The sequence below is a fragment of the Sander vitreus genome, chromosome 12 (genome assembly GCF_031162955.1).
Source record: "Sander vitreus isolate 19-12246 chromosome 12, sanVit1, whole genome shotgun sequence".
NCBI lineage: Eukaryota > Metazoa > Chordata > Actinopteri > Perciformes > Percidae > Sander > Sander vitreus.
Window position 1 is genome coordinate 16,566,255 of NC_135866.1, and position 133,137 is coordinate 16,699,391.

A 133,137-nucleotide genomic window follows, 5' to 3' on the forward strand; every position below is an offset into this window, starting at 1 on the left:
ATCCTGTTGGCGAAAGGAAAGTGTTGAGTTGTGCAATAGTAGTTCTGATTTTTAAGCATCCAACAACCACTTGGCTCAGGAAGGTATTTATGCCTGGACCGTCTTACACACAAATAGATCTGGCTTTTTTATCATTTATATTTTCATTGATTTTACAATATAAACAAATGTGCTGATTATCTAACAAACACATCCCATAATGACAAACAATAAAATCGGGCTTACGTCTATCTTTTTTTAGCCTCCTGTCTGGAGTAGCCCTCAAGGGGTCAGTATACTCCGTCAGTAGTGCTTCTCTGATCCCACCACACCTTTCTGATGTCGGATTAGGGGGGGACTGTGTCTGTCAATTTCTGTAATTCTCGGAAACATCAATCCGACATTCACACCCATTTTACTGATTTTACTGATTGGGCAGCTGTACTGAAGTGAGAAAGGAGCCAGAGTTTGAACCTCTCTTACTGACTCTCTTTATTTCATTATTGACACAACTTTCACACAACTGACACAACCGAGTGCAAAACTATGAGTGTCATCCAGGAGAGACCGTCTGAAAATGTATCCCTTTATTTAAACAATGTCACATCTACCCCTTTATATGACAGCTGGCTTTTCATGCTGCCTTCGACCATGGCCATTTGGAACAACTATAAACACTTTTGATTTTGGACACGTCTTAACAAACCAGATCTGAACGAGCACAACCCAACCATTAGTCTTATACTCTTATACTCTACTACGTATACTACTCAATTATAAACACACCAATTTCTTTGTCTGTTGGTCAATGTCTTTAAGTGCGTATTTATACAGATTAAATGTATATTGTTAACAAAAAAGGTGGTTTGGCCTCAAAGGGCAATTTAGTTTTTTTTTCAACCTGGAGAAGATAACAACACAAACTTTTAATTCCTGTAGCCTACTCCGAAACAACAGACTCCCAGAACGCCTTGTTCCCGACTCGCGTTCTACTCTCCATACCGCTGTCTTTGGACAAGAAGTCACCTCGTGAGATCGATGTTGTTGTCAAGACACTTTTTAATTACAATCTGAGCCTGTCAGTGGTAAAAGCAATCACTTTTAGTTGACAAAAATCGAGGGTGCACAATTGCCCCATTAGGTTACATTGTCACTGCGAACTTGCTCAATATTGGAACAATTTCAAAGATTTTTGGTCACATCAGTCTATTAGACACAAATGCATGGGGAAATGGGTTACAGGTAAAAAAAACAAAAGAAACCCGAAATTACCCTTAAATACAAATAATAGGTTTAGTTTTTTCACAAACATGTCTAATTTAAACTGTGATTTGATTTGTAGTGGAGGAGTGTCTACAACACAGTTTGTCTGCCTGCCGGAGCAGCCAGCATGCGGTTACTCTGTGTAGTTTGCATTTGTTTCTTTTACGTTCTTCTGAGACAGTTTATGTGTCTTTAATTTTGGCTTGTGTTGTGAGTTGTTACAGGAATTGTAAATATGGCTTTGTCCAACTGAGAGTTAGCTCAATTTGGCAGTGGGACACCTAAGCTGTTTAAAAGCTCTCTCTCATCCTCTCTATCTCATTCTCCTCTTCCCCTCTCCTTGCCTCACAAAGTGACTTGACTCCAGGCTGTGTTTGCTATACACTGCAATATCACTGAGACATTCAATAATGTTTTTCTATAATTAGAAGCTGTAGAAGCGCACTCATTTCCCCTCTTTATTGCTTTCTGGATGCTGTTGGCTGGTGTCCCTGGTTTGATGATATGAGCTAGATTTTTCCACCATATGGCCACCTAACATATAAGTAAACTCTTTAATATCCATGTTTTTATTACAGCATGTTCATTTCCCCCATGATTCTGTTTTTTTTTGCAATGAATCGGAAGTTGCTCAACTCCTGCTGCTAACTTTGTTAGAGTTTGTTGACTTCCACAGGCAACATACAACAAACACTTCATGAATTCAAAAGGAAGCACTTGAACATCCACAGAGAAAATCTTTGTTTGCATTAGCTGTTGTCTTTTAACTCGTAGGATCCTCCCTTTTCCCTCCCTCGGCCACCACTTGCATCATTACACCATTCAGCTATGGTGCTGGTGTGAAGGGAGTAAACCAGTCCCTTTGGAATCCTTCAATGGCTATTATTAGTATTCTATGGGGAAATAAAAGGACCCATCTGTGGAGGTGGTGATGAGGGGGTGACAGGAGGACAGGGGAGGTGAAGGGGGGGTGTCCCTTGAGAGACGGAGGGATTAACCACTGACACATGGAGCCTGCTAATAAGGCGGTTTGGAGAACCCAATCTATAAGATCAGTACATACATGTGTAACACATACCAAACACATACTTGCACAAACACCCATATAGTTTCATATAAGCATAATAGCAGTGTTCCTAACACACACACTCAAGCAGAGTTTCAAAGTCTATCACACTCACAGGCAAACACAGATTTGCATCACTGCATCTTTATTAAATTTGTAGTAGGGCCACATCTGGTCACATACAGCCAGAGAACAAAGGGGAGAGTCAGAGGGAGGGAGAAAAGCCCAGTGTCAGATATGGAGATTTCATTCCCTGCCGCAGAGTATTAATGTGCGTGTGCACGTGCCAAGCATCTGTCACATATAATTGGAGGGTGTCAGCTGCGAACACGGGGCCAGATTCAGTCCACCCACAACATGAATTGTCTGCTCCTGTGACTGGTAGAATCTGTGTGTCAACATCTATATTTATTATGGGGCTGACCCAGAGGTTTGGGAAAGATGACTGGCTGATGGGGGACAAATGACTCTCAAGATTGCCATGAATCATGCAGCATCACCTGGCAGACCAGGAACATTTGCATCACCTTTGACATTGTCAATGTAATCAGAATTCATTGATTGTCCAGAGATTTTCTCCAGAGAGGAGATCCAGCTTTTTGTGGAGTAAACATTCACTTCAGTGTCTGATGTAGGTGAATCGAGTTAATAGAGCATCTTTGTTAAAGCAGGAGTTGTTTTGTTTGCTCTCTTTGAGACCCTTCCTCTCATGAGACTTAACTGTCAGCAGTGCACCACAACCGCACACAAGCCCACAGGAGTCCCCAATCCTGCTTGATAGAAGAAACCACTGACACTTTCTTGCAGTAGTTTTGTTTGTGAAAGCAGTCCAAATTGTCTCAGTGTGCAGTTGCGGTTTCCGCTTTATCAGGCTGCTCATGAATGTCTGCTGACATGAGGAAAAGTATTGCTCATTACCTTCAGGTTTCATTCACGCTAGGCAGGTAATGTGTCACACAGGTTGATGAGACTGCATGGAGTGAGGATTTACCCAAAGGGAGAGGCAATTAATAAGCATGCAGAGCATCCTACACAACAATATGACAAGTGTGTTTTGTCTCCCTCAGTCTCTCTAACCTAAATGTAACTTAAGTGACAATATGGTTTAGAGTGCTTGGATAGAAATAGATCACTGGGACTGGAGGAGAGACAAGGTAATGTATTGTCATTCACCGCAAATCAGGTCTCGTTGGCTTCCTGAGATACAGTGGATCTAGAAATAGAATTGTGCTGACAGAGGAAGTTGTTGCGACCAAAGATCGATACCCTCACTCGCCCCCCAGCTTTACGCATAAGGCAATTTTCTGAGCGCTGCATTTTGTTTTTCCTGTTCCTGTCTGGCCATGTCCTGACTTAAGTTTTGACTCTAACAAAGTTTACTCCTGAAAGACTGTAGTCCCCACAGAGTCAGCATACTTGGGAATTATGCAGACTCAGTCAGGACTTTGCCAAAGAAACATTTGTTTTTTAACATTTACAATAAGGGGTGCAAGTAATGATTATTTTCATTATTGATTAGTCTGCCAATAATTATGGCTTTGGACTATGGATGTATTAGGGAGTAAAGGCTTGGACAGACTTTCCGCGTTCTACAGGTGGTTTCATTCATACCTTATTGAGGGTCTGCGTCAGTCTGGTGTTCCACGCATGTGCATTTCTCGATCCACATCCAACACTCCTATTCCATTGGGTGGCAGTTGGTGGCCTTTGTATTTCTTTAAAGACGAATTATGTGGGTAACAGCGGATTTCCTCACACAACCTCCCTTCAAAACAATCCATTTTGTTATCTTCTTCTTCTTTCCTTCTTCTCCTTCTTCTCCTTGGCAAACCAGCTAGAGGTGCATACCGCTGCATACACCACCAACTGGACTGGAGTGTGTAACAGCTGGAGCATGTGCATCAGGTGCTATTGTTGGGTACTGAACTTGGTACTTTTTAGGGTACCGACCGAATTACGTCGGTACTACCGAGTAGTACGCAATTACAATTACTGAAATTTAAATGAGTTTGTTACTCACGTTACTCTTCCGTTCACGTTACGAAGGAGGCAGTTTATCATTTAGTCTTCTTTACTCTGAACTCCCGATGCAAGTAACAAGTGAGCGGTGACACACGTTTTGGGTGGTACCGTATATATCACAGTATATGCGCAGGCACATTTTAACTACCGTGTATCTCACAGTATATGCGCAGGCGCATTCTAACTACCGTATATGACAGACATTACTTTTGCGCTCGTCGAAATTAAAGACAAAAATGTAGTGGTGAGTTGTCAATTATGTGCAGGTGTAAAGAACCTATCCACATCTAAGAGTAGCAATTCAAATCTTATGAAGCACCTGTTGAAGCAACACGCTTCGACAAAGCTAGTAGCGAAAGACCCCAGCCCTATGAATGCTGAAGGCGCCACTTCATGCAAACAACCAAAGCTAGATTTTACACGGACTGCAGTGCAGCCAATAAGCCAGGCAGAACTGAATAAATTGATTGCTAGGTATACTGTAGGCCAATCTCTTTTATTTCATTGGGCCTAATGTGGTAAAAAAAAAAAGCACTGTTAAATGACTGAGACAGTTGTTATTTCGTTTCAAGAATTAAAAGGGACTTTTGTACTACTGCTTGATTTGAAGGCCTGTTGCCCTGTTGATTACAATAAATAGGTCTAATAATTATGTTTATTGTGTTTGACTGTTCAATACTGTTCATATTTACATTTAAAAAGCAGACATAAAAGTAACTTAAAAGTTACTTTCCCTAGTAACTAATTACTTTTGATATACAGTAATTGGTAAAGTAATTAAATTACTTTTAAAAGAAGTAACTAGTAACTATTTACTAATTGTCAGTAACTTGCCCAACACTGGCTCCGACACATGCCCAGATGGAGCAAAACTACGTTGCCTATGCAGCGTGTTGAATTCACAATGCGTCACCGCAATGCCGGTAAAGCGGTCGCAAGTGTGTTTACAGTTTTCAAAACTCCACGCAGACAGCGTTCGCTGCAATATAATAATGACGAGCCGAAAGCAATCCCAGTGCTGTTACACTTCCTCTGAGAGAGGCACAACAGGGTTTTCTATGACCTGGTGACAGACTGACAGGCTGGAGGTTGTAGGGCAAGACAAGGCAACTTTATTTCTAAAGCACATTTCAGCAACAAGGCAATTCAAAACGCTTTACATAAAACAGAGATAGAAAATAAAAACAGGCTAAAATAACATACAAATACAAGAATAAAAGTTACAGTGCAGTATAAGAAATTCATTATTTGATTTAATAGGTTGTAGGGATGGGTTTGGGAGGGGAGCGAGAGGTAGGGTGGGGTTTTACTTTGTGTATTGTGTAAAATGTTCTAAATAAATAACAAAATGTTTTAAGTAAATAGGTTTAGAATTATCTTTAAACTGAAAATAATGTTTTGCTATTACAGAGGGAAATGACTGAAAAAAGGTCCCGTTGGGTACAGGCACCAAATTGCAGGTACCTATGTCTCTACTAGTAAAAATGTGAAACGGTACCCAACCCATTAGGCTCGCTTGCTATATGTAGGCTACAGTCGGCGCACTCACTTTTTTTGGGATGCACGTGGACACGGAAAGTATAAATCCTGCTTAAGAGAGTTCATGCAGCACCAAAAGTCTGCCTTAATGCCAATATGTCACTGTGGGCAAGGAATTATATGGGCTATAGTTACTTTCATAACTGTCTAATTGTAATAAATTACAAATTGTTTAATTATCAGTTTAAAACAAGTCTCAAATAGGTTGCAGTTTGGCGTCATGAATAATATTTTAACAATAATACCAACCATTTCTGTAATGAAAGAACTGGCAGCAGTTACTTAATTGTTAACTGATTTGAACTAATCAAGCAAAGTGATTCATTTTATTAGTCATGTCAGCAAAACGTACTGGTAGTTTAACTTGTGTGTCCCCTATGATAGGTTCTGAAAGTAACTATTTACTTTACAGCCAGCTAGGGCTACCGTGACTTCGATACCAGTTCCTAAACGATACGTTTTTTTTAATACCAATTTTATAAAACAAAAAAAAATTGCATTACACGTTATGGCACAAATCTTTTTATTTATTTTTCAGCTCCTACTACGTGAGCCCCGTCTCTGTGCGTAACGTAGAGTTTTTCTTGCATACCTCTACAACATGTGACATTAGACAGCCAATCACAAACATTATTAGATCTTGGTAGAAGCATGCTGCATGCTAATTGGCTCACTGACGCTGATGAGATTTTCTCCTTAGGTATTATAATTGGGTATTGAATGATGAGGCATTTTTCAATACTCAATCCATTTCAATCAGGAGAGACTTCGTTGCAGATATGCAAAGGTTTATTGTACATCTGCATAATGAAATGTACAGAGTTTTTGGAGATTAGACTCCATCGTTGTAAAATAATTGTTTGAAGGGGTAGAGAAACAGGACATGTCCCCCTGATGGAGTCTAGACACTGGTGGTGGCGGTGAAGGAGCCCGAAGACCAGACCGAAGGAGTCGACGGAGTGTTCTGCTGGAGGAGATGCCGCGGGAGATGGTGACTGGAGGTGGAAGAGGAGGAGGAGGGTTGCACTCTTTGCCTGAAATGACAGCTGACAGCAGCAGGGGGAGAAACAGATTTAAAGCAGGGATGTAATGCTGTGATTGGCTCGTGAAATTCATGGCCGATTCTGATTAGTTTAACTGAAAAGTGAACACCTCTAAACAGCTGATTTGTTTTAGGAAGAGAGAGCGCTGATTGAAGTTATTTGAAGTCTTCCTGAAAGAATTTACGCTGAGCTCCATTAGAGGCAATTTGGTCGGTGCCTATAAGTATTGAATTCAGTACCCAGCCCTATAACCTTAGCTTGTTTCACAAATAATTGTGTGTATTTTGTCAGATTATTTGAATTAGCAGGCTGATAATAAGCAAAAGGCTAACGCTAGGTTAATTTAAGCTGTGTGCATCACTTTTTAGTTTCCCCTGTGAACAGTTTCCGTTGTCGTCAATGCTTCTTGCATACTTGCAGCATGTTTCTGTATTTGGTTGTGTTTTCTCTATTTGCAGCGTGTTAAGCTATCAGGGCCACCGTACAAAAAAACATTTTCCCCACTATTATAAATGAGGCGCCTGTAGAACTGGTGACAGGACACCTTGAACTGCAAACAAGATCAATTATTACTCTTTGGATTATGAATTTTTAAACCATGAATGCTTTATATTTGCAAAAATTTCCTAGAGCCTAGAAAAGCTATTGTTATGTATGTGATGCCAGGGAGAGAAAGAATAATGAGCATGTGCAGTGGGCCAAACAATGCCAGAGGAAACCAGGAATCTTTTGGTTTATGTGGTTGGTGAGCAATTTTCATTCAAATGAATAAGCTCCATCTTGGAGTATGGTATGCAGTTCTTATAATACATCGACGCATTGAGGGTTTTGCAGAATCTCTACATTGTTGTCTGGTGATGGGGTTGTGACAACTTTAAGTTAATTGTGACAGTGAGTCAATCCATACACCTTACATATCTGATTAGTGTATTTCAACACTAGACGAAGGTTGATTTTAAGAAGTTTTGCGTTCAAAGGTGATTTGCCTCTGTAGTGGCTATTTTAAACTATAAATGAAGTTCCTAAATGAACATATACGGTTTCTGTCTGGCGTAGTGCTGTTCTTTACACTCTCAGAATTAAACACTGATGATTTTGCCACTCGCCAGCATGCGGCAGTCAATCTTTTCCCATATGGCTCTGAACATGCTCACAAGCTGCTGTCAGCCAGTGACTAGATACCTCCTACACCAAACAGTGGAAGTGATATGGGCCTACGTTACAAGTCCAGCAAAACAGCAGCAGATGGTGAATATTCTGGATCCACGAGCCTTTGTGCTGGACACCTCTGAGAGTCGACTGAGTGACAGCTGTTTCTCAGTACGTGTCCAGTTACTGTGCAATCAACTGTGGATCGGGAGAAATTACCTGGAGGGTGAATTGGCTGGAGGTTTGGCAAGAACATCTTAATCACAGATGAGATGTCATCAATATGCAGCCTTAGGTGTATCATTAAGTGATAATGGCGTGGTCAGAATCAGCATAGGTAAAGAATTTGGTTGTTTTTAGAGGACTGGATAATAAACATGAACTAATATGGATATGAAAGGTACAATTTCATTTTTAAAAGGAGATTAATTCATATTCAAAGTACAATCACTGAAATAGACTCGTTGGGTTCTGCTGTTTTTCCGCAGCTGAATGAAACCGTGACTTTATGATTGTTTCATAAAAATAGATATATATTGTACAAGGCCTTTCAAAGCAGTCTAATTACAGATTGTAGTCATAGCTACAAAGGTAATGTGCCTGATTTGGTTTCCTATACCGCTGGACCACCCTTAAAGGTGAGACGTACTTATAATGAAATATGGCTGCATGCATCTCACCTGCATGAATAATGATCAGCATGAGGAAATAAAGCATCTGAGCCATCTGAACAGTATGATTTACACTCACTACCACTTACTGTGGGAAGACCTGAAACCATACGAGCTAAACTAGATCATTAAGTAACTTTCACCATTTTTATCATCACATTTTCAGTATTTTTAGCCCTATTTCCTCTATTTGTTTTCTCAAAAGACAGGAATACAGCATGCACTACTTAAGGTGTATGACAGTTTCAGATAGAATACAAGAAATGTGCTGATCTGTTTAAACGCTGATTTTAGTGTGCAAAGTATAATTTTAAGCAAATTCTGTGTTATAAATCACTAAATACATTCTTCTTCTCTTACTGCCTTTTCTTCCTTTCTTCTACTTCTTGATTTTAATCTGTGCCATGTTTGAACTTTGTTTTGTAAACTAAGCCATTAACTTGACATTGAATCTCAAAGGTATCTGGAAAGCTTCTGTAATTCGTTAAATGGCTTCACTAAGTGCAACATTACTATCGATTCTTATCAGTCCATGTGTATCAAATAAACACAACTATGAATCTATGACATGCATTTACAACATGTCTCCGCTGAGCCTAACATCAGTCAATGAAATTACTACTAACAGCGACTGCCAAACCCCTAAACTAACAAGCATGAGCGGAGTCTCTACTCTACTGAGACTACAATTAACAGAACGGCAGAAATTAACACAGTGACCAAAGTGTTTCCCACAGAACTGACATTTTCTTCTGGTATGGTCTACTACATGTGATAAACAACAAATATGTGTTGTAACACATATGTGTAACACAATATTTTTGACTTATTGATTCATATATTCTTATTGATTCATATTCATATTCCACATAATATATTTCACAGCAAGGGTACTTATCTTAAACCATGATCTTTCCCTAAACCTAATTAAGTCCGTTTTGTGCCTAAACCTAACCAAACCTTAACCAGAGCATTGTCGCACCATAAAACAGATGTATTTGTCAACAGTGATTTGTGACAGTTTGGAAAGGACACACTAAATGATTTCGTCCTGTCGGAAGTGGCGTAAGATCAGAAAACTCTTCTGTGTGTTTTTCTGGTCTAGAGGGCATGGACACACAAAGTATTGTGTTGTTTAATTTGGACTGTTAATAGTAAGCTCAACTGTCTTTATATTTATTTTATGTAACTTTTCAACCAACTCTATTTCAACTTTGATACTTCTTTTATTAATGCAATGCAGAATCCACAAAACTCTGCTTCATCTTTAGCAGAGAATTCCACTTCTACAATTGTATACTTTTTAGATTTTTCTTAAGTTAGGTAGTTTGTCTGATTACAATGCTAGTCTAATTATTGATTGGTCAATCAGTGAGTAAGTTAGTCCAAAAAAATAATACTGGCTTGGAGGATGTTACAGCACAGGACTTTTCACATCCATTCTGTGGCTGTATTTCAGCAATATGTCAATCAATGTAACAAAGGATCCCTGCTGGGAAGAGTTGTGTAGGAGGGGAGTCCTCCAACAGAAGGGAAGAGGAAAAAAGGGAAATTGCGGGAGACACAGGCAGAGCCTGTTTCTCAACTATGAGATACAGACGCTGTAACCCAGGAAGCGCAGGATGTCGCTCACAGTTGTGAACGAAGAGCCTGGCTGGTTTTCTCGCCTCCCTATGTTTCCCACTCACACCTCTCTCCTTATCACACAGCCTCACATCGCAGAATATTCCCAAAGAGATGTTGCTCGGTGACAGTCGGTACCTTTTGTTTTGAATATGTGGGAAAAGATGGTAAAACCCTATGCCTGCTTTGTGCATCTGCCACTCAAAGCGAACGCTTACCCTTTGGTGTGAATGGGAGGTGGGAATAAAGCAATCTCTAGGATCTCTGAATGTGATCGCTTGCAAGTGTGATAAGTTTATAAGAACAGAGAAGATGCTGATGAAGGTGATACGAGAATGTTAAAACAAGAAACTGTTTCCATTATGAACATAACATGTTGAGTTAATGTCAATGTTTCTTTTAGGCTTTGTTCCGGAGAAAATTGACTTTTCAGCTTCTCTTTGTTCTCCAGCAACTTTTTCTTCAAACACTTGTGTTTCATTGTCCATAGAACGAATTCTAAAGTTGTGCCCTTAGAAACCGTACTGTTGCATCCCCCTGTATTATACAGTCTTCTCCAATCTTTTGACGACATATTAAAGCATTCCCCCGCCACTAGTACACACAATCACACACACACATCACATACACTCATATCACGTTCATTAAAAGGAAAGATGTAAGATAACGTAACCACAAGCTGTGTGTCAGTGTGTAAATTTGACTCTCATGAGCACATAACCCATGAAGCCTGAACATGACAAGCTTCTCTCTCGACTCTTGAATGTTCTCCATTCATTAACGCTCATCTCATTCAGGCATCTTTAGAGAAGTGAGGGTGAATGATGTGGAAAGGGATGCAACAGTGGATGCCTGCAGGGGGGAAAGAGTAAAAGGGTGTCTTTTTCCTTCCTTTGGAGGTAAATGAGAGAGACAGGGAGGAGAATAAAAATTAGATGAATATGTTTCTTCTCACTAATATCACACTGCTTTTTCACACCTAACTGCTCCAGCAATGCTACATTATTCAGTGTTTGCACAGCCAATCCAGGGCTTTGTGAGTGTATGAGCTGCAGGAAAAATAAAAGACAGAAAGATGGTGGGGCTTCAGCTCACACTGAACTGGATGCTGTAGTGCATCATCTGATTTTTAAAACCATGCATTAAGCAGCCAAAGATTACTTTTGAGAATACAAAAACATAACATAACTTACTATTCAAGTGAAGTCATCACACTGGACTAAGTTCAAAAGCCAGCAGGCCCACCTGCTGTGGCACCCTGCCACTGCCATTGTTCTCCACAGACATTTTGAGAAGCACATCATGGGACACAACAGCTCTCTGTGTGTGTCTGTTGGAGAACCACACTGGGAAAAGACAGCTTTAAAGAAATGTGTTTGATGTTATACAACACAGGGATACAAGCTTTCAGGATTTTTCCAGTTAAGTACCACTGACTGCAAGAAATGGGAGTTCTGAGGTGAAGGGCTTTTAAAAACGTTTGCTGACAAATTGCCTACAAGCCCTCTAATAAGAGCCACATGAGTGTTTTCCGTCCTCATATCTAAACCACGGAACGGTCGCGGTTTTAAGCATGTTAACATTGTTAACATTGGTGGCAGTTTGGTTAGGTTTAGGCACAAAAACTACTTAGTTAAGTTTAGAAAAAGATTGTGGTTTGGGTTAAAATCACCTGTTACTACATTTCTGGTTACGCACCTGACGCAGAACGTGACGTAGTTCCGTTTGTTGTTTTTTTTTAAAACTCATCGTTACTTTATTTACCTGCTTTCTTACACGGCATTTGGTGCTGTTATAGTTTGTCACCTTACTTCCTGCTTAGCTCCCGCCATAATTACTACAGCCGATAGAGGGCACTCTGCTCAACAAACAACTTATGTGGGTGTTTTTCGGGGGTTGGACAGTCTCCAAATTAGAGTTTGTTGCTAGTGGCAAACCTACAAAAAATGGTTACAGACAAAGCTGCGTTTTAGCTTCTTTTTTAGCTCATTATTTTGGTTTTACAGGCCGTAACTTAATTCTTGGTTCAGTCTCACCAGTCTTATCAGCTGTGTTTCCAGCAGCAGCAGCAGCAGCTGTTTTCATCAAGAAAGCTCTGATAACCTCGCTGTACACTACCTGCTCAGCACCAAACAGCAAACAGACACAGTTATACCTCTTTCACACCACCTACCAAGGTTGGCCAAGGGTTGTCTGATCAGGGTTCAACCCTTCTGGTGACTAGCTGGTGAACATGGTGGAGCATTTTGCTAAAAAGACAGATATAAACAAGCTAAAAAGAGGATGGATTTTGGATTTAAATTCATCAGGTAGCCAGAAACATAAGTTCAAATAAATGCTTATGTTGCTCTGGGTCTACTTGCTATGGAAATAGCTTAGTACCTGTAGTTTGTAATATTTGTAATATAGTAATAAAATGCATCTCATTGCCCACATCTCCTATTTTCTTCCTCCCTGTCTCCTCTGTCTCCTCTGTCTCCTCTCTCTCTCTCTCTCTCTCTCTCTCTCTCTCTCTCTCTCTCTCTCTCCCTCTCACTGCTCCCAGAAGGGCTGCTGTTCACCGCAGAGTGCCTCCTGCTTAATGGTTGATGTGACAGAGCCCACCACAAGATGATATGTAAGCTAGAAAGGGACTTCTTCGGGGCCGCCACGGTTGTGGGTTTCATTGCAGCCATGACCAGACTGTCCCCCCAAACCTGACCACTAAATGATTCATGAGGTGAAATGCAAAGGGAGGGGCGTTTGGGCGAAGGGGTGAGATGTGTGTGATTGCATTTTTGGTGTGTCTGGGCCTCTCTTGTGAGTGCTGTATTCCTAATCCTGACACGCAAGAGAGAAGTCAGGGGAGAAGGAGGGGACAGTGTTTGTTTGAAGGAAAAGCAGAAATGTTAATCATACAAGCAATAAATCAGTATTAAGCATGCATACACACTCCTGGCTTCACACGCTCTTCAGACACATGACAAAGAAAGCTGGGTGTGGCTGTGGTGCTTGGGGGGGGGGGGGCAGTATGGGTATCCCCACTGGAAAAGCCCTGAACACAACCTCCCCTTCCCCCTTTAAAACCTTATATATGATTAAGGTGTGTCTTGAGGCATTGTAGGGCAGAGGGACGATTATTAAAAGCTGTGTATGTTTCCAGACTCTGTATCGTGTGACCTGGCTGTTTTTGCAGCTCTAATTACAGGAGATCTTCCCATTTTTCCTTCCAAGAACCTGCCAATAAAACAAGCCAGGGACGCAACTGTATGAAAAATTAAGATCAATTCTAAAACAGCTCGAGGACAGTAATGGAGAGATAAGAAGCGGAGTAATGCATGGCATAAAGGAGCGATGATGCAGGGAGGAGGAGCCATCTTTTATTGATTCAGGCTTTAATGTACATTATGTACAAATTGGCTCAGGATGGCCCCTCATGTGAACTGAACTACTGCTGTGCAAACAGATTGGAGCATTTGTATCAATATCCACTTGTGGGCGTATGCGGGTGTGAATATCAAATCAAATCCAATTTATTTGTGAATACATTTTTGGTTCATTTCACCTGACTCGCTCGCTCCATGCATCTTTTGTTTGTCAATCCAAAAAAATGCCACAGGAGGAATCTAAGACTCTCTGCTTAGCAAGAGGACTAAGCTTCATTTTGTTCTTGACAGCTGAAGAAAAACAAAGTGGGGGAAGGGGGGGAGGGGTGGATGGATACATCAAGAATGGAGTCCTCCTATATATCACACAGGTAGCTCAAACCCTGACAATCAATAATCTGTCAGCCTTTTCATAGCAACAGGGCAACTCCCATGAATCAACGTCCTCAGAGATGAAACAAAGATGTATTTCACAGTATGTGTGGCAGTTTCTTGTGGCTAATTGATTTTGTTGAATTTCATTAATCATATTTACCACCTGTGCTCGACTGTGTCAGTGACTGTTGCTGTTATTACACTACCTGTGAAAGTGTGATAGACATACAGTGTGTATTTGTATGCACAAACATAGAACCCCATCCCAGTACAAAGCCTGCTCAAAGTATGCCTTTGTTGAGCACACACATAGCAAAATACACACATAGACACACACACACACACACACACACACTCACAATCTCTCTACCTCACTCCCTTTCCACACATACAAACACACTTGACACATGCGTATACATCACCGTGTCCCTTTGTGGACCGTTGCCATGCAACATTTTTCTGATTGGGTTAGTTGAGCTCTGGTGCATATGCGCACACAAACACACACACACACACACACACACACACACACACACACACGTTCTGGCTGATGAGGGTTAGATCACACACACACACACACACACATGCTCCTTTGCCATACCCATCCTCCTCTCCCATGGGACACAGCTGCACTTCCGAGGCCAAGGATGGAGTGAGGGGAAAGACGTGGTGCTTTTCCTGGAGGAGGGAAGCTCTCTGAGCTCTGCTGCTCAGCGCAGGGTCGTAGCTTATCTCGACAAGCTCCTTGGATATGTTGGATGGTTCTTCGGTTTGAATTACTGATGCATTTACTTAGATGTATTCAACCTTTTTCCCCGTCTTAGAAACTGTAACATGAAATCCTAAAACCACCTGGAATTGTCATGATGTGGTTAGGATTGACCAATAAAAGACACAAAATATAACTCACTTTGCTTTTTTGTTCATAATTCAGTGTTAATTCCTCTTGCTGAAAGTTTAGACCATTTCTGCACAATGCACCAAGTTTCTCTCCTATTTTCCATTTCATTTCTGTTTGTCTGGCTACAGAAAGATACATTTAACTTGATAGGACCTCAGGTCTACATAACCCACTGGAGAAGAACAGAGTTGTTGCTGTGGTTGCTAGAGGATGTTTCACTTTATTGGCTGTAATGTGACTTGAGGTTTGTGTTTGTTTCAGGAGACGATCTCTGCTCAGACTCAAATGTGGCCTTTGGTGATCATGTAAACTCATCTTTTAAAGGTAGATTTAAGCTTTATTCTGATGCAAACAAAAGACTGTAGTCAAGATGTGTAACAAGGCTACAACTGGTTCTCTACTGTTGCTGTACTTTCTTTGTCTCACAACACATGCATCATCTTAAAAATGACATATTTCAAAGATTAGACAATTATTAGAAAATGTTGTTTACAAAAATTTATTCATACAAATCTTACAACACTTTCATAACATTGAGAAACGTAAAACCCCATATAAGGACTCCTGTGTGTATAACCATGTCACTTGTACTAAGGTTCACTTTTAAAACACATTGTTTTCAGATAGATAAGAGATTAAACATTGAAGTAAGGCGTTTGGCGCTTTCAGAAATATTAACAACAGGCATTTTCTATGATCGGAACAACATCTCTGTCATGTTCTGAAACCCTTTTATTCTGAATAGTGATGCACATAGTTGTAAATAATATGTTGGGGCTATTTTCTGATTAATAAATTACTGACCAATATCAAAATAATCAACAACACCTCATAATCAACAGCAACAAACACCGGTCATTGTTCACAACTCTCACAGGCACTGAACACCCGAAACTCATGCACACACACACACACATTGCCTGCTCCATCAAAATATACATTCTCTTCTTTTTTTCTTTTTATAATCAATAAATCATTGGCCATGCTTTAAAAAGAAAAAGCCTAATTCTACTACTCTTGGGCAGACTAAGCTGAGCGATTAAACAGAGTCAAAGGGAGTTTCAATGTAAGCTAATGGACTGCAGCATTGTAGGGCCACTAAAATTGCCATCTGTCACTTGTGGCGAATTTTTTTATCTCATTTTTTTTTCTCACGTTGAAGCAAGGCACCAAAGCCAAAAGCAGTTTCCAGCTCCACATGCGCGTTCAGTCACTCCTTCACACAAACATTAAATGCACACACACAGACACACACACACACACACACACACACACACACACACACACACACACACACACACACAAAGCCTGTAGGTTAAAGCCAAATTGAAGGAGTGTATTGATAGTTTCTGTGGTGGAATACAGGCCACTGATTGGATTGGAGGGGTGCATAAAGCTGCTTTTGCATAATATTGAATAAATACTTAAGATGTCTCCCCAATAAAAGTCAGTGGGATATCCCTTTCCTGTAGGGTTAAATTTCATTCACCTCCATTCTAATGCCAGAGGGAAAGAGGGAAACTCAGTGTCTAGCTTCACTCACGTACTGTTTATCCTACTGCTGGTACCAATGTGAAGGGAATTCAACATCTGATATTTTCTATCAGACTCATTGACCCTGATGTCACTTTGCCAGGTGAGGAGAGGCAGCGGCGCTCTCGCCTCTCGTTTGTTCCTGTATCCAGGTGTGACAAACTCTTTCAGGCTTGTGGGTGCTGTACTGTAACTTGCCTCTTATGTAACTTTGTTTTCTCTCACTCTCGCTCTCTTTCTCCCTCTCTCTCACACACACACACGCACATTATCTCTTTGTCTCCTGCTCTCTCTTCCTCGCCATGCATACCTCGCTCTCTCGTTCTCTCTCTCTGACCCAACACTCTTCTCATCTCTTTATCACATCCTCACTGCACAAACCTCGGTAGACATCTAACACAGATCAGCTCCGTCTCAACAATGAACCACAGCACTGTCAAGTCAACTATTTAGCACGGCGATCTAGAAGCAAAATAATCTTTAAAAACTGCTACCAGGACAAAGGCAAGGGGGTCCAGTGTATTTATGATATCCACAATGACAGCAGCAGGGGAGGTAAAAATTCAACAAGTCAGTGCAGTACCAGTTTCCACCACCTCTAACCCTCCTTGTTCACATTTCCAACACATCTGAGGGGGGGGGAGTGGTGCTGAAATAGGCTGAGCACAGCCCACCTCCCAAATAGCACAATCCAAAAAAGCATGATGGCATGCAGTTTCTAAGCAAAATTAGCAAGGTGTCAGTTTCCACATGCACCCATAAATAAGAAGTAAGAGTTAAATATCCCTAACTGTAACTAAGATGCTACCTTTTCTCTCCACCTCTTGTAACAAGAATGCTTAATTTCCTGCATCTTTACATGTTCTGGGTCCATTCTGAATATTCGTAGTGCTGCCCAAACACAGTCAACTGTTGAAGCACATTCTTCCAAATAATTCTGTTGACTGAACACAGACAACATTGAGATGAATATGTGCACTGTGTAATTCCTATACTGTACATAATACACACATGGAACATTCTTTACATGGTCCTATCAAGCACGATTTATCGCCCTACAGTAAATGACTTTGAGGCAAGTGAGCAAGCAGTGTTTGCAGCATACTGTTACCAGCCACTTGAGTGCTTCTTTTGTATCTTTAGTAAAGGCAATAATGCCCTCGCAAAAGCCTGCAATTAAATTTCTGCTTAAAAGAGGGTCGGATTTTACCACCAGTTACATGAATGGCCGTGTAAGTCGATCAGTTTTTCTGTCAAATGAGAGGCTATTCAACAAAAGCCATCTGAATTCCCCTGGAGGGGCAGCGAGCTATACAAACCCACAGAGCTCCCATTAAGGTAGCAGGAGGAGGAAGGGGGGGGGGGCAAGGGCAACATCTATCATTTAGGATAAGCCGGATATGCCTCTCATAGCATGCTCACTGCTTCTTTGGGCCTGTTTGGAAAACAAACAACACTAAAAAAAAATAGAACGTTGGTTACAAAAATAAGTATAACATTCAATACTTTGATTGTCTTTTTAAAATCTATTTATTTTCTGCATATGTAGATGACTTTTAAAGATTTCAAGCGCATAATATTGAAGGTGCACAATTATCTTTTTTTTTCTTCAAATTTCTTCTTTTTTTTCATCATTTTGATTTGTTTTCCACATCTTAACATGAAAATAAAATATTGGTCCACAAAGTAGGCTATAACTGTGCGGTTTCAAGTGCTTTTGTACAAAAAGAAAAAAAACGATATTATTATTAAAATATTCATTTTAATGGCTTTACTTCATACATAAATACATGTTGAAAGAACACAGGCGCAATCCACTGGTTGGTCAGATATATCTGAATGACTTTGATTTAACGACTGGATGTATATACACAGGAGGGCAGTTTGGGCGCTATAACAACGCTACAAATAGGCAAGTCGGCGTCCTTTGTTCCTAACTCTCTGTCTGTACCTTCTTCCCAGAACCGCTGCCAGGTATTTCTGCACGGCCATCTGCTTTCTATAGCGACTGTAGCTGTCGGTGAAGATCCCATCTGAATGTCTTTTGGATAAGGGCTCTGACTCTTCCTCCATGCTGTTGTCTTCACTGAAAAAACAAAAAAACAAATAGCATTAGTTTAAAGCTGGAGCCTTCAACTTCTCAATAGATTTCTGCTCTTTTTGGTTTGATATTTTAGCTTTGATAATCTCTTTATCTTGCCGTTATGTAAAGTTGCCTACAATCAGTATTAATGAATTCTCTTTTTTTAATCTTTTTTTTAAGGGGGCGGCAAGCAAGATAGTGTAAAAGAAACAGTGATTTTAATCGTTTTAGAAAAGCCATACATTATTAATTTGCAGCCAATTGCATATTCTGACATGCTTTTTTTCATCAGAGCTTGGGAAAACAAAATCAATGTATAGATTATTAATTACATATAAATCGAAGGGTATTTTAGTCTCAGAAAACTGACCCTCAGTCCTAAGGGAGGACACTAATCATGAACGCAGTGCGGTGCCACGCCACAACAAAAACAGAAACAAAAAGAAAATGTCTAGACGTTTTTAATAGAGAGATTAAAAACAACAACAAATGAAAACAGCATATAAAACGGTAGACAGTGATGCAGCAGCCTGGACTTGTGCAGCGGAGGAACATAAAAAAAATGATGACTGCAGGTGAACGCTTATAAGAAATGCCCTTACCCTGCACGAATTGTCATCAGAGAATGCAGATAATGTCTCGCTGTTAACTGACCCAGGATCTCCCTCAAGGCTCTATCTAATTCTTCCTCAGCATGCCTTTCTGTTCTGAGATGATAAAACGCCAAAACACATACATCATCAGTAACTAAAAAGCGCACACAAAATGATCAAAAGTAGCCTAAAATGTCCCCACCCAACCGCAGGTTCAATATCACATCAGGTGCAATCAGATCGGAGCCTCATAGCCGGTTCACACACAGGCTATCCTCCCGTATCTGCCGAGCTTTTTATTAGCTATTATTTACAGTATTTGGATCCAACATTTTAGGCTACTCGGTATGAAAATAACACTGAACAAATAACATGAGAAACTCTGGGGGAAACAAAGCAAGCAAACAGTATCGCAAACAGCAAAAAAGTCATTAAAATGGAATCCAGCTCAAGCTTAAGCTGCGATCTGAAAGCAAATTTACCTCTTCTCTGGAGGGTAGTATAGAGTGTACGCGTCGTCGTTTAAGGATGGTGGGCTTCGTATAGCAATCTGATCGCTATCAAAACCCATGTCGGATAATGAATTCCCGTCCTCATCGAAGGCGTCGTTTTCAAGTCTGTAAAAGGGAGAGCATTAATCATAAATTTGATCAGTGCACAAGTGGGATGCAACAGTGAAAGAATGCCAAAATGCTTGCATCCGTTTCTAAAATCACTGGGAGTTTAAATGCATTAGAGATAAGAGAAGAAAACGAAGAAAAAAATGCATTATGTTTTAATGTCAGATGTTTTAAAAATAAAACCAGAAAACGAATTATTTAAAATGTAAACCAAAAAATAAATAATGGCTTAAAATGTTACTAGCTTTATTTTTTCTTTCTTTAAATAGATATTTTTTTCATCGGGAAAATCTGTAATTCCAACTTGGTGCTGCTGCTCTCAACACAGGCTACATCCTCATTAATTATTTAAGAATCGAAACAATGGGTGTGAAAATGATCACATTTAGTGTAAGCGTGGAGCCAACATTTTATTAAAAGAATGCCGCAATTGTAAAATAGTAGAATCAATAAGAACCACGCCCAAATTATGGATATGCTTTTCACAGAAAAACAAGAATAAATCTTATATGGATAGAGCTCGCTGATTCGTTTTGCCTCGCCTCTCCTTGGTGAGGCCAGCCCACCGTCATCCCAAGGGCTATCAGTTGCATTGACTGCACTCTCATTTTTAATAAGGGGAGTTCTGTGAACCGTCCCACCGGACAGATACCTCTATGCAATTTCCATTGTCATTTTGCACACAAGATTTACATGTGCGTATGGTAAAATAACTGTATTTCCTTTTGTCATTCCTCTCAATTCTGTGATTTTAAATTGCGGGCATAGTTTGTGCGCAATTACGCACACTTATTAGAAAAAAGTGCCCACCTCCTTAAATAGGATATGATCATTAATCCCAATGGAATGCCATCATTGAACAAAAATGGTGTTAAAAATACTATAATCAGGTTATAAAGACTCATAAAGCAATTACACCTACCTAATTTTAGGGTAACTTAGTCCGATAGGTGTGCAGAAGACGCTGTAGTGCATTAAGATTCCGTAGACGAGCAAGATTAAAGTCGCTTTACTCGAACTGGCCATGCTGTTAGAAAAACAAACAAAAAACAGACGTAACATTTAACAGGTTAGTCACTCCTATAGACACAACATGCTCGCTCTTTGTTCTGTCGAATTCACATGCTGTGCTAATTCTCTTATCACAAGCTACAAAGCTGGACCGAATATAAGCCTGTTTAATATAAACACAGCGTCCGTTTGCTCAAACCAAAGATCTGTTTTCTTAATCCCATTTCGTAAAAGTTTAACTGTGGAATTGACACCGAACCCTTTGCATGCAGTGCCAAAGTTATTTTTAAAAAAAACAAACAGCTCCCCATGCAGTTAAAAAAAGAATAATTTCCATTACTTTATCTTGCTCTCCATCAATGAATTTCTCCGAGATTTAAGACAATCCGCAGATAAAGCACATACCTATAGCAGGAAAGCAGGGAGAACGCTGTGCTGTAGGATGTGATCCGGGCGCGGCTGTGGTAGTGTGTGTGTGTGTGTGTGTGTGTGTGTGTGTGTGAGAGAGAGAAAGACGGTTTCTTTCTCACGGCACTTATTTCCTGGCTGAAGCGCCTCCGTCGTCTCCTTATGTTCCCCTCAGTACAGCCTATCTCACTTTGAGGTACAATTAATAGGACTCAACCAGTCGCACAGGCAAAGTCGGAGAGAAAGTGCGCTGTATGTTCGTCTGCATAGCGTTGCTCTAAACTTTTGTCCTGTGCTGTGATTGTCTTGGATTTTTATCCATGTATCGTAAGCCTTGCCCCCCTTTCCTCCTTCCAATATGTCACATTAAGGATGCTATAGACGTCATCAATTTTGCCTCCCGGAATATAAAAGTACACTTCCTTCCTCATCGATGCATCCGCCACTCTCCCACACACACACACACACACACACACACATACACACACACACCCCCCTCCCCCCCACCATCACCACCACCTCCCTCCTAAAATGAAAGTTTACTCTCAAACTTTCTTCCTTTTGACAAGAAAAGAAAAACAGAAATGTGTGTTTGTGTGTGTGTGTGTGTGTGTGTGTGTGTGTGTGTGTGTGTGTGTGTGTGTGTGTGTGTGTGTGTGTGTGTGTGTGTGTGTGTGTGTGTGTGTGTGTGTGCGTGCGTGCGTGCGTGTGTGCGTGCGTGCGTGCGAATGCATACAACACATGAACTTTACACAGGACAACGTGACGGCCAATACAAATCAATGTGTCCCTCGACCGCGACGGCTTATTTCCCACCGTCATCAAGTCCAATTAGGCTTTTATGATTATGAAAGAGCTGGGAAATGATCACCGTTGTTGTTGGTGGTGCTGCTGGTTGTTTCGTGTGACTTGATGGTTCTGATGAAAGGGTGGTCAGACATCCGCTGACCAAGTTCAAGGCCTCTGAGGAGTCAGGAGCTGTCCAGTGCTGAAACCAATCGTCTCGAATTACGGCTTTCTGTAGGCTATTTAGGCTACGGTTACTTTTTCTTATCATTTATAATAATTGATCACTGGATGCTGAGAGGGTATTTTAATGGCCGTGCAATGACAGCGCGAAGGCATCGGCCTATCTATTAGATTGTTGAAATACAGAGGCACATAATCTGATTTGAAGCTGGTGACGCAGGATGCGGGTTCAGAGAGCTGTCAGGCTACGTGGCTTTAAAAACGATTCACTCATTTTCCCAACATTGTTCTGAAATTGTCTCTATCATCATAATGCGCTGATTGATACGTTAAAACGAAAAAAACTCGAGAAAAGGCTTGTAGCCATACTGTTATATATGTGCTAATTAACCAAGAAGCATTCGGGCCTAATTCTTTACACCCTAATGAAGCCTCATTTGGCACATTTCTGGCAATAAGTCGAACCTTTTTATGCTTGCGCCTGCTCTTTAATATGTTACTTATTATTTGCTAATAATACAGTCAAATACAATCGTATCATATAAGCTTGATACTAATATTCATAGAATTGTTGGCTTACAGAGTGTGTGGAATGCAAGTTATGAGACTTTTCATTTGGAGGGTGGACGCCTATGTGAAAATCTAATTTGGTAGTCCTGTGTGGGGCCTCGTTTTAATCACCAACTCTAGGCCACCGCACCTTTTCATTTAGCTATGTACAACACTGAATCAGACCTATAGCTCAACAACCAATTGAAGAGTTTGGCAAAGAGGCGAGAGATTCACGTCAGCGTTTTCTTTACTCTGACGCAATATGACAAACAGTGCCTGTCACTGCCACAGTGGGCCTATCCACAACTTCTTCTTCGCGGGGCGTAATTCCTATGAAGAGTAGAACTTAAACCCCATATGTATAACTGGAGCAGACACACTTTAGGCCTGTTAGAGCAGGTATCGATGCAGCTCAGTAGCCTAAGCAAACGGCGCCATCACGAGGACAAGAAGAGAAACACGCGAGGTTCATTCATCACCGGTGCACACAGAGGGAACAGATGAGTCAGTAAACAGTACTGTCACATTTGGTCGTCGTGAGGTTAACGACCATAGCCAAAAGACTGTTGTGTTTTCTCAGCTTTCTGCTTCTCTTCACTCACAACGAGATGTTTAGATTGGAATTTCTTTACAAATATTTAAACTTTTTATTATTATAACCTTTATCAGGTCATTTAATTGAGATCAAGATCTCATTAGCATATGTGTAGAATCCACTGTTATTTTATTATCTTTCAAATTATTCTAGGAAAAGAGTTTGTTTGTAGAAAACTTTACCTAGCATAGGGAACTTGGGCTAAATTTCAAATTTCAATTTGTATTTCATTGTTTCATGTGGATTTAGCATAGGTTCATAAGGGCCTTTTTGGGTGTGATCCATGAAAATGAAGCAGGTTGCCATGGTGCAGGTTGGATGCCGAGTTGTGATTTCAGAGTGTTTTATTTAAAGTGCCCATATTATGCTCATTTTCAGGTTCATAATTGTAATTGTATTTTGAGGTTGTACCAGTTTACATGGTTTCATTTTCAAAAAACACCATATGTTTGTTGTACTGCACATTGATGCAGCTCCTCTTTTCACCCTGTGTGTTCAGGTCTCTGTTTTAGCTACAGAATGAGACATCCTACTTCTGTACCATCTTTGTTGGGATTCTCACATGCGCAGTAGCTAGGTAAGGATCACATCATCTAGCTAGCTGTTTCCCTAACTTCAGTCAGTACAAGGCAGGATTAGCCTGGAGACTTCTTCTAAACGAGGTCGCACTTCCAACTTTGTGTGGAATACCTGCAGAACAGGGACATGTATTATGGACGGAGATTATGGTGAACTTGTGTGTGTTGTAGCAGTGTTTTGCCATTGAGAACGAGGGGGCTAGCAGTTAGCCCCCTCATTTTGGCTAGTGACGTAGAAAGCCCTGCAGATTTTGAACAGCTCACCCGGAGACTGAAGGCAGGTTGCATTCAGAAACCTGTATCTCACTCAAAACAGCATGGATGTTTTTTTTTCCAAGTTTGTATACGTGTGGAAGCACCTGAGACACAAAATAACACTCCAAATCCCAGAAAGTGTTTTTTTTCATAATATGAGCACTTTAAGAGGTGACACTGTCAATATTTCACAAGAAAAAAACATTTATTGGAGAAAAATATGGACATAAAATAGTGTAGCAGAACTAGCCTACTTTCTTTCTTTACTATCTTATTTATCATCTTGTATGGAAGATTCAAAACTCCTAAATGAATCCATATTAAACAAAGTAATGAAGTGAAATACAATGCACATTGTAGTATATATTTCCTTTATAATGTATGCTTATATTTTAGACATGTTTTCATTAAATGATGACATACTAAATACATATATCAAGAAAATGCATATAACAACATATATTGTATTTCACGTTATGTCTTTGTTTGATTTTTTTTTTTCATTGTGGCATTTTAAATCTTCCATAATCTTGTGACCCCTCAGATTTATTTTGTGACCTCTTGGAGAGGTCTAAACACTCAGGTTGGGAACCACTGATATAGGTTATGACTCCACTCGCTCACACTGCTCGCTACCACCCCTCAAAGGATCTTAAATAACCTAATTATCCCACCAGTTAGATGTTTTATCAGCCTGTGAGTGAGTGAGTTTGTCCAATAACGCCTTTGGAAATTAATACCTCTTAAGAGTAATTAATACCTCTTAAGTATTTCACCGTTTGTGTTTCTGATTGCTCAATAAATACAGTATAGCCTTTAAGGGGGAGGGGGGGATGTCTGTGAATACTTCACATGTCTGTAATAACAGCAGGACAGTTGTGTGTCTGATATCTAAACTGTTAAAGTCAGTTGAACAGGTAAAGTGAAGATTATGTTGTCGGTAGGCACCTGCGTTTTTCATCATATCAGGATATATCAGGTAAAATCTTATGTGGAATCAGTTTGACTAAAATGACAAAATTGTGACTAGATTAACTGAAATGTTAACTATAATAATATGATTTGGGGAGCTCAAGCAAACAATGTCTTGCTTTACTTTTCACCCTTTCTCTAGTCTCGCATTGCCAGACCTTCTTCCACAGCGCTGCAAAGGAGGGTCTGGCTAGTCCACATAGCATTCCAGGATGGGAGAAAAATGTGCCCTGATTTATTGGCATTTCTTTAAACCAATCACAATCGTCATGGGCGGTGCTAAGCTCTGCACAGAGCCGCTGCAAAATAGCCTTGGGAAGGTGGAATGTGTACGTTCAAAAGTTGTTTTAGTCATGCTACAGAAAACTCAGATTGGACAGATAGTCTAGGTAGCTGTCTGGAGTTACCCTGCAGAGATCTGAGGAGCAGTTAACCATAGTCCTCATAAATCCACCGGAGTTTAAAATTCCACCACAAAGAAAGAGGAAGGAACGGATCTCGACGAAAAGACATGCATCCGGAGTAATTTCCTGCGGCACCGGAGCAATCCTGGAAGTGGAACGTCGAGGATATAGACTAACTGGGAATGTTGGTATTGGCAGTGGTACTCAAAACGTTTTTTTTCTATAGTAAATCTATTAACTATTAAACAAAGTAAGTCAGCAGTATACGGTTAAATTGCTTTGGGTGCGTTCTGGTAGTTTTGGGGTACAATGGTTCTCAAGAAAGCTGCAAGCACAATACAACAGGCCAAGCAATCTACCGTTTCGAACAGGCCCATTTTGAAAGTGTGTGTGTTTAGTACATCTTGTTTCCCACAGGGGCCACTTTATTGGAGGGGTCCCTCAGGGAAAACTTGCAGAGCCGCCTGCGCACAATGCAGTCAAAGTCAGTAGAGGTCAGCAAATCACTTCAAACTAAATCTCAGCCAATGTCCCATACATATAGAACATGCAGAGCTGTAGTATTGAGGTCATGATTTTTGCTCACACAAAGATGCAATCTAAAAATGACCCTCCCCCTCTCAAAATCCTACACCCCTTAGTTTTTGTATTTGTATTATCATATAACTGTCCATAGCAATAATATATATAACAGGCCCACTCTATTTCCCCTTGGGAATGTGTTGCACTTGGGACTGACAGAAAGTTAAATAGGCCAGCATACACTATGTGTAAACTGCAAGACTATATTAATTTAATAGAGGTATAAGTAAATATGAAGCCTAGTCCCATTCATCCTTTTAGACAACCTAGAGGGCGCCAGATGACAAAGATGCACATTGCGAGTAAGGTTCAAAGGTTAAACGCACGATACAACGTCGCTATTTATTTATTTATCTAATATTATAAAATAAAAAATAAAAAAACATTTTTACATGATTTGAGTGTAATATTGATAACAGTTTATCTATTTGGTACTGAGCCAGATGGTGGACTTTGTCCTCATTCTGAGCCAGTGAAGTCGGCCATATTGGGCACAAAGGGAAACAATTCGATAGGAGATGATGTGACGTTAAAGTGTTATCGGAAATAATACAACATGCCGCCATGAACCTATAAAATAAGAAGCCTAAATTTTCTTAGTAACCTAAGTTCTGGAGATGTTATTGGTGAAGTATAACTGAATTATTTTAGACAGATAATAAAAAGAAACATCAATTACAAAGCGTAGTGCTTATGTTCTTTTTACTATGCCACTGCATTTCAAAGTATCCATGCACAAAGTAATGTATAGCCTACTAGAGCTGAATTGATCAGTTGACCAACATTACACTGGTCTACTTCTATCTTCCATTTGCTGCAAAGTTTGGTTAAATTGGTCAACAGGTAAACATATACAACTGGTGACAGGGTTCACAAGTAGAGATTGCTTTGATTGCTTTGTTTTAAGGGATCACAAGCCAAAAAGGTTTGGAGCGTCTGTGTTAATCAGTGTTTCAATTGAACTGGGAAACCCGGATGTACGCGTCTATTCTGAGTACCTGAACGCAGCATTATTGCTTCTTTGGCCTCGTCGGCACTAGTCCCGGCTATTGTTGTGTGTCTTTCAGGGCAACACTGACCCATCAGCAGGCGGTGATTTCTGGATTTTTAACTGTTTTCCTTGGCTCTTACTCCGCCATATTACGCTGCCTTTGTCAACGGGCGGTGTGTTCTCGTTTGAAAGGAATATCAAGGATCCCGGCGGAGGACTTTGGGTTGGTGAAGTAGTTAATCGGTATGGGACAGACTGAAGACTGAGATTTAACGTTAGAGACTGCTTCTCTCGGCTGTTTCCACTTCTTTACATCGTCGACGTGAAACAAAAACGTGGAGGGAAAAAAAGACCACAGGACGCATGTAGCCGAAGTACAACACTGCAAAGGTCGCTTTTAAGGTAAGAAGTGCCCGTCAAAAAAGTCGCATTTTGTCTTGGAAGTGAGTGAGCAGGGCCTGTGACACTTGGGAGAAAGTTGGGAAAAGAGATCAGGAGAGTTTTCTCGGTGTGTTACATTGTTATAAAAGTCTGTTTCATTGTTAATCCTGAACCAGGACTCTTTAGGATTATTTGCTTCTACCATTCGATGGGAGAAGAAAACTGAGAAAAGACTCCCAACCCGTCCTGGACAATGCTAAATTGCTGCATTTGCACCGTTTTAGCCATGAAATAAACATAATAACAATTAAAATATTTTTTTTGTAACTTGTATAGCCTCATTTCAATTGTGTTGTAGAGTTTCTTTCACATAACAAATTGTAACCACTTACTCCATTCGTTCTGCCTCGCCCAATCTCTATTTACTTTCACACAATCAGCTGCTGTAGGCCTCAGCTGTTATAGGCCTTTATTGCAAGATTATGCTGTGTTACAACAGACCTTCCAAAATGTCAAATCCTCTGTAATTTAAGCCTTTTGCAGTACTTTCCAAGTCTGTTCTTGCATGCTTTTATTGTGGTGGTGCAACTGTACTTTTGATTTACACACACCACAAAATTCCAAATTCATGTGTGTAAGAAGATATAATTTACAGGAATGCTGTTGTAATGTAACGTGTGTGTGTGTGTGTGTGTGTGTGTGTGTGTGTGTGTGTGTGTGTGTGTGTGTTCATATCGTCACTGTCCCTGATTGTGCATGTGTCTGTTATGGGTGCTTATATACTCCGGTGCCACAGTAATCCTCCTCCACGGTAATCCCTCTGTTAGTACAGACCCAGTTGGCTGGACAGCCGTGTGTGTCTCTCTCTCACACACACACACACACACACACACACACACACACACACACACACAGCTGGAAAGGAGAGGGCTGTTGGCAGAGGAATGAGGAGCGCTAACAGGTGGTGCTGGCTGGGGTTCAGGAGACTTGAGTTTAACTGCAGTCATGAAGGATCCTTGCATACTCCTGAAGTGTCCTAATGGCACGAATGAGACTCTACAGTATCATCACAGTTTGCTGATTTGAAGCTTCCAAACAATCACATGTTAGAAAACTGAACAAACCTAGATTCCAGATATCCTCATTCACAATGTGGGCACAGAACAAGAAGAGCAATTCTATTTTATAGCTTGAAGATGGCCCTGTCTCTCTCCCAGCTTCACTCCAGCCATTGACCAGCACAGCAGGTGGCCTCAATGGCATGAATGGAGTCGGAAGGAAGTTCCTCTCTGGAGGGGCCAGCCACCTCCACTCACTATGACTGGCAAAGATGGCAGGCTGCCCGAAGATATCGAGCTGCGCCTCAGAGAGTGTGCCAGGGCCATTACTGAGTTACGCTTCAGTAGCGGTTTGCAGACCTTGGAACCTCCTCATCTCTCTGTGATTGTGGCCAGTTTTTACAGAGCAAGTCTGTCAACTTAGCTTTCAGGCTTTTAGTGCAATGGATGTGTCTTTCATAGCATGAGCAAGTTCAGCTTGTGGACTTCAGGTGCTGCTTTTTGTCTAAGACATATTAAAAAAAAAGATGCTCAATAGTAACCTGATGGTCTTCTTGTAGTGCTGAAATGATCAATAGAAAACAACATTGTAGTGAGTGACTATTCAGTGGTTTCAGCTTCTCAAATTTGAGGATTGGCTGATTTTCTCTGGTTAATATCGTTGTACTTTGAAGACTTTTGGACATTGGTTTTGTTTGTCGGACAAAACATTTGAGGATTGTGTTACCTTTTGCTCTGTGAAATTGGGATGCATCTTTCACCAATTTCTTACATTTTACCACCTAAATGATTTATCAGTAAAATGTTTTGTATGAACATTGTTTCAGTCCTGCTTTTCACTACTTTAATGTGTTTTTCTCTAATAGGGCTGAGTATCATTAAAAAAAGCTTTGATACTACTGCTGATACAATACTTCTTAAGATATATATCTGGCCTTCCCTGCCAACATGACTTTTCTTCACCCTGTGGAGCAGTGATGTAGCGTGGCACTGTAGTACCATGCTACATCACAGCTGGGTGTGGTCACAGTACAACAGACCACACCTGACCAAACCCAGCTGGGATGTTGAATGTGGTCAGGGTTCAACATGAGCGGACGTTGAGACCGAAAATAGCCCTGCATTTAAATTAAAAAAAAAATTAAAAAAAAATGCAAGTGGCTGGGTTGGTGGGGGTGTGTTGCTTCAGGTACCAGTCAGACAATGAGTGCAATGCAAAGGCACAGAGAGACACACTTTTATCTTTCGTTAGAAAGATTATGAGGTAAACGGATGGTGTGCTTGCATGTTCTGATTGGTTGAGTTGCTTATTGTGCTTCAGAAAAAGTTGAGCTAGGTTCAGTGTTTTTCTGCACAAGTGGAAAATCGGCAAAATCCTGCCTGTGAGTATTACAAAAATAGTGCAGTGTTTATGAGTCTGAGAAGCCTTTTAAACACATTAATCTATTACTGCCACTGGACTTTCTTGATTGTATATATCAAGGTACCAACAAGGTCCCACCAATGTTTTTGGTCTGGATACTTGCTTACACCTTTCAACCCAAAGAGGCTAGTGCAGCTATGCAGCCATAGAGGAACTTTGTCTAAATAATCTTAGCACAAAAAGTAAGAAAATTTGTGGTTGGTAGATTATTTTTCTGTGGTAACAATGCTTTTTGGCAATAAATCTTATACCGTTGGAAAGCCTGTTTAGTTCCCTTTCAAATGGTGCCCCATTTGTAAGGGACATGCATTTGTAGGATGAGCAGCAGCGCTGAGTATGTGGGTTGCGCCCATGAAAAATTTGCCAAATCTTCTCTGCCAATGCCAAACAGCTTATTCTGCCATTGACTCGTTTGGTGTTTGGTGGATTGGATGTTTGAAGTTTGAAGAAACAAGACATATTGGCAATTGATTCATTTCACAACCAGGAGCCTCAGTAGCGTGTGGAAGAACCATACACAGCCACAACAGCCTGGCACCTCCTCCTCATGCTGGTCACCAGCCTGGTCACACACTGCTGTGGGATGGCATCCCATTCTTCAACCAGCATTTGTCACAAGTCAGCCAACGTGGTTGTGTTGGTCACTCTGGCATGAACAGCACGCCCAAGCTGATCCCACAAGTGTTCAATGGGGTTGAGGTCAGGACTGCTGGCAGGCCATTCCATCCTCTCCACTCCCACATTCTGGAGGTAGTCTCTGATAAACCCCGCCCTGTGGGGGCGAGCGTTGTCATCTTGGAGGATAGAGTTTGGTCCCAGACTGTGGAGATATGGGATTGCCACTGGTTGCAGAATCTCATCTCTATATCTCTCTGCATTGAGATTGCCTCCAATGATGACAAGCCTCGTTTTTCCAGTGAGGGAGATGCCGCCCCAAACCATCACACTGCCTCCACCAAAAGGTGTTACTCTATCGGTGCAGCTGTCAGCATAGCGTTCTCTGCGTCTTCTCCACACTTTGACCCTACGATCCAACTGCCATAGGCAGAATCATCCAATCCCTCAAACACCAGCGAGTCAATGGCATTGGCAGAGAAGATTTGGCAAATTTTTCATGGGCGCAACCCACATACTCAGCGCTGCTGCTCATCCCACAAATGCATGTTCCTTACGAATGGGACACCATTTGAAAGGGAACTAAACAGGCTTTCCAACGGTATAAGATTCATTGCCAAAAAGCATTGTTACCACAGAAATAATCTACCAAACACAAATGTATTTACTTTTGTGCTAAGTTTATAATGATAAAAAAACTAGCAAAGTTTAAATCTAGACCTATCTGATCATAGAATACATAAAGAAGACCTTCACTGTTGGGTTCTTGCCAGTACCAAAAAGTATTGAAGTTTCATACCCATCCTTAGGCATGGGTATGAAAGTCAAACTGGACATTAATAATCGTGAAATATAGTTACTAAATATACAACCTTTTTACAAGTGTGTCAGTTTTGTCCCAAGTGACTGCAAAGGTTACACAGGGCAGTGGCATGAAGGTGTGTATAAACAGGAAATCCAGAGTGTTCTGGGAGAGGCTCTTCCACCTCAAAGGTGGAAGAGCCTCTCCCAGAACACTCTGGATTTGCATCTTATCTGATTAGTTAGAATGGTTAACGAGAGTTCAGAGTTGCGTCATGCTTGATCTGCTTGATGAATACACTACATGAACTGCATGGTAGTCAGCGATATCCTGTTTATACACACCTTCATTATCAGTAATAATATAGAGGGACTCTTGATGGAGTAAGTGTAGATTGGCTCATCAGTGTATAATGTGGGATTTTCCTTTCATTTAGGCCTACACTACTACCACGTTTTTCTATAATATTGACTGTTAATTTTGTTTCTGTTTTGCACCCATTGTTTCCTCTTGGAATTCCAGGATTAAATGCTGAATTTTGTCATAAGAGGGGTGTCAATTCTTTGTACAATGCATGCCTGTAAAACTCTTTGAAAGTCTAGCTGAATAACTAACTGGGTTATACAAATAAATTAGACTCTCTTACAGATGTGAGTTGACCCTTGCCCATTTTGGTATACATTTACCTCAGTGGAAGGGCTGTGTTATACTAGAGGAGAAGTGTTTCTTAAGATGTGTTGGTCGACCTCGTCAGTGTCAATTGTTTATTGTTTTTCCTTTGGATATTATTTAAATAAGAAAGCAAATTTTCAGACAGTCTTACCTGGCAGACATACATAATGTTGCACTTCGTTGTTCATCGGGAAGGAACTTGTTTTGGTGGAAGATCTGTACGTTCAAAAGTTGTTTTAGTCGTGCAACAGAACTTAGATTGGACAGATAGTCTAGCTAGCTGTCTGGATTTACCCTGCAGAGCTCTGAGGAGCAGTTAACCATAGTCCTCATGAATTGACTGGAGTTTAAAATTCCAACATAAAGAAAGCGTAAGGTAACGGACATCTAGCCAAAAAGGACATACGGCGAAATTTCCAGCGGCAATGGAAGTGGAAGGTCGTGGATTTAGACTACCCGGCACAGACGCAGCGGCCGCACACCCAATCTGAGATTCTGCGTTTACAAGACTTTTGCAGTGGACGGGTCCCCTGATATTCTTGCTCATTCCCGGCAGAGATTACCCGCTCAGCGGAGCACACAGAAACCAAAAGCCTAGCAGAGAGAACGCACGGGTGGTGATGCAGAGTTGGGTGTACGGTCTGCTAGCTCCATGGCTAAAGTCTGGGATGGTTTTGTGCAGCCAGGTCTCCGTTATCACCATTCATGTGGTAGTTGGTATCCGGCAGTCTCATGTCGCCCTGCTTGTTGACGAGAGAGTGGCGGTTGGCAAGAAAGATGCTGGGTACAGCAGGTTTATGCAGAGCCGCTCTTGGCCTAGCCTGGATTCCCGCTTACTTGCCTCGCTTCTGCTTCCTCATCCATCGCTGGCTCTTGGGCCCTGTGAGCTCCGCTGAGCGAGTAATCTCCGCCGAGATGGAGCTAGACTGCAGGAAACCCTCCATTGCAACATAGGGCTCCAGACTAACTTTTTTCACTAGGAGTACAGTGGCCCCCAACTGAACATTTTAGGGGTACAACCAGAAACTTTAGGGGCAAACACCGTAAATCAACATGCTAACCAAATAGTCACATTTCTACTAATTTACACTGTATTACTAATAAATACTTTGATAATAGATGCAGAAATTACAATGTGTTGTTTCAAATTCAGTGTCACATTTTATTGTGCACTTTTGAAGATGCAACAACAAGGTAAACCGACAGCACCATCGCTGTCATGACAGTACAAGTATTTAAAAACATATACCATACATTCAGAATAAAAGTGCGTAGTAACAAAGTGCTTAGTAACCTTTCAGTCATTACACAGTTAAAAACAATACTTAAGTTACTTACAGTGGCATTGCTTTTTGATTTATTAACATGTCACGGCATGCTCTATGCTTGAGGCTAAGCGTATTGTGTTTAAACTGCGAAGTGCCTGCACTATCGGCAAACTTCGTGTTCCCTACAGTTCTGGGGTAGCAACTGCAACATTTGCAGTTCATGGAGTTTGTCTCCTTACAGTACCTCAACCAGCTGAATTCTTGCAGCCAGTCTTCACGAAAATGGTGAGTTTGGGGCTTTTTCGCCACACAAACCTCTGACTCTGGATCATCATCCGACTGTGACACTGTAGACTCTGGCACTAGCCGCAGGTCGGAAGAACGAGTCAATAGTTTGCTTGCTCATTGCTCAGACGCACACTTAGCAGGTTGTGTATCTGTCTCCTTCCCACAGACGTTTACGTTCGCTCGATTATCTCTAGGACCCTCCCCCTCCACACATTAGCCACTCACAGTGGCCATTCCCTATCCTTCTCACACTCGTTGGCCTGCCACAGATTCCGGATTCATTGACGCGCCCCTTCGACGTTTAACATGTTAAAAAAAAGATTCAGTCACACACTCTCAAATTTTGGTCGTAAAATGTGACCATTTGGTCGCAGTCTGGAGCCCTGCAACAATCCCTTAAAGGCAGAATCTCAACTACATTTTGGAGGACATTGCAATTGTATTGCGTGTCTAACTGTACCCAATCTTTGAACAGTATCATAATCATGCAATTCTTGCACAATGTGAAATGCTGCCCCCTATTTTTTGGTGTGGCCAGGAATTACACATTTTATTACCTATTTTTTAATTTATTAAGTTTTAATAAATGCTAAAAAGCAATTTACATTTGGTCATTAAATACCTTGACCCTCATCTCTGTATGAGCTTGAAGCGGTATTTACTGTGTTCCCTTGGAGCCACCAAAAGCACAACACATTTCTTCCAGCTAATCTCGTTGCCTATATAACAGGGCATTCATTCAGGAAACCTTCTGAGAGAGGATACAATAATATGCCTGTAATTCGATTTGCTGTGGGGTCGATTTGAGCTGTCATTCGTTTTGGAAAATCTTTCACACAAGAATGATCATTCACTCTTATTTCTCAGTTTTTCATGGACAGTTTTTCTTTCCCAGGACTAAAACATGTAATTTGAAGACATTTAAATCTAAATGAATTACTCAATAAGAGAGGATAGACCAGGACTGGGGGTGGTGGATACAAACTGAGGAATCCCATGCTAAAAATGTGTGTCCTCGACATTCTGTTAGGTTGTTTGCATAAAGTTATCTGTTAATGTCTACAGAGGCATCTGGTTGTTTCGAATATTTAATTGGAGCACTTGGTTTGATTGATTGTTGGGATTTCTGGCTCCACAAATGTAAGAACTGTGTGTCTGTGCCCTGATAAGCATTTGCGCTGCTCAGTGTTAGCATATGTATAGGATTGTATAGTTCAGGGGATTGTGAGTGTGCTGTGCTCTGTGGGGGGAGCACCACAAGGTACTTTCTCTTTGTCCATAACAAAAGGTAGATGAGACTGACAAAAGAATAAATCGAAAGGCTTTCTTTGGAGAGGTGGCCTTTTCTCTTCTTCTCAGAGCACAATTCTCCATGGGTGGTTTTAAAGTGGGAAAGTACATTTGTTATTTAAAATGGGTTCTACTTCAGAAAGAACTTTACTAGAACCTAAAGAATTGAGATAATTTAAAAAGAAGACTTCGCTGATTTAGGGATTTTGGAATCGGGTATGGACTCGATTTTAGAATCAGGAGGACAGTCATTCAATCTCCTTTTTATTTATGCTCCCTAGTTCTTAAAGCATTAGCAGGTCTTTCTAGATACAAGAAAAGTGAGTTATTTAATTAAAAAGCAATAACTTTAGCTTTCTATTGATGGTGTCCTTTTTGAGTTTTTAATAAATCACAATTTTGATATTTGATTTTGATATGATCACTTATATGACACTACTGTTAACTGACGAAAGGTTTTAAAAGCTTCTGCTCATTCACACCTGAAGAGTTTTGAAGTTGTACAGACACTGATCAAAATCAAGTCAAATGCTTTAATTCTCAGCATTTCAGTTGTTGTTCTGGTTGGTTGGCTTCATTTTAAAGCAGATATTCAACATAATATAAAAGTTATGCCCACTCAGTTGCTAGTTGACACAGAATCTGTGTAGTTAAAGTCATCACCATGATGTGTGGTTAAATCATGATTAGCTGGAGTATTTGTTTCCAGGACCAGCAGTGGATTTAAACCATTCATACCCTCTTTAAACTACACTGATACTCTTACACCTTGTTTTTCTTCCAGGTCAGCCATTCTTTTTCTGTAGCATAAACTTTAGGGTCAGGCACTAAGTGTTTTGGACATTTGGAAACGTATTGGTTGACATGTGCGACAGGATAAGGTCAAAAGTGGTGGTCGTGTTTATGTTGGCTTCTGCTCTGATGTCAGTGCTTTCTACTATGACTTTGGTTTAGTTTGGCCTACCTAGAGATATTGTACAATACACTTAACACCTGGACATTCAAAGCACTTGACCTTGGCTGCAACTAGAGAGATACAACTTTGTTAATCCCGAAGGAAATTCTTGTGCCAGAGTTTGCCCAAAAATTAGAACATAAGAATAAAAACAATAGGGTAACTAGAGCTGGGTATCGGCACTTGATACCTTTCTAAGGTATTGACCGAAATAACCCAGTACCAAGTAGTATCAACTTCTCCAGTCAAATAATACCTGCATTTGATGTTCTACATACCCAGATCTAGAAGAAAAAAAAAAGTATTTGTATGGTTTTGCGCGCAGTTTGCACGCAGTCATTGCAAGGGTTCTTTGATTTAATGCAGCGTGTGATTAGCCATACTAATTACTAATCACTGGGTCTGTAAAATGTAAAATGTCAAAACTAGTGAAAAAAAGCTCATTACAATTTATGTAAGTGACATCTTCTAATTGCTTGTTATGTCTAACATTTCAAAACCCTCAAAATATTGAGTTGTTATTATTACATATGACAGCAACAAATCCCCACAATGAACAGCTGGAACTAAGAAATGTTCATTTTATGGCCAAGCTCTACTTGGGAGAACCTTAAAAGATTTGGTAAACTACTTTGACATTTCTTTGAAGGAAAAAGAGTCTTCACTGTTGTCTGCTTCCCATCCAGACACTTTCCTGACATGTTTTCTCAGCTTTTGTATACATTTCCTGTACTAAAATCAGAATGAGCACCTATAAAATCTTAGCTATGCCTTATATATTTTGTTTCTCAAGATATAGAGAAGCCAGAGAACTAAGAAATTTCATCAATCTATATTAGTCATTTTACACAAACTGCATTGCTCTTTCCAGCAGTATGTGTTTCTCTGTCTTACAAAACTGCCGACATGTTTCATGATGCATGAACCAACATTAACAAATTGCCAGGGCAATTCATACTGCCATGCTCACAAGGCTCCCATGCTGTTGAAACCAGCTGTTATTGCTTATCCTGTTTGTGATAACAATCCTATGAAGAGTGTCTGGAAAAAGGCCATCATTTGTCTAAATGGACTAAATAGTTGGCCAATTTATAGAAGTTGGACTGACTGACTGTACTTGTATTTGTTCAAAATAATATAATTTCATATTCACCCACTTCACTTACATTTTGTATCTGGCATGTAAGAAGTGTTTAATGTAAAAGATATTGCTGTCTGCTTATCATGGAGTTAAATAACAAAATACTAATAGTGACTGACTGCGAACTGTTTGCTTTTTAAACGATGAAACGACTGTGCAGCATCAATCTGTCTCTCAATCGGTTTTCTTGAATAATAATTAATCTCCATCCATCCTTCTCACCCCGTCATTCATCATACTGTTTATTTCCACTGCCTCAGCATTGGCTTTCAGTCAATACTGTTTGTTCATGGGAGGAAGTCAATGGACCATCCATCTCAAATAAGTATATCCATACATTAATTGTTGACCCTCATCAGGTTTAGTTGTAGCACTGCCTTTCATAGGCCAAGGCTGTTCTTCCAGCAGAGACTGAAAAAACTTTCTTCACCAGGGGATTATGTCTTAGTTTGAACTGCCAAATCAATACATCCTTTACAATTCATAGAGGGAGGGAGTCTGTATTGGAAATTTCATCCCTTTGGGATGTGAATTAACTTGTCCTATCAGTCTGAGAAGCTAAAGCTGCTCAGTCAGCTAATGTCACTGAAAAACGCATCAAAAAGTAGCTCACACATTGAGCAAGTACAACAAAAAGCTATCTGAAATATGTTTTACTTAGCCAGAATATAAATGCCTGTAACGTGTCCACACAAGTGTAGTCAATTAAAATTAAAATTAAATTAAAAGTAATGACGTTGCCTAAAGATGTCAATGTTCTCAAACCATGTGACAAAATCAAGCAAAAACTAAATATGCAGATGCACTCAAACATCCAACAACGTCCAATATGTGCGCATGGAATATGCATATGTCTCAAGATAACAAATTGAAAATAAAGCTAAAAACCAAAACACAAGGCTTATTAGACTGTGTTGAAACTTTATAATTCACAGAAATATGGACACACACACACATACACACATTTACCTGCATTGTGTAGCCTTTTAAAGCATAGCCACTGTGAGCCACTGCGGCCTAAAGGCTGCCCTCTGTATTCTGCTTGCCTTCCCTTTTTGTCTTCTGTCTTGGGTTTGTTGGCCTTCTATCTGAATGACAGGAGCACACACCACTGCTACTGTTACCAATACCAATATGTGACTTGGATACCATGTCACTGACTGGTTTTACCTGTAACAATTTACAAATGCCAGCATATGAGTCATTGAGAGTGGATCAGTCTTGGGTATCTGTTATACACTGGAAGCTTGTTTTATTGTGTACAGTTGGAAAGACACACATATGCACAGAACCACTTGCCAAAGGTGACAGAGAAATCAATAAACAGAGCAGGCACTCCAGATGATGCTGTCAACTCATGACAACACACAGACATACTTATATAACTCATAAACTGACGTGCATTTGTCTGTCACCAGATACCATTCTTATTTCATAATCAATAAATAATCTCATAAAGATAATTTCTTTCCAATTTAAAGACTAATGCTAACTGAGCCAAAACGTTTTTTTTCTCTCCTTTGTTTATGGAAGTCATTTGGTCTTTGTCCTTGATGTAGTGTGCACACACACACACACACACACACACACGTTTGTTTCACTATCTTTGTGGGGACCCGTCATTGACATAATGCATTCCCTAGCCCCTTACCCTAACCTTAACCATCAAAACTAAATGCCTAACCTTAACCCTTACCCTCACCCTAACCATAACCTAATTATAACCCTAATCCTAAAACCAAGTCTTAACCCTCAAACAGCCCTTTAACCTTGTGGGGTCCAGCATTTTGGTCCCCACAAGGCTGTGCAGACCCCACAAGTATACTGTATTCCCCGAATATAGTAAAACAAACACACACACACACAGAGTCTCATATATCAGTAAGCTCAGGAGAAGAAAGCACCCACTCTTAACACCGATGGGCTTTTTGCCCCTCATAAATCTGTGTCACTGATAGTGTGATCACAGGGGAGAGATGAAATGGCCATAGGCTGTAACAGGATCTAGCTTGACAGGCTTTTGTGGGGACTTGTGAAGTCATGTGAGGTCATTCAATGGCATCCAGTCTTTGTTTTCTGAGAGTTATGTCAAGACCTCCTAAAAATGCTCCAGGCCATTATGTACAATATCATAATTATTTCTCTCCATTTGTGACACAAGCTCAGCCCCCATGACAAAGCATGAGCTCACGACATTTAGGTTCTAGTACTAACCTACACATGAGTTTACACATTTGAACATTTTAAACATGTTTGATTTTTACAAACAGAATCAGCACTGTCAACATCACATAGCAAGATAATTAATGATTTAAACCTACCAGTGAACAAACTGCAAAATAGTTTGGTCACTCTTCTGAAGTTCGTTTTATCCAGATCTTTAAGGGTCCTTGTTGCCCATGGATCTCGATCCACCATCTTTTGTAAACTTACTCCATTTTTTTTGTGCCCTTATAATACCAAATTGCACTATAAAATAGCAAATAACCCATTTTGTTTGGGCTATCTTTCTCTGTATTTGTTCAGCAACATAAAGAAACAAGATATCATTTGTGTTGTTACAGGATTTTGCTGGCTACATAGTGACACCACTAGAATCATAGTCTACCTGGCGTTCATTGTGTTGAAGTCATTGTTCAATACTACAAAAAACTGCGTATGTTGGTGTATGTAGTGTGTGCTGTCTAGTGTCACGTTTCAATCATCTGTTTTAGCCACCTTTTACAAATCTTGTATCAAAATCTCCCAATTAAATCCAGTTCTTCTAACCACCTACAAGAGTCAGCCAGTTGCATTCACAATATTAGCAGTGAGCCCCTCATTGTTTCCCATTCACAAATATTTCTGGCAGATTTTTGCTGTATGAATTATCATCCTGCTTGATTTGTACGCATTTCTTTGCTTGGTTCACCCTGCATTCACAGTTTGTAGTTTTGGTCTTAAATGTGTATCTAATCACTTCCAGAGAAGTTTTGTATGTTAGGTTGCATTTACAGTTGGGTTTTTATACAGTCCATCACAATCCATAACCCAGAACTTGTGTTAAAGTTACATATAATTCATTAACAGCAGCAATAATCTAAGATGTGTGACAGTAGACACTTCACATGGCTTAATCAATGTAAATGCAGCCAAACTCAAACTGTAATATGAAGATCAAACTCCAGTTGATCCAATCTTCCTTTTCCTTCTCCTCTCCGCAGGCTTGACGATGGGTTGCGTCAGGAGTAAAGAGGACAAGGGGCCGGCGCTGAAGTACCGACCCGACAACTCCAATGCCACGCAGATCAATGCCCACCTGGGCCACTACGGGCCTGACCCCACCCTGATGGGTCATTCACCAGCTATGAAGACACACAACAACAGCTACAACAGTCATGCCGCCGCCCTCACGCCCTTCGGTGGGGCGTCTTCAGTCATGACGCCCTTTGGCGGGGCCTCCACCTCCTTCACCTCCGTGGCTGTGAGCAGTCCCTTCCCTGGTGTCATCACAGGTCAGTTTGTGGAGAAGATTTAAGCTTTCAGAGGGAGACAGATGGGACCAGGAACAAGGGAAGAATGAAAAAGTGGATTTTAATAGAACCCAATACTTTTGAAACATTTCCATCTGCCATTACCAACTTTTCATTCTGTTGTCAAGATGTGTAAATCAGTGTACAACTTTAGAATAAACTCACTGAGCATTTGTCATGCACAGGACCTTATGAGCAGCAGATGTTATGCAAATTAGACATTTGAAATGAATCAGCCAAAACATCAAGGCCAAGGAGAAACCCCAAATAGGTCTGTAATATGGGAAACAATGCAGCTGGCATTGCGTCTCTGGAGCCAAAGAAAACAATTAGATGCACTGAATGCAATGGATTTAGTCATGCACACGTTTTTATTTTCAACTATAGTTTGATATATATATATATATATATATATATATATATATATATATATATATATATATATATATATATATATATCCCACGGAGTTTGACAATTGTGAGAGGAATATCCTATTTTCCCTTGTGGGTTCTTAAATAAATCAATTACGAGTGCTGGTCGTATTTTGAATCCAGGCTCTGAGGTGCAGGAAGTGGGATATTTCAAAATGATGATAATATAATGATAATAATAAAGGGGTAGTAGTTGTATTTTTGTTGTATTGTTTTTTGATACAGTCGTGAGTTGTATTAGCGTAGTTGTTTATCATTTTGTTTGTTCAACTCGATGAGACCTTGACTCAAGTATGAAATATTGTAAAAGGAAAACAGTAGGAAAATCAAAATGAGCATTTTGTCTTCTTTATTTGAAGGTCAAAACTTGATGGTGCTGTTTTCATTTGTTGTGCAACATTTTCAGAGTAAAATTAAAAAAAGCTTGATTAAAGAAATCTGACAGCGGCTCTGGGATTAACTAGCTATCGTATATATGCACTCCTCTAACGCTTAGTTTCTCTTGCTTGCAGGTGGTGTTACATTTTTCGTAGCGCTGTACGACTATGAAGCAAGGACGTCGGATGATCTGTCATTCAAAAAAGGGGATCGTTTCCAGATTATCAACAACACGTGAGTACATTTGCTTTTTACACTGGCAAACTCCTTGTGCGTGTGTGCATGCGTGTGTGTAATCCCTCATTGTATTCAGGTCTGATATTAAGGCAGAAATCTGTCTGGGTTAATGGGTTCCTCTAATGGGCCATCTGTTTAGTCCCCATCGCTTTTCTCCCGCCATAGATCATTCCTCTAGTTCAGGGTTTTGCATTTGGGTTGCAGTGTAAAACATACCACTCTTCCCTTATTTAGTAAAATACAAGCAATGCACATCATAAAATAGATTAATGTGTTGCCAACATTTACAGAATTTGACATCAACTGAAAATATGGCTGAAGGTCAAAGTCATTACATTTTTATGGAATCAGTTTTTCTCCATCATTGCTTATTAACTTTAATTCCCCTTTTTAAGAGAATACTGCTGTAAACAACAACAAACAATTTTTTTTTTTTTGGTACTCCTATCCACAAAATACAATAAGTATAGTATGCCATTTATTTCAAGAACAGAAATGAAGGCAATAACAATAAATTATAATGAAAAGGGAAATGTCTTTCCGACAGTGATACTCAACATACAGCCCAAGGGAGCTGCCAGGTGGCTTATTTAACAATAAAAATAAATTCACAATGGGAATTTCTTTTTGTACTTTGAATAAGGTGATAGACTGCATAAAAATAGAGCTTGTTTATTACAAAAAAGTGCCAAGTGAATTTTCCTATTGGCCTTATGTTCCTGAAAGTTTGAAACAGTGGAAATAGAGCCCATATCACAAGAAGTTTGCTTGAGCACCCTTTTTTTTACCACTGTGCCAGATATCTATAAGCATTTATCATCATTTTCTATTTCAATTCATTTACAATTACTTGACATCAGTGGGGGAAAGTAACATTTACTCAAGTACTGTAGTTAAGTACATTTTGAAGTGCTTGTACTTTATGTGACAATTTAAATTTTCCAGCTGTAGTTACTAGATAATTTAAGATGTTGCATTGAGAAGATGTTGTAACGGTGTTTTAACATTGTGGTATTGGTCCTTTTTACTTGAAGGATCTAAATATTTCGTCCTCCACTGCTTATAAACCACTACCCCGATGTGATGACTTAGATTCCTGACGTGGTTGAATGACGCATAATACGACCTTGTTACTTTTCTGTCTTTGTATAATTTTATACCTGCAGTATTCTTTTTAGAGTAGGTGTATTTTTTTTCTTTTTCAATCGTGTCTTTGTGTATTTCTGATTTCTAACTTGCTCTCTATTCAGGGAAGGCGACTGGTGGGAGGCTCGCTCCATCAACACCGGACAGAAAGGTTACATTCCCAGTAACTACGTGGCTCCAGCCGACTCCATACAGGCTGAAGAGTAAGAGCTCACCTATCGTTTTCTTGTTTCACTTTTATTTTCTCCTTTTACATTCCTTTCCCATTTCTCACCCTGTTCAGTTAGTTCTCTTCTGATTATGAAGACATCATGCGGCTGGGCGGTCACACATTGTGACTAACCCATCATACCAACAAGTCTAAACAATGGAGCCCTGTATTGTCGGTGGCCTCCTCATTGCTGTTCATCCGGTGTGACAGGAACGTTAGGGGACTGCGCTGCTTTTAGACAGTTGTGGCCTGGTTTCTCATTGGCTGACAGCCAGTTTACTAATAGTAGATGTTTTAAGCTCCTAAAAACAACGATATAAACCAGCTAGCTATCTATGCCTTTGGTCTAATAGAGTGAGTACAAGTGATCAACAGTGTTCAGAATTTTTGGTTCCTTCTCAGTTTGATCTGGGGAAAAGAAATGTCCCTGTCAGGTGAGACAATTCAACATGTAAGAACTTGTAACGACGTCTTGAAAATGACTACTACTCTAAATTCTTACTACTACTGAAAATAAAAGCAGAAAAGCTGAATTTTAAGATTGTTTACAGCCGCAAGCTAATGTTCCTTTTTATTCATAGTAGTAATAGCCCTTATATGTAATGGAATAAGCTGAAGACGTTTGACTTGGAGCAGAGTTAATAACAAGCTGTAATTATCATAGCATGGTCTAAATTATTTTGACTTAAATGAGACTTTAAGCTATTTAATTGCCTCTGTCTGACTTTGAAGGTAACCACATATGAATCACATATACAGATTCCTGATGTTAACTGACTAACATCAAATATGTTTTATTTTCCTGTTCATCTGATTTATATGATTCATATAAAGCCAGAGAATTTCCAAATAACCAACATCTAAATATATCACACCACCAGTGCCATATTCCTATTACATGAATAAGAAAATCCTATGTTTCCAGTATATCGCATTGAGAGCTCCTCCTGTGTCTGACTATCTGACTGTCTCTCTTCGTGCAGATGGTACTTTGGTAAAATGGGCCGCAAAGACGCCGAGCGTCTCTTATTGCTTCCAGGGAACCAGCGGGGCACTTTCTTAGCACGAGAGAGTGAGACGACCAAAGGTAAAAGCATTTATTTCTTGAAAGCAAGACTGTAATGATAATGACGCTGTTTTGATTCATGAGGAAAATGATGAAAGCTTTTTTCTTTTATTTGTGCTTGTGCGAGCCATGGATTTGGTTTTATTGCAGCCATATATTCATTTTAATGGAAGAAAACTGTTTTAAAATGTAGGTTAGAAGTTCAGTGTATTTTTATATTTATCTGTTGTTATGTAGAATAAAAGCCTGAGATGCATTGCAGATTTTTTTTTAAAGATTTTTTTGGGCTTTTCAACCTTTTAATTGATAAGACAGCTAGGTGAGAAAGGGGAGAGAGGGGGGGAAGACATGCAGGAATTTGTCACAGGTCGGACTCAAACCCTTGACCTCTGCGTCGAGGCATAAGCCTCTCAGTATGTGTGCGCTTCCTCTACCCACTGACCCAACCCGGCCACGGATGCATTGCAGATTTAAGTGAGTTCCGGTTGCTATGAACCACAATCTAACTTACTTTCTGTGGCTCTTAAAGGTGCCTACTCTCTGTCTATCCGGGACTGGGATGAGGTGAAGGGAGACAACGTTAAACACTACAAGATCCGAAAGCTGGATAACGGTGGTTATTACATCACCACTCGGGCCCAGTTTGAGGCACTACAGAAGCTGGTGAAACACTACACAGGTATGAAGCCCGTCCACCAAATTCTCATGTAGGAAGCTTTTAGACAAATTGTTGTTTACAACTGGACAGCTGCTCTCACTTGGAGCAAGTGTTTTTTCTTCTTTTTTTGACTCATGTTTGGAGTGTGTTTTCTGGACAAACATGCCAATGGTAATTATAGTCATTTTGGGATACAGAGGGGCTTTTGTTTTTTTTCTTGATGGTGATTCTGAAGCAGTGCTTTAACTGACACAGTCGCAGCTCAGCAGCAATCATGACAAAGTCCCCAAAAAAGCCAAACCATGTGAGACTTAAGCCAAAAGAGACATGAATATAAAACATGCTGTAATCTCCACAATATTGATAGGCAGGCAGCTGTTCCTAAAAAACCCTCACTGTCACAAGAATGAAATCTGGATGAGGTAAACACATGCAGGACAAACTGTTTGTTGAAAACTTTACAAGAATACAGTTAAACTCCCAAAAGCAAAATCCATAAACAAGAGGATGTGTATGTGAGTCTGTAGCGTTTGATTTTAGGTCTGTTGTTAACCCTGCCCGACTCACTTCCACATAATTCATGCAATTCACTAACTGCAGTGCTCTTTATAATTGACTCATTTGTATTCCTCTAAGTGTAGCAATTTAAACAACCAGACAGATGTCAACAATAACTAAGAAGTCACACAGAAAAAGTTTATAGCATCTTACCTGTTCAGTGGCTTGAATGTAACATGCTGGTTTCCCACTGTGTCGCCCTTTCTGTGTGCAGAATACCGATGCTACATGTTGTCAGCTGCATTAGGCTCTCACTGTGCCTGAAAAGGCTTCAACACCCAAACAGCCCCTTGATCTTTTTGCTTTCTTGCTGCAATTAAAATTAAATTAAGTTCACAAGGTTCATGTCACTATGGTGAAATTACAGATTTGATTATTTCTGGAACGGGGAATAACAAACGATTATTCTGTGAGGAATGACTGTGGAAATGAGGGGTCAAGAGTTCTGGCCGTTTGCTTCATTGTGGTTTGATTGTATGTTGTATGATGATTTTATTCATCGCGTTGCACTCCATTTACTGTAGCATGGCTCTGCTTAATGCTACGACTGTGTATGTACTTAACGCGACACGCAGGCTGATTGCTAACAAGCTCCAATTTAAAGCTCATTCTCTTTCTGTTCCTCCCGCCTCTCGGTGTTTCTTTACATGTCTGTTCCTGTCCAGAACATGCAGATGGTCTGTGCTACAGGCTGACAACTGTGTGCCCCACAGTGAAGCCTCAGACTCAGGGACTAGCTAAGGATGCTTGGGAAATCCCGCGAGAGTCCCTCCGACTGGAGATCAAACTTGGCCAGGGCTGCTTCGGAGAAGTCTGGATGGGTAAGCGAGCGATACGGCAGTATATGTTTCAAAAACACACACGCATGCATATTGTCTTGTGAAGTGGTCTATGAATGAACCGTGGCGCTACAGAACCCACTCCTAACAAATGTTTCTATCATTTAGTCTTTTTTGTGTTTTTTTTGGTGCCCGGTTACACCAGAAAGCAGTATTCATTTGCACAGCCTCTGGAAATAATTGGTGCTGAACGCTTTGTGGCATAGTGACTTGCGCCCTCAGTAGCTAACTGGAAAGTATTTCAATACAGGTAACTTATGGGATAGCACAGTATATGTACCATTCACTCCTGTCTTAAAGGTGCTCTAAGCGATGTTGGCTGATGTCACTTCTTGTTGATGTTCAAAGTATTTTCAAACAAAACGGAGGCTAGCTCGCCCCTCCCTCCTCCTCATCCCGTCCCCTCCCTCTCCCTTCCGCGCACTAACCCCCCAACCCCCACCCCCAAATCATTCTTGTCGGTTATTGGCTGGAACACTGTTTGTTTTGTGGTGCAGGTTAGCCAGTTTGTTTTTGTTGCCGTTGGTGGAGCCTGGGCTGTCTACAGAGACCGCGTTTTTTTACAGTGTGTTCAGGGGACAGGCAGCTCGTGGATAGTGAGGAGATGTTTGCTGTATGTGACAAAAAATGTAGCCTAAAAAACGCGTGACATCGCTTAGAGCACCTTTAACGGCTGACTGCACACTATGCTGCATCTTTGTTGTAGGTCCATTTATACTCTAGCCGAGCAGGATTGGACGATTATTTTCATCAGCGATTAAGCTGCAGAATTCTTTCTTGTTTAATTCACAATTTTTTTTGGTCTATCTAATGCCTTAAAGGTCTTTAGGATTTCTGTTTGAGTTCCTCTGTTAATTCCACAGAAAATGAAAATGAAAGAGTCTCTGCTGTGAAATTCAGTCCTTACAGAGTAAAATCTGCATGAAGAGGATGAATCATATTTGTGTGAAATCTGTCAGCAAAACTTAGTATATGGAAAGCCTTATGTCGTCCTGCCAGGATGCACTGGGATGAGTCCACGGCCTTCCTATGTCAGCATCACACACATGCACGAATACACTGTAGTATTTGTTTGACGCAAACACTGATCATGAATTAGTAAAGAATATAAACAACTTCATTGACATATACTCGCACGGCCATTAGGGCTTACATACAGAGACAAAGCATCCGCTGTACTTTATTTATAACTGATGTAATTTTAAGGTGAAACAACTCAGAAGCAGTAAATGCATAGGTATATATAAACTGAGTTATTTTATAGAATTATGCATTTTTGCTTAAAGTTGAGTGGGACTGACCTTGGTAAAGAGCTTGTCTTGCTGCCTCACTGGCCCAAATACTCATGTAAATGCTGATTGCAGTTGGTTTACACACACACACACACACACACACACACACACACACACACACACACACACACACAGAGCTCTGTAATCACAGGTCACCTCCTACGCTTCAGTTCCCTGGCCTGCATGTGAGACGGGGGCTTTTGAGTGAACACGACTCTCTTCTTTCATCACTCAGTCTTTCATTAAGCCTGGCCTGCAGCAAGCCTCGACCTGCAATCCTCCGCTGTGCGATCCCTCCCTCTCTCTCCCTGCACTGTTCATTCTTGATGGTTTTTCTGCGCAGCTACAACTTTTTACCAAAAATCCCATTCATGTATTTGTTCAACTTTTTTTTTTTTTTTTTTTTTTTAAATGTATTGCTGTTGGCTTGTGCTAGTTGACCTCGGTTCTCCTATGTTCTCGCCACCTCACATTATTATTATTATTATTATTATTATTATTATTATTATTAGATATGATCATTGCCCTACTTTGTCCTCCAGCTTCTGTGTGCGTGTAGTTTGTTCAGTGTGATTCATTTATGAAGGTCAGCCTTATGACGGAAGCAGTAGATCGCCTGCCTCAGCTCATTGAATGCAAGTAGTGCGTGAGTAAGTGGCTCTCAACCAGGAAGTGGCTGATTATTTTAGCTGTCGTGTTCTTTCTCTCCTGAGCTGCTCTTTATACAAGGGAACGCTGCCAGAGATCACTGGCACGGCGGCTGATTTTAGGATTTACTTTTTAATCACTTAAAAGGGGTCAAAAGTCTTTAATGTACCTTCAGTGTTTAGGTATTACAGTATGTGTCACTTAATAAATTGGAATAGATGAATTATTTCTTCAAAAATACCTTACAAGCTGCACAAATGCAACATTGGTTTATTTCAAACCCGAGTGATCATTTTGTTTTTATTATATGTTTTCATTCAGGCACATGGAATGGCACTACTAAGGTGGCTATTAAGACCCTGAAGCCAGGCACCATGTCCCCAGAGGCCTTCCTGCAGGAGGCTCAGATCATGAAGAAACTCCGACACGACAAACTGGTGCCTCTCTATGCCGTTGTGTCTGAGGAGCCCATCTACATTGTAACTGAATTTATGGGAAAAGGTAAGGACCGGTCAAACTCACAAACCAGAAATCAAGAATAAGCACAAGTCATATGTAGACACACTCGGGGGGATTGGTAAATATGCAGTAGCTTTTAATTGTAACCACTCAAAAATGACCAACTGTCCTCTTAAATCATCTGTGGTAAAATATGTACATAGGCCTGTCACGATAGTCAATAAATCAATTAATCGCACGATAAAAAAAATTAGCTCGATAATTTTTCCGGCCGCGATAATTTCCATTTGCATGCTTGTTTGTTTTCCTTGTCTCTCTCTCTCTACCAAAGACACTGGAGGACCACTCTCGTTCCTTAGTGTAACGAGGAGTGAACCCTCTCGTCAGTCGCATGGTCTTTGTGTGGGCGGGACTCCTGGCTGAGAGAGAGAGAGAGAGAGAGAGACAGAGAACGCTAGTTGGGTTGAGAGTTGGAGCAGGGTTTCCCACAGCACTTTGCAGTTAAGGCGCCGTCAAAAAAAAAAAAAAAAAGTATATGAGCGATATCCGCCGTGTTACTCGGCGTCCCGTTTTCTCCCTTTCATTCCAAAGCACACAGTTGACAACCTGCAGGTGGAGACAGGCTCGGACATACACGCCGCTGTGGACTTGTCAGTCTCGCAAGCAGTTTCAGGAAAGTCTTTGTTATCCCCACAAAGATAGTGAAACAAACGTGTGTGTGTGTGTGTGTGTGTGTGTGTGTGTGTGTGTGTGCACTCCCACGAAGCGCCGACCTGCAGAGGAGCAGAAGCGGCACCTTCGCCAAAATGAAGACTGAAAAACAGAACTATTTTGGTACAAACATTTACTCGCCATGTGGCAGATAGCCATATAGACAGATTTAATTTATTAATTATACATTATTTAAATGTAATATTTAGTGTTAAATAATTGTTAAATGTAGTACAGAGTCTGTAGTCTATCACACAAACACTCGAGGAATGCTGCAAACATTTGACAGCCAGTAGGCCATAAATTGCCTGGGAGAACATACGTGTCACAAACGGCAATTCCACAACTGTACAACAGCGTGAAAGACGACATACTAAAGGAGATCAAAGACATATTGTGGATATTTAAAATGTCTTCCAGTTCCAGTGTTAAATATTCTTTAGAAATAAAAGTGTATTGATCTTTGAAAAGGTGTACCTGCATTATTATGCCATTATCATTATATTAGATGAAAATGGTCTCGGAACGACAATATTATCGTTTATCGCAATAATTTCTGGGACAATTTATCGTCCAGCAAAATTTGTTATTGTGACAGGCCTATATGTACATAATAACAGGAAAAGTCTGTTGTTGGGCCATTAATGTAGCAAGAATCTGTAACCTATTGTAATGTAAATGAGTATGACTGACTGATTTTGGCTCTTATTTTGAGTAGAGTAAAACTTTATTGGTCCGTGTGACCAATAGAGACCAACATATAACTGAACTGAACTAATGAAAAAAAGCCTCTTAGGTTCTTTGCAGTCATGTTGCCTTCGAGTGGTTTTGTTTTTTTCTGCATTTTCTCCTACCGAACTCTTGTCTCAACGGATGCTGCATTTATTTTTGCGTTGTGTTTACATAACGTCCAGACAGATGTATTGATTCTGCATGACTCTTCTAAACTCTGACAGGTAGTTTACTGGACTTCCTGAAGGAGGGAGATGGTAGATATCTGAAGCTACCCCAGCTGGTGGACATGGCTGCACAGGTAGGATCAAAACACAGCATGTGAATAGTAACGCAAACATAGACACTCTCTTTACCTCTTACCTGCCCAGCTGATGTTTTAACTCTGTGCGGGGAAAGCATTTTCATACATCAGAAATAAAACCAAAAGAGATCAATGTGAGCAACTTTCCAGCCGTGTGTGTATTAGTCAAATATTCAGTTCAATATTCAAACGGTTTCAGTTTGTTCCTCATCTGGCTGTCATATTTATTTAATATCCTACCTGACATCTCTACCCTCCTCTCTCCTCCCTCTTCTCTTCCTCCTTATCCCACTGTTTGTGCCTCCCCTCGTTCTCCACCACTTAACTGCCACTGTAGCACTTAAACACTGCTCACCAGAGACCACTTAAGCTGGTTCAGTCACCTACAGTGATCTGCTCTTAATTCGCCTCTCCACGCTCACTCAGCAGAGTGGAAAAGTGTTTCAGAATTAGCCTGAGGCGGGTTGGAACCTCGAGATGCCTCTGAGTTGACAGCCAGCATGAGGAGATGCTTGATAGATGTGTCAATTTGTTATTGTAGCAGCTTCATTTAATATAATTATTTTTTTTTCTCATTATCTGGGTCAAATCTTGGATCAATGAACAGGGTTTCCGCGGGGTCTTAAAAAGTCTAAAATTTCAAAATCAAACTTTTTAGGCCTTAAAAAGTCTTAAATTTGATGAAGCATTGTGTTCTATGTCTTAAATAATTTTGAACAGGTCTTAATTTTCCTACGTCCATGTAACACTACCTCTAAGGCTCATTGAAATACTTTATTCTGTGGTGTTGTAGTTCTTCCTTTCGATAGTCCAAATATAATTTGCTGTATATGAACAGATTATTATTACTCTGTGTAGCTTTTATTCAATTTGAATACATTTATTTACTTTGCAAGTACATTTGTGACTGCATTTCGTTGTACTTTAAGGTCGCTATATTGGTCTTAAATTTAATTTATAAAGGTCTTAAAAAGTCTTAAATTTGACTTGTTGAAACCTGCAGAAACCCTGATGAAGTGTATATTTCTTAGAATAACCACTCACCGTAACTCCTCTCAATTAGTATTATTCAGAAGTGATATTTGATCCTAATCTTTTCATTTGCAAAATTCTCACTCCTTGACTGTTTGCTTTGGTTGCATACTGATGCCATTTTTCTCTTTGTTGCTCCCTCCTTCCTCTCTGTCTGTCTGTCCTATCCCGTCCCAGATCGCAGATGGCATGGCCTTCATTGAGAGGATGAACTACATCCACAGGGACCTGAGAGCTGCCAACATCCTGGTGGCTGATAACTTGGTGTGTAAGATCGCCGACTTTGGCCTGGCTCGGCTCATTGAGGACAACGAGTACACCGCCCGACAAGGTGTGTGTGTGTGTGTGTGTGTGTGTGTGTGTGTGTGTGTGTGTGTGAAGAACTAGACACACTTGTGTCTGCATTTGTGAGAACTTGCATTGGCTATAAGTAGACTAGAAATTCATTCTGAACCCTTAACGCCTACTCTAGACCTTCAGTTTATCTCTTACCATGACTACAACACTGGTTTTATAGCTAGAACTGTTTTTTTTTCAAGCAGAAATGCCAAATATTCTTTTGTTCCATTTTCTCACATATTAATCTTTATCTTATGTGATAAAAACTGAATATCTTTGACTTGTGAAGTGTTGGCTGGATAGAAAAAGACATTTAAATATTTCACGTCATGTAGAAATTGCTATTTTCTTACTATTTACTGACCTTCTGTAGACCAAAACTATTGATTGATTAATCAAAACGAGAATCAGCAGATTAATCAATAATGACAATGATTTAACATTTGATACATACTTGTACTGAAGTGTAAGTGCACATGCTGACACATTTATTTTATTATATATTCTGTCTATTTAGGCCACAGTGCTTTACTCATTTATTGATTAATCAATTAGTCAATCATCAGAAGATTCATCATCAATAATGGGTTAATTGTTTTGGTCTTTTCATTAAGCAACAATACCAAACTTTCTCTGTTTTCAGAGATCAAATGTGAGGATTTGCTGCTTTTTTACTATTTTAAAGACTAAACTATTAATTGAGAAAATAGCCAGAAGGTCAAAAATGAAAATAATGGTTTAGCCCAAGTCATATCGATCATTTCAAAGCCTATTCCTCCTGCTTGACTCTTTCTTTCCTTTTTCTAGGAGCTAAATTTCCCATCAAGTGGACGGCCCCTGAAGCGGCTCTGTACGGCCGCTTCACTATCAAATCAGACGTCTGGTCGTTTGGTATACTACTGACTGAACTGGTGACCAAGGGCAGAGTACCATATCCAGGTAATGATGAGAGCTACACAGATATGTGCTTGTCAGAAATGTGTTTTTATGTCTTCCTTCCTTGTGCCGTTTTCATTTTAACTTTGGAGGCTGTCGGTTTCTGGTTTTTCTGGTTCCTCATCATCTTGAATATGTTGCTCATGTTTTCAAGTTTTTGCCTTGGAATAATTCTGATATGCTACTCATCATCATCTATAGCTTTTAATAGTATTTTCTTACACATGTAGATCAGAATACATCACTATATATAGCTGATATGAGTCAACGGCAGATGTCTAATGACTTATCAGTGCATGGGAAAGTACCACTTATTCTTATATATGATCTCCCTATTCCTGTCGTCTGTCACCTCATTTCTGACACCTGCTGGTTGAGAGCAGTACTGCAGTGTGTCTGGGGTTGACAGTGTTCCACTGGCACTGATTACAGAGCGTGCCATATGGCAGACTTAACCACCATCTCTTGTAAAGGTCCATCTGGCTCCCGTGGCCCTCTTGGTTCCAGTGCAAACCGTTCGGTCTAATTATTCACTGCAGAGCTGCAAATCGTGGAGTCTGAACCCCCTCTTTTCCCTTCTTAAAATTTTAGTATGACTCACCAGACATTTGTGGCCCGCTGTGCTGCAATCTTTTTGGGGAGCTCTATTTCTATGCTCGTTTTAATAGTGTACAGTAGAAGCAGTATGAGGCAGGTATACCAAGACCACGTACCAAGCATGGGCTTTTTTCTTATTTAGTCCGTGTCAAGGTTATAATCGTTAACGAAAACGAACAAAAACTAGGTGGGGAAAAAACATTGTCGTTAACTGAAATAAAAATAAAAACAAAGCATTACAAAAAACCGACAACTAACTAAAACTGTAATGTCTGTTTGCAAAACTAACTAAAATAAAATAATCGAGTAAATGTCCTTAGTTTTCGTCTTTGTCAATGTCTTTCATAGAGCAAATAACGTTATATCTTTCAGAGTTGACATTTACAACCATATACCTGTTTTATATTTTATTATAGTTTCCGACTGGGAACCCAGAAATTCCGACATTCCATGTCAAATTGAACACAACATAGTCCATGCCCCTCGCTTGGCATCATGGTGGTAAAATATGTGAACAATGTTTTAGCGCGCACAAGGAGGCTAACCTAGCTTACCTTAACAAGGTAAAGGAGAACGCAAAGCCCCCTTGCCCGAAACAGAAGCTAACCCCGATAACGTTACAGGGCATGGATGTATGGATACTGGGCCAGGCAGCATGACGAAAAGACTAAAACTAAGCATTTTCAACAAATAAAAACTAAACTAAACTAGCAAACCCGCTTTAAAAACTAATTAAAACTAAACTGAATTTGAAAACAAAAAGTCAAAACGAAATAAAAATAAAAACTAATGACAAACGCAAAACTATAATAACCTTCGTGTGTGTGTGTGTATGTATGTTTATAGATACATACACTCACTCAGATGTATGACAAGCTTGTTATTGGAGCTAAGGGTTTGCGATCCAAGACATAAATCACGCAAACACCTCAGCATCCGACATACCACCGCCACCATATCCTGGTCTCAGCAGTCGCTCTGGGCCTTTCCTCTCCCCAAGTGTGCGAGATAATCTGATCCCCACTCTCCCACCGAGAGATGGAGGGGGGGGCGATGGAGTGGCGAGGCGGAGGATGCGGTTGTGACCATACCACTGACTCTGTGTCATAACCTCTTTTGAGCTGCAGTTCAGCTCCCCCGTGGAGCTGTTTTTAACGCTGTGTCACAGGGTTCAGGATCACGGTCTTCCTCTTTTGGGAAGGAATCCACAACTCTGGTGCTCTAGTAGGGCTGGATAAGGCCAGAAGATGAAGCAGCACTGTCTGGCTTTTGCAGAATCTTGTCTTATGTGATCTCTTAGAGTATTTTAGCCAGAGATCACTGGAACAACTTACATTTTATTTCTTCAAAATAATAACAATGTTTTTGCCTTGTATGGGTTTTAATCTTGATATTGACTACAAGTATTATGGGAAATAATGACCCATGTTCCACCTAGGTTGTTGTTTTTTCTTTAACACAGTGGTTTGCGTGGGCATTTTCTCTTCACGGTCAGCTGCATGATGCCAACATTTGCTAATGCTTCAGGCTGCAAGCTGGGCTGTTTCCTCATCCAAACTTGCACCATTATTCTTGACTGGAAAACTTTAGAAAAATCCACTTGTCATAGGTTCTCACGAGGACATAGTCACATTGACATGATTATCTAAGAAATTAACAAAAGAAATGAAACATTCCTATATTGATAGTTTTTCATTTAAGTTGCACTTTAGAGCATTTAAACTCCTTTCCCCCCTAAATCTCTCTCTCGTCTTATTTTTCATCCCGTCACACAGCCCCTTTCAATTGAAGGTACTTTAGATTTTTAAAGAAAATGACAAAATAAAAGCTACAAAACAAAATACATTCAAGAACAGACTTTACACCTGTTAGTTATGAAACCAAGCATGTCTGGGGGTTAAATTACTTGCATTACAGGAAACACCTCTTCGTGGAAGTGTCCGTGCGCGCGTGCGTGTGCGTGTCTAATCTTTATGGATAAAAATACACTATACAAATTCAGTGCATTTTTGTCCATTCACACCATCTTTCTTTGCATTTTTTTTCTTCCAGGTATGGTAAATCGAGAGGTACTTGAGCAGGTAGAACGTGGTTACCGCATGCCCTGCCCCCAGGGCTGCCCCGAGTCCCTGCATGAGATGATGAGGCACTGCTGGAAGAAGGAGCCAGACGAAAGGCCGACCTTTGAATACATCCAGTCCTTTTTGGAAGACTACTTCACAGCCACAGAGCCACAGTACCAGCCAGGAGACAACCTCTAGTCTGGTGGATTTGGGGGCAAACTGTGGCGTCGTACAGAGGTACATCAGAGGAGAGCAAAGCTTGGGGCAACCGAAAACTTCAACACAGGGAAAAGCCTTGATGAGGCTGCAGAGAAAGATGCAAACGGTAAATCTGTAAACGCAAGAAGAAAATATTTTCTGAAGTAGAGGGTTGTCCCTTGCGTACCCGGAGACTCAATGTTTGGGGAAGTGTCCAACTGTGCAAATTGGTGCTGGTACGTTATGCTCGGGGAACCCTGCTAATCAGAATAATCCACACGGACTGGCTACAACAGATCAAATCAATGGCTACTTGCAGATGCATTTTTTTTAAAACTTTTTTAAATGATACATTTCCCCTCTCTCCTCCAGCTGTCCCCCCTTTTTTATTTTATTCTACATCACAGTTCTTTGATACTGGCGTCAAGAGCTTTTGTGTGTACATGAGTTTGGTTTGAATATGTAGGTTGATAGGTTATGTTTTTGATGTGACCAACAACTGGGGTTGAATTGTCAAGTAAAGCTTTGATTGAGGTGTGAAGTGAAGAAAATGTTTGTACTTCATGGATGAAAGAATGTACTGGGAGATCAAAGCAGGTGTACATACAGTATGTGCAAAAAGATGTATTTTTAGCACGTGTGATCAGGGGGATGAATGAGAACATGAGACGACCGTGTTAGAGATCCTACGAATTATATTTAACATGGTCACTTGAATGGCAAATCACATCGATTTTATTATGCTGTCAATTTTTTTTTTTTATTTAAACGGGGACTTGAAATCATAAAGAGGTATTTTGATAATATACAAGTGCGAGAACATTTTTCCTGTTTAACATTTTATAAATGTTTTGAAATGAAGATTTCAGCTGTGAAATGTAAGTAAGTTTGAGTTCATTTCTGTCTAAAATTAGCATCTTGTCTTTTGTTTGGTGTAACTTTCTTATTGCTGTAAAAGACTCTTAACATATTTATCCTTATGTTGCACACATCTACAGTCTAACATCACAGTAGGTGAATTATCCCATGATAGATGGTCCAGAAATATGTTAGATCTATTAAATTCACGTCATCATGTAAATCATACATGCAGCTATATTACTTTCTGTTGTTCTCAGTAAAATCCCACCAAACCTAACCAGACATAACATGCCTTCAGTGTCCTTAGTTCGTGTCTGCTGGAGGGAAAGTTTAATCCAAAGCCAACAACACAAAACAAGTCTTTTAAATTTGTAAATTCAACTATGCAGTCAACCAGTGATGTTTTATGGAACAGAAAGTCTCTAATGGTATTTGCCTGTGTCACGCTCCCCTTTATGGGTTTCTTACTTTAATTCTCAGTTGTAGAGATGATGGATCACTTCTGGAGTGAAGGAAGTAGAACCAGACAAAACAAACACCTTGCACACTCTGTGGTCGGGGTCAGGGCTTTGGTGCTTTTATAGATGTTGAGAATATAAAAGTCCAATAATAAGTTCTTAGAGGTACTTCCACTGTCTGTCCAGCGATATGTGATGGGAAAGTCATCATCTTGTTGTCATTCAATAAGGAGTAAGCTTAAGGATTGGACAAAGATGTGAACTTTTTTGTTTGTTTGTATTTCTTTCTGTGCATCAATCACAAGAACCTAATATGTGTTTGGTCCTAAAGATGGGACTTGACGTAGTGGGGAGATGATAATGAAATTACTGAGAATGATAACTAATATGATTTTTGTACAGAAAAAAATAAAGTTTTACTCAAAAGGGTTCCTTTAGCTCTCATGTTTTTGACAAGCGACAATGATCCTCATTCAGATTCAGACCTGAGACGTCCAAGTTTCGTGGTTCCCATCTCGGACAACTCGGCCATTAAGAAGCTCAGTGAGACATTTACGCAGCGCTGTGGAGATAGGTCTGCCAGTGCGAGACAAGACGTACAAATCACTTGACTCCTTGTGAAACACATCTGAGTTTCACTTTTTTAAATGAAGTCACGCATTGTAATTTATTTGTTTTATTTTAAGTACAACCTTTGACAACAGGTACGATTACATTTTCTTCTTTTTACATTCAATACATCGTAATGATTGACATGGTTAAATTGTAGTGTATTTACATTTTAACAAGATTAGTCCTATGATACAGGAACACAATCTAGTTCTGTTCACAAAGAAAGTGCTGGTAGAAGTTTAGAAAAGGAGACACAGTAGCTCTACTCATCCTCATACCTGTAACAAAAGCGAGAATACATTCATGTCAGAATTGTTGTACAACAGTAAATGTAAGATTAAAACATTGCAACCAAAATTTAGAAAAACTACAGCACACATGTCCTTGAAGCTCAGTGTCTAATGACAGAATATTACTTTTTTCTTCTTTTTTAAAGAAAATTTTCAGTAGGACAAAAGTAATTGGAAAGAGGTGATGGGTGACGGCTGTCTCTGGTGAAATTCAACCCTGATAGCAGGAACACATGGTGGTACAATGGAGGTAATTAAAGTTCTCACCTGACCATCTCCTTGTACTTGTTCAGAGCCTCCTGGGCCACATACTGGATGAAGGCTGGGTCCTGCAGCTGCAGCGCCCCAGGAACAGAGAGGAGAATTGGGGGAGAGTTCAGGATGTGTACCTCCACCTTGGTCTCAGTCACAGATGCATTCAGTTCGTCCTGGCTCTTTGGCGCCACCTGCAGAGTGGAAAAAGTCCTAATCTTTTTTTTTCCACCAACCAATGTCAATTTCCATTATTGAATGTTGACTAAAACGACCCTCACCTATCTAAAACATATGTTCCTCTCCACTTGGCCTTTGTTTATTTTATATTTTAAGGATTTGTATTTGTAATGTGTAAAGGTTCCCAAGTTTGATTCATTCATCACGGACAGAGTTGAAAAATGTGGACATATCCTTTAAAAATGTATCAAATGTAAATATTTACTCCCTGAAGACTTTTTTCTCTCTCACTGTTATAAACATACACACTGTTAATCTGCATTTTCATTAATTTCCTTCACTCCGCCTCACCATGGTGATTCGGAAGATGTTTTCAGTAGAGCTGCTGTTGCTCACAGCCGGAGCCACCCAGCTGAACTCGGACGCCATGGTGCTAAGCCAGTTGACAGTTTCATCAGTGTGGTGCTGGACAATAGACAAGATCTCGTCAAACTGCTCTTTGGACACATCCAGCAGCTGGGAAACCTCATCCAGCTCGACATGCAGCTCCCGAACACTGGGGCACTCTTGAGACAGGAGGAGGAAGAGGAGCGGTCAGATGAGCTACTGTATGATGTCAGCTGAGGTAAACACAAACTGTGAGGGTGGTGGTGGTGCTTCACCTGTGAGCAAGGCTCCCTGGCAGGCCTCACACTGGTTCTGCAGCTGCCAGCACTCTGAGGTCTGTTTGCGAAGGTCTCGGCACAACTTCCTGTTTTGCAGGAAACGGGGGAAAATGTCCCTCGCTACACCAAAGAGAAAAGTGTTTTAACAATTACATTAGTGTTTTCGTTGATTGGCGTTGTGTTAAGATGTTTATTGTTACATCTAAGTATTAGTGAAAAGCAACAAATAGCATCTCTGTAACATACGTTTCAAATATGAAAAGTCACTGCATCTAAACTCTGGTTTTGGTGTAATATGTCTTAACTTGTAACTGTTTTTAAGATTGCAGTTGCTCTAACCCAGCAGTTCACCACTATGTGCCGCTGAAGCCAAATACTTTGCAGGTTTTCATTCCACCCAATCATGGCAGCTGCTGATATTATAAATTCACACATACGACCAGAGAAATCCAAACAAAGTCCTCCAAACCATACGACGATAAAGGTTTATTCCTACCATTGATGTAGAGATTCCTACCCTCTAATACGACCCACAGGAGCGTTTTCCGTCCTCATCTAAACCAGAGAACGCGGTATTAAACACGTAATATGGTCACAGTTTGGTAAGGTTTCGGCATCCAAAACTACTTAGTTAAGTTTAGAAAAACATTGTGGTTTGGGTTCAAATCAGACGTTACTTCACTTCCGGTTAAACGACCTATGGGAGCGTTTTTCAGGGGAGGACAGTCTCGAGAAAACAATAGTTGTAGTATTTTTCAGCAATTTTTGTTCTTACTGGCACCAACTGACTGCTGCCCCACACTACCTTTCTTCTTCTCTTCCTCTACTGCCTCATGGATGTCATCAAACACCTGGGTCACCACAGCTCCAAACTCCTCCACCACACTCTTGCCAAAGTCGAAGAAGGAGTCCAGCACATCCTCCAGTCCCACCCCCTGCAGGAAGCCTGAGTCCCGGCTGGGGTTATAGGGGTCAGCGGTGGTCTCCTCCGTCAGGATGTTGCTGTTGTTCAGAAAGGACTTCTGGAGGACTTTGTCCAGTCTGCTGCTCATCCTGGAGACCAGGGCGATGCTGCGGTTCACCAGCATGCCCACCCTGCTGGTCAGGCGGTTGAAAGAATCCTCAATGCGGTCAACCTCAGTGTCGGTTTGGTCAGGGCCCTGATTCACCAGGATGTCCCCTGAATCCATGCTAGGCTCACGGGGGCCAAAGCGCCTGGACACTCTGCGGAAGAAGTTCTCCACCTACAGTGTGAAAGGTAATGGAGTTTATTTAACTACTGTTTAAGAATGGGGCTGCTAACCAAGATGATTACTGGGGATCAACATAAGAAGAATACAATTCTGCAACACACAATTATTGAAACTTTTTAAAAATTTATTTTTTTACTTTTCTTGTTAAATAGTTCTTCCTCTTCAGACCTCCAAAAACTATTCAAATGAAATATACTGTGAGGCAAATGAAACAGTCTGTGTTTAGTGTTCACAACCAATAGACGTGACGAGGGGTCAAAATAAGACATTTTAAGGGAAAAAAAGTTTGGGAACTGGTCTAAAAGAAAATTATGATTGCAAAAGAAAATGTTAATAGAAATTAAAATGTACATAGGCGCAGCCATATTTAATTATTACTTGTGCTACTGTTATTCATTACAAATGCATACAGGTCATTTCAGTCATTAACACATGTTCCTTCATCTTATGTGTTGATGTAGTCTTTGCCTGAAATAGACCGCAAGACGATGGCACCAACTAAGCCAACCAATTTGATTCCAAAAAAGGTCATGTTTCAACCTGGGACCATAGACCTACACTTTTGTTATTCTTGGCAATGTTGTTCAAATGTTTGAAAGTTAGAGTAAGAAAGTCAGTGCTGTAGTTTTCATACCTTGGCATGGAAAGCGCCAAATCCCCTGCGGCAGGTGGAGGTGTAGAAGGATTTGCATGCATCCTTCAGACAGGGTCTGCACTCCTCCCACTCCGACTGCAGGGAGTCTTTACACTGCTCCTCTGCCTCCTCCAGCTTCTCGGTCACCTCCTTAGCCAGTTGGTCTGCCCCCTGATGGCAGACAGGAAGCATTTTCTATTTGCTTGCTTTTCTTTCTGTTCGCCTTTCTTTCATAGGAAAGGTTAACATTGGTTTTACCTTCTTCTTGTCACTGCTGTGTCGGAGCGACTTCATGAGGTGTCCGTGCTTCTGCTCGTTCCTCCACATCACCTCCCTCATCTGCTTCACCCCGTACAGAGCTCTCCGCACCTCCTCATCCACCAGTTTCTCGCCATTCAGCGACAGCTCTGAGATAAGGAGAAAAGAACCTGGGTGAGATGAACACTCAAATTGACACAGTATTCACAGACAAAACTGGAAAAACGATTGACTCTTCATTGTGATTTATATGGCACTGGACAAAATTTAAAACAGCTGTAAAAAATAAATAAATAAAAAATAAAAAGTCTACGAAATGAGTGTATTTACTGTATATTTCAGAAAAAAAACTCCAACACAGATTTTTTGCTGTTGGACTGCTGATCAAATTCTGGTGCAAGACATCACACGTTTGCTTAAAAGTAATTCAAGTAAAATAAAGATACATTTAGATTAATCTGTGCTGACCATCGTGCTGACTCACGTTTTAAGGTGTCTTCCGAGACGCCTCTGGGTTGATCCTCTGGGGCAGAATAAAGGACCCCCAGCGTCACCACCAGAACAACCAAACCGAGCAGAAGCTTCATTCTTGAGCTCAGTGTCTTAGAAGGTAAAAAAACTCAGTCTGAAAGGACACGACAGGTGAGGTTATGACGGGTACAGAACACATTTACCTTATGATCACACGTACACAGAATGTGTTTCAATATGGAAAGAAAAACAACAGGTGCTAGCTAATCTGATCCAGGAAGCTAATAGGATTTGAGCCTGAGCATGATTGAACATCAGCTATCTTACTGTACATGGTCATAAGTAGGTCTGCCACTTGGCGGTGCTACACATCTGTCTGGACTTAAAAAACTACAGTTGTATGTTCCTAATACTTAGATGTTAGATAATAACCGGAGCAGGGACTGTTGATTTTAGTTGGTTAGACTACAAAATGTGTTTCAACAAAACCTTTAATAGTCTATGTGCAGTACATAAAAAAATCATATCAGAGTTTGAATTTTAAAACAGCCTTCTGTGGTTTAAGGGGTTGAATATGAGAGAATGTTTAGGCAGCTAGAGTATGTAGTTACAGATTATGTTTCAGTGCTATTTCATACTACATCTTATTCTTTGAAATGCTTTGCTACACAATTTGAACTACACAAATACTGTAAAGGATTTCCCCCTCCTTTTTTTAAACTTTGGTTATTGGATTTTGCATGAATATACAATTGTGTAACCAGAGCATTTATAGAAAGTTTATATTATTTCCTTTATACAAAGACATTATAAAAAGTGACAGTTGACATATTGCTAAACACCAAAACAGCCTACAAAGACTGAGAAAACTAGGATTCCTTTATTTCCTTCTTCAGTGGACTCTGATATTTATTAGACTGACTGATAACAGCCTTGCTCTTGTTTTGTACTTTAAGCGTTACCATTAAGAGGTCAACAACAGTAGGGGGTGAGACGCATAACATACATCATAGGGCTCACTAAAACTTGGCAAGCTGTGTTTATGTCTGGACCATCTACTGTGTTAGGAGCTGAGGCTCCATCAAGTCACAAAAGCTGATATTATATTGTGTTTACATGTGAAATTGGTAACCAGTAAACAAGCTAAACTCACCTTCCCCAGTTCAGCCACACAAGGAATTACACGAGTTGGCATCCAGCAAGGATTTACAGTAAATGGGGATGTACTGGATGGGTTTAAGCTGCTGGTACAATCAGCTCTATTATCGCCTTCTCACAGCATATCTAGCTGTTGTTTCTAACGGGCACATATATTCAATACATAAATGTATATTATAAATAAATGTAAAGGGGCATAAATTGATGAGACTGATGTTGCAGTAGACATCATAATCTTAATCCAAAGTATCACTTTAAAGTAGCAAGGAAACATAAAGAGCAATTCAAATGATAAAACATGGATTTATCAAACTAATATTCACTATTATAACACCTTATCCTAAGAATATATCCTGATACTAATACAATATTCAATTCAACTCAAGTTAAATCTGATAAAAGGGCCTAAAGTGACCATCACAACATATAAACTTACCAGTAGATGACTGAAGGTGCTTCTCCACTGGCAGGTATAAACAAAGAGCTCTGTGTGGACAGTACGCGTGAAGTTTATATTGACCTGACCAGGTCTATTTCTGCTCTTACCACTTGAGCTTCATCCCATTACAGTCTTTGCTTGATGTCGATGCCTGTTAATCCATCATTAACATGCTGCGAGAGAGGTTTGTTTTGCATAAGAGATTGCTTACTCATGTCAGACATAGGCTACTGTTCACACTAGGAAACATTGTTAATTTGATATGTGGTAACATATCACACAAAACCAGTACAGAAGCCAATAACCTCTCTCTACACTTATAATCATTTGATTAAAATACAGAAAGGTTCAATTGTATACCAGAGGAGGGAAATAAATGAAATACAGGGAAAGTAAAATGATCTACTATTGATTAAACCTGGTAAAAAGAGCAGTTTACTTTGTACAAAAATGTATTGGAAATGTTCATAATACACACAAATAATGAAACATGTTATATTAATATGCCTATAAACTGTGGTGGGCAGGGCCCTTGGGTGCACTGACATCAGCTGTTAAATGATCCTTGATGCAACACGCACACTCATAGTGTTTCTCGTATTTGATAGATAATATAATTTGTCAGTGCGGAATTATGATGGTGAACCTTGTAGTAATTCTCTAATCCTGTAAATATGCAACCAACCCATATTAGTGATTGGTAACGTTAGTCTGTCATGTATAAATTACCACCAGCTATTTTTAGATCTATACCCAGATGTGAATTCAGATTATTTTTAGTATAAGGAAACATTCCTCTTAATAGGTAGCTGTTTATCATCTCCACTCCTGGAATGTGAGGGGTGAAAGGGTTCCTCCGTCCGCATCTCTTCACTGGTACCCCATCTACCTAAAAAATGTGCCCTCTTTGCATGCCGTGACCCAGAAAATAGGGTCCTTGCTGGATAATAATCAAAAACAGCCAGCGTTTCAGCTCAGTCTGCAGCCTTGCTGACACCTTCAACACCTGGTTCCTATAACACTGCAGGGAGAAACATTTTTCCCATGTTCTCCCGTAGTTGACCTAAACGTAAAACAGTTGACAATAAAAAAGGTCTGAGGCTGCATGCACGCAATCATAGGGCAATAAAGGTGAATCCCAAAAAAACTTTAGGAATTGATCCAGGAGAAATCTATTTTTTGTTAATCTGATGTTCGCTCATCTCTAAAAATGCAATTTTGAATTTTTAGAGTGATTTATAAACTTCAAGGTGAAGCAGCAGGTCCATATAACCGGCTCACGATGTGGTCTTGTGTAAAGTTTTGTGGTACTGATCAAAGCATGGAGCCCTAAACTAAAGAGATAAACAGGTGCAGGCGATAAACTGTTTTACAGAAAGCTGAGGTATAATGGATGAAACCGTTAACGACTGGGAACCAACAGGTCTGAGAGCTGGGTTGAGTTTTGTTTGAGGAAACAGGATTGGTGTGAATGATGTCTTATTGTAGCTCGTTCAACAGAAAAGCTCAAAGGGGGATGTGGATTAGATATTTCCTCAGTCTAAAGTAATATACAATCATGAGCATGCAACAAGTGTGTGAGGAATGGAAACTCCAATTGAAAAGAATAACTGCATGAGGCATGTTTTGCCTTTCAGCAATCGTCATGGTTAACAAACAGCAGATGTTAAATCCTACTTGGGATTTTGTATTATTGTCTTCTGTGGACACAAGTGATCACTGTTTCCAGTCCATTTGTATTAAAAGCTGCTATACTTAATGCTTGTATATAACAATACATTATGTGAATACGTGCAATGTGAATAGTGGCACTTGTATTGACAAACCTACAGATAATTACTACCCGAGGCTGCAGAATTTTACATTTTTCAGCTCATTGTTTTGGTTTTATGCCCCACGACTTTGCTGTTTTGGTTCAGTTCCACCACTCTTATCAGTGTTTTTAGCCAAAGCATGCTGTTTTCAGTGAAAAAGCTCACCGTAAAAACCCACTGTACACTACATGCCCAGCTCCAAACAGCAGACAAGACACAGTCAGCGTTTAGCCGGTTAACATAGTGGAGCGTTTGCAGCTAAAGAGACAGACATTTCCCCCCCAGGTTTGGTAGAGACAAAAACAAAAAAGAGCTAAAAGAGATTGAATATTGGACTGCTATTTATCAGCTGGCCAGAAACACAATTGTAAATGAATGATGTTGCTCCCTGTCTGCTGGATGTGTAAATAGGTATATAACACATTCCTCATGTTCACTTTACAGCTTGTTGCTGCCTCCACGTGGCAAAACATATTAATTAATGTAGACCTATGGTGCAGGCTCAAAGAGTTTCTCTATTTTTACGTATTGCAAAATTTTGTAGTGGGAGTTGCACATTCATGTATAAGTCATTACATTATTTTTAGATAATCACATATTTAAATACAATCTTAAATTAGATGAATTTCCATATAAAAGTAGCCCATTTTGTATAAAAATAATTACCAAGACAGAAACATTTCACTCACACTCTTTTCGAAACCACCCCAGTGACGGTTCTAGACCATTTCAAATAGTTTTTGGTGTACCAAATATATGAAGCACAAGTGTTACATACCATCAGCGCTCTATATTTTTGGTTGTACAAAAGACTAACAATACTAACAATAAACACAAGAATACTCATTCAGTGTTAACCTACATTTTATTTATCAAACACATCAATAATTTCCCTCAAGGTGGGATTAAAAATGTATGAAAATATTTGCCACAGCTATAAAGAGGCCGGGGGGGGGACTACCACCCACGCACGCACGCGCACACACACACACACACACACACACACACACACACACACACACACACACACACACACACACACACACACACACTGGGGTGCAGACGGTGCGCACAGATGTGGGAACACGTTGTTTCTCCTAGCTTCTCCGAGCAGCCCTACGGGCGCACCACTTCCTCTCACGTTTGGATTCCTTCACTTTTAGAGTTTCTCCGGTTACTGCTGCGGGTACCACCAGAGTGCTGGGCTGGACTAAGATACACCTCACCTCAGCATCTTTCCAAACTACCAGATAAATAAGAAGATCTTTTTTTTGTCTTGCTCTTGTAACTCCTACTTACTTGCAACAAAGTTCATTCCTCTTTTTGCTGCACCAACTGAGCTGCGACACTGAAGTTACCTGCGCTGTAAGAGCTCGTCCCCAGTGTAAAGAGTCACGGATGGAGCTTTGAATTCTTATTTCTTACTACTACAAAAACAGTGGATATTGGCATACTCGAAGATCCAAGGCGCTGTGCGCTCAAAGGGAACTTGGGGGCAAATGCCATTGCGATGCTGTGGATGTGACTTCAAACAACAGCTTCACAACGGTAGAGTCCTGTAAACCACAATGAAAGGTAGGCAAAAAAAGAACAATTATTTAACAAAATTAACTGAAGCGCACGCCGAGGTTGATCACTTGGTCAATTTTCTGCTCGCACAACATTCCTCTAGCACTTTCTTTGTCACTTTTCTGCCTCTTTCTCTTGGACAGAGACGTGAGGAATGCGTGGGCTACAACTCGCGTCTGACATCTGGTTTCAATTAGGGGACTCTGCATGGGATTGTTTTGCATCTGGCTGCTGCTGCACATCAAACACTAACTTACAATAGCAGAAAATTCACAACAAAGCCAAGAAAACATGATTATACCTTCACCAAGAGAACAAGTCCGTAGTCACTTTGTGTTAGTAATTAAATATTTACTTTCAAAGTGCTTTCTTTTTAATTTTTTCTTGCGCTTGAACGCGTTAGGCCAAAGTTTGTCTTGGTTTTAAGAAATAAAGAGCACTAAAGGAAACACTGAGTCGGGCTTAACTCCCGTGCAACAACGCTTTAATGTGGTTAAACTCCGCGCGCATGCTCACCCGGACCCTTAATCCAATGACTTGCAGCCTTTGACCACATTACATGGAGACCCAAAAGTGCATGGGTCATGGTGGTCAGTGGTTAACAAATCATGAATTTCATTCATTTTAAGTTTGCCCAGATGTGATTATAATGTGGTGATCCGGTGTTTGCTAAATTGCCTGACGTTCTCACCCACTCACAAAGGCCCTTCGTAGGTCAGCAAGCTCTGGTCCATTACATTTAAACACTACATGACTCCTGCCATCTTGCGGTCCGCCTTAGAATACTAATACAAAGCTCTGCATTGTGGGAATGAATACGAACAACTCTCAGCTCTCAGAGTAATCTACGATGTGACTGCCATGTTGGCCCCTTCCTGTTGCTACTGTAATTGCATTGAGAGGCAATGGGATTTAACATAATCACCATTATGTTTAAGTTTTCAGAGGACAGCAGTGGGAGCTTTTATTTCTTTTGTGTATTCGATTTATTCTAGATTTTTGTTGTTTTCTTGTTAAAGTTATTTCTTTTGTTTTATAAGAATCTGGCAGCACTGTATCACTATCTTTATATAAGAATAGCTGTTGCTTCGGCTACAGGTAATGGGGTTTCCTATTAAATGAGAAATATAAGTAGGCAGGTATACTGTAGGACCTGCATGCATCTGGAAGGTCTGTTTTTTACCTGAGCTACAGAAGCAGGGATAATGCTTTCTTTATTTTTTGTTTGCGTAATTGCTACGGATAGAGAAACCACAAGAAAAATTTCTTGAGCTTGTTGTCAAAAAATCTTGTCACAAAGTCCACTTAACTTGTTTTTTTCTGGAACTTCAAGACCTTTATCAGTAGACGGAGTTTACTCATCCACAGATGAAGGCCATGAGATGGTGGTGAAAAGCTACATAAATTAATGTATGAACAATGGACTTCTTTTGCCTGCATCCAGTTTATTCCTGTGGCGCATCAGAGGCCTTCTGATGTCAAGCTTCTTTGGTTTTGATTATTGACTAATAGCCACTTCAGAGAACAACCACTAGCATGTTACAGGGTGCAGGAATGCATGATAGTCAGTGTCATTTTCATAAAATTATATTGTGGTATGTCATCAATCCCAGTGAGCACTTATTTGTTGGCCAAAAGATGTTTAGGTTAAAGCTGAGCTAAATTTGGTTAGAAGGTGAGAGTTCTAGTTATAAGATATGACTATTGTTTCAACAGCATTTTGATAACTATATTGGAATATAGTTATCAAAATGCTGTTTAACCAATAGTTATGTGTAACCCAGTTTTAACCATGATGCTTGGGCTATCCTTTGACCTGCAAAATAACCCAGTGCTCACTGGGATCTGTTCCTGTGATGTTGAGCAATCATTTTTATGTATCATGGCTCCATACAGTAATATTCATCCCAAAATCCAAATTACACTGAGTTTCTATTTTGAAATCCAGTAAGTTTTCAACCCCATGGGCAAAATGCTATGAACTCCATTTCCCCGAATTGCACTTTAAAAACCAAACATACTTACGGTAACATTGTAATAGAACACAATCATGTTGCTTGGAAAGTTTCACAAACAGAAAACAGAGTATTGGGGGTATTTGGAAAGGTACATTCCTCAAGTAAGATGTGGTTTCAAATTATTTACAACTGTTTAGATTGTTCTTGTCACTTTAACTCGCTCTGCTCTGCTGCTCTCTCTCATGAGATGTCTGCTCAAAAGTCATTGTGATTTCTTGCACGTCATTTCTGAACATATTAAACTCAAGAAGTGGCATGCAATACACCTCATATAGGATAATGTCCCATCAGCGTTTTTCATTCACCTGTTTTCACTATAAGGAACCATTCTATATTTCTCTGATAGACAGCCATTGCTCTCAAATCGCCACACCTCATTGCTTTTGGAATTTTAGATGAAGAGTTTTTTTTCTGAAGATGTTTGGGACATGTTCTCCTACTTAATGTTCACTGGCCATGGATGATGACACAGAAAAAAAAGCTTTCCCACAGACGCAAGAGCTGCTTGAAAGGAGACATTCACGGCATGTCAGTTCATGGGAGATGGGAGTAATCCCACCAAGTGAAAGAAAAGCAGAGTTTACTTTAAAGAGCTGAGCTAATCTGATCGAGACAGGGTGTATTTTGTGTTTAATATTAAGCATTGACTGCACAAAGAATAGCATCGGTGGACTGTAACACAGAGATAAAACAAATTCTCTGTGATCGAGGCCATAAAAGCTTTGAAAAATAGATATTTAAAAATGACTAAATAAGACTAATAGGATTGAAATTGATTGTGAATGTTCATCCTTGATCTCTTTTTTGTCCAACTACCGTTTCTAAGGTCAAGTTCCACTTAACTGCTTATACTGGAGCTTTCAACAGCATTCTTCATCAGCAGAAAAAGTTTGCTGAGTTTGCAGAAAACTGAGCAACCTTTATCTGCTGATGAAGACTGTGAGAGCTCTGGAAAAAGCTTGTTATTGGCTCCTTGACTTCAGATTTTTGTGTCTAAGTGTTCTAGTAATATTATGCTTTGGTGGTAATAAGCCTAAACTGCCTTTTTAAAGTCCTTCACCCTTGACATGTTTAATGTTGTTAGGCTTTGTTCTGTGTCTGGAGGTTAAGAGAAGACCAGGGCCTTGTAGATGTTCCTGACTCCCATGGCAAAGAGTCTGGACCAATGGTTACACAAGGTTGTTTTGCCTCCTCCGCAGTGGCGTGGTTATACGTGATTCTGTACGACTTAGGGATACACTGTATACGACGAGTGAATGTAATGTTACTTGGAGTTTTTGGTATATCTCTGTCCATGTATACGTGCTGTGCCAAGAGCTTCTCCGATTTGATTTTGTATTGTAACAAACATATATAAGTAAAGACAACTGAGGCTTATCAAGTTAAGTTAGTCAAGTTAGTCATTTTAATTATTTTCAGTAGATGTAATAATATAAAGTAGTACTCTAGTTTTTAATGTTTAAATGCAATATGACTAGTTCCATAGCTCATTGTCTCTAATTCCTTGTGTTCTCCCTCCAGACGACTTTGCTGATGAGGAGGAGGTGCAGTCCTTTGGTTATAAGAGGTTTGGTGAGTATCAAAGGACTTCTTGACTTCAAGCTGTGAACTTAAAAGACCACCTTCACTGGTTTATATCCCTAATGGCACATCTGTGATGTGAATTCTACAAATGATTGCATAAAGAATATTTTCTTTAAATACACTATTTTTCTTGGCTGTAATCCACTTACAATAATCCACAAGTTTAAAAGAAGACCACACCTCGTTTCCAAGAAACTCATTTATTTTTGGCTGCTGCTTTCATTTTTAGTTCTCTGTTATAACAGCAGTGGTGTACATGGAAAGGGAAACCGCAGCATCCTGGGTGTTCCTGACCAGTCGCCTGACTTTGCAACCTTATCAGCGTTTGAGTTTACTTTTCTATGCTCTTGGCACAAAACTACACATAATAACTTGGTCCAAAACCAAGAAAATCTCAAGAATGGTTCTGCTGATTTCCTTTTCTTCTGTTTCTCAGATTCAAATTTTCCAGACGGATTCATAATCTCACTCACTCATCAGGCAATAAAAACGATACCCAGTGGCCAGACGTTGGTAATACAGCTGTGTGTAGCACGTTTAAAAATGTTACGTTAACACATTCCTTGAGTTCAAGCCGCTCTCCTGACACAAGCCACAGTCATTTTCACCAAGAGAGATTTTATCAAAATATGCAAAGCCTACTTTTGAAAAGTAGTCCAAGGTTTTTGCCTGATGTATTAAACTGTGTCTTAAAAGACTGTTAGGTTTATGCATCAATAGTCAATAAGAAAATTGAGGCCCAGGGTTAGTCTGGCTATCACCAGACCAAGCTCAATCTTTTAAGATTGAACATTAGTCTGGGGAGTCTGCTCTGTATTTTCTACTGCACAAGAGGCGTGATCAACGGGCATAGTTCAAATAACTCTGTACGCAATTGGATGGTCCTTCAACCAATCAGACCAACGATCCAGGTGACGTAGCAGCGACAGCGGCATCAACGGGTTGCTGCCATGGAGTGCTGCGCTTCGGTGGCCGGCTTGTTGAATGTAAACAAAAAGCTGCTTGGTCGTTGCTCTATCGTCATCGTGTTAAACCTGCCAATAGCGCGCCAGATGGATAAGCCAGTTTGTGATTGGTTCCCGCAAATTTGTAACGGAAGCTGGATAGATAAACGTACAGGTTTCCAGCCTGAGCTGCAGGGAGAAATCAAATCGCCGGCAGATCGGGCTGGGTTTACCCAGTCTAGCCCAGGGTATTATGTAATTAACTTTTAAATGTTGGTACTAACACCTTAGTACATTTTTTTGGGGGCATTTCCGCCTTTGATGATGGGAAAGCAATGAAAGGGGGAGAAAGAGAGGGGGAAGACATGCAGGAAATCGTCACAGGTCGGACTCAAACTCTGGACCTTCTGCGTCGAGGCATGAACCTCTGTATATGTGCGCCCGCTCTACCGACTGAGCTATCCTGGCCACCTTTTAATATAGAAACAGTGTAACAAAACAAGCCATATCTCTCTCTTAAATGCATGGATGTTTAATGTTGTCTTAATTGTTGCACGATTGATTTCTAATTGAAATCAGGCAATATCTGATCATAGAACAAGTAAAAGGTAGAGCAGGTGCACATATACTTTGAGGCTTCTGCGTCGACGCGGAGGTCCAGGGTTTGAGTCCAACCCGTGATGATTTCCTGCATGTCTTCCCCCTCTCTCTGCATTTTCTCACCTAGCTGTGCTAAGCCCCAAAAATAATCTTTAAAAAAAAAAGAAGTAAACATTATTAAGAAAATAACGAAGCTTTCTGTACAAACATTTGGTGCTTTTTTCCATTACTCACCCCACGAGCTGTCGGCCTATGTTGGAAGTTGACATTATTAGATAGTGACAGTACATTTGTCACTACAATTTCCCAAATTTGGTTATACTTGGTAATACTTTTATGAACATCTTTGCCACTCTGAACGTCCCACCGCGCAATAGTACACAGTTGCTTCCATGTTTATTATTGCATTGTCAACGTGCTGCGTGTGACGTCCTTTGTTCTTTTGAGCATGCGGGTTGGATGGAATGCTGCGTGCCGGCACCGGAGCGACTCCTGCCTTAGTGCCTTTATTAGATAGATAGCTTTGAAGAACCATAACTTCAGTATGATGTATTTGTGTCTCCTGATAACATTCTCCTGCTTCTGTCCCAGAACAAAGATCACGTTTCAACACTTTGAGGAGAAAAGGGTCACAGTGGACTCTGTGGTTTAAGAGGTGTTTTAGAGTGTGTGTGTCATCCAAACACTCAGCAGTTGTATGTCAGGAAGTGTGAGTGCAGTAGGGGTCCACAGTGTGTCGACATGATACATATGTGCACACAGCTTATTGCCTAACCACCGAAGGTGTGTGTTTAAAACCAAACATTATTTTTTTTAAGAATGTGTGATTCAGACAAGATTTATTGAACACATATTTATTCATAACATCTGTACTTTTTACTCTCGCTCCTTGACCTCTGGCTACTAAGCATCTGTACAGGAGCAAGGGTCAAAGGAACACTCCACCAAATAATTTATCTGTTGAGTATCAGATACTTGAAACATATCAAAACATTTGTAGAAACAGCTCAAATAACAGAACATGATGAAACTGGTGAACCATTCAGTGACCCTTATGCATCCTGTGTGGAAGCATCTGCATTTGTTGTTTCTCCGCTCATTTATTACATACATAAGTTTTTTTTAAATGAGTAGTTTGACATTTTAGGAATTATGCTTATTCACTTTCGTACTGAGAGTTAGATGATAAGATTAATACCACTCTCATGTATGTGAGAAATATGTTGTACTTTTTGTATGTCCTCAGTACGGAGAGGAATGAGGTCCTTGACTCATTTTGACATCTGCTTTCCACAAGAGGTCTATTATCCCACTGAGAGTATGTCCAAACCTGAGAAGTTGCTGATCCACTTCCTGTATCCATACTGGAAGTTTATTCAGTCCAAAACTATATACTTTGAGAGAGAGAGGTGGAGAGGGAGACATTGTGGGCCTTCAGAGTCTATGCTTGGGCTGTGCTGTGTCAGCAATGTGCCAAGGAAAAAGAGGGAAGAGGGGGATGGAAAAAGAGAACAAAATACAACCTCAAGTGGAGAAGATTCAGATTAAAAAAAAGTATTTATTTCTATATTTTACAACTTGGTGTTCCTCTGTGCCTTTATTAATATGCTTTATTTTTTCTGATTCAAGGGGGAAGCATTTGTCAACAGTTTTATTTTCGGCTGAGGAGTAGCATTCCTTGCTTGACTTATTTTTAGGAGCACAACAGCAAGTGGTTTTAATTTACGGGGACTTTATTACCAGAAAAGAATGTTTTTGGAATGCCTGCCTGTTACTTACAACCCCCTCCAGGACATGCATGCAGTTTGTGTTCTGTCGTCCTAATGAAAGATTACTCGCTTGTGTTTTGAATAAAGAGTGGAGTGAGTCGGATGAGAGAGGGAGAAAACATTAAAGGATTACAAAGAAGTAGACTTTAACAACAAGGTAACAAAAAGAGAAACACATAGCACTGCTGGGTTGATTTGTTGATCTTATCCCAGACCTGCAGATCTGCAGGAGCGGTCTGTGACTGGTCAAAAGGATGGTGGGTCAATCCCGGATTGACCAATGACAGGCAGGCAGGAATGCATCCCAGACACCACACAAATCACTGCGTCCCTGCAGGGGCCAGCGTAGAGCATGCCATGAGGACTTCTGCTGAGAGTGTTGGTGGGGGAACAGGCGTAGGTCAGCTGCAGGTCAGCTTAAAAAAACCTGCACTGAAGAGCAGTCCTTTGCTTAACAAAGCTGATAATGACTCAAATGCAGATGGTGATTAGAATAAGTCTGCTGCAACTCCTCTTACTAGTCAGTAGAGGAATGCGTTCTCACAGTGGAGGCTAAGTGCGAGTCAGCATGTCTTCAGGTAGTATATAACTGTACACGGAGCCAAACATGAGACTGACTGATCATGAAATATAACTGGAAAAAAGTAATTCAGAGGGAAAATGCCAATTTTTGGGTTTTTCAAAGTTTGTTTTTTATTACATCCTCAGTTGTTAAAGAGCACAATACCGTTTTTTTTTATCTCAGTATCCTACAAATTACATTCATCCCAACATATCCTCATACCTAAACAACAGAACACATGACTGTAACACATGACCGCAGTGGCAGTTTTAATCACGTGACTGTTCTATTTAACGTGATGGTCTCAGTTTTAAAGACGTAGTTAACGTTGTGAAATGGAACTAGTTAAATTTAGGCAACAAAATACTCAGGGACTGGTTTAAAATTTGCCATGTAAAAACTAGCCTACTATAATCAGAGTGTAACTACGTCATGGACATACCTACATCACAGACGAAGTTGGTTAATTTAAAAGTGACCGTAACCGACTTCTGGTTTCACAAGGGACATAAACCCTGGTCTCCTGAGTAAAAGTCTTGTGTTTGTTTGACCCATCCACCAACCCAACCTGTCTTTATATGCGCAAGTTGGGACTGTTATACTTTGTTACCTTACTTTCTTGTTTGCCCGCGATAATTACTACAGCCACTAGAGGTTGCCACCTAACGACAATTGTAAATATGGGTCATTATAAGCAGCTTGCACAAATGACTTGAACGTCATTTTCTGGGTGAGGACGGCCTGTTGATCCTGGACAATTCTGTCAGGCATAATTTATGTTTGCTGCCATCATTGGTTACCAATGCAGGAAGTAATGTGCCCTTTATGTACTGAGACCGACAGTAATGGTGTGTTCCCACACACTCCTTTCTCTCACGAGCATCGTTAACGCACACAACAACGTATATGTGTCATTAAAGTCATATCGTAGAGAATTGGGATATTTTTTACCTCGACAATCCACTTTTCTCCATTTTGTGTTTTTATTTAGTTGAGTGGATTAAATAACAAATATGTGTTAGAGTTTGTATATGTGTACATGTGTGAATATCAGGTTGGTGAATGGGCCTGTAGTGCATCTTACTTTCATACAGGAGACCAGAGTATGTGCTCTGTTGCAGACAAACAACTGGTGTTGGGGTTGTTTGCAACCCTAACCATAATTTTAGTAACCTCAACCACCCTAACTCTGCTGTAACCATATATTATCTATACCATACTTTGTATACCATACTGTCCCTAAGCAAAGCCTTTTGGCAACATTTGAATTGACATGAACACATATTGTGAAAAACTTACATACAAATACATCTACATAAATCTAAATATGAGAGGAAGGTAGAAGGAGTTACATTTGCAAGAAGCAGCATGGATGCAATGCTCATTATTGGTGTATTCAGCTAAGACTGCCAAATAGTTATTATGGAATGCCTGGTATCAAATATTTCACATTTTCATATACTGTGAGGATGGTATATGGAACAGCTTGAACTACTGCATGGCTCCATTTGCTATCAAGCTGGTGGATCAATGAGCTACAGCTGCATTGACTTCCATCTTATCTTTACAGAAGGCACTTATTAAACACATACAGACATTGATATGCAGACATTAGAGAAGGAGCTCCTATTAACTCAATATGTCAATGAAAAAGGATTTCAGATATAACACATGACAGTTCTGGAGTTGCAGTGGAGAGTAAACGGTTTTATATATAGCCATAGTTGTTTTGACCGAAGTCGGCCTAACCACCTCATCACACTTCTTCAAACCACTCCATGCTACGTATCCCCGAGGGATACGTTAACATCTCATAGGGTGTCTTCTTTCACATAATGGATGTTTGTTAAGCTCTACTTTCCCAGCAGGTTTTGGCTCAGTCACAAGAATAACACATGCAAGTATTGGAAGTGTCTGACTCCATTTTCTGTCAACAAGTCTCAGATAGGCTGAAAAAGTTCTGCATATGGCTCAGCGTCCGTGTTACGCTTAGTGAAGGTCTTTTGGCTCCAGAGAGGGCCAACATCAACCTTGTTGCTTTCTCTCTTTAAAAAACTGCAGAAAGCTAGAATGAAAAATGTGTATTTTTCTTTGTTGTGCTGTGGGTCACAGTGCTACTTACTATCCGACTCTAAGACCCTCCTGCGTTTGTTTCTCTGGCTGTGATTAGGTTGGCCCCATACCAGCACACCACTCACTGTTTTTCTTGTTTATGCTTTAGTACTTTACATTACAATTTCTGGAGATACTGAAAAATGTCTGCATGTTGTGCAAAGAAGCCAGCCATGTAGAGTTTTTCCGTTGAGCTCAGATGACCGTTTCAAGTCAGGCATGTGTTTTTATAGTCACATCGGTAAGTCTGCTGCAAAGGAAAATATCAGAACAACTCGGTCTGCCTGAACATACTTATAGCAGCTTTTTATGTCTGCAAGATTAAGTGTTAAGTAATTTGGTACAATAGTTAAGTGTTGATTCACCCACGCTGAACAAAAACTGTGACTTTCTCACTTACTTCTTGAAGTATAGTAATATATGTAGTTTTGGTGCAATTTTTTATTTATTTTTTACATTGGAACTACTTGAAAAACAAAAAATCCAGTGACTTGAATGTTACCTGTGTGTACATGTGTGCAAGATGTTTTAATCATTACCTATTGGCACTACTACACATCTGAAAAAAACTGTGAGGTCTGTGGATTATCCAGATTCAACCTGTTCTCACTCTGAACTCGTAAAATACGGATGTTTGGACAGTGGCTGTCAGCGTCTGAAGCGACGAAAAAAGCGCCCTTCAGCGTGTTTGTAGAACGTACCGGGGAGAACAGCATGAACACGGGGTTTAGCGAGTACTATGTAAGGGGGAAATTCCATGTAGGGAGGTTGGTCGGGGTGTTGGATGGGTCAAACACAGGACTTTCACCCAGGAGACCGGGGTTCGTGTCCCGCGTGTGTCTTTAACCATCCCGTTATTCTTTAACCGGTGTCACGGAAGCGTAAGCCCACCCACGACCTTTTCCTAAAACCGTCCCGTTCCCGCGAGTCACAGAAACGTACGCCTACCCACGACCTTTCCCCTAAACTCAACCCATGAGCTTTTCCTTAACCTAACTGCGTCAAAAGGGACGCCAATAGTCTCGACCAAGCGCGTTTAGTTAAAGCGTGTTATATGACGCTAAAGGAGACTTTTAGCGTCAATAACAACGACAAAGGCACCTGACCAAGCGTCTGTATTTTACGAGATGGGAGTGAGAATGTGTTGCCAGATTAATTGGGATACTGTTTCTGGAAATGGATGTTGTAGTTGAATCTTAAACGTATAACAATTTTTCATCAGCCTAATAATCTAAATGAATGAATCACAAGTTTGACATTGTGTCATGTATGCCGTTTTTGATATAATTTTAAGTTGACGTGGTTAGCGATAGCTGGGGGCAGTTATCTTAACATTTGTCATGTAAATTAAGATATGCTGATTGAAGAGAGGTTATTTTTGTACGTTGATTTACAACAAGCTGCATACGGTGTCAGTCACATCCAAGCTATTTGCCATTCTTATGACCATTTCGCTGACACTATTTTTCTGGCTCTGGCATAGGCGGATGACAACTTATTCTTAGGATTATGATGTGATTAGTTGTTTTTGCAACTGTGGAAACAGCTGTCATTAGGGGCTTTCCGACCAGAGGGATTTTTGCAGTTCTTAGAACTAAACATTCCTAGAACACTTTTTTCGTCATGTTCCGACAGGAAATATTTGGGGATTTAGAAGTTCCTCTGGCCTCAGTGGCGTACTTTTTTAGCTCCTACTTCAGAGCAGGGTCTTTTCCCTTTTCCCTTTTCCTAGGTATACTTGATTGGTCGAACTTATAAGTCACGCCCACTGCCAACTCGGAACTTGCAGACAGAGCAACAACCAACAACGGGACAATTTTCATCATCTTATTCATCATTAAATTCACTTCTGACAACGTTTTAGGCGAGAAATTGACTGTTTAGATTTCGAATGTTCGAAAGTCTTGCGAAGATTGATGCCGAATTGACAATTTGCTTCAAAGTTTTCGGAGTTGAGAACCTCCATGAAGAGAGTCGACAGCCAGCAAGCGCCTGCCCCGGCCTCTAGCTCGTCGCTCGGCCAGTCTTGCTCAGACACCTCGCTGTAAGCTGGAGGTCTCTCAGACCGCTCTCGTAAATAAGAGGCTTTTATTTCGCTGTTGACGGTTCGTTTGTTTAAATATCACAACACATGTCCATCATAAGATTAACGGGAACCTGTAGTTAACTGTCTTTTCGGAGTTAAACTCCACAAGCGTGTCCTGCGGCTCGCCGGCCATCTCACACACACACACACACACACACACACACACAGTCACACACACACACACACACACACACACACACACACACACACACACACACACACACACACACACACACAAGTCCACAGCGCAGTAGGCAGAGGCGGGGTCTGTTCCAAGTATAATAAAGCCCCGTCTGTGTTGAGCAAAACATTACGTGAATTACTACGAGAATGGACAGAATACGGAACTCGGAAAAATGGACTGATGCGGAGGTGCAGGCACTGCTGGCCATGTACGGCCTCCTCCATGCTACTTTGTTGTTGTTGTATGTGGCGCTAAGGTCTAGTGACGATGCTATAAAGACCGTTGCCGTGCTTGCGTCACTCCCTTACCCCTCCTACCAGTCCCTATGGCCACTTGGCCAGTGGGAATGCAAACGGAAAAAAAGATTTTGGGGGAGAGTAGTTCTTAGAACTACTTAGAAGTGTACTTTTCCTCTAAAAAGTACAAGTACTATCCGGTCGGAAAGCACCTAATGAGCACAGCAACATATCGATATGACTTAACATTTGGAAATGTGGGCAGCAATTCAGAAGCCTTGAATCAGGCTAATTATTCAATAATTTGAGAGCACAATGTTTTGTACTGGGTAGCCACAAAAATCTCAGAGGTGATATCTCAAAACTGTTAGCAGATGCAATTTAAACAGTCTGCATGACTATAGCACCAGCATAAGTGAGAAAATGTGTTTTTCGTGTGCTTTGGACAATTGGAATACTGCATTTCTTGATAAAATCTTAGTTTAATAATACATTACATAACATTCGACATGAACCATAGTGCAGCTACACTGGCCTGCATGAGCTGGCAGTTAGACCACCTCTCTGTGGCAGCGTCTTACCCGAAATGTAAAGCCAGACTTGGCTGGACAGCTGGCTGGGTCCACACTGTGTGGTTTTATCGGCTTTACTGGGCAATGAAGCTTGAAAGTGTTGTGCGGACAGACTCAGCTCAGGCTGATGATCATCAGGCTGGGTGCTGATTGTTGCTGATTCAGTGTCTTAAGTGTTTCCAAGCCGGGCCCACCCAGCAGGCGTGACCACACGAAAACCCAACTGCACAGATGTTCTGTGGAGTAAACTCCAGTGTTCAACTTGGCACCAAAGCAGCGGTTTTGGGTCCACATGAATCTATGATATATTCTTAACCCACATGACAAAATATGTCTCAGTTTATTTGTGTTCATGTTGTTGTGGTGAGGTAGAGATTAGGAAGAGTCTGGCTTTTTGATTGATCTCACTGCGTCTGATTTTTAGATGTCTTCCAAGGCACAGATAGTTCTCTGTGAGGCTTAACCGTAGGAGCCATTATAAATAAAATCTTTCTCCAGACTGTGGTTACAATTATAGATTTGTTTGATATTGATCACACTTCCAAACCATATTTTACAATCAGAATGCTGCATGTTTTTCTTGGTAATAGGAAAATTAGTTGAGAAATAATGAGATCAGAAGCATAGCACAGTGCTTCTTGGAAGTTTCAGTCCTAAAGTACAACATCCTGTAACTTCTTGCTTTACTACATCGTCTTGTGCACTTTGCCTAACCCTGTAAATGACTTAAACCAGTGACGGAAACCATTTTATATCTAATGTGGGTTTTGTCATTGAAGTGGCCAGTGCTATCTCCCAAGTGGGTTTTGCTATAATAACCATATTTCTTGTGTTGGCAGACTACATCACTCACTGCGCCTTTGGAACCCAATATTAGCTATTAAGGACCTCTCATATTGGAGAGGTGCTTTTCATAATTGAGATTGGGTTTTTGAGCCAAACCTGGGTAACATGCTTGGTCAGGACCCCTAGGCATCACTTTTGATGCTCTGCGTACCCCTTTTGCGTAATTTTTCAACATGCTTGGTTAGGACCCCTTGGTGTTACTTTTTAACGTGCAGGGTAAACCCCTTTAGTTAGGGTTAGGGAAAGATCGTGTTGAGGTTTAAAATTGTGAGTTTAAGTCACACACGGGACAAGGACAGGACAGTCAGGGTTAGGAAAGATCATGGGTGGGGTTACAAAATGTACGTTTAAGTGACACCCAGGACTACAACGGGAGGTGAACCCCTGTCTCCTGGGTGAAAGGCCTGTGTTGTTTGACCCACCCACCACCCCAACCTGCCTTGGTCTTTAATACTACTCGCTACCGTTGTCGCTCTTTATACTATGTCATCTTACAGTGCCGTGGTCGAGCTGCTGCTATGCCCGGTGTGGCCCATGCATACGCTAAAGGGTGTCTTGTGCGTCGGTATCTTACGCTAAGGGCCACTGACCAAGCGTCAGTATTTGATGAGTTGGGAGTAAAAACGCATTGATCTAGTTTATTCCTATGGTAAACATTCTAAGTAACTGTTTACTCTTTGGCTAACTGTTGATGATATGTATGTACTCTTTCTTGTGAACTCTACGTGTATGTTTGTTGTACTTTCTATAGGGACTTAAAGTTGATTTTTCACTGGTGATACTATGTTGTTTCTTCCTGCCATGATGTACAACATACTATCTGAACAGTTAGTCCATACCTTTGTCAATCCAGGATGCTTGTTACTTTACTTATTAATTTTTACAATACCTTTAGTCCAACACTTCGTGGTAGCCAACTGCTGTCTTCAATCTTTATTAGAAGAGAGTTTAGCTCTCTGCATAGCTATGCACCTACACACATAGTGAGGGCAGAATAACATGTATTGCACATTCTAACAAGTCATAAGTTAAAGACGAGAGAAAAGATGCTCATGTGATGTGAGTGTGACTGACATGATTGAAGATCAACCCCCACTTCTCTCTCTCTCTCTCTCTCTCTCTCTCTCTCTCTCTCTCTGTCTCTCTGAGGATCTCATGGTCCTGTTTTACTTAAAATTACCTCATTCCAACATGCCAACACTGCAACATGAGCAGGAGGAGCCAGGGGGTCTTTAGTTCTCCTCTCAGGCCAATAAAGTTAGTTTATGGCTTCCATGTTTTTCTAAATTCATGGTATGATGGTAATTGAAATGCCTGTTTTGAAGGAGTGCATTTTCCTACTGTAAATGTCCTGCATTTTAGTTGGAAATGTAATAATTCAGATGGGGGTGAAAACTTTGCAATGCAAATAATATACATTATTTAGTAGGACATAAAAGTAAGAACTGCTTGGAATTAAATGTGTTACTATTTTCAACCCTCACTCTTCTCAGCCTTCAGAGAAGTTATAACAATGTCAGACCTTGGTTTGTTTCATTTGTGTAATAATGGATTATCAGGCTGGACTGACCATGTTTAGTACAACCACAGCATATTTATGTTGCATGGTCTTCTCAGCACAAGACTAAAGATTAAATGGTTCTCCTCATTTCTGGTTCAGGCCCAGTTTTATAGCACAGTCATATAAAATAAAAAGTAAAATAATCATTATTTAGAATGACAAGTGATGAGAGAAGTGTAATTATTGAGTTAAAATAAAGCTCACTATAAGTTAATAAGTCCTTAGTGTGTTTGCATAAGTGTAGCCTACATACTTGCATATGCCTGCTTTAAAAACATAAATTTTTACAGTGTAGTTGCAGGTGCTATTTGAGTTGCATTTTACAGCTTTCCCAGGGAATATTAATTCTCAATTACACTAAAACTACATAAAATCCTGCCTGCCAATGCCATCTCTGCTTGCCAGCTCACGGTGGACCTACAACACATTCCTGAAACTTGTGGTAGCAGATGTGACTCCCAACTATTTATCTCCAAATCTCACCATCCACAGTGAGACCAGGAGACACACACAGTAAACCTGGATTTCAGTCTTTGATGGAAACTGCTGACTGAAACACAAAGACTTGTTTGACATCCAATCCTGCCCCATAAAGTATCCTTAATACAGTGGCCCAGCTTTGTTTTTGAGGCACACTTGCGTGCTTTAAAAGTCTGTCTCTTGAAATTACGACATAGGACCCATTTGTCACAGTCTGTCTTCTTCTAACCAAGCACAGATGGGATGACACAACCAGATCTAATCAACTCCATGTTCTCTCCTTCATTGGATCTAAACCCCTGTTTTAATAGGCCATCTAACTGTTTCCTCTGCCAATAGGCTCTGTTTGTGCTTTTCTAGCACTTTAAAGAAGAAAACACCAGCCTGCTCATTATAAAAACTTTGCAGAGAAAATTTAATCTTTAAGCATTTATAGCATAAAAAGCAGGTGGTGATAGGCAAGAATATCAAATTTTCTAAAAGCAAATCATATTCAAATTGACCCAAATGTAAAAACTGCAATTTCCAGCAAAGCAAAAAATATATAAATTAAGGGACTGGATAAAAATTATTGGGGAGGGTGGTTGAATCTTATGCATAATTTTGTAAAAAGCAAGACCCTCCCTGGCATTACCATTTTTTTTGACAGTCCATTCCAGCCACTCTTTTTTTCAATAAGGAGCTACACAGTAAATGGTTATTACAGCTGCAGAATGGCTGAAACGCCTGTGATTCCACTTAATGAAAATACTGTAAATCCAAATTATATCAGATGCTACTAACTAATATGTACTGTATACGATTAGATGTCTGACTGTTCCTCAAATCAGTTACATGATGCCTTAGTCACATAGCTGGCTGTGTTAGGAGACATTCCATCCAGACAGCTCTTTCAAGAAACCCAACAGTGTTAAATATAAAAAAAAAAAATCAAAGCAATCTTTGTGATGTAACTTTTTGATTTAAAAAAACAACTTTTCACAATAAATCTCCTAAAAGGAAGAATGTATCCGGGATGAGGAAAAATTTCAAAAGATCTTCCGATGCTCTCCTAAAGTAATCAGTTACCTTTCCTTCCAAAAATTATTAGGGGGGATTTTTGTACAGTCCCTAAGTAAATTTTTTTGCAGGCCAATATAGACTTAAGGTATGATGGCATGCTGAAGAGGATGTTTTCCAGAGCCGCCGGTCCATATTGTACTATATATCCCAGTATGGTGTTTATCATATAGTCTGTGGCCAAGGCCTTTAAAGACACTGTTCAGCTTCAGGCAATGTGTGTTTTTGTGCATGCGTTAGTATTTGTAATGAGGGCATTTCATCCTGTAGACATGCAGCCAGCATACAGATCTCTGGCGGCTGTAAACCACTGATCTCTTTACTCATCATTGGTATCACGGAGAAGGTTTCTTATAAAAACACCCAAAATAGCACACAGAAGTAAAAAATAAAATAAAATTGGCCCGTTATTCTGATGATGCTTGGCATGAAGGGCTTATGTATTAAATGTTAGCATGCGTCCTTTGATTTGGCTCCACTGTAACAAGGTCCAGATGTTCTAGTGTACCGGAGCCCAATTTAAAGTGTCATAAACCTGTTAGCAGCGAGTGAAAAAAAAACATGGCCCAGGCTATCTCAGAAATTCAAGGACCCTAATGTCTTAGTAATTTGTCTCAGTGGTAACTTCCCCTGTTCAAGAGTGTTTACTTGCTAACATTCCAGTTGGCGACTGTTAATACTGGGGTAGCTATAAGGGCCAAAGGGGGACACCACAACCCCAGCACCCCTTGTTAGTTCAGTTATAGGTTCAGCATTGTCTCAAGAATGAAGTCAGAAGCACTACTCTCAGTTCTTCAAGCCTAGGTTGCACTATAAGATAGATAAGTACAATTACATCAGTCTTATCTGTCTGAATTGCAGTGAATTGCAAAAGAGAAGAACATAAATCAATTAAGTCACTTTATTTACCTAAATTCAAGTGTAGAACATGGACACAGGAAGTAACAAAACTAAACCCTGGAAGTAGCCTGGACCTCAACTTTATGGTAATGAGGAGCATGCAGCTCGAAAGTTGCCGCGACGCTACCAGAATGCATTGCCTGGCTGCTTAAATAGACAATGAACAGAGGTGTCAAAAGTATTCACATTCATTACTCAAGTAGAAGTATAGATACTATGGTTTGAAAAGACTTCTGTAAAAGTTGAAGTATCAACTCAAGCTTTTTACTCAAGTAAAAGTGTAAAAGTACTGGTTTCAAAACTACTTAAGGTATAAAAGTAAAAGTAATGTAAGGGGGAAAAAAATGCCATCAAGGACAAAAGCTTAGCCCCCACAGAGGCCTATAGTGCACTACCCCACCTCCACAAAAAAGGAGCACCTTGTTCAATTGTATTTGTCTGTTCTGTATGTTCAAAAATATAAAACAATAAAAAGTTGATCTTAAAAAAAAAAAAGGAGCACAAGACGACATTAAAGAACGGCTTGTGTATTGCTAAGGCCACAGGGTCAAAATTAAATGATTTATTAAAAATTTAATAACAATAACTTATAACAATAACCATGGGCGTCAGTTTGGTTTGAAGTGTGGTGGGGACAGAGACACATTCGGAAGTACATTTCCAGAAGTGCTGGGTACAACGCATTCATTTTTTTTTCATGTCATGTATTGAAAGACGCTGTCCTGTAGCTTACTAATGAATAAAAATGTAGTTTAATGTACATAAACAATCATCAGTGATTACCAAATTTCTCTCTCATATTGTTCCTCTTAACCATTGAAAACTGTCAAAAAATCGAACCCAAAGTCCAAATATTATGGATGTTATCTGACATTAAGCGTTTCTGCTTCACATTTTCAGCAGGGCAGCGGAGCGGCTGTGGGTTGACTCCCCACTGTTCTCATGGAGTTTATAAGTCATAACGTGAAAAAGCTTAACGTGGTTTAATGTACCTAAACAACGACCAGTCATCACCACATTTCTGGTTTGATTTTTTTACATTTTTCAGCGGTTATGAGGAGCAATATGAGAGAGAAATTTGGTAATTATTGATCATTGTTTATAGGTACAAGCTTTTTCCTCGCCATAGGCGCCAATGAAGAAGACAACGCTAATGTGAGATAACTTGGATAATCGTTGGATTTCGGTTTAGTTCTTTTGACAGGCGTCAATGACAATAACTTATTTCAGGCTGAGTCTGTGTTTTTCAGATAACGGCAGCTACAGTCTGGTGTTACAATCCTCTACAGTGAAATACAAACACTTTTACACCGTTTAGCTGTCAGCATTTTAACCGTGTTTAATCCAGCTACTAGCTAGCGGTAGGCTAACGTTACCTGCTGCCAACTGTAGTGTTAACTAGCGTCCTGTGCGGCGATGTTTCAGTTCCCTCTAACGTCCGTTTTCGGAGCATCAGAGAGAAGCGCAGGCATGTAAGTTGCACCTAATAAGGCACCGAAATCCGCGTTGCTATTCGGTCCGGTAGATAACGGTCGTTAAGGCACCGGTGCCGTATTAGGTCTGTGCAGGTGCGATGGATCGCATACAAACCAATAGGGTGTCGGAATGGTATATGTTTATACTTCTCATCCAACCACAATCAAATTTACTCTATCCGGATGGCGCGATTTATCTGGATAGGTTTTTTTGTGTGTTTTTTTGAACGATGACAAGCCGGAATGAAAACAAGCTGAACTGAAATAGGAGTAACGAGGCTATTTTTAAAATGTAAGGAGTAGAAAGTACAGATAATTGCGTGAAAATGTAAGGAGTAGAAGTAAAAAGTCTGCTGTAAAATAATTACTCATGTAAAGTATAGATACCCAAAATTTCTACTTAAGTAAGGTAACGAAGTATTTGTACTTTGTTACTTGACACCTCTGACAATGAATGGGAAGCGTGAAAATGATGCTTAGTCTTGTTTCATTAATTCACTTTTTTCATGTAAAATACTGAATACTGTGACATGCTCCAAATAATACAAATCCAAGAATCAAAATCTCTTTTTGGTTAAATTGCTCAGCGCCCATGTTTCCATTAAAGCCCTGGGGGTCACAAGTAGACATTACATAATTTTAAGTCTATCTAAAAAGATCTAAAAAGATTGTGAACTACTAGTCTAGAGGATGTTGAAATTCCACTGGAACAAAATGTGCATCAACTGGTTGTAGTTTAAGCCATCATGAATGTGGATCATGTGTACTATGAGATATTTTTGAATGGGTGCCTTCATGGAACATCTTATGCCTAACCATGACAGCAGTATTATACATTTTACCCACTGAATTACACATTTATTGTAAGTCTTCATTCAAGTGGATTGGAGTTACGAGGGAAATTAACTCTATTTAATTTGTATAACGAATTGTTGTTATTATTGTTTTGTCTTTGAAAATTGTATTTCCTCCTCAGTGATCCTCTGTGGTTTGTTTTATATACATTAATCTGTCTACTTGTGTATGTTTATACAGTTTTAGTTTATACATTTGTAGACATATACCACATAGTAGCAGAACCACTTAAAAGAAAAATATATATGTGTTCCCTCTCAAAATGTGAGAAAAGCATTTGGCAGCATTGTAATCCGCAAGACTCCATTCATGTGGCGTAAACAGGCATGGCCTGTCTGTGCGACTACTGGTTTTTGGCTTGTGACCATATTCGGCTGTGGTAGCCACCCAGTTACTGTATATAACATAGTATTAACACTCTGCACAAAGGGTCTTCACACAAAAAGGCTCTAGTCTGTACAGGCTTTCTTTGTGTTGCCATGGAAGTTTCCACTGCCAGCCAGGAGTGAGACAGGGCATGCAGGCAAGTCTAATGGCAGGTACATGGAATAAGGGAATAAGTGTTGAAATTTTTTTTTTCTTTGACTGACTCAGAGTCCAAATGAAATACAGCTGTTATACAGACACCACACTGGACTGCCCCCATAATTCTCTCTCTGCCTCTTTTCTCGTTTTTTGTGAATTAACGTGACAGCCATGGGTTATTTTAGGCCCTTTTTAGGGGGCCTCAAGCTCCCCTAAATTTAATCTCAGCCCCACTAAAAATTATAATATTAAACAATTTTTTTTTTTTAAATCAATTTTAGTGCTTCAAGTGAGAGTTTGTGAACTTGTCTATTAGTGACAAAAGACAAAAAATTACAGGTTCGAAGGGCTTGATTCCCTTTTAATATCCTGTGTTGCTGCCGCCGATGCTATGCACCTGTGACCCAGTCAAGGAAAGGGTTAACAGAAACTTAGTTTTGACCAATCGGAGGTGGTTGTGCCAGACTCCCGCCTTTGGCTGAGTCTCTATCTAATATATCAAAGGGAGAGCAGGAGTGTGGTTGTGAAGTTTAACATTGGTAGTCCCCAGAGAAGAATTTGGTGATTTCATGGCGCAGATTAGAACCCAAATTGAAACGTAAGCAACTAAAATTGCTGAATGTTAGAACATTGTGTCAAATTGGTCGTTATTACTGTGACTTATAGTCAGTGTCAGGTTTAGTTCCATCATAGTGTCAAAAAACGTTAGCTGATGTTGTTGTTCAGTAGCTAGCTCAGAGATTATTGGAAAAATGTTAATGTCAGCATGCTAACATGCTCACATTGACAATGCTAACTTTCTGATGTTTAGGTTTTATGTTTACTGTGTTCATATCTTAGTTTAGCTTGCTAATATTTACTAGCCCTTAATACAAAGTACAGCTGAGGATGGTGGAAATGTCTTGTAGGTAGTGGTCATAAACCAAAGTATTAGACAAATTACATTTTTGACCTGATGATGGCACTAGATGTTAGATGCTAGGGATCACCAAAGCTATTAGAATTCATCCTGAGGGTTACATGAAAGTCTGTACCAAATGTCATGACAATCCTTCTAGTGGATGTTGAGATATTTTCTTGGATAAGTGAAATGTATTACCTGTTGGGGGCGCTAGAGGAAAATTCAAGGGATCACTAAAGTAATTAAGGTTCATCCTCTGGACACCATGAATGTCTTTAGCTATTTTTATGGTAATCTAATTCTTAAGCACCCGCATAGCCACCGGTGTGCCCTGATGTTCCTCCATCTCCATCTCCATCTTCATCCGCTTATCCGGGGTCGGGTCGCGGGGGTAGCAGCTCCAGCAGGGGACCCCAAACTTCCCTTTCCCGGGCCACATTAACCAGCTCCGACTGGGGGATCCCGAGGCGTTCCCAGGCCAGGTTAGAGATATAATCCCTCCACCTAGTCCTGGGTCTCCCCCGAGGCCTCCTCCCAGCTGGACGTGCCTGGAACACCTCCCTAGGGAGGCGCCCAGGGGGCATCCTTACCAGATGCCCGAACCACCTCAACTGGCTCCTTTCGACGCAAAGGAGCAGCGGCTCTACTCCGAGCTCCTCACGGTTAACTGAGCTTCTCACCCTATCTCTAAGGGAGACGCCAGCTACCCTCCTGAGGAAACCCATTTCGGCAGCTTGTACCCTGGATCTTGTTCTTTCGGTCATGACCCAGCCTTCATGACCATAGGTGAGGGTAGGAACAAAAACTGACCGGTAGATTGAGAGCTTTGCCTTCTGGCTCAGCTCTCTTTTCGTCACAACGGTGCGATGTTCCTGTGCCATCTAAATAATGGACAGAGATTTCCATGACATCCGTCCCACCTGTGGATGTATAATAACATCACCCATCTATGCCATGTTGCACCCTCTGAGCCGGCGTTGGGGGCAGGCCAGACCAGACCAGGATATTGTGCCCGCTCATTTGAACCCCTTGCCAAGTTGCCCGGCGTTGAGTCGCTGACCACCATCTTTGCTGTCATCGTCAAAATCATTTGAAGTTGAAGGCCCTGGCCTGAACGGACTGTACAGCAGATAAAAAGAAAAGTAAGTGTTGAGAAATGTCAGTCTGGACCAAAGTGGTGGACCAACTGACAGACAATCATCCCGAGAGCCAAATTGGTAGCATGGCTAAAAAGTAGTTTTGAGATTAATGCTCATGGGTAGATCATGGGTAGATCAGCCCATAAATGATTGTGTAAATACAAAAAAAATGGCCAAAACTGAAGATACATTGTTCTCACTTGACAGTAATAATATGTAAGATACAGTATTCTTCATGTTACCTCTGCTCTTTCTAGGCTTTTCTGGCATTTATTTACCTCTTGGGGATAACCTGGCTGGATTCCATCTTCTGATTGGGATGTCCTGGCTGCCGTCCAGCTTCTTAAAACTCAACAGGCTCAGCCCCCCCGCCTGTTCTGTACCGGGCCGTTTGGTTTAGCAATGTGTTTTCAGTCAGCTCATGACATGTATGTGTCAGCATGTTTATGTACTGTGGTACTTTATGCGTAGACAGCAAGAAGTCTCAATGGCCCTTTGGATATTAAACATGACATACTCACTGACTAGTGAGGTACATCATGGGGGTTTGTAACACAAAACTGAGTAAGCAGTACAAGCAAAGAAGAAATTGTGGTGACTTTTGGATTTGAAAGCTCTAGTTGATTTTCTTTTATTTTTATTTCATTTTATTTGAAAAGATTGTACATGATGCTTTTGATTGTCCAAGACTTTCCTGTAGCGTGCTCGGATAGTCATCATCAGGATAATAAACAGTATGAGTTCAGTCTCAGAAATGTTTACTTTACCATGATTACCTTACCATACCTTAACATCCTCTGTGGATGTAATTATGACAAAGCAAGCCATCAAAGAACTACTTGGCTCACATCTAGTATGAATATAGAAACCCAGTAGTTTGTTTTCTTTCTGGATTCTATGTAACAAAATACTGCAGCTACCTTGGAAGCATTTGCTTTTCATCATTACTGTGTGTCACATTGCTGTAAGAATTGTTACTTTAGCAAAATCCCTTAGAGAACAGAAAACACTTCAGTGACAAGCAGTGGGAAAATGTTGCGACCCTGGAAAGAGTTACTGGCTGCTCTTCCCAGAATAAATGTCCATGTTAGTTCAGTGAAAGCATCATTGCTGTAAGAACATGACAATCTGAGTTTGTAACCTGTCTCTGCCAGGTTCTACAGTACAGTATGGGATGGTGGTAACTCAAAAAACTTTAAAGTGTAAGTCCTGACAGTTAAAGCACTTTCATCTTTGGTTATTATTTACCCACCATAGACAAACGTTTCACATTATGTTCAAATAGCTTGAACATCCATGTTCCAAGTCAGAATCCAAAGGTGAATGCATTTTCCATTGCTGCCCCCCACTAAGGAACAGATAATTAATTCACTGATTGTCACGTCTTTCCCATCTATTGCAATTTTTAAATGTCTTAAAAGAATACTTTATCAATTTAGTATTGCACTCCTATAAGAATGTCAGATGGGAACAATGGAAAGTTTGCTAAATTGATACAGCAGAACCAGATATTTGGTCTTTTTTATTCTAAGCATCTTTTTTTTTTTTTAAACCTCAACCTCAAAGTCCAGTCATCAACAGATAGATGACAGCAATTGTCATGTCAAGGTTGCTTTTAAGATTCATGCTCTGTTTTTAATCACACAATCTGACACAGTCTAGCAAACAATGGTATGTGGGGGCATCATAACTTGAAGAATCTGTTCTTGTATGTTCATAGTGGGGGGTTTGTAGAAAAGTTTAAGCATGTAGAATGGAAAAAGCCTGAGTGAAAGTGTTTTGACTCTGAAAAAGTATTTGAAACTCAGTGACCCTGAAAGCATGAGGGACACACATATGATACTGCCAACATTTTCAAACTCTAATGAACACAGAAATACCACCCCCGCTCTGCTCTTGACCCAGAACCTGCAGACAGTCGGCTGCTTGTTTACATGGTGTGATGTTGTCCTTTAAGCAGCATGTAGTCAGGACCAGTGTGGGGGGATCTCTGGTGGAGCTCTACACACTGGTTCCCAACATGAGGCTCTCAGCACACATAAGGACAACAGTGGCCATCATATCCATGTCTGGGTCTAACGCTGGGCCTCTTTGAGGTGGTCAAACGTGATGTTTGCACAGATGTACGGGTCCAAAGCCAAGATGCCAATCCCCGGGGTACTGGGGATTCTGGTAGTCCTGGCCCACCCCTGACTGGGAAGGATGGAGCCTCTTGTGACTACACATTCAGTCCCATCACAGGTGACATGACTTAAAGGGACAGAGACAGGCCTCTGATACTCTGAAGTCATATGAAGATGTCAGTTCCGCTGGGCAATTTGTGTAGCTTCTCCCAGTGGAAACAATAGACCTACCCAAAATGCCAAGTGCACGTTTTTGAATTTGAAAGCAATGCATGAATGGTAAAATGATCAGGTGTCAGGTGATCACACAGGTTGTAATCAAACCGCCAGATTAGCCAAGAGAAAAAAACAAACTTTATTTTACCTGCCGTACTTGCCATAGTTGTGCACACAGTTTTTCTGTGCAATGAGGGATTTTGACATTTCGGGTGTGCTCACTTTTGGTTTAAAAGTGGTACAGTAATGAATCAGAAATGCTAAACTCTTGGCTTGTTTACGACTAGTATGATTGTCTGACTGCTTGTGTTTCTTTCTATTTTTAGCAATGTTGTCCTGTTTCAAGATCTCAGCAATACTTGAATTCAATGTTACTATCCGTGTTTCCATTCACCTGGTTGCATACACGTTTTGAAGTATTGCATTAGAGAAGCTTGAAGGAAATGGCAAAATTCAATAAAACTTCCTCAATTGCGCAAAACATTTTTACACTTGATTGAGGAGGTTTTTGACTTTATCGAAATAGAGTTGATTCACTCAATGGGATATGGAAGCGCCTTTGCCAAATAAGTGCTGACGTAGCGAACATTTAACTCACAGGAGTGATTAGCTGTTTCTGCTGTCGGTGTCTTCCCGGATATTCCAATAATGTGTCTTAGTCTCCAGGCAGCATGAAACATGGTCAATACTCACGGACAATAAAATAAAAAATAAAAACTTACCTAATTAAACCAAATTCCTCAAAGACCTCTCTCCTTTTTCTCTCATAGATGGGTAAGGTGGCTAAGGCAACTCGTTTTGTTTCTAGTTAGCAACCTGCTTCTTCTACACTGTTTACTGGCGGATTAGAGCCTATAGCGCCAACTTCTTATGAAACTACGTTGTAGCGTAGTTTATTCACTCCAAACCAGTTTGCCAGCCTAATTCGCATTTCTTTTTGTTGCTACATTTAAAAGGTTTGCTTAAAATTATTGACAATGGAACAGAGCTATTGCCAGAAAGAAAATAATACCCATGCAATAAATACGGTGGCCCTGAAGTGCAAATCACAACAGCAAATAGAAAAACGCAACAGCAAATCATAAGACACAACGGAAAATAGGAAAACACGACGGCAAATAAGAAAACACGACGGCAAATATGAAAACACGACGGCAAATAGGAAAACACGACGACAAATAGGAAAACACGACAGCAAATATGAAAACACGACAGCAAATATGAAAACACGACAGCAACGACCGTTTTGTTTTCGTATTTGCTGTCGTGTTTTCATATTTGCTGTCGTGTTTTCCTGTTTGCTGTCGTGTTTTCATATTTGCCATTGTGTTTTATGATTTGCTGTTGCGTTTTTCTATTTGCTGTTGCACTTCAGAGCCACCGTAAATAAACCATAACCTGTAAGTCAGATTTTGGATAGCCCAAATCTTAAGACAAGTTGGATATTACAACAATAAAATTGTATTTTAAACAGTTTTGTTTTTGCTCAAGCTATTTATTTTAAAACCTTCCTATCTGATATAGTGTTACAGGTTTCCAGAAATTCCCCCTTTCTACATAATAGGATTTAAAGAAAAAAAGATCTTTATTGCCTGTTGTGAATATACACCAGCTGCCCTCTCACTCTGCTTGCCAGAGGCTACATGGTCAGTTCCAATGAAGTTAAGTAAACATCCTGGCTATAGCGTAATGTTTAGCATTGTATCACATTATGTTGGTGTTTGTCAGGACGTTTTGTTAAGACTAGTGAACATCTGTGATATGAATGACCAGAGATTTCACTGCACCATGGTTTTAGCTTGGATGGCAACGATAAATGACACACACAAGAGGAACGGTACTGTTTTGTTTTGGTTTCTGTCGTATGGCGAACACATGTTCATTGTTTTTTAAGTTTCACACTCAGTCTTGTTATTCATGAGGGCAAATGTTTTCAATTGTTACTTGGCTGAAGAAAGGCACAGTGTGTCCCACTTTAGACACGCAGTACTAAACTTAGTTATGAAATGAAGAAAAATCCCCTTGTCATTTCATTTTTGAATGAAAACCTTTGGTGTATTTTTATTAACTCCCTACTCCAGTTGCACAACATTTAAGTTACTCCTGCTTCTCAACAGTGTGCTTTGTTAATAGGATAAGGCAGACTAACTGCATAGTCTACACACATTTGTGACAGAACTTCTGTTGTATATTGCAGGAATTCAGGAGGGTACGGAGTGCACCAAGTGTAAAAATGACTGGGCACTGAGGGTGGCCATTGCACTGCTCTATGTGCTCTGTGCCCTGCTCACCATAGCAGTGGCTGTCCTCGGATACAAAGGTAAGTCTCACAATCAATCCCTTACATTTAACACACAATTGCTCAAATAAGACAACAATAAGTGCAGGTTGAAAACCCATAGTCTCTAGATTCACCTCCACAAGTCCACTTTCTTTAAAAACTACTAGTATCTGCAATTAGTTGCCACCCATTTAGCCCGCTAGCGGGTAGCATCACGTTAACTGTACTACTATGCTTAGCTCTGTAGGTGGTAGCTCAAGCTTGACGTGCTTCGGTGATATTTTAATTCGGCTTTACACAATGTGCATATGGCTTTCGACTTGTCTACGAGCCTTCCGGGAGTTTTGGAAAATAAAAAGCTCCATTCAGAGTTATTGCTGCTGTGTTTCTCCATCATGCCTGCAGCAGCAGGATGTGTTAGGAGGAAGTGGCAGCTTGATGATAAGTAACGGTGCTGCAAAGGGTCAAAATAGTAGCCTGTTAGGCACGACGCAAAGCCGAGTGAAGTGTAAAATAAATTAATAAATGCCGGCATGCGATTACATTTTTTTTATCACATCGCGTCTGCCCTTAATCGCATCGCGATTAACGCGTTAGCGCTGACAGCCCTAATATATATATATATTCTTGAACAAAAATATTGAAGTCCTACCTGCTCCATGGGTGCCCTAACCTAGTGAACCATGCAGCTCACAAAACTGGATTTATCCAGTGTGGAATGATTTTATTCAAAATATGGTCAACAAGTTAAGATCTGAATCGTGCCCTATAAGTGCTGTCAGGATTGTTTTGGGTTTCCAGCTTTGGGTCTGTATTTGCATGGATCCCATGTGATTTTGGTGGTTTGGCTCTAATGTCTACCAGATGACCATGCAGCAACTACGCTGACTTAACAACCCAGAGGAGATTTTATGGCTTGGTAGCAATTTGTTGTCTCATGAACCACAGGTTGACTCACAAATGGCTGGAAGTGTCCAAAATAGTTTGCAAAAACCAGTGAAGGCTGTATTTCTGTTTTGTTGTTTTTCTCTTCTCTGCACCCTTTAAACAGCACATACTGTTTACCAACAAACATAAATACAGTTTTCTGTACTAATTGACATGTTTCTTAGTCTTGGCCCTCCAAATGATCCATTTTGCTAAAAGTTAAAAGCAATGTTGGTGTTTCCAGCATTGATCAGCATTAATGTGCTGGCCCTCGTGTTGGGTAACTGCCTAAGTATAGCTCATAACTTCACAATAGGCAGCCAATAAGCCTTACTTAAATTAGTGACCTTATATAACTCATAATGCTTTTCCAATACAGGACTGGAGGGGGGTGGGGGGGATAAAAAGGTATGTTAGACACAAGGGAATGCAGGCATTTATGTCACTATTATAAGGGGCAGGTCGCTGTAGCAATATAGTAATCAAGAATAAAAATTTGGGGGTAACAAATACAGTATTTCAAAGTACAGTTCTCAAAAAGATAAAGAAATAAACATTTAAGAAATAGAGGCTCAAGCTGCATACTCACAGCAGTTGACCAACAGCTCTTTGAAACTGGGCCCATGTGTTGTTGTTTGTCCCAAGTGCATGTTATTGTTTCGTGTTTTTGACACTTTTGGAATGATAACAGTGAACGCTAAGGATGTTTTCCAGTGCAGTTTTTAGACGCCCACATACTGACAGAAAACAAACGGTGGAGCAGAGAAGACAGACTCTTGTTGCAGATGTTAGGAGGAGAGAGAAAGTGGAACCAGAGACACAGTGTACTACTGTGGTATTCATCATGTGTTTGACATTGTTTATACTCTTGAAGTGGAATTTGTGAATGTACTCTGAAAATTACATTTGTATTGATCAACAGATTGCCCAGTTACAAAAGAAAACATAGGAAACTTACCCGTACGTACCCTGTTCAACATCCTGTGTTCAGAAATGTTTGAGTTTCCAGTTATTGACTTGAGAGGAATGAATACAGCAGCACCCTCTTCTGTTCACATCAGCTTAGCTTAGCAAAGTCTATGTTTACACGTTAAGGTTTGAGGGGGTTGATCTATAAGTGATGGAAGAAATATTCTTATAATATCTATCTATCTATCTATCTATCTATCTATTTATCTATCTATCTATCTATCTATCTATCTATCTATCCAACAGGAAATGCACTTCCTGTTAGTGTCTTAGTATATGTGATGATTGTATAAGGATTCCTCTTATCAAACAACTTGTATGTGTATATACTGTACGTATCTATTCACACCTTCTCTTCCCTCTTTTGCCAGTGGTCGAGAGAATGGACAGTGTTACAGAGGGCATGCAGAAATATGGAGGCCAGATCAATGATGTGGAGACCGACTTGAAGAAACTAGGTAAGTCTCATTAACATAAGATTAGATATCAAATATGGATTTATATTATTATGTTTTAATCTCCAATAGCTGTGAACAAAAAAATGAATGCTGTGTTGTTGTTTTTTTACATTTTCTATTAATATAGATATGTTTGTGTGTCACCTTTTCAGATGATCAGGCAGGAGAGAAGTCAGTTAATGCCACAAGTGACATCAAGACTTTCAAGTCCGATCTGGAGGCATTACAGAAACAACTGAATGATATTGCCCTCAGGGCAACCAGAAACAGGGATGTGCTGGATGAGCTTCAGATCACAGGAGATGACATGCAAAACGGCCACGTCTCCCTGCAGAGTTTTATGCAAGGCAACGAGGCCTCGCTGCATGGGGTCAACCAGACCTTGGCCTCCTACAGTGGCATGATTGACAACCTCCAGACAGACACTGCATGGCTCCAGTCAGAGATACAGGGCCAGGTGAAAGTGCAGAGCCAGACTCAGGTTAGTATCAGTGCACTAAACATCACCCAGTCCCAGCAGCGCAATCAGCTCAGCACGCTGCAGAAGACGGTCGAAGACGCAGGCCAGGCGGTGCAGAAACTGAAGAATGACTATCAGGGTCTGCAGCAGACAGCCAGGCAGACCCGGGCTGACACAGAGTGGCTGAAGGAAAAGGTCCAGAACCTCCAGGTTTTGGCAGCCAATAACTCAGCCCTGGCCCGTTCCAATGGAGAAGCTCTGGATGACTTGGGGGTTCAGCTCAGCACACTAGCCAGCCAGATCCAGAACACCTCCGCTCTCAACGAGGAGCATGGCCAGAGCCTGCATGAGCTGATGGACCACCAGAGAGACCACGATAACACCACCTCATCTAAGTTTGATGAGATGGAATCACGGTTAGACAGACATGAGAACGACATGGACCGTGTGACAGGAAACGTGAGCTTCGCCACGCAGCTCCTCGGTGCCATCAGCTCCGACCTGAATGGCCTGAGGTTCTGCGCTGAGACAGTGTTGCGACATTCAGACCTGTTACTGGGGCTGAATAGCAGTGTGACAGAGGCCAGTGCAGATAGCAAAGAGCTGCGTGCACAGCAAGATGAGCTGGCAGCCAGGTTGGACAGAGAGGTCAGCAACCTCTCTATGGTGATGGAGGAGATGAAGGTGGTGGACACCAAGCACTCACAGCTCATCACCAACTTCACCATCCTGCAGGGTAAGAATAGAAGACCTACTTGGTGCGTATCCTGGAAATGGTGAAAAAAATGTTTCTGATCATAAGATGATTTATTGGTTTGATTTTAATTCTGTCATAAACAACATGAACATAACACACTTCTTCAAATGTGAATGTTGTGGCATGCAGATTTAAATATTATTGTAGGTATTTGTAAAAAAAAATGTAAAAAAAAAATGTCATTAACATTTTGTACACCCGTTTAAAACAAACTGTAATAGATTCTCAAATCATCTTGTAAACTGCTTTAAATGTTGGTGCCACGTAATTCAAAAGAACCATATCTATGAATTTCAACTATGACTAGGATTATACCTCTGTCTGGTCTCTAGTACACTGTTAGCAAAATGATATGTAACTGAAAATACCAAAGTACAAGAAATAAATGCAATGCTTTCTTTGTGAAACATGTTAAGATATCAACAGCAACAGTACATTCTAACACACTCATCTGCTGGTATTATGTTTCAGGTCCACCAGGTCCAAGGGGCCCCAGGGGTGACAAGGGTCCCCAGGGGCCAGTGGGCCAGTCAGGTCAAAAGGGTGATAAGGGAGATAAAGGGATGCCGGGGTTGGTGGGACCTAAAGGAGAGAAAGGTGCTGCTGGACCACCAGGTGCGACAGGTCCAAAGGGTGCAGCTGGGGCTCGGGGTCTTCCAGGGGCTAAAGGATCAAGAGGGTCTGGAGGTCGACCTGGAAACCCTGGTGAAAAAGGTGACCCTGGGGCACCGGGGATTCCTGGTAGGGATGGACTGTCAGGGTTGCCAGGACCACAAGGGCCACAGGGGCCCAGAGGAGCAGCAGGACCTGCAGGGCTTGAGGGGCCTCGCGGACCTGTTGGACCAATCGGCCCTCCCGGTCCAGCAGGGCTACCAGGGATACCTGCGCCTGCCCCTCCGCTTTCAAAGCCTCCTCAGCCCACTCAGCCCGCCAAGGTCCCTGAAGCCCCCAAACCACCTCAACCCCCGAATCCACCTCAACCCCCGAATCCACCTCAACCCCCAAAACCCCCTCAACCCCCCAAACCATCTCAACCCCCCAAACCAGCAGAGGAACCAGAAGGCTCCGTGTCCCAGCAGGTCCAGCTTCCTGACACCAATACTTCAGCGCCTGGTGAGTTAAATGATTACATCAGGGTAGAAAATAGATTTATGGCCCATTCTAAGTACATTTTACAAATCCTGATACATGTGATTTTACTTATTATATATAAATATTGTAATATTCTGTAAATGATTCATTCCAGGTTGCCCACCTCAGTTCACAAAGTTTGGAGACAGCTGCTATTACTTCTCCTCTGGTCCTCAGAGGCTCAACTTTGACGAGTCCAAGCAGTTTTGTACTAACATGACATCTCTAATGCTCATTATTAATGACAATGAGGAACAGGTAAATTAAATAAGACCCTGATTTTTACTACATTCACTGACTAAAAAGAATGGAACAAACTTAATCTTAAAATCTCAGACTTGTTTTTCTGAACTAATTATCCTGTAAAATATCTTTTGCTCTTCTATCCGTAGCAATTTGTGAGAAACAAAATTGCAGGAAAGGGCTATTTCTGGCTAGGCCTTACTGACAGGGAGGAGGAAAATGTCTGGAAATGGGTGGATGGAACGTTACCTGTTTTCAAGTGAGTTAACCTGATGAAAATGTATGTGTTTTAGTGATTTCTAACTTGATTCCTTGCTTCATTCTGTTCCGAAACACCAGACCTCTATGAAGATAACACCCAGTCTTGTATAAAATACTTAAAAGCAATACTGGAGTAAAAGTAGAAGTATCTTACCAGAAAATAACGTTGGCAGAAGTTAAAGTCACTTTTTAGAATATTACTTGAGTACAAGTCTTAAAGTATCTGATGTTTACGGTACTTAAATATCAAAAGTAATTTTCTTATATTAAATGTACTTAAAACTATTGTTCATGGCCAAAGATGTGTAATGTTATCTTCATCACCACTGTCGCCGGGGTGATCATCGTCTGTTACGTTGGCGGCAGAGCCTGCAGCAGGTGCTTCCATGACGCTATTAGTCATTATGCTTCCTCTTCTTCTTTAGTTAATTTTTTTTTGTTTGGCAACAAACACGTCACCAACTAGCATGGAGCGTGCATTAACTTGCAATCTAGGAGCAATGATTCGCCAAACCTTTTTTTCCAGTGTGACAAATTTCTTCTGATTTTATTTTGTAGTAATGAGTAACTAAGATGCTTAGGGGAAATGTAGTGGAGTAAAAGTATACATTTTATTTAGAAAATGTAGTGGAGTGAAAGTAAAAGTTTCCGGAGATATAAATAACGAAGTAAAGTACAGATACGTGAAAATTCTACTTAAATACTGTAACAAAGTATTTGTACTTCGTTACATTACAACACTACAAACACCTTGTATGATGCTTCAACTTTAATACATATTGTTCATGTTGTTGCTATCAGGAAGTGGAAGCCTGGCCAGCCTGATAACTGGACCCATGGCCACGAAGACGGCGAGGACTGTGCTGGCCTTATCCATAATGCCAACTGGAATGATTTCTACTGCACTGACCGCATCGGTTTCATCTGTGAACGTGCCTCTGACTGTCAGTCCCTTCTACAGGATATATCAGATCTTTTTGAATTTTGAAATCTCTTATTTATACATGTGTGTGTGCTGCGGATGTGTTTTTAAAGGATTGAGCTTGCTATTCTGTATTTTTCAAATCCCGTGCAAAGACCAGAACATACAATGTGTTAGTTCGACTTCCCTGCTCAGTCTGTGGTACTCAGCCCTAAGTCCACTCAAAGATGTATATCTTTAAAAACGAGTCACAGATATATAATATCCTGAAACCAGCTCAGTGCTGTAGTTTTTAGCAAATAGAACTACAACTGGAATAAATTATGTGTGCGACTGTTTTCTGAGGCGGATTAATGCACTTTTGGTGCTCTATTAGTGAGTGCTGGTATTTACGATCACCAGGATGGTGTAAATGGGATTGACTCTAAATAAACTGCAGAGTTCATTGACAAAACAATCTCAGCTAAAGGTCCTCTTGCTCTGGAGCTTTTGACCATATAGCAAAAATCTCATCAGGAGAGTTTACTCAGTTGCCATGTAAATGTTCAAACTTTCCATGATTCTGAACACCTCTTGGCCAAATGTGTGTCTGCATCATTCTATAATAAATGGTTGCAGAATACCCTATTTAGTTGTTATTGCTGTTGCTATAACTGTTAATGTAGCAGCCTATCATAGAGGTGTTAAAATTAACCTAATGTGTTTTGTTTTGTTGTTTTTTTCACAGTAAAAGTTCCAGTTTTATAGCATCCATCGGAGACAGTGTGAGCTGTCTCTCGGAGAAAGGTGAAGAGGCTGAAGTTGAGGTTGAAGATGCAAGGATAATGAATGACAAGAGGATGGTTAGAGGATAATGCCGTCAGTCAAGCATCACTGAGACTTGGACTGGTCTTTGTCTTAAAGGCACTTTACACACAGTATGGTGCAAAAGACAGAGCATGCACGGACCCAGCCCACTATTCTATTGATTTATCAGTGCCGAAATAAACATGATTTATTTAGACTATAATAAGTCATAATTTGGGACAGATGCTGTTGTACAGGTGTATCTGTGAATAATATTTCACAAAAGATACATTGTTAGTTGGGACTGAATTTCATATTGTTTTATTTCTTGGCTGCCTTCTCAATCTTTACTCTTACAAAAAAATCTACATCAGAGGATTATGTTATTAATAAAGCGGAACTATTTTTATACTGTCAAATACTTCACATATTCAGAACTGTGATTAGAAATAAGCTCCCGGGAAAATGATGAGCACACATTCATCAGCAAATGACTGCAAACTCAGATAATAAATAGAAATAAAGTTAGTGTAAATTTCACCTTTCTACAAACTGAAATATCAATGTCTTTTGTTGTTGTTGAGAATAGATGCTCAGTGTGAGCAGTGCTGCTGTTTTATGAAGGACAGTTTTTCTTTAGACTTTAGACTGCCAGTGTGAATTTTGTAAAGTTTGAGGCACACATAAACAATATGTAAAGAAAATTGTTATGTAGCCATCGTAAAGTGATTTATTCATTATGCCAAATACAATTTGTGAAATGTTACATGTTTATAATTTGCATAATCAGTTGGTATTGTTGTATGATTGTCCTTTTCCAATTCATATAATGCTTAAGGACTGAGTAGCAGTTTGTAATCTGGGTCAAGGCTCATTATGCCTTAATGAAATTACTACGTTTTTATGGATCACAATAAAATGGGAAATAAACTGCGTGGAGTCAGTGTTTTTGTCCTATGAGATATTGTAATAAATGCATTTAGATGATATGGCATGAAAAGCATTTAGGGCAATTTTAAACTAAAGAAGAAAGAAAACTCCTAATCGATACATTATATCATAGCACATCTCCATCCTTTTATGTATTTGCAGCTCTTTATTGTATATGTCTTTCTTAACAAAGCCAATTTGTACAACAATCAGACAGAGCTCAAACTAAAGCAAGGGCAATTATATGTCACAACAAGACTCAAATTGGCAACACAACTTCCATTTATTTCAAACACTTAGATATATATTAATTGTTAATGCTAAAAACCTTGGGATGAGATCCTTCAGATAAAAAAAAATCTTCATAGGCTACTCAACTGTGTGTAGCTTAAAGAAATTAATTTGAATATTTTGGGCCTTAGTATGTTGTGATCTAAACTGGATCTAAATAATCTTATTATTTCTGTAAATCTCTCCAAAACGCCAGTGATAAAAGTCACAGATAAAGAATATGAAGTGTGTTAATCTTTATTCTTCCTTCTTATAAAAGGCACAGCCATGACCAAGGTCAGTAAATATGCCAATTATATTCTTATTGGAGATATATTTTGTGAAGACTTTAGTGTATGGCTTATTGTTTATAGAAGAGTTAATCATGTAATAATGTAAGCTTGACTGCCTTTAATAATATAGGTTAATATACGGGGAAAAAAATGTGCAGCTATGTAGTATTTGGCTCATATAATTAAGTTTACAAGATTAAACTGACATTGTTGAGCTTGTGTAATCAACGCGATGACGTCATCGCGATGATCACCATCACCTGACGATGACATGCTATTTTTTCAGGGCAATTTGTACCTTATGGTCACTTTATCTAGTGTACAACCAAGACCGATTCGTTAACAGCTGTGTGACTGTTAAATTATAGTTGTTGACAGCGGTTTATTAAACACCCGACTGTCTTCATTTACCCAGAATGCCTCGCTTGCTGGAGTGACTGTGTAGAATAGCATCAGCCAGCTAACTACATTTGACATTCATTAAGTTGTCGCTACTATGCATGTTTACTGTATGAAATAAGATAAAAGAGGGAAATAAAATAAAAGGGGAAGGCAAAAATCTGTTGTTGTCAATACGCCAGCAATGCCTCTCTTCACGACCAACCCATTTGATCAAGATGTTGGTGAGTAATCAGAACTGGGGACTATTTCTAGCAGGCTAGCTAGCTAGCTAACTAAACTAGCTTTGAATACAGCTTTGTTTGTGTTCTTCAGCTCTCGGCTGCTTAGCTAAATGCTACCCTGCAGAGCTAAGTTGGTAATGTTATATGGCTGTCTTGTAACGTATTTTGCAGGCTATATAAACTGACACGCTGTAGTCAATGTTATTGTTTTTAAATGTCTGTTTTGCCTGTGTTTGTTGTGGTTCGCTCTGTTAGCCGAAGAGCACAGTTGGCTAACTAGCTTGCACCCTTAGCTATATTATTTAGAGATTTAACGTTAGCTAGATACCAGCAACTAACATTTGGAAACGTTCACAGAGTTCGTAATTTGAAGAGTTAAGGTTACTTGTATAATTCTTTTTTTTTTTTAAGTCATAGTATATGTAACGTTAGTTAAAATAGATTTTCTTCGGTCAGGTAAACTGTTGACGTTAGTTGTGGGACAGATATGTTGTCATCAGATATAATAATAACGTCATCACAACCTCACTGTATCCCACCGTATGTTGACGAGCCTGCCATCTCACAGTTGCAGAGAAAGAGGATGTGATGGTGTGTGAAACCATAAAGTCACACTGCTTTTCCTCTTCTCTCTTTGTTCTGTGTCGAGTGGTTAACCACTTCATTAGCATGTAACGGTGCAGGAGGTGAAAAGGGTACACAAACACCTCGTTATACTTTTCCATATAAAACTATAGCCCTCAAAACCAGCAATAACTGCTAATTTGGTAAAGCTTATGATGGTTATATTTGGACTGTTAGGTGTTAATTCAGCTTGAGTGGCTGTTTTCAGGTTGTTTATGTATAAATATGCTCATAAAATATCTGTGTTCATCTGCTTGTTGCTAGGGGTTGGGGAAATAAAGTATCCTTTATTATGGTATTTGTAATCTGAAATAGCAATGTCTATATGAATCTAGTACATTTTTACAGTTGAGAACCTGTTAATGAATACGTCACCTGTCTGTTTTTTTGGCCAGTTCAGACTCAAAATTCAATTAACTTTATATATAAAATTATATAACAATTCAGTGGAATATATATATATATATATATATATATATGTGTGTGTGTGTGTGTGTGTGTGTGTGTCATCCACCCCCACTGTTGACCATGTTGTCTCTCTGCCAGTGCAGTCTTTCAGTTTTGCACAAATGTACTTGATGATTACAAAGGCAGCTAAACACATGGGTCATATGGCTGGAAAGCGGTATGTGTCAGCTTTATAAGAGGTTGTACTTTTTTTGGAAATATGAGGTAACTTGCAAGTCAAGTACACAGAGGCTAAGTACTATACTTACTGCATAAACTGTAAGTCCACCTAACACTGTTTAATTATGTAATTTGGCAAAAGGAGAAATCTCAGAAAGGCATTGTGACTTATGCCAAACTGACAGGGAAACTGAATTAAAGACCGCCACCAGTCTCAATATAAAACCAACATTATGAGCTTCATCACATTGGTATTTATTTCATGGCTGTGGTATTCTTAGGGGCTTCTGTTATTTTGTGTGTCACTCTAATGTCTATGCTCATTTGTATGATTAACAAAAAAAAGACCAAAGGAAAGGATCTTGCACAAGCACACAGCTTACAACTACATTTTCTGTTTTATTATTTCTGATCTTAGGAGGAACCTTACTTGCTCTTCCACTCTGTCTCTAAATATAATAAGTAATGAAAAGAGTGCTTTTGTAATCATTAACTTTTCTGCTTACCTTGGTTGTTGTATGCTTTTTTTCCTGCAGAGAAAGCAACCAGTGAGATGAACACAGCTGAGGACTGGGGCCTCATTCTGGACATATGTGATAAGATAGGGCAGTCACGCACTGGGTTAGTTAACTGTCTTCATGCTAAACCTGACACACAAGCACTTTTATCAAGCGTTGCATGAAGGTTTCTTTACGTTTTTCAATCGTAAAACACATGTATCCCAGGGGAGATAGAACTCAGGGACAAGGAGAAATGGAAGATAAATATTGATACCTTAATGTTCATTAAAACTTAGGATATATTTTACTTAACATAGCTGATTGATCTTTGGTCCTTGTCAAGCAGTTAATATCCACAAAGTTTTCATTTCTACCATTCTGTTGCAGGCCTAAAGAATGTCTCCGTTCTATAATGAGAAGAGTGAACCATAAGGATCCCCACGTGGCCATGCAGGCACTGACCGTAAGCAGACTGTAAACAAACAACCATCTTTGAAGTGTAAATAGTTCGGTTCTTGGAGGCATCACATAGTCCTCTTGTCATCTTCCGCTAATTAACCTAAGCTAGTGGAGTAATCAGCTTTATTCTATGATATGATAAGTGTTCTCCTAATACGTGCTACATGTTTGTAACATGTTGCTATGGATTAAATACTGAGTCTGATGAACTGTTTGTACCAATGTCATCACAGCTCCTTGGTGCTTGTGTCTCAAACTGTGGCAAGATATTCCACTTGGAGGTGTGCTCCAGAGAGTTTGCAAGTGAAGTCAGCAACGTCTTAAACAAGGTGTGTGATGTCATTTTTACTTTCAGTGTGTTGTCCACAATAATTATGTTTGCTTACTTGAAATCCAGCCATGCTACATCCAGTTCCTTGTTCTCATGATGTGCCTTTTAATGCTTCTCCCCAGGGCCACCCCAAAGTGTGTGAGAAGCTGAAAGCCCTGATGGTGGAGTGGGCAGAGGACTTCCGCAACGATCCCCAACTCAGTCTGATCTCAGCTATGATCAAGAATCTACGCGAGCAGGGTGTAACTTTCCCAGCTGTCGGGTCCCAGGTAGGTGTATAGGGTGGTATAGACTGGGGTTTTATTTTATCTTTAGCATACTCAGTGTATTTTTTTGCTGTATTTAAGGCTTTCCTGTTGGACTAGTGGTTGAAAGCCATACCACGTCCCCATTTTGATTCCGGCCGAGGACCTTTTTGTTGCATGTCTTTTGCTTCCCATATTTCATTGCCTAATAAAGGCAAAATGCCAAAAAATGATCTAACATAAAAATGTTTTTATTTAATTGGGGAATTTCATGTTGTTTTGCTTAAACATTGAGACCCATACTTAGAGCTGGGCGATATGGAGAAAATCAAATATCACGATATTTTTGACCAAATACCTTGATACCGATACCGCAACGATATTGTAGGGTTGATTATTGGTGCTTTCACAAAATATTTACACAATGAGAGTTTTGATAAATAATCATCAGTAATGTGTATATAATGACTAAGTGGGGTAAAGGCAAATAACATAACAGTTACAACAGTCTGGGAAGTTCAGAAAAGTACATCACTTTACTGTAATGCAGCCTTTAAAACCAGGAAAAGACACCACTTATGCCATATTACGATATCCAAAATCTAAGACGATATCTAGTCTCATATCACGATATTGATATAATATCAATATATTGCCCAGCCCTACCCACACTCATCCTTTTATTCTTCTAGTTGCTGATTTACCTGAGCATGCGATTTTATATTTTTTCACAGGCTGCAGAGCAAGCAAAAGCAAGCCCTGCTTTAGTGGCAAAGGATCCCGCCACCTCAACAAACAAAAAAGAAGAAGAAGACTTGGCCAAAGGTAAGGAGCTGATGGTTGACCGTTACTGCACACTGAAATGGTTATTTAAGTTTTTCAATTCTCTGGCAATGGAGAAATGCCTTTTTGAAGAAGCGTGCAAGTGCATGCACACTAACACCTTTTAATTCTTTATTTACATTGTGACTTGCATAACTCACTGTTTACACTGGATTAATGCATTGCAGATGTTCAACAATAAATAAGGACTCTCCAGGGCAAATGCATGATTTCATGTATCTGTCTCTTTTGTGTGCAGCTATTGAGTTGTCACTAAAGGAGCAACGTCAGCAGCCACAGAGCTCCCTGTCGAGCCTTTACCCAAACACTTCCAGCCTGCTCTCCTCAAACAAGTCCGACGGCAGGAAAGTCCGTGCCATCTACGACTTTGAGGCCGCTGAGGACAATGAGCTCACCTTCAAGTCAGGAGAAATCATCACTATCCTGGACGATAGGTGAATTTTTACACATACAAATCATAAGCGGGTAAAAACAGCAGGCAAGGATTTGACTGAGAGGATTGGAGAGGGCTAGATGGTATTCTGAGTTTGGTGAAAATATTCAGATGTTTTTAGAGAAGCTTGAAACTGTGCAAACTAAGGTGTAAAATGGTCTTCTTATCTAATCTGTTGAATATTTAATATCAGATCTTAAAGCAGCACAGAGAAGACAACAATTCAAATCTGTTGTTTGATCATGTCTGAGGGTTTTCTTTTTTATTTCAGTGACCCCAACTGGTGGAAAGGGGAAACATACCAGGGAGTGGGGTTGTTCCCCTCTAACTTTGTCACAGCTGACCTCACTGCAGAGCCTGAGATGAGTGAGTACACACACACACGCACACGCACACACACACATGCACGCACCCTTTATCCACCAATGCCATCTCTAGTTCTTTGATAGCCCATTTAGTCCATTAGCAATATTGTTTTATTGATCCTAGAGTGCAAATATTGTATCACTTGCACACAGCTGGTCATACAACACAAAGAACACAGTACAATCAAGACATTGGTCAGACAGAAAGTGATCAGTAAACGGCAACACTGCCTGTACTTCGCAAATAGCATTTTGGACAAATGACCTCTTATTAGAGAGAGCTTCATACAGTTCTTTCCATGTGAATTTAGATGTCCAATAAATTGTCAAAACCCTGACGGAAAGGGCTTGGTCATCTAGCGGAATAGATTCCATGGTTTTCACTGTAATCAGCTTTGCTTTGTTGCCGTCTGGTAGGGGTTTGTCATGCTTCTTTATTACGTCCAAGTGTTTGTTGCTTTGCCACACTTTTCTTATTATTGCTTGTTGCTTGTTCATCATATTCTTTTGCGTGATGCTTCTGCGAGTGTGTCATCCCTCAGAACACTCATACCGCACGTGTACTATTTTGTTTTTGTTTACCTCCGTTCGTGTAAAACATCTCCAATCATCAAACATGATGAAATCTTTTGACCATTATTGTGTTGTGTGTTTCTACTTTTTGTTACAGCAGGTTGCAAGAAAAGTAACTATGATGACAGTGACAATTTGTCAATATCCTCCTTTATGTATGTGTAACTGATTGCTACTGTTACATTGTTTTGCTGCTGCCACATCCGCTGTTACTTGGAAATCTACAGTGAAGACAGAGAAGAAGAGCGTACAGTTCAGTGAGGACATCCAGGTGGAGACCATAGAGCCCGAACAAGAGCCTGTATATATAGACGAAGTAAGTTCCCCGGTGTGAACACTTGCTTGCTAAGCTTTTTCTGCCTCATTGAGATCTCACTGTTGCATCAATACATTTAAGAGTTTTGTTCCAAAATAGGATCTGCCATTTAAAAATTGTCACCTGCTGACCAAAAATCATAGACTAAACATAGACTAGGTTTCATTTTTATTTTAGGAAGATAGATTTTTTTCAATACTGGATTAAAAGATTCACTCATCACATGTACCTGTAAAGTGTCATCACAGGTAATTTATTAAAATCTTTCAGGACAAAATGGACCAGCTACTGCAGATGATCCAGAGTGCAGATCCCACAGACAACCAGTCAGACAGCGTCGAGTTACTACAGTTGGAAGGTAAACTAAATTTAGGGTTGATGTTGTGTAAAGTGAATGTAAGTGATACAAAAGTAAATGTCACTATGCAGAAGCTAATCTGGTATTTTGTTTTGCAAAGGTGGATTATTATTATTATTATTAACTACGGATGAAATCGATAACTATTTGTTGTTGTATTTTTTTTATCAGGTGCCTGCAATCAAATGGGGCCCCTCATTGACCAGAAGTTGGACGATATAGACAGGTACATTGTGATGACGTGACATGCTTTGCCCACAGAAAGTGAAGAATCTAACAATTCAGATGGCAGACAGAAAACACGCAACACTGACCCACATAAATATTAAGTGTGTGTGTGTGTGTGTGTGTGTGTGTGTGTGTGTGTGTGTGTGTGTGTGTCAGGAAGCACTCCGAGCTGTCAGATCTGAATGTGAAGGTGATGGAAGCTCTATCTTTGTATGCCAAGATAATGAATGAAGATCCAGTGTACGCCATGTATGCCAAGCTACAGAGCCAACAGTACTACATGCAGCAACCTGCCAACGCAGCACAACAGGTATAGTCACTAACACATCAGCGTCCGTCCTTTTTTTTAAAAAAACTTTTATGCTTTTTGAAAGCATAAAAGTCAAAACTGTCTACCATACAAATGGGTATACCAGAAGAAGATTTTGAGTGATGTAATTATGTTTTGGGTCTACTGTCCTTTTTAACAGGAACAGTTTAATGTAACCGTCTAAATTTACCTTTGTAACATCAGGAGGAATTTGAAGCTCGTTGTTGTACAGAGACTAATAGATTTTCCTTAATTTGAGAACTGTAGCACCCTGCTATACAATAAAAAGAATAACACACTCTGGGCCTTATTTTAACGATCAAAGCGCATGGCGTGAAGCGCATGGCGCAGGTGTGTTTAGGGCGTGTCCAAATCCACTTTTGGGAACTATTCTAAGGCGGCGAAGCACTGCTACTTGGGCGGAGTGATTAGCACAACACCTGAAAAGCACTGTTGTTACTCTCTGCTCCTCACCACGGGGCTTCTCAGGTGCTGCAAGCAGATCACTCTGCCCAAGTAGCAGTGCTTCGCCTTCTGAGAATATAGTTCCCAGTTTGTATACGGTTAGAAGACGGCTGTGTCTCATGTGACCTTGTTATTTGTACACGCTGTGACTATACAAATCACAACATGTAAATAGGAAAATGTTGGCGTTATTTTGTCACTTATTGGGAGCAGTAGGCTAGTTGGAGCCAGTTACCTCCAGGATCTGTGCTAAGCTAGGCTACCGGTGGGTGCGTCAGACAGAGTTACGACACACATGGAGATGAGAAGGGTATGTATGGAATTATCTAACTCTGGGGGATACCGTGAATAAGCTAAAGTCCCAATAAGTCGGCGTGTTCCTTTAAACACCGTGGGTTCTGGACGGTCTTAAAATAGCAAAGACACTTGCATTGGGCTTTGCGCCGTGCCTGGTGCAAGATAGGGCCAATGTGCTTTTGATTATTTAGATTTACCTTGGTAACCTCACGGCTAGGTTACCATGTAAATTGCTATTGATCTTACTGTTGAACTTACTGCTCACTGTGCATGTTTTTGACCACAGGTCTACGCTGGTCAGCCTGCATCAGGTTCGTATGCCATGAGCGGTACTACGGTGCAGGGTTACACTGTTCCCATGGAGCAGCTTCCAGCTGGAACCCCCATACCTGGTCAGCCAGCTCCCAGGTGAGTTTCAGATACACCAGTAGCTAGAGCTCTAACCATTCCAAATGTTGCTGTACAATTAATTGTCTCAAAAATAATTGTGATTAACAATATAATTGTCTCTTTCAGTCAAATGTAAAGATATTTATTTATGTATTACTTTTTTAAACAAATTAAAGTTGTGAATGAATTCCAGGATACATCTGTTGGTTATATCACTGTCATGTGACCCAGATAATGTAGTAACACAAATACACAGCCTATGAAGTAAACAATGCCTAAAACATTTTTTAACTTTTAAAAGTTTAACATTTGCAGGAAGTGTTGAGTTTTATTGCGAATAACTTAACAGCGCTCAAAAGAAAAAAAGAAATGTAACCTTGCAATGTAAGTATTTGTATTAAAAAGAAATTCAGAGCAGCAGATTGGTGAGTGTGACATTACTCTGTTTTTGTATAGATGGAATTAGTGCTGTGGAAATCTAAATTAGGCTGAAATTACCATGCAAGTTAAATTTAAATGACGGAGGTTGAGGTTAATTCCATGTCTGGCCTTTAGTGACTACCTGTACTAACTGTAATTATTCGTGCTGGTCACGGCTATTATTTGAGACTTTTATTAGAGAGCTTACGGTATTATGAATTCTACCCTCCACCACGTGCTGTAGTGTCGTAATTGACGTTGCTTCATTCTTTTCCATAGTGATGTTCATATGTACATGGGCCAGCCACCAGTCTACACTGCAGCTCCAGGCAGCATGGCCCCAGCAGACTTGCAGTCCTACCAGCTCCCAGCCCCTGGCCAGGCCCCAGGCATGACGCAGATGCCAAACTACAGCACCCCCTCTGGGCCGAGCATAGCACCTTCCTCAGACCCCTCACAGGCCCCCTACTCAGAGAAAGCCTTGCTATAGGCCCCCCTGAGCTCACCGTTATCGCCACGCATACACGTGAACCAGACCTGATCAAATAGTGGTCTTAGATCATTTATTTTATTATGTTTTATGATTAGTTTTATCATAGAACACCAGCTGGATGAAACAATTCAAATAGAGTAGACTAAACAACTTGGCATTTGGCACACTTTGAGTTGTTTTATCTGGCAGATAAATATACAGTTACACTTCTCACTCCAGGTTTAGAAGTGATCACGAGGGTGTGATTTGAAGAGCTCCCACCAAGACATGCGTAGTATGAAAATGGACACACTGTGTTCTTTTAATTGATGATGTTTCTGCATTTTCACTCTTCTTCTCCATGCCTTTACATGACTCAGATGTGAAGACACGGAGGAGTATTTATTTGCACTTTTATCTTCAGTTGCACTTATTTAAGTTTTGGTCATTTAAGCCTGATCACTTCCCAAAAAAGCAATATACGCATTGTCCATTTTTTATGTACGAGGCCTGACTTATTGCTCCCTTTTTATGATAGGACTTTTGAAAAATTGTGGTAATGTTTTATTTTATGGTTCCGAACTACATAATGTGGTACCAATTATAGAGGAAATGAGACCAAGTTATTTTAGTTAGGCTTTAGGTAAATTAAAAATCAGTTGAGGAATTTCCTTTAATGAATGAATATTTACTTGGCTTTAAATAGAGCCATTCGTTTGTCATTTATCATTGGAAACTTTATTCTTCATACTGTGTATATTTTTGGATGTTCAGCTGACCTACTGTGTACTGACTTAAGACTTTTTAGGTTACACTAGCAATTCATTTGAGTTAATTAATTGGAAGTGAATTGAACTGCTTATCGGCAGTATTTTACCTATAGTTGGTATCAAAATCTACAGCTCTTTCCTGGAAACTTCTAAGAAATTACGGACCTGTAAAATAAAGCATTAACAAAATTGCTTTGAGAAAACAAGTGTAGCTGTAGCCACTTATCTAACCTAACTACAAAATGTGTGTATATATATATATATATATATATATATATATGCAATTACTATTTGATCAAGTGTGATATACACACATGCATTCCTTCACACCACCCCTCAACATGCCCACTGAAGCTACACACAGGATACACAAACACACTACAGACAGGTGTTCAGCAGCGGAGACACACCAGTTGGTTCACACATCCTCAGCCGTGTATGATAATTTACCCTCACTCACACACTAATATACCGCAGCCTTCTCACCCATTTAAAGCAACTGCAGTGCTAATCGTGTCTCAAAAAAGGGCCGTCAACTTACATTTCACCTTACTTTCTTTCTTCTTTTTTTTTTATCAGAAAAAGGACTTTTAGCGATGCTAAAAACGTTGAGTTACTACATTCTGTATATGTGGTCAACTTTTAGAAGTACTGAAAACTGAAGCCACTTTGTTTTTTGAAGGGAAAAAGAAACCAGAGGAATTGAAGCATGCACATGACTCTTGTATATACTGTAATGAACTAGTAGTGAAGCCACATGATGACCTCATGGGTGGGCTGGATGTTAGCACAGCTCCAAGTGTTTCTCTCAGCCTTAAAGGTGAACTCTGCAGTCATGATGTCCCTGCTGAACTAAAGGTGTAAAAGCCAAAGAGAGAAAAGTGGGGGAAAAAACGCCAGATAAGATTTTTCTTTTTATTCTTTTCTTAAGATTGACTCTTAACATCATACTGCAGAGTTTTCCTTTTCAAAATGCGCAGCTCTTGATCCTTGTTGGTGGATGTAGGGTTTGCTTTGTCTCTATTCATGGGCTGTACTAACACACTACAGACTTGGCTACTAAAGGGCAAACTGAACTGCCCCAGTGTCTTTAAAGCATCTCTTTAGTCAGTGTTAAAACGTGAATACTATGGGGGGTTTTTTTTGGGGTTTTTTTGTAGTGCATTTTAATTTATGTTTTGATTATTGTTATGCTATTTTATATGAAGAAGCAGTGCAGGATGTATGTATTCAGAGAAAAGCGTAATATGTGATATTCTGCCTAACTTAGTTGTATATTTAAGTCACTCACATGAGAACGTTTTCTCAGTGTTTGATACATGCTTATTGTACTGTAGGGTCAAATGGATGGTAATGTGAAAAACTGATCTAACCTCCCCATGCATTTCAAACCTGTCCTTTCTCAGAGCTGTCTAACACTAAAACAAATTCTACCTGAAGCAGAACTGAAATACAGTTTTATGATTCTGGAATGCACAGTCAGGATTTGAAAAACACCTCTTTCTCAAGGTTTCGCTAAAGCTATCAGTTACCGTGACCCTTTTAAGTTGAAATATTGTAGAAAGTCTACTTCTCATATTATACTTGATATACTCTTCCATGGCTTCTGTGTTCAAAGTCTTTGGGAAAAAGTTGATGTTTAAGAATACGGACTGGATTGCAAAACACTGATGAAACAGGAAAATGATTTATCCGTTGTCTGATATTGAACAGTGCTACATGAAGGAATTATGAAGCAGTGTTAAATATGATGAAGTAGATTTTCCAGTTGCGGGACAAATTGGTGTGTTGAGATATTTGTGTCATTTCAATTTCTCTTGAGATACTATAATTGTGCTCCTCGTTGCCACCCATGTGCCACCGTAAGAATATAAAACAACCCACAACGTGAGCCTTGGTACCTGGGACTTTGCAAACGTGAAGCCATTTAATTCTCCAGAACTTGATTTTAGCATTAACATACTTGAGTTTAAAGATTAGAAATATTTGCTCCCTTTAACTAAGTGCAAGAGTGAAATCGTGTTAATCTGTTGGATCAAAGAGGGCTGTAAATGTCAAATACATAAAAAGTAGCAGCTATTCTGGGACCACAGGACCAGGAGCCAGTTAATCATCACACATCATCCAAATGTAAAATTTTATTGCAACATAGTGTTGGACTGCAGCCCCGATGTAACTTTATTGCACAGGAGTGAGATGCTGCCTGTTTTTAAGTTTTAAACATCATTATTGTAAAGGTTATGTCTGAACTTGTATCCTGATGTTTGTATGTATTCTTTTAACCATACTTATTAATTGGTATTCACAATAAAACCAGGCCAAATGTACAGAATAATATGAATGGCCTTGTCTTGTTTTTAGATGCATGAAATACAAAACGTGTTTTATTTAGTTATATTTAACTGCAAAGAGTTCAACTGATGATAGGCAAAGTCAGGAGATTTTAAAGACCCTTAAACTACATGGACACTCGATTTTCTATCGAAGTTGCTTTCTAGTCTTTCAGATTTATCCAATCAGAGCTCGCATCACTCCACATCCGTCTTGCTTGTATCCCTGTCTATCCCTCCCTTTTTTCCAGTGTCTCTCACTCCGTCAAGCTGCTTTACTCTATCAGGGGTTCTCTCTCTCTCTCTCTCTCTCTCTCTCTCTCTCTCTCTCTCTCTCTCTGTGTGTGTGTGCGCCCAGCTTAGGCGCCAAAGACCATGTCGCTTCATCTAAAATAACATCTGTTAAAACAGACATGGGTCTCAATGTAATCAAGTACTCGTGAACATTTCAGCAGTCGGCTGAGTGTAATTCTGTCCTTGAAATTACGGGATGGGAGTGCTCTTTTTTTTGTGAGCCCATAAAAAGGCGAGCATGACCACCTCATTACCTCAGCAATAAAAGAATACAGCCTCAGTGCAGTGTAAGCAATGTCAGTGTGCAGAGTCCAACAGCTCGACCGGCTCATTTTGTGGGAGATGATTGTCAAAGTCTTTCGTTCCAAGTTCAGACCAGCAACTGGTTTTCAAGGACCATGCCCTCGGGGAAGACGGTCAAGCTCATCCTGTATGAGGTTCTGCAGCTTGCAGCCCTTATCGTACCCATCTTTGTGATTATGGAGAGGTTTGCCAGCCTCATACGTGATTTGAGAGGAGGGGATCTAACAGCCTACTGGCTAGTGGTGGCAGCCTCTATTGCCTATGTGACCTCTGTGACCCTGCTGGTGTGGGTTCCTCTGAAATATCTCATTCTGAAGCGGCAGAGGTTTATCTCAGAGATCACACAGTGGTGAGTACAGCTGTTTGGATAGAACCCAAACCCTTTGAGGCAGATTTGGGATTTTGGAAGTTGACTAAACGAAGAAAAAAACACTTGAATAACAATGCAGTAGTGAAAGGACAAACAAAGTAGCAATATTACAATGTATAAATACCTTGTTACTAATAAGTCCAGAAAAATATAAGTGCCCATGATGCAAATTGGAGTTGGCATTGTAGTTGGTTGATGTGGATCTAATCTTAACTACTGTTTTGTTGTTTAATCTTTAACAAAGCATCATATTTCTTATGTTTTGTGTGCACTCTTCTGAGGGGTTTTAGTACTGCTAGCCAGGTATAACTTGCATGACCAGTAGCTTACGGTGGCTAATGTTAGCCAACTTTAGATAGATACTGCTTCGTAACTGACATCACTGAGTGAGTTTGCTGACTCAATGTCCCCTATAATCCTAACTACTTAATCTACAAAGTAGACTGGCTCAACGGATGTACAGTACCTGTCAAATGTTTGGACGCACTTTCTCATTCAAGTGAATGGGAAAGTGTGTCCACACTTTTGACTGGTTGTTGGGATAAAGCCTGACATCAGGAGATAGCAGACAATCTACAAAGTAACTATAACTATAGATGTCCGATAAATGTCATGGGTAAAAAGAGCAGTATTTGTAGTTATTAAGTAGCATAAAATGAATGTAGTCCTGACAAGATAGATTAAATGCAGTATAGTATATACATTGAGAATAGGATCAGCACTTCTATAAAAAAAAAAAAAAAAAAAGGAACAATTATTCATTATACTGAAATGATTGTTCTGAAATGTGAACTAAATACATCCTATTTTGTTTTTCAGGAGACCAACAGCACTAGCGTATCTCATCTTGTGTACATTACCATGCTTTGCTATTTTAATAGCCAGCTCCAAGGTAAAGTCATCAAGACCGATTGTTCTTGTCACAGAGAAGCACTTGTTGATGTTTAGTTCTTTCATGCTCTGACGGGGTCCTTGAACAGGCATATTTGTTGTAAACATTTGTGGCACAAGCTCGTTTTATGACCCCCTCGTGTAAGAGAATGTGTTTAGAGCACTATTATTATTCACTGAGTGATGGTTGACACGGCACATTGCACCACAGAGAAAGAAGATGGCTGGTTACCAATGCTTCATTCTCTTGATTTTGCTTCCAAATATTTTCTCACCGTGTACTGAGAGGGACTTTGGCACCATTATAATTGTAAGAAAAAGTAACGTGTCCACCGTCACATGCCTGTACTCTCTGTTGGTATTCAGTAACCCACAGTGAACATAACAAGTTGGTCATTAACTCAAACTTTAATACCATCCACCACTCTAAAACAAAAAAGAAATTAAATGAAAAATGTATTTTCTTCCAAGATAAGCAAGGACATAAATAAGAGCATCTGACCACACAAAAACTTGTCAGACATATTCATACATCCAATATGTCTTCATCTTGTTTAAGGGCATTCAGCAGCATCTTAATGTCCATAATGATGGGGTGATAAAATCAGATGGCTTCATAAAACTTGGCTCCTCTTTCTCAGTCCAGCCAAATGCCTTGATGAAAGGGTTTCGATTCAGTTTCTTCCTGCTTCATTCCTCATGATTTCTCAGTGGCAGATCGCTTCTTTTTACTATTGAATTCACGTTTATGTTTGTTGTTACCGGTTGTACTGTGCTGTAGGTGCAGGTGGACAGAGGACACCGAATCGACCATTTCATTGAGTTGCCCGTTTCCTTGGTACTTTTTTCCCTCATCTGTGTGGATGTCATAGAGCGGATTCGCCCCTTTAGGCTCGTCAGACAATGTAAGTTTTGAAGTCGTTGGCATTCTTACAATTTAAATGACGTTGAAGTGTATATGTCCTGCATTTTTTTCTTCTGTGAGATCAAATGGATACCTGTAATGATTCAGCTGGACTCATTTCTCTATCATACTGTAGGCGCCGGCGGTATTAGTTGACCACCATACCAACATTTGGTCAGTTTCTTATCAATCACTAGTCAGTAAGTCTGCATTACTAATGCAATGGACAACTGTGGGCCCTAAGATTTCTGTGTGGCAATTACTTTGCCAAATACATTTGTAATTAACCAAACACTGAAGCACAATTAATAACATGACACCTTTAATGTTGCCGTTAATATTATGTTTACATGGTATTGTAGTCTTACAGGTTGGTTTCTGGGACCCTGGGCAATTTGAGTTTGGGGGACGTTTGGTGTAGGGTGGACTCAATAGAGACCCACAGCTCACTTTTTCCCTGGGGCGCCCTAGCAGGCTAATCCAGCCCTGATAGTCCAGATATACAGTATACCTGTATGTGCCTCTCCAATACAATCCTACAGCACCATTTCAAAACAACCACTTTGAAAAGTACCCCCCAAAAGTGCCTAAAACACGTATTTTCAATACGCTGAAGCCTCTTTAATGAGACATCTATATGTTTATGTCTTTGTTTATCAACGACCTGCGTCTTTTACTTTTTTATGAGTACACGTGATAGCAGGTGGCCACAGTGCGCCAGCCGAAAAGTTAAAAAGAGAGAGCTAAACAAATGACCAACACAATATCAAAACTTTATAAGAAAGGCATAAGGTTGAGTATTTGCATGTTCTCTGGCTCTATATGTTAAAGAGCACGACTAAAGTAGATGTACACAGCTGTACATTACGTTGTCAGTTCATTAGGTACACCTAGCTAAAACTAATGCAGTCTAATACAACAGTCCTGCAATAAATCTGACCTCCATGAAGATTTTAATGTTCACTTTCTGTTCAAACTGTTTCAGAGAGGTGTTGATTCAACTTAATGACCATTTTGAACGTTTAAATTTGTGGTGCTGTTAAACTGCATTGTGTTATAGTTGTTTCTATTATTTTATCCAACCCATTTATATGAAGGAGGGTAGACTAAATAACAGAAACGCCTCTCTGTATAAAATATAGCAATGATCTTGACATTGACTAGGCTGACAAGCCAGACCCACATCAAGATGTTGGGTCTGGGAACTCACCATTGGCACGGCTCAATCCGAGGGGCGGGATAAACGGTTGTCTTTCAAATTCCCTCTGCATGCAATAGGATAGCGCTACAACCAACCAGAGCAACGCTAGTTGATAGATATGCGGTTGGCAAAATTCCCGAACACATCTTCCTTTTTTAAGAATGACTTCAGTTCACTTCTTTGTTCCTCCAAGTCTTCCAGAGTCGTGGCCAAAGCCGATTCGAAAGACCGCTGTTCGCCAGCAGCAGCAGCCATCTTCTTTGTTTTCAAGTAGCAGGGAATTCACGCGGAACGGTCACAACTCTGCCATCATTATGTTAAGCCCGCCCACCGACACTATACACGATGTGATTGGCCCGACCAGAGTTTGGTTTTTCCAGCTCGCAAGCCAACGGAGAGTTGCTAGACTGACCCTGGCTGCAAATTACATTTGCAGCCGCTAGGGTCAGTCTAGATTTCTAGACTAGACATTGGCTGGAGTGTAGGCTAACCATAATCCCTGTCATATACAGTATGTAGTATAACAGCTGATGTTGTGTGTGCTCATTTGCAGCAGGCAGCCTGGATTCTGACTTTGACATGCCAGGCCCCGTCCTCACCTACCTGGAACAGGTGACTACCGTAACAGGCCAGCTGCATCCTGATGAAGGCCAGACTGGTTCGACCCAGGGCCACCCAGAGGCCAGGAATGGCAGCACCTCAGGCAGATGGCAGGACCTCGCTGGCTCACCCAGCCGTTCGACACTCAGCTCACGAGCACACGGCACTGCCTACCTGTACTCCTCATCGCCACGCCAACGATCCTACTCGGGTTCTCTGGGCGTCCTGTTGAGGAGGGACGGAAGGTCAGAGGTGTTTGTGGATAGTTTTCTGTTCTGGCTCGACACTGTGGAGATGGTAAGAGTGGCAGGAGAGCCGTCAGTCTTCTACTCGGCCTGGGTGTTTCCTGTCTACATCCTCGCCTTCATGTCTACTCTCCGCATGGTCATCACTCCTCACAATCCGTTATTGTCTTCTGCTGGAGTTGCTCTGCAGGACCTTCCTTTCTTCATCATTCGGGTCGCTCTGATTGTTGTGTTTGGTTATGTAACTCCTGTGTTGTACACATTGAAAAATGTGCTGGTGAGCCTGACTTTTATCTACTTTACATTTCTGACTAGGCTGAGGATTTTCAGAAGGCAGAGCATGTTTTGAGGAGGGTTGACGCATTATGTTGTTTATGAATGATCCACTTTGATTGTGGACTGTTGAACAGTTGGTGTATTTTTGTGTAGGGAGCAGCACCAGAGAAACGTGGAGCTGACATGGAGCTGGTACTGATGATCAAGAAGAACACGCTTTGAGATGTATTATGAGGCCATTCATCCAAATCAAAGTGTAAAAAAAAAAAAAAGATTCTGGATTTCAAACAAAAAAGGTGTGTAGGTGGAGTGTACAGTAAGCCAGTTGTCATGTTTCTGTGACACATTTGAATCCAAATGTATTTATTGATACTTAATTTTATGTTTACTTTTTTTTTATCTGTACCATATTTGTTAACATACTACAAAAACTAATGAAAAAAAAAACATTTGTTGTAAACAAAAGCTTAAACCATTTCAAACATTAACTATGTTAAATAAATAACCTCTGTGTTAACTCAGGTGTAAACATTTTGACAATATTTTAATTTACTATTTATAATGTGCCCACAGAGAATTATCACCTGACTTTGCAGCAGTGCCGGTTCTAAGTGCTATGTAAATTAATTACTTCAAACACACAGTTACCTATCAAAAAACAGCTTATGCTTCCTTTAACACAACAAATTAAAACATCTCTTTATTTTAAACAATGTATAAAAAACTCACCCTAGCCTTCGTTCAGACTGAATTGCCATTTTATTTCACTTCATTAATTTAAGGTGGCATACCTTATGGACCAATGAGTTAAATAAGAAAAATCAACATCAATAATGCTGTATTATAATACTTTACCAAGGCGCTTAATGGAATACGAAAAGTTAGCAACTGACTGAATACATTTACCTTTTTTTTAACAGCTGCCACTGAGTGAACAAACTAGGTAACATTATGTATTCAGGGCTTGTGCAGACTACAAGATTTTGCCACGACAAATTTGTTTGATCTGAGACACACACAAAAACAGTTAAGTTGCAATTTTCGTCTTCAGCATATATTCGACTCTATCGCAGAACCAGCAGATGGATATACTGTATTTTCTTATCTTTTTTTTTTTTTTTATCTTGTCTTGCCTCTTCTAACGCACTTGCTTTGTCCTTGGCTGTTGCAAAGTAGCATCTAATCCTCATCTTTTGAATGCAGGCACTGTGTGTGTGTGTGTGTGTGTGTGTCTGTGTCTGTCTGTCTGTCTGTCTGTGTGTGTCTTCATGGCAATATAACTCACTGAATTGTAACCTTAGGCGTTCTATGTGGCTGTATTAATAAAGGATGCCACAGTGACACCACAGAGAGATGCTGGTGTATAATCGGTAGTCCTCCACCAGGACACGTCTGACAGAATTATACTCCATGGAGCACTTGGTCTTTGTCCGTCTGATGGATGAGCCAGGGCTGCAGGACAAACTGTTTAAGGGAATTGCCGAGTTGGTGGCTCATCTCTCCCCCCAAAAAGGGAAAACATGATGGAATTTGAAAGATAGCAGCAACCATCCTTGTGCATCTATGGTGATAAATTGGGTGAATCGCCGTTGCCACACTGAATGGGAAGATTTGTTAAATGCGTTATTAATGATGTACACGGCCAGTGACAGGGCGCTAGACAAGCAGCTGTAAGTCATAAAGAGGGACCAGAGCTGGCCTGCTTTCATTTACTGGTATGAAAACTAAAATTAACTTCCCTTAATTTCCCCACAGCCATGATCATCATCCTCCTTAATGATTCATACTATAATCTGCAAGAAAGCATTAGTGCAGCTTGAGTTACTGTGGCCATTTTACAGTCATGTTGGCAGTGTGAGTCCTTTTTTTTATTCCCGTGACACAGAATGAATGCTCTGAAAAGTCTGAATGATCAAAGGAAAAAGCAACAGCCTGCATCTATTCCTCCTTATCTAAGTCTGTAAGATCCACGTTCAACTATAAAAAGTTCTCTGAGGCAAAGGCTTTCATTTCCTTCTTTTTTTTGTCATAAAATGAACTTTTCATGCATGCTTAGAGAAGCTTAGCATTGATTCATCCAGTTTTAACTTCATATTCAGGATGCAAAATTTGAAATTGAGTCCTTAGTCTAATCTAAATCTGCCAGTTCAGTAGGATTACTTAGACGCTAATCACTAATTTAATCACATTAATCAACAACAAGTGCTTTCTAAAATTGATAGTACAGAAATACAGCAACCTGCTCTTTTCTTTGAACATACAGATAGATGCCAGGGCCATAACCAGGATTTTAGAAATTCTGAGATCATGAGTCCAAAACTTTTCAAGCTCAACATACCAATGTTTGACTAACCACCAACATAACTCTTTTCGGAGTATTTAAAAACTTTAAATATTTCAATTTTAATCTTCTTCAAAGTTTATCTCTAGCCACACTCTTTGTGTGACTCCTGGAGAAGCAATGTTGTGCTGTCGGTGGGTTGATTTATTTTAGTCTTTGGTCCAGACTAAACTATCTCAATAACTATTGGATGGATTGGAGTGAAATGTTGTGCAGACATTCATGTTTAAAATAGGATTAAACCTTATTTACGATGCCAGACATTTCCTCTACTGCCACACAGAGGCTGATTTGGTTTTTGATTAAACATCTCAACAACTATCGGATGGATTGACATGACATTTTGTACAGATATCCATGGTCCCCAGAGGATGTATTATAAAGATGTTGGGGATCTCCTGACTTTTAATTTAGCCCCACCAGCAGGTCCAAGTTTTTCACCTATCTGTGAAATATATCTATAGATTGGCGCAGACAAACAGACATTCGGGGTCCCCAGAGGATGAATCGCAGTAATTTTATTTTTGTCTGACTTTTCCTCCAGAGCCACTGGCAGGTAAAATGTCTCAAAAATGAAGAGACAGATTGTCGTGAAATTTGGTACAGATTGTCCTCTCAGGATGAATTGTAGCAACCTTGTTAATAATTTAACTTTTCATCTAGCGCCATCATAAGGTCAACATTTTAACTGTCCAATACTTCACTTTATGACCAAATACTTTCAAAACTAAGGACATTCCCATCAGGCTCAGCTGTAATTTGTTTTTATTGCTAATTAACTAAGACGTGTCAACATTACTTGCTAAACATTTACATGCAAACATTGTCATTGTGAGCATTTTAGCATGCTGATGTTAGCACTCTGGTCAATGCATCACTGTGCACAGGTGCAGCCTCAAAGAGCCGCTAGAGTGGCAACAGCCACACTCTTGTCTCTAGTCTTCTTGCCTAAAAAGATTCAATGTAGTCTAAAACAAGATGACAGAAGCCCATCTGTGCTTTTAGAAAACAAGTTGATTTGGAAATAATCTCACAGATTTTCTTCATTTATGTCATGACTCGATTGTAGACAGAAATGCAGTGTTGAGCAGAAGCAGAATTACCGCCAGTGCCTCCTCATTCCACTCTCAATGTAACATGAAAAACAAGCAACAGTATGGCAGCAGAGGAGAGAAATGACACAAAAAGAAGCAACAGTGGAGGGAGAGGGAGCAGACAATGTGGACAGAGATGAGGAGAATGAGATGGGGGGGCGGGGGGTACAGATAATGGAGGAGGAGGGGAGATGGGGGAGTTGCTGTTAAGGAGGGGTGGAGGTTTTGTAAATCTGAGAGGCTGGAGGCGCATTTGAATTCAGGCTGTGTGTCTCCTGCGCTAGCCGAATGTTACCTGCTCTAGCATGGCAACAGAGAGAGAGGGAAGAGCGGTGAGCTTCAGCTGCAGCCTACACACACACACACACACACACACGTGCATACACGGTCACAACAGGAGTGCAAAGAGTGACTCAGGTAAGCAAGAACGCTCCTGATGAGAGAGCACCCCTGACAGAGGGAAGCAGCGTGGCGGAGTGAGGGACACTGGAGGAGGAGCTATAGCTATATGGGATTTTTGAGGAGGAAGAAAAGAGGAGTCGCACAGAAACTGAAAATCTGGATTCCCAGGGTGGGCTTACAAGGGAGGGATAGACAGGGATACAAGCAAGACGGATGTGGAGTGATGCGAGCTCTGATTGGATAAATCTGACAGACTAGAGAGCACTGAGAGGCACCACAGAAAATAAAATGACATTTAGTTTTTGGAACAAGACTATTCGGGGGGCTTAAGCCGTGGGGAGGCTGGAGGGGAGGTTTTTCGACAGGGTGAGTCGGGATAGAGAGAGAGGTGAGGTGTGGTAGAGGGAGGGGAGATAAACACAGGGTGGCAAATTAACCACCTGTCCTTCTGACATGAGGTGAGTACACACGTTAACACAAGAAGACATACGAACCTCACGCACACATACTTCTCTGCACATCAGACAGGTCCACGGGAAAGAGCGCAGGACTTTGAAGATGCTGTGAGATGTTTGGCGTCCGGATCACCTGAACTCATCTGGGGACATAACTTATGAGAGGGACCAGCCAGAAGTGATCCTCCCCTGAGAGAACCTGTGGACATAAGAGATTTTTCCTTCGGGATCTCCCTGAGGTGGCGATCAGGTGGCTCACCTGTGCAATGAGGATCCTGTGTATGAGCCTGGCCTGAGACGACCCGCCCCGGAGGCTCCATCAGCCTGTCCCCTCCTCTTTCCCGCAACTGGATGTCTTGATGTATTGCTGTGGGCTGGGACACTGGCGGAGAGTGCAGTCCACCCATGTAAGTAACCCATCTCAGCATCACATGCGGCATCCATCCACATGTTTTTGATCCCATAGCAATGGCTATGGGCAGGAGTATTGCTTATATACACACACTATATATATATATATATATATATATATATATATATATATATATATAGTGTGTGTCACTCTATACTTGTACAATGCTGATAATTCATTCACAGTTACTTTTGCGTCTGTAAGCACACTAACACAAACAGTGCAGTGGCAGCTATGAGTGTGAATCTTACAACCTGTTATTCGCTCACTTCTCAGTGACAGTATATGCTTATAAGTTTTTAGCCAGGCTGCAGTTTATCATGACAGACGGTGTCATTGTCAAACAGCTCTCTGTATTGATCCCAGTACAGGACTTTGTGAAAACATTGCATAGAAGCCAATAATCTGTGTGGGATGGTTTCATCTCTAGTTTGTTTTCCACCATGAGGCAACAGTTTGATTTCAAGCAAGTGAAACTAAAGATAAGGTTATTTAAAATACATGATGAATATATGAGATAAATACATGAATACATTGTAATACATGAAATACAAGAGCTGTTCTGCTCGCATCATCTGTCCTGGCTTAGCTGTCTAAAGGAGGACAGACAGGCGCAGTTATTTCATTACAGGCCAGGTTTTAGTGTCCTCTCATTGACGGGGAGGAGCAGGAAGGACAGTCACTCCTCTCCTCCACCTGTTTCTCTTTATTTCTTCTTGACTTTCCACTATCTCCCTCTTCCTCTCTTCCCTCTCCTCTCTGCCCATATGTCTGCTGCTTCATCACATGCTTCTTCATCATAGTCATTGTTGCTTTTCTTGCATGTGTCTACACAACCTCTGTTAGGTCCTGTTGCAGCTAATACTATAGAGTCTCAGAGCTGTGCATCGTGTGATGGCGCTGACTGCAGAGGACTCTAACGCAGCCACATTCCTACATGAAATAGGCTTACTGTCAGCCATCAACACTCAATAGGCTGTCAGCACAAAGCCTCGCGGATTACCACATACTGTTCTGCTGCAATGTGTGCCCACCTCAGCAAAAAGCCAGGAAAAAAAAACTTACAGAATCAAAAAGCCACACACAGATAAAAGCAGTGACACATCAAGAAGTGGGATCTGGTGACAACAGTCAGTGTGGCGTCATTGATTTTATGTGCTTATAGTTTAGCACAACTAAAAACCCTGAGCCGATAAAATGCATGTAAATATAAGGAAGTAAAAAAAGAATCTACAAAATGTGTTTAGATGCACTCCGGCTTATAAAGATTTTAATTAATGGTAAATGCCTTTCTGTCTGTGGTCCAGTACTCATCCGTTATCTTCACTCCATTTGCTGACCTAGGCAGTCTTCAATGATGTTAAAAAAGATGGATCAATGTACGTCACAATGTGGCCTAGGATAGTGGTTCCTAACCTGGGGTCAAAATGTACTTTCTAGATTGGAAAATAGTTAAATAAATATATTCTACTACATAATTTATGTTTTTTTCTTTTTTTTCTATAATCTTTTCTTTTTTTTAATTAGGAAAGACTGGATAGTTTTCTTTCATCGTGCTTCTTAAAACTATTCAAATGAAACTGAGTAGGGAACATCACTCCAAAAAGGTTGGGAGGTTGGGAAACACTGGTTTAGGATACATTTCTGACATGATACACATCCCAAGCAACAGATTTTATATATTAAGTAATGTCCGTTGCTCAAAGCAACAATAACAACAACAACTGATCGCAAGTTTTCCAGCATAAACCACGTGACATTTCAAATTCATATTTTTTCCAGGCAGAGAACAAGGCTGGATTACCTGAAGTGCTTGCCTGGCTCTAAGAAGGAGCTTAGGACATCTTACTGTTCTCAGCTTTAGTTGTTGCTGTTCTCATAATGTCGGTGTCGGGGCGGCTCAGCCAATGGGTGATGGATGGGCAGGGCTGAGTTATCCCCATTATATAAATCTGCTAAAACCTTAGAAAAAAAGGCACTTCAGGGGGGAAAAAAACTTTAACAACTTTACAACATTTCTCCAACCTGGCAAACTGGGTGCTACCCAGTTCTATTTATAATGGACTAGATTTTGACATGAAATAGCCATTTAAATAAAGGCTTTTAAATGTTTTTTGCAAGGACAGTGCCTTGGACTTTTTTTTCTCTTTTGAACTTTTGTGTTCCCCTTCCAAAGAGCACCTTCATGATTTGTTTGAACTTCTGAGCACTCCATTTTTAATATAACAGTTGGTCGTTAAGCTTGTCATTGTTTCTGTTTAGTGTAGACAGGTGAGGCAGTTATACTTGCAAGACCTTTTGCCAAAAGACATTAACAAAAAATGCACCTTAAAAAGTACTGCATGAAGTACTACTGCAAGAGTAGTTTGCCTTAAACTTATAGTCAAGAGGCAGACAGGAAATGTGGAGAGAGGGGAAGGGGACGGATGACATGCAACAAATGAAATGTTTCTGTCAGCGTGTAAAGGCATGCTGTATTTAAGAGGCTTGTAAGGAACCAAGTGATCATTTTATGGGAGTATTTTCTTAGGTCGTTTTTAGGATAACGTTTATAAATCCTGCCTTAAGATTCCTCATGTAATAGTATTTCACTAAGTCAACATATCACTTTACTTTGGGAGGATTTCAACTCATCACGTGGTTTGTGATACTTACAGTGACCCTCATAATATGAAGAATTAAGAAACAAGCCATTGTAAGAAAATCATTGCTTTACTGTACATGGTACAGACAGAGTCCCAGCTGTGCCTCCTGGCCTGAATTCACCTGCTGCGTACCTGAACATCAATTTGAGTAGGATTGAAGTTTGTTGATAATCAACAAATGTGACTGTTGGGAGAGGCTTCAAAATTCAAACGAACAGATAACGTCACCGATGGAAGTATTTGACTTGATTTTCAGTAGTGACAGTGAGTTTTTTTTTAATCAGATTACTGAAATATATATTCAACAGTTCTCAGATGTATCAAGTCTTAAATCTGGAGAGGAGACACGTGGAGAAACTACCAACATCTCGAAATAGAAATACACTTCCCTGTGATCTTAACCACCTGTTTTTCTTTGGACATTTTTGGTTTTGGTACCATATTTCTGCCTCTGTTTCATTTCTCTCTGCCGGATGCAGCGTCTCTTGAATTTTGTATAGGTAGTTGTGATTCCTCCTGTAGCCCACTTCTGTCGAGGTGAATCTATAAGGACCACAGATCCATACAGCGCTTGGGTGGACATTGATCACAACGCTGAATCAAAAGCCTCAGGATTTGTTAAACACGCTGCAAGCTGTGGTCAGTATTATCTTGTTTCCACACTCACACTGCTATGTCCTACTTCACCAGAGGCGATGGGATTGTAGATCACAGACAAGTAGCTGTGTAGGACCAAAAAAAGCTCTTTAGGGCTGTTCGGCCTCAGCTATTTATTTATTCTTAGAAATGCAGTTTAGATGAGTAAATGGGTTACATTAATTGCTTATAAAGTAAAAAAAAAACAGGTGTTATGTTCTTGACTGTTTCATGTGGAAGCTGTTCAATTCTTGAATTTAATATACTGTGTTTGACTAGAAGAGGCCTTTGGGTTGTAATATATTTCCAGTAATGATTTAGATAAAAGCTATACTACTGCAGTTTGTTAATCGGAATACATTTTACACTTGAAGGAATAGTTAAACATTTTGGGCAATATTCTTATTCTCTTTCTTGCAGACGGTAGATAGATACCACTCTTACTTCTCCTTTGAAAAACACCTTTTCTGTCATTTGCAGTTGCTGAGAGTGTAGCATGAGTTTGGGATTGGCAGAGAGAGAGAGAGAGAGACATTCATCTGTAAAACCATCAGTCTCTACTTCTGTCCATTCATCTATTCCACTCTCTGACCAATCACTGTCGTGGAGCTCAGCAGTGAGATTACAACCAAAAATTCAAGATAACATAAACAGAGATACAATCATAAATAATGATCATTCTGTATTTCACAACAACAAAATCAATGTAACATATTTTTTTCTTCTTCTATAATCTCATGTTTGGGATCAGTAACCTGTCTGTCAATCTGTGTCGGCCCGCTGCGCCCTCTGACTGGCCCTCTTCAGTCGTCTGTCCTCCCTCCTCCACTTCCTCCACTCTCACTCTCCCCTCTATCCTGATATACCCACTATCCATCCATCTCCCTCTCTCTGCTCTCCCTCTCACATCTATCACCATATTCCTCCATGTCTTCCTTCCTTTCCACTTTTTCCCTCCCTCCATGTCTTTTCAATCTCTCCTCTCCCAGATGTTAAGAGGGCAGGAATAGTGGTTTGCTTGTCCTAGCATTCGGCATCACGGAGGAGGGGCATAAGCCAGATGTTTGGTTGCATATTCATACAGGGTTTATGGATCTGAGTAGAGCAGATAGCCACTGACAAGGAAAAAGAAGAGGAGGATTCAGGTGAAAGACTGAAGGAACTTTTCTGCATGTTCTAGGCTATTTCTGCCTCTGACGGATACTTTTGGAGTTATCTTTGTTTCTTCCTCTCACTCACACTCCTCCTCCTCCTCCTTGTAGAGTCAGTTTTGGATCATGTTTAGCTGGGTGTGATTCGAGGGCAACGCTCCAGGCAGATGTAAATCTGGTGAGGGTTGGTGTGTGTGTGTGTGTGTGTGTGTGTGTGTGTGTGTGTGTGTGTGTGTGTGTGTGTGTGTGTGTGTGTGTGTGTGTTTGTGTGTGTGTGAGGACGCTGAGTGTTTCGGGATTAGGACCGTTGACCTCTCCGTCTGCAAGCCATGTCAAAAGTGTTCAAGAACAAAAATGTCTCCTGGGTGAGTACTGCCTCTCTGGCTGGTGGGAGGGGGGAGGAGTGGAGAGGGGATGGAGCGGGGAGAGCTGTTGTCAGTGGATATTAGGAGTTCAGGTGAAGTGCTTTTTAATTTTTGTCAGCCTTGTCTGCTTTGGAATTTATCGTTGGCTGTAATTTCTCATAACTAATGCTACATATATATTTTTAGGAGTTTCAACATACAGCAGTTTGGCATCATGCGTCTCCAAGTTTCTCCAGTTTTGGACCAAAGAAGGAGCATGTTTTATAGACTTAATTTAGGTTAGAGCAGATAAAACCATTGTTTGATGGCTCTGTGGCATCTGCTTTGTTGATGTTGATGTGTCCAACGCCTGTGTGGTCAAAACTATCCTGAAGCACTCTGTGTTCTTTTCCACCCTGCTTTACACCATCCTGCCCAACAATAACAGAGCATCTATCTAATAGATACAGGAATCCCGGGTATGTGATGCAACAATATCATGGCAGGTGTATTGCTCAGGACCCAAGGAATCAAAGTGTTGAGTTTGTATAGTTGTTTGGATCAGTGGTTCTTGAGAAAGCTGCAGACGCCCAGTTCCGAACAGGCATGTTTTGAACAGGCACTGCACTGGTTGACAAAAAAAGAAAAGGTGATGATTAGGCTCGAAACAATGAGTGTGTAATGACTGTAGTATACAGTTGAATGAAAATGCTGTTTTGGTTGCGTCAATTAAGCAATGATGAAGTCTTTTTTTTTTTTTTTTTTTTTTTTTAGCTGAGGGCAGATGTGTGGTTTCTAGCTGTGTGAACACAGTGGAGGGCAGAATGGAAGGCTGGAATTGTGCGTGCCGTCAATCTCTCTCTGGGCCTGTACTACTGTCCCCAGCTTGACAGCACACACACACACACACACACACACAAATAGACAATTCTGGTTGTAAGAAGCTTAGGAACAGATTTTTGTTTATGTATGTGTGAGAGCACATGTTCACATAATCACATGTGCTGTGTAGGGGGTGAGATGGCATTGTATGATAGTGGCTCTGTTTGCCTCTGAATCAGGTGAATAAGATCTTTCTTCAAGTCTTATTAACCAAAGTACAATAAATACATTACCAAGTTCATTCTGAGGCCGCATTCATATCAAGGCAACAAAATATGTAGCACTTCCACTACTTGTGCCGCTTTGCTCCAGGTCAGGATGTTAGTTTAGTTTTATAATCTGTCATAAGTCGTTACCTAATAATCAGGCAGAATTACTTTGGCAAAGACTATATGTACATTGTTAAATCAATTAAATCACTATTCAGACTTGAACAGCATGTGACAAACCTTAGTTGAGTCCTAAGGCTGACATTTCACAGACAAAAACATTCTCAGTTTGGTTTCATGGTTGCTTATGATTTGTTATTGCAATTTTATATTCAGAAATACTCCTCATTAATGTGTCCTCCATCTTTAATTAGAGCCCAAGCAGCAGCCTTCAGCAATTGGTCAAAGTTTAACAAATTTCTACTTTTGGCACAGCCCTGCTCTGTGCCACACACACATTACTACAGGACTAATGTGAACATACATTCTTGTATGTGGCAGCTTCCATTGATTGGTGCTCAAGGCATTTACTATCAACTTATTCTAACCCCATTCTTTGTGTGTTTGCATTGGAAAAACAAAATTAAGAACACTTTTTCAGTATACAAAGTTTTTAAAGAGTACACACAGAAATAAATTGCTCATATACTTGGAGGGTGCATGACACTAATGTACAAAGTGTATAAATGGTTCAGTGGTCGTTGAGACTATTTTAGCTTCTTCATGTGTTCCATGGACAGCTCGTTTTCAGCAGCACAGGACTGATCCGACCGCCTTATGTAACAACTTCACAGTTGTGCTTATAGGGAGTCAAAGTAAGGGACTCTGTTTGAGTGTTTTGTTGGCGCTGGAGGACAGCTGGCTCTCGCCGGAGGAGATTTGAGGTGTCATGGAGCAGATTTAGTAAAGCCACAAGTCTGGTTCAATCCCAGGTCATAGACTAAATGTTGGGAAATGTCTTTTTTTCTCTGTCACGGTGGTCTGACCTCTACAGGTGATGTCCACTTGAGCAGTAAAGATATTGAAAAGGGTGTGTGTGTGGGTCCAGATGTGTGTTTGACCTTGAGGTCAGTGTCACAGCTTCTTGCTCCACACTGTCACAGCCTGGCCCAGTGACGCCAGCCCTGCATGTTTCCTTTCCATTCTTAGTTATGTAACACCCTCATCTGTGTCCATTGCCTCCCAAAGCTCTCCCTGGAGATTTTGGTACCTCACTGTGTTGCCCATCTGCTTGCGTCCCCTGCATGGCTTTCTGGGTAGCAGGCCACAGTGACAAATGAACCAAAAGCGTTACTTACCGTTCAGCTAATGGTGATGGAGGAAGATTCTTAGCAATACCACAGTGAAATACATAAATAAAAGTATTTTATTTAAAGATGTCCTAAAGTAAAAGTATGATAGCATGGTATTTAGGCTCACAGGTATTTGTTGTATTATTTGTTTAACTTTGGGGAAATGAGATGACTATTTCAATTGGAATGACCTTTTCTGCACAAGAAATAGTTCTTGGCAGTCTGTTCTGTGGATTATAAAGAGGGAACCTGTCTCCAGAATTTTCAAATGTCAATTTTCACTGCAACACAAACAAAATGTCATCCACCTCCGTTATATTGGGAGGTGCCAAAATATATGTCATTGGTGTCCTACAGCCCTGAAAGCTAGCTGCATGGCTACAGAATGATTCATTTTTTTAAATTTGGATGAACTGGCCCTTTAATTGTGCAGCTGGACCAGTTGGTGTTAGTCAAACTATACTACTGTATGTATATTAGTATAGAAATGCATCATACTTTCTAAGTCAAACATAATAGGTAACTACCTATAATACAAATATAACACATATTGTGAAGTAAAAAGTACAATATTTCACTATAAAATGTATAAAAGGCATACAAATTTGAAATACTCAGTTACCTCAAAACTGTACTTTATAATTATAAACTGTTCTTAATTTCTTTTCCCCATTGCTAATGCAGCGGTTACAGTTTCTGACCCTTAAAAGGGAGCAGTGTCTACATGTGACCCCTCATCAAGTTTTTGGAAGGTTTGGAAACAATTCTTTGAGGGTGTTTATGCTATTTATGACATATATTTACACCTGGCTACATGCGTAGGATGTGGCCCATTGAAAGCAGTAAAACACAATGAGGATAACTTAAAGATACTAGAAGAAAATGAGTGATGTGCGGAGGGGAGCTTGTGTGTGTGGCTGATTCTTGGCAAGTAATGACATAGTCTCGCTTTGCCTAGTCTATATCCATGACGTTGGGACTATAGCCATACCCTCCTGGAGGCATGTGAAGGAAGGTTCTCCACGGGCGCGACGGAGGAGGGTTGTCCATAGAGCATTCATGGATGGGAGAAAAATGTGCTCTGGTTTATTGGCATTTCTTTAAACTAATCACAGTCGTCTTGGGTGGCGCTAAGTGCCGGACGGAGCAACGGCGCCTCTGCAAAAATAGTGACTTGTGTACGTTCAAAAGTTGTTTTAGTCGTGCAACAGAATACTCAGATTGGACAGATAGTCTAGTTAGCTGTCTGGATTTACCCTGCAGAGATCTGAGAAAAAGTTAACCATAGTTTTCATAAATCGACCGGAGTTTACAATACCAACACAAAGGAAGCCCAAGGCAACGGATATCCTGCCTAAATGAGTGAAATCCGGCGGAATTTCCATCGGCAAATGGAGCAATCCCGGAAGTGGAAGGTCAAGGATATAGACTAGTAGTATGAGTAGTATAATGACTATTGCGCTCTGGAGGAATTCTGTCGTGCTCACTTTTTAATTTCATCTTTCTATTTTGGAGCCGGAGCCAGGCCATTATAATATTCCCATTTGTGCAGCCAACCCTCCGGAAGTTGTTTGGATGCACACACACCAATCAGGCATGACACAGCGGAGGGAGTCAACTCTGGTCAACAACATAAGTGAGACACTCCTCACTTTGCGCATGGACAGTGCGGACGGGTTGGACAGGCAACAGATGCCGCACCGAGAAATAAGCCTTTAATACCCCTAGGACTAAGGAGAGGGTAACTACACTCAACTCACAATACAGACTTAAGTGAAACCCCTCACGCTACTCATCCGTGTCTCCGGCGGTGTCCAGCGTGTCACGGTTTCTTGGGAAACATTTCACCATTACGCACAAAACGGCGCTTAAAGAACGGTGTTGTTGCTGCATTTAACGGCATCCGTGGATACATCCACCTGTTTCGGAGGTAAATTTCGGTCTCATGGCATAATGTCTCATTTACTGGAGCCAGTTGAACGATAATCTGATCTGGTGGTTACAACCGGGGGATAACACAGTGGACCGCTTTAACCACCATGCCACCCAAGAAAAAGGTACAATTCTGGTGTTTTTCGTGTGTGTGTGTGTGTGTGTGTGTGTGTGTGTGTGTGTGTGTGTGTGTGCGTGCGTGCGTGCGCGTGTACGTGCAGGAGAATGCACCATCTGTTGCACTGGGTGTTAATCCTTATGTGAGGCCTTTCCACATCATTGAACTGACTAAAACAGACGCAAGGGCAGATATAGATGCACATGCATGTATCATGCCATGTGTCTAGTTGAAAACCTGGGCTTCAGAGAGAGTTGCATAACCAATGGCCTGTGGAGATCAAATGGATTAAATCTTTTTTTCTTGCCCTCTTCTTTCACTCTCTTGGACTTGATGTGAACTCTTGTGATAGAAGTTTTAAATTGTACATCAGCAGCATGTGCAGTAAATTTCCTCCTTCTCGTGATGTACAAGCCATGAATGCACATA

The 133,137-nt window shown here is 40.4% G+C and overlaps 6 protein-coding genes and 1 long non-coding RNA gene across 7 annotated transcripts; 4 read left to right on the forward strand and 3 right to left on the reverse strand.

Moving 5' to 3' along the window:
• Positions 1-15,550: 15,550 nt before the first annotated feature.
• On the reverse strand, positions 15,551-21,516 carry adcyap1b (adenylate cyclase activating polypeptide 1b). Its single transcript, XM_078263710.1, has 5 exons — positions 21,242-21,516; positions 20,748-20,852; positions 19,688-19,822; positions 19,215-19,319; positions 15,551-18,615 (listed from the first exon to the last, which is right to left on the reverse strand). The coding sequence occupies exons 2-5, from the start codon at positions 20,849-20,851 to the stop codon at positions 18,432-18,434; spliced, it is 528 nt and encodes a 175-aa protein (XP_078119836.1). The 5' UTR covers position 20,852; positions 21,242-21,516; the 3' UTR covers positions 15,551-18,431.
• An 18,720-nt stretch (positions 21,517-40,236) lies between these two features.
• LOC144526584 (uncharacterized) lies at positions 40,237-48,004 on the reverse strand. Its single transcript, XR_013502764.1, has 3 exons — positions 47,374-48,004; positions 45,387-45,543; positions 40,237-40,553 (listed from the first exon to the last, which is right to left on the reverse strand). It is a non-coding gene; the product is annotated as an uncharacterized LOC144526584 (long non-coding RNA).
• On the forward strand, positions 40,247-57,131 carry yes1 (YES proto-oncogene 1, Src family tyrosine kinase). The gene is made up of 11 exons (XM_078264138.1): positions 40,247-40,529; positions 41,492-41,591; positions 42,845-42,943; positions 43,935-44,038; positions 44,547-44,696; positions 45,899-46,054; positions 48,334-48,513; positions 50,139-50,215; positions 51,428-51,581; positions 52,397-52,528; positions 55,175-57,131. The coding sequence occupies exons 1-11, from the start codon at positions 40,247-40,249 to the stop codon at positions 55,381-55,383; spliced, it is 1,644 nt and encodes a 547-aa protein (XP_078120264.1). The 3' UTR covers positions 55,384-57,131.
• A 445-nt stretch (positions 57,132-57,576) lies between these two features.
• On the reverse strand, positions 57,577-61,433 carry clul1 (clusterin-like 1 (retinal)). The gene is made up of 8 exons (XM_078264330.1): positions 61,331-61,433; positions 60,847-60,995; positions 60,589-60,759; positions 59,507-59,945; positions 58,699-58,821; positions 58,388-58,602; positions 57,872-58,050; positions 57,577-57,592 (listed from the first exon to the last, which is right to left on the reverse strand). Exons 1-8 carry the CDS (start codon positions 61,431-61,433, stop codon positions 57,577-57,579), a joined length of 1,395 nt encoding a protein of 464 aa, XP_078120456.1.
• Positions 61,434-65,794: 4,361 nt separating this feature from the next.
• Positions 65,795-101,172, forward strand: colec12 (collectin sub-family member 12). The gene is made up of 10 exons (XM_078264141.1): positions 65,795-66,303; positions 69,837-69,887; positions 93,242-93,364; positions 95,593-95,679; positions 95,832-96,875; positions 97,368-98,009; positions 98,143-98,285; positions 98,420-98,529; positions 99,333-99,475; positions 100,181-101,172. Exons 1-10 carry the CDS (start codon positions 66,297-66,299, stop codon positions 100,198-100,200), a joined length of 2,370 nt encoding a protein of 789 aa, XP_078120267.1. The 5' UTR covers positions 65,795-66,296; the 3' UTR covers positions 100,201-101,172.
• Positions 101,173-101,978: 806 nt separating this feature from the next.
• stam (signal transducing adaptor molecule (SH3 domain and ITAM motif) 1) lies at positions 101,979-113,716 on the forward strand. The gene is made up of 14 exons (XM_078264142.1): positions 101,979-102,355; positions 104,143-104,227; positions 104,494-104,569; positions 104,799-104,894; positions 105,019-105,165; positions 105,876-105,966; positions 106,223-106,418; positions 106,689-106,783; positions 107,583-107,671; positions 107,942-108,029; positions 108,201-108,255; positions 108,414-108,567; positions 109,616-109,737; positions 110,419-113,716. Exons 1-14 carry the CDS (start codon positions 102,316-102,318, stop codon positions 110,627-110,629), a joined length of 1,545 nt encoding a protein of 514 aa, XP_078120268.1. The 5' UTR covers positions 101,979-102,315; the 3' UTR covers positions 110,630-113,716.
• A 687-nt stretch (positions 113,717-114,403) lies between these two features.
• Positions 114,404-118,874, forward strand: tmem236 (transmembrane protein 236). The gene is made up of 4 exons (XM_078265001.1): positions 114,404-114,657; positions 115,498-115,570; positions 116,351-116,474; positions 118,228-118,874. The coding sequence occupies exons 1-4, from the start codon at positions 114,404-114,406 to the stop codon at positions 118,866-118,868; spliced, it is 1,092 nt and encodes a 363-aa protein (XP_078121127.1). The 3' UTR covers positions 118,869-118,874.
• The last annotated feature ends 14,263 nt before the right edge of the window (positions 118,875-133,137 follow it).

Bases quoted from the DNA above. Each gene is read 5' to 3' on its own strand.
- adcyap1b (XM_078263710.1), bottom strand. From the start codon at position 20,851: ATGGCCAGTTCGAGTAAAGCGACTTTAATCTTGCTCGTCTACGGAATC. The intron at 19,823-20,747 runs GTAGGTGTAATT...TCCCTTTTACAG, and splicing joins CTAAGTTACCCTAAAATTAG to ACTTGAAAACGACGCCTTCG. The intron at 19,320-19,687 runs GTAAATTTGCTT...TTATCATCTCAG, and splicing joins TACTACCCTCCAGAGAAGAG to AACAGAAAGGCATGCTGAGG.
- yes1 (XM_078264138.1), top strand. From the start codon at position 40,247: ATGGGTTGCGTCAGGAGTAAAGAGGACAAGGGGCCGGCGCTGAAGTAC. The intron at 50,216-51,427 runs GTAGGATCAAAA...ATCCCGTCCCAG, and splicing joins TGGTGGACATGGCTGCACAG to ATCGCAGATGGCATGGCCTT. The intron at 52,529-55,174 runs GTAATGATGAGA...TTTTTCTTCCAG, and splicing joins GGGCAGAGTACCATATCCAG to GTATGGTAAATCGAGAGGTA.
- clul1 (XM_078264330.1), bottom strand. From the start codon at position 61,433: ATGAAGCTTCTGCTCGGTTTGGTTGTTCTGGTGGTGACGCTGGGGGTC. The intron at 58,822-59,506 runs GTAGTGTGGGGC...TCTTTGGTGTAG, and splicing joins AGAGGAAGAGAAGAAGAAAG to CGAGGGACATTTTCCCCCGT. The intron at 58,051-58,387 runs GTGAGGCGGAGT...TCCACTCTGCAG, and splicing joins ACATCTTCCGAATCACCATG to GTGGCGCCAAAGAGCCAGGA.
- colec12 (XM_078264141.1), top strand. The intron at 95,680-95,831 runs GTAAGTCTCATT...TCACCTTTTCAG, and splicing joins GACCGACTTGAAGAAACTAG to ATGATCAGGCAGGAGAGAAG. The intron at 99,476-100,180 runs GTCAGTCCCTTC...TTTTTTTCACAG, and splicing joins CTGTGAACGTGCCTCTGACT to TAAAAGTTCCAGTTTTATAG.
- stam (XM_078264142.1), top strand. From the start codon at position 102,316: ATGCCTCTCTTCACGACCAACCCATTTGATCAAGATGTTG. The intron at 106,784-107,582 runs GTGAGTACACAC...GGAAATCTACAG, and splicing joins CACTGCAGAGCCTGAGATGA to TGAAGACAGAGAAGAAGAGC. The intron at 108,568-109,615 runs GTATAGTCACTA...TTTTGACCACAG, and splicing joins CTGCCAACGCAGCACAACAG to GTCTACGCTGGTCAGCCTGC.
- tmem236 (XM_078265001.1), top strand. From the start codon at position 114,404: ATGCCCTCGGGGAAGACGGTCAAGCTCATCCTGTATGAGGTTCTGCAG. The intron at 114,658-115,497 runs GTGAGTACAGCT...TTTGTTTTTCAG, and splicing joins ATCTCAGAGATCACACAGTG to GAGACCAACAGCACTAGCGT. The intron at 116,475-118,227 runs GTAAGTTTTGAA...GCTCATTTGCAG, and splicing joins CTTTAGGCTCGTCAGACAAT to CAGGCAGCCTGGATTCTGAC.